This window comes from Vespa mandarinia, chromosome 9 (genome assembly GCF_050613455.1).
Source record: "Vespa mandarinia isolate Hongniang chromosome 9, ASM5061345v1, whole genome shotgun sequence".
NCBI lineage: Eukaryota > Metazoa > Arthropoda > Insecta > Hymenoptera > Vespidae > Vespa > Vespa mandarinia.
This window is the reverse complement of record NC_140818.1, coordinates 4,643,008-4,787,186: the sequence shown is the minus strand read 5'-3', so window position 1 is coordinate 4,787,186 and position 144,179 is coordinate 4,643,008. Positions and strand designations below refer to the sequence as shown.

The 144,179-nt window shown below is 32.5% G+C and overlaps 4 protein-coding genes across 18 annotated transcripts in view; 2 read left to right on the top strand and 2 right to left on the bottom strand.

The window, feature by feature from the left end:
• Positions 1-11,783, top strand: part of Gfrl (Glial cell line-derived neurotrophic family receptor-like) — a 210,356-nt gene extending 198,573 nt beyond the window's left edge. For both annotated transcript variants that reach the window (XM_085659351.1, XM_035869978.2), the window contains one exon: positions 9,923-11,783. In XM_085659351.1, coding sequence (XP_085515477.1) covers positions 9,923-10,156 — 234 coding nt within the window. In that variant the 3' untranslated portion in view covers positions 10,157-11,783. The remainder of the gene's footprint in view (positions 1-9,922) is intronic.
• An 11,628-nt stretch (positions 11,784-23,411) lies between these two features.
• On the top strand, positions 23,412-30,482 carry HisCl1 (Histamine-gated chloride channel subunit 1). Of its 3 annotated transcripts, XM_085659500.1 has the most exons (10): positions 23,412-23,742; positions 23,819-24,214; positions 24,374-24,449; positions 24,955-25,092; positions 26,200-26,377; positions 26,904-27,130; positions 27,200-27,282; positions 27,381-27,692; positions 28,104-28,309; positions 30,058-30,482. In XM_085659500.1, exons 3-10 carry the CDS (start codon positions 24,376-24,378, stop codon positions 30,232-30,234), a joined length of 1,395 nt encoding a protein of 464 aa, XP_085515626.1. In that variant the 5' UTR covers positions 23,412-23,742; positions 23,819-24,214; positions 24,374-24,375; the 3' UTR covers positions 30,235-30,482. The 3 variants fall into 3 exon arrangements, with proteins under 3 accessions (XP_085515626.1, XP_035725862.2, XP_035725863.2); XM_035869969.2 differs by having other exon boundaries at positions 23,412-24,214; positions 24,961-25,092; positions 30,058-30,481; XM_035869970.2 differs by lacking the exon at positions 24,955-25,092 and having other exon boundaries at positions 23,412-24,214; positions 30,058-30,481.
• On the bottom strand, positions 30,089-135,420 carry Shal (potassium voltage-gated channel protein Shal). Of its 10 annotated transcripts, none has more exons than XM_035869950.2 (8): positions 134,143-135,420; positions 101,753-101,915; positions 84,261-84,449; positions 74,210-74,362; positions 60,479-60,529; positions 49,128-49,385; positions 31,195-31,335; positions 30,089-30,228 (listed from the first exon to the last, which is right to left on the bottom strand). In XM_035869950.2, the coding sequence occupies exons 1-6, from the start codon at positions 135,255-135,257 to the stop codon at positions 49,245-49,247; spliced, it is 1,812 nt and encodes a 603-aa protein (XP_035725843.1). In that variant the 5' UTR covers positions 135,258-135,420; the 3' UTR covers positions 30,089-30,228; positions 31,195-31,335; positions 49,128-49,244. The 10 variants fall into 10 exon arrangements, with proteins under 10 accessions (XP_035725843.1, XP_035725844.1, XP_085515619.1 ...); XM_035869951.2 differs by having other exon boundaries at positions 30,092-30,228; positions 31,191-31,335; XM_085659493.1 differs by having other exon boundaries at positions 30,156-30,246.
• Positions 135,421-140,402: 4,982 nt separating this feature from the next.
• The window catches only part of RhoGAPp190 (Rho GTPase-activating protein 190), a 14,916-nt gene continuing 11,139 nt past the window's right edge, over positions 140,403-144,179 (bottom strand). For all 3 annotated transcript variants that reach the window (XM_085659492.1, XM_035869946.2, XM_085659491.1), the window contains one exon: positions 140,403-144,179. This exon is cut by the window's right edge and continues 2,024 nt beyond it. The gene's annotated coding sequence lies outside the window, so the exon portion shown is untranslated.

Here is a 144,179-nt window from a genome sequence, read left to right as displayed (position 1 = left end):
CAGATTCATAATTCGAATTTGCTGTTATGCAATCACAATTATAATCTACGATTATGCAGCTCGCAAGTTGCGCGGCGCTTTGGAAGCTCGATTAGTCTTCCTCCGTTACTTGGGCGAAATTATAGGAGAGAACGTTACCGACGCTTTTGCCTCTCGCGAGAAAGGAGCTAACGCAAGAAGAGGAAGGAATGGGTGATGGTAGTGCTTGTTGGGATGGCGTTGAAGGTGGGGTTGTTCAACGAGGTGGATTTCCAGCAATGCTGCAGTCAGCCCGGCTTACGGATAATCGCGACGACGTCGACGTCGGCGCCGAAGTCACCGCTGGAAAGTTAATTAAGCACGTTCCAATAAACTTCGGGCAACGAGCGCGACGCCGACAGAGACGACGAGTAACGAGGGAAAACGACCGCGGGTAGTAGTAGCTAGCTAGGTATATATCTGTCTGTCGGTCCGTAGAGATCGATGACGAAGGGAAAAGAGTCGACTGGAATGTCAAATTAAGTATCTCGACCCCCTGTATAAGTGTCAGCGAAATGCACCCTCTACCGAGATGGGACCGACATCTTTCATTAAAAGCTCACCGCGAATGCGAAAGATCGAGCGTACGTGCTTCTCATCGTCTACAGCGATCTTTACGACAAGGAGAATCTCCTTTACCGCTTCAACGGGATTACTTTTTATTACCTTATCACGAATTGCTAAGAAATTTCATAATTTTTTCTCTATTGTATCCTCAAAAGACAGATCTTCATTTATACATTATATATATATATATATATATATATATATATATATATATATATATATATAAATTTTAATTACTAATTAATATAAGAATTGTATACGATCTCTTTCGAAATCGAATCGCTTTTGAAAACGTACCTTTCGTTTAATGTATTTTCGTCTTTAAGGAACTATCTATCGGAATAAGATAATTTAAATGCACGCTTATGCAATCCCAAAATAGAATTTTCTATTTCTTAAGAAAAGAAAAAGATTACTGGCGCATCGATCGATTATATTGCATTGATTTTACTCTAGCAATAGCTTGAACATTGTATTCAAAATGTAGTTGATTCTTTTCGATAAGAAAAAAGGAATAAGTAGTGATAGTAGTTGTGAATTCGCTCGATAATCGGAATAAGCACGAGTCGCGGACTGAATCGTTTCAACTTCGTTCCCCAAAGCAGGTAATTATTCTGATTCTTCGTTTTTACGAATGGCATCCATTCAACCGTGCGTCCCATTTGTCTCATAGAATACGAGAGAAGGATCGACAACGTTCGCCGATTTACGTCTGTAGAAGGTTTGATTTCGAATTAGGCACGACTCCATTCCAGTCGTTGATTCTTCGACTCTTTGAATTATCGACAATGCTTTCCTCCACCTACTTTTCCCCCTTCCTCTCAACGTTACAATCGACAAGATTCTTGCGCGCGCGAGGGTTTAAGGCCACCCCTCGATGAGCATTCGATTCTGATTCAGTCATTTCACTTTTCTTTTATTTTTCTCTCTCTCTCTCCCTCTATATATATATAGATATATATATATATATATATATATATATATATATATATATCTTCTCAAACAGTCCTCATCTAACATGGCTATATAAGTATACGAATTCATGACCTCGTTTCGTCGTCCTTTAAAAACTCTCTTCTTGAAGAAAATGATAGAAAATGAAAGAACGATAAACTTTTCAACTTTTTCAAAACCATCGTCTGCTTTCATTGATTCAATTTTATGATAGTAAGAAAGAGAGAAAGAAAGAAAGAGAGAGAGAGAGAGAGACAGAGAGAGAGAGAGATTGTTGAATAATGAAAAAAGTAATTAAAATATGTAGTAGATGTCGTTTAAGATTTTATTCGATGGCTTGCCGACCTCGTATCATGAAACAATTTCGTTAAAATTCAACGTTTGTCTTTTATTACGATCGGTTTATAGATATAATGATAATTCCAAAATTGTCCATTGAATCGTAAAAGATATATAATTAATAAATATAAAATATAATATCGCCTCGTATATCAAATAAATGTATAAAATCGTAAATATCTACATAATTGATAAAAATTTTTTTATTATGGCTATAAACTTTTTCCATCGATACGTTATCGACCACATTATTAATTTTTTAATAAAATAATCATTGTACATTAAGGATATTTTTAATAATCTATTATTAGAGTTTGCCTTCTAATGGTAAATGATGATCTATTTTATTTCAAGGGAAAAAATTTCAATGACATTTACAAATACCCTTTAAACTTTGTTCATAACTTTTGCATTATTTTTGTTACATTCGTCTTTTCGTTCGAAAGGTCCTTAGATGCTTTTGAACAATACGTATCTCGTTCCTAGTGAATGGACAGATCGAACGAGGTGGCATAACGCCGAAAGGCTATGCGACTGCATCCGTTAGGTGAGGCCATTAAGGCATTGAGACCTTATCTCAATGAAGTCGACGGTATCGCTCGAAGAGAGTGGGACTCTACTTCTGGCTTTATCGAGTTGCTGCCTCGATAGACGACAATCGAACCGAACCGACGTTAGAACGTCGACAAAGCCATGGTTCTTCGACGTATCGATGAATTTCTCGTCACGATTCCCACGAATGAAGAGAATTGTTTCAGCCAAGAAATAATACCTTTTCTTCTTCTTAATAAAAGAACTCGAATGACGATTAGGAATAAACGTTAGAGATAGATATATTTAATATGAATCCATAAAAATGATAGTAAACTCTTTGAAATCGAGTATAAACATTTCTGAAATAGAATGAATATAGATCGCGAAATAATGAATCGATCGAGAAAAATTAAATACGTATAATATAAAGTGTTCGTTTAAAAAACAAAAAAAAAAAAAAGAAAAAAATGCAAATCAATCGTAATAGTAGCGAAACATTTTATTGGAAAAAAATTAAATGTATACGTTTATCCAATGATTATGCAAAATTGTTAAATAGTTTTTATGTCAATTATATAATGTATCATACATAAAAAATCGAAAAGAATTTTCAAATCGCATTTATCGACAATTGTCGCTTTTTAACAAATAAGTATGAAAATATTTTATTCATATTAATAACCAAAATAACTTTATTCCATATTGAAAGAAATATAATCATTTCGAAGTCAAAAAAAAAAAAAGAAAAAAAAAACTAGTTAAAAATATTACTTTCATCTTAATAGTTTCAAGAAGAGAGAAAAAAGGAAAGAAAGAAAAACTTCTTCGTCATTTTCATTACAAGATCGTTTCGTTCCTTTATAAGTCATAAAAAAGGAAAAAGAAAAAATGATCGAGAATAATCGTGAATTTTATGATAACTTAGAAAAAAAAAAAAAAAAAAAAAGAAAAAAGAAAAACAAAACAATGAAAAAAAAGTAAATCTATCGTATGTACGATAGTGTATGAAGTCGTGTCAAAAGAAATAAAAGAATGAGTAGAAATGAGTCAATCTGATAAAGTGCACTGTCCCATGGCTCGTACGAGGATCGAATAGATATAACTATGTATGTTCATATATACCAATACATGCGTATCTATACAGATATACATAGAGTATAGATTTCGATGAAATTATTATTTCAGTATAGGTCCATTTGTTTTTCGAGTATCGAAAGAAGATGACTAAAGTAGAGTGAGTAATATTTTCTGCTTGATGCGTTAGCGATGTGCATTCCCCGGGGAATTCAGTATGCCTCGCCCGGCCGTCGCTTGCACGCGAACGCAGCTTTCACGTAACAGAAACAATTCGCTTCTACCTTTCGGATATCCGACAGAGACTGCTTCGAAAGAGGTTGGAGTGGGCGTAGGGGTGGATAGGTGGAGGAGGGGAGGGAAGAGCGGCATGGGAATGGAGAGAGGTTCGATTAATTTCGCCCGGAGGAACGAACGGGTTTGATTTTCGAATGAAAGAAGCGCGAAAGGAGGGTGGCGATGGCTGCAAAGGAAATGACAGCTACGACCTTTCAACATGCAAACACAAGCTTCATTATCATCCCAAAGGTAATTAACTCGTGATACGCGATAAGCGTAAACGTTATGTAACGCAAAAAACGCTTTGACCTTACATATTACATCGATATAATAACTGACTAGTTACATTTCATAAATATAAAAATAATTTTAATATTCCTCTCTCTCTCTCTCTCTCTCTCTCTCTCTCTTTCTCTTTCTCTTTCTCTCGTTCTTTTTCTCTTTCTCTTTCTCTTTCTCTCTCTCTCTCTCTCTCTCTCTCTCTTTCTCTTTCTCTTTCTCTCGTTCTTTTTCTCTTTCTCTTTCTCTTTCTCTCTCTCTCTTTGTTCTCTCTTCACTGTTATCGATACCAGTGATAGCTAAATGAAACTAAAGAAGATTGAAAAAAATATCAGGAAAGAATTTATTATTTAAAGAAAAAAATTAATATTCTGAGTTAATAGAAAAACTTACAAATTTAGAAAATCAAAAGAAATGAATTTCATAGACGTCTCTAATAGACCAAGAATAGAAGACCGATACGCTAGAAAAATAAAGTAAGCTTTTTCATTTTTAAGTCAAGTCCAAATGGTTATAACCATACCTTAAGAAATACTAATATTTTTGATGTTCTATCTTCCTCTCTACTGTTGTGCTAACAATAAGCTCTCTTTCTCTCTCTCTCTCTCTCTTTATTTTCTCCTCATTGCTATCGATACCAATAATAGCTAAACGAAACTAAAGAAGATTGAAAAAAATATCAGGAAAGAATTTATTATTTAAAGAAAAGAATTAATATTCTGAGTTAATAGAAAAATTTACAAATTTAGAAAATCAAAAGAAATGAATTTCATAGACTTCTCTAATAGACCGAGAACAGAGAACCGATACGCTAGAAAAATAAAGCAAGCTTCTTCATTTTTAAGTCAAGTCCAAATGGTTATAACCATACCTTAAGAAATACTAATATTTTTGATGTTCTATCTTCCTCTCTATTATTGTGCTAACAATAAGCTCTCTTTCTCTCTTTCTCCTTCTCTCTCTCTCTCTCTCCCTACTTTTTTTTCTCTCTTTATCCATATTGACATAAGTAACAAAATGTAATGATTTTTTAATTATACGAGTTACGTTGTAAAACGTGATAAGTAAGTTTATATGAAAAAAAAAAAAAATTGGTTAATAGTACCGACTACTATCGTCTAGTGCGGATTGCGCACGTTTCTACCACAACGTGGTCCTTTGTTCGGTCAGAAAAGAAGGAGATATCCAGGAATACTATAAGAGAGAGGCAACAGTAGGAATGTAAAAGGGAGTTCTTTCATTTTTAAAACAGTCCGACAACGTTGCAGCGTCACAAGAGCTTTGGAGTTTAAGAACGGGTCGGACTGAACCCATGAAACGAGCGGAAAGACTCTTTAATGCACAACTTCCTTATTTTACATGTTTCAAATGGGTACAGTGATTTTGCATGAAATGACGTAAAATATAACTTTTCACATTATTACGTTTTAAAATCGAGATACTTCAATCCTGGATTTGCATAAACAATAATTAATTGATATTTGTTCGTTGATATTAATTTATTTATCCATTTATTAAATAATTAGATATAAGAATATTGTAAGTGAAAATAATGGCAAAATTATATTTTCATATTATTTTGTATGGAATTTAATAAAATACCTAAATCATCGTTCGACGTTCACATTAAATCACATTAAATATTAATATATTGTAATTTTATGATCACAAATATTTAATGGATTAAAGTTAATTAAAGCGATTTCTAAATTCGATATAAATTAAGATAAATAGTTTAAATATTAAAGTAGATTTTTTGATGTTGTCTATTGACTCTGACGTATTCCCTTTATAATTCTCGACTTTATAGTTCACAAGTACTTAAATCATTCCCTATTAATTCCATTTTTATTCTAATTTAATTGCTCGTTCTTTTATACTCGAGAACTCGCTATTCGATAAAGACATCATGACGTAGACTTACGTCTTTGTCTCTCCTTTTTCATACTCTTCCCGTTCACTCCACTATACTCCTTCATTTTCTTCGATCAATTTTTTTTCTTTTTCTTTTTCTTTTTCTTTTTTTTTCTTTTTTCTTTTTTTTTTACACTTTTTCTATTGAACGTTAACTAAGTCTCGACGTCGTTATCGATCAAGTGGACACTCCAGATGTCGGAGTGTTGCCCTTTCTTCAACGAAAGAATTCTTTTACGCGACCATTAAAACATTCGTTTATAGTTACTACCGGCACTAATGCACGACTTTTACGAGACTACCAACCGCTGGGATCCTCTAGCCGATCCTGTTGTCGTAAAAATTTATATTCGATAAAGAATATTATTGTTTCACGCACTTCTCTGCATTATTGACCGTTCGATAAACCATACAGTATTTTAATATAAATTATTAAATAGGAAGAAGTTACAAGTGTACGAATTTGAAACGAAATATCGAATGAAAGAGAACACGGGAGATAGGGAACAAGAGATAGAGATAGAGTTACAGTAAAGTAGTATTCTTATCGTTGGCGTACATCTTTCCCATTATCACGTCATTATACATTGATAACATTGTTCGACGACACGAGTCGCAAACGGGTCTCGTTTCGAACTGTAAACGAACGTCGCAAACACAATCGTTTCAGATATCGAACATTTCTCTCTCTGTCTCTCTCTCTCTCTCTCTCTTTCTCTCTATCCGCCTATCTACCTATCTATCTCTCTCTCTCTCCCTCTCTCTCCCTCTCTCTCTCTCCGTTTTCAATCGAAGTTTAAGTATGAAATGGAAAGGGGGTCAGTGGAAGACGTCGCCATCCTATAACAGACCTCTCGGTTCTTCGTTACTACGAATCTTCTCTCTCTCTCTCTCTCTCTCTCTCTCTCTCTCTCTCTCTATCTATCTATCTATCTATCTATCTCTCTCTTTCCCTCTCTTTCTCTTTCTCTTCATCTTCGCATACAAGACTGCGTTGACCTAATCGTTTCTCTCCCGAGAAATCCAATTAGCCGACCATTAATAAGGGATTCCCTCGGAGGAAGAAGGATAATGGTTTACCTGTCCTATGAGAAACGCGAATGCACCTGCAACAACGGTTAAGACACACCATCGCGATGCCATCTTACAACAGCTTCTCATTCGCATATCTCCAAACGTATATAAATAGAATCCTTTGCTTCGCGGATCGTTTCCTAGGGAGGAAAGAGAAAGAGATATCATTAGTTCTCAGAATCCTCTGGTGGATCTAGAACGTTATTCACTCCTTTGGAAAGTACGATCCTTAGTTTCCTCTTGTTCTCTCTCTCTCTCTTTCTCTCTTTCTCTCTCTCTCTCTCTCTCTATCTATCTATCTATCTATCTATCTATCTATCTATCTATCTATCTATCTATCTATGTATCTATCTATCTATCTATCTATCTATCCATCTCTCTCTCTCTCTCTCTCTCTCTCTCTTTCACTATATCTAAATCATCATATTTAATTAATTTTAATGAATCTATACTGATATTTAATGTGAAATGATTTATCGAATTAGATGAATACAAGTTCGACGATAAGGAAGAAATTTTAATAGGAAATATATCATCGAATGGAAAGGATCGAGTTTAGCGATTCGATTTTGAAATATCCCTGGAGATTGGCTTACAAAGTATTTCTATAGGATATTTCACCTTTGCTCCCTTGAAACTCCGTTGCTTACATGCGCATCTAAATATTTAGTTGTATTATATCGATAAAAGGGATCCAGCGGTAATAGACGAGAACGTTCGTAAATTATAGCGGGGTATCGAGCTTCCGCAGAATTCCGTCGGTATGCCGCAGCCCCGTATTAATTAAACCGTGACTCGATGGTACACAAACACAAACACACACTCTCTCTCTCTCTCTCTCTCTCTCTCTTTCTCTCTTTCTGGTATATATGATCTTCTTCATAGATCGCGATCTTTAGTATAAAACTTTCTCAACGAAAGGTAACTATATTCTCTAGTTACGTTAATCGCATTAATTAAATCTTGCCTAAGTAGGTACATCGCAGGTACTCGTATTGCTAGATATATTTCAAATGTCAACTCTAGATCAGATATTTCTCAATGTCTACTTATACAAAAATATTGAATTATTTATATGAGTCCGCGTCTTGGGAAATTAATTATGAGACATAAAAGATATCGTCGTAATTCGTAATTTATTAAGAAAATGATATTATGAATAATACAGATGGATAATTAAGATCGATTTTATTTTTAATATTTTCATATAATACTATTTATTTTTAATCCTTTATCATAATTATATTTCACATCGTTATATATTAAATATATAAATATCATTCTCTCTTAATCATTGTCAAATATTATATGATTATATTAATATTTTTTATAAGTTGACGTAAACTTTTATTTTGCCATTTCATCCTAATTGAACAAATCGTAATACTTGCATCGTCAAAGATTTAGAATCTGATATAACAAAGGAAATTTTACTAAGCTTGCCGTGCTGTAAGATCGTCGATTCTCGTGTTCCATAATTAACACGCTACGTGCTAGGAGGAGTTCGAAACCGGTAGCAATTAGTGTGAGCCGATATGTAAAATGAATTATCGCTTTGGGTTTTCACTGGAATCCCCTGCTTGGATTGTTATTGTCCCCGTTCCCCTAACGTTTTATTGAATTACAAGATAAAAGCTGATGCGTGGATATGGGAATAATGCGATTGTTCAGGATGTCATACTGAATTTTTAAAATCACCACGCACCGAATTCATCCTCGAGCAATTCCTATAGTTATAGATTAATATCGTTAATAAAAAAACATGTCATATGACGAGATCAATAATATATTATTATACATATATAAATACTTGACATAATGTTAATGTATGAAAATAATAAATTTATAAATATACATATATATATATATATATATATATATATAATTAATGATTTTAAAATTATATAATAATTTAACACGCAATAATATAATTCTCTTCTTTAAAAAATGATAAAGGATATCGAAAAATTAAAATTAAATTAAAGGTAATAATGAAAAAGGAAACATTTTAATAGCAAATTAATGTAAAATGAAATATCGAAAATGATACGAATAGAGGAGAATAAAGAACATACCTATTGCGGTGGAATAATGTCACCGATAATACTTTCTCTATCTTTATCGATGAAAAAATTCAGTTCCTGAGAAAAGGCGGAAAGGGAATTTAATTTCATTGAATATCCGACGTTCGGTAAAGGACTTTTGCAAAACGAACGAGGATGCCAAATACGAAGACGAGGACGTAGAGAGAACAAGGACGAGGAAGACCTGACGCGTACTCTTCTCGACGTTTCGAAATCTCAGTGACGTCGAAATCTCGTCGTGCCACGTGGCGCACGATGTGCGTCGCGTACATTTCCACCATATCACCCTCTCGCACACCCTTTCCTACCCACGAAAAATATCACCAAAAATCGTTCTAGCCTCAGTTTCCCTATCCTATGCCGGAAATTAAAGATTCAACGAGGCGAAGGTAATTTCGAAGTGAAGGAGTAGGACAAAGAGAGAAAGAAAGTAAGAGAGGGGTGAGAGAGAGAGAGAGAGAGAGAGAGAGAGAGAGAGAGAGAGAAAGGAAAAACTTGAAAAGGGATAGCGAGAGTTGAAAATAGAAATCGATGCTGTGACTTTATGAACAACGATAACGTGTTATGTTTCACGATGTTGAATTTGCGAAGAAACATGACATAAGAAAACATTATTCGTCAAAATATTATCATTGAATAAATACTATGATAATTTTATCGAATAACTCGTTCGTAGATATAATTTTTTTGTATTTTTATATAAAGTGATATATATATATATATATATTTATACATTTTGTGAAAAATATTATTTATTTGTATAAATACTTGTACTCGTATGTTAAACGTAATGATTTTCTTTTCAGGAGGAATGCGCTTCCATGCTGGAGGATTTGAGCCAGAAGATCAATAATAAGCATCATGAAGTTCACACGCATCCTTTACTCTCGATATTCAAGATGGCCGAGGTCGCGGTTAAACTACCCTATAGCAACGATGGTAGAAGCATGTCAAGGTCATCGAGTTCTATCCTCCTACTCGTGCTCCTCGCGTGCAGCGTTCTCGCGTCCACTTCGACGTGTCTCGCCAACGATTCGTGACACGTATAAAGTTACCTATTCTAGAAGAGAAGGGGAAAAAGAGCCTCGAGTGTTTAAAATATCAACGACGATTTAGGGACATGAAAAAGTGTCAGAAAGAGTTTAATGAAAAAAGGAAAGAATGAAAAATGATGTATGCAGATATATGTGGGTGTGAATGTGTGTGTGTGTGTGTGTGTGTGAGTATGTGTGTATGTATGTATGTACGTATGTATGTATGCGCGTATGTACGTTTACGCGTACGTTTTCGTACGTATATGTATGTATGTTTGTATCTGCCTGTATGTGGTGCGTAGATACTTGCGTAAAGAAGTTTAATTCATCTTTTTCGAGAAAGATATAAAATGGCTATCTGTCTGACTATCCAAACTTGTTCCTACAATCGAGAATCGAACGACACTATAAAAAACTAAGCCAAATAATTTTCCGTGTAATAGATTACGGATAAACATATACCATATATGTGGTAGTATTACAATAAGATCGTAATAAGAAAAATCTCTGTACGTGTTACGTAATGTAAAAGAATATGACAAAAGAGGGAAAGATTTATTTTCTTATATGTTTCTTCTCGAGTCTATTTTCATTCACGTTGTATTTTGAAAATATTGATTGAAGAGAAAATAGAATAGCAAAACCGAATTATAGTCGCGTTGTCATAAAATCGAACGTATAGAAACAGCTGCAGTTATCTGCTCGATCTCGATGCAAAACGTGCTTTTTCTGATATTACATTTTCAATAAGAAATAGATCACGTATGAAAAAAGTGAGCATAAATTCAAATACATAGTTCGCTGCTGGACCGGCGATAATATTACAATATCTTCCAAACGATCTTGGCTAATGTAAAATCCTGTCGCGATAATTATATTGATCCAAAATAAACTACGACACGATATCAGCAGAGTTCAAGTTCTACTCTAAAGGAAATTATGAAAAATCTCCTAAGGCATGAACGATTCTATAATTATTGGAGATAAAATCAAGTACGATACTCGATTGCCTGGAATGACTTCGTTTGTATAAATCGAATGAATTAGAGAAAGAATGAAAGGGAGGGAGAGAGAGAGAGAGAGAGAGAGAGAGAAATAGAAAGAAAGAAAGAAACAGAGAGTCTGTAAATGACTAGCATTAATTAATATGTATAATGAATTAATCTACAAGCTCCTCCCATACTGGACCATTAGGTGTGTTTGTTAAAGTTGAAACTTGAAGCGCAAATAACGCGTCTTCAGGTTAATCATATGAGGCTCCGAATATTGTAGATCGAATTATAGATTGTTAATATAGATATAAAATAAAGGTGTAAAAAATAGAAGTAGATACGCTACGTAAAAAAAAAAAATAAAAAAAAAAAACAAAGAGAAGTTATCGGGATTATACGAGTGGTATTTTTAAAGCCACCTTAGATATCGTGTAATCATTATACTCAAGAAGGTGGCTCAAATTTTCCTAAGCTGTTATATCCAATGTATGACATTAACAAGTAATGCGGGAATTTGCGATCTCGAACGATAGATAAAGCGGAAAGATCGATGAAGTAACGACGTAGGAAGCAAACATACGAAAAAAATTAATTATTCACTTACATATATACAAACAAAGTATACATATATATATATACAAATATACACACACATATATATATATATATATATATATATATATATATAAGAAATAATAATAATAATATATATATATATATATTATTATTATTATAAACCCATATTAAATTTAAGTATGCAAATTTATTGTAGCTAAGGAATGAAAGCATCGACGAAAGCATGGCGCGGATGTCCACGCTGACAAACATCGATATAATAACGTTTGTACATTGAAACTTTGCGCTGTAGTGAAAAGTTAAGTTTATTATAAAGAAATTCGTCAATTTAGAAACTTGACTAATTATATGTACAATCGTATTGGCATATATGTGATGCGACGGATATGAATGTATGCGATAGAAAAATTATTATTCGACTCACGATCATCCCAACTAAATACGAAATAATCCTATGCACAAAAGATATTTTAATATCCTACTATTTTGTTATTTTATTTTTTCGATTTTTGGCAATCATCGCATTACACATTCACGTTAAGTGAATTCCTTCATTATTCATAGATAATCAATGTAGTGGTATTTCGTAAAAAACATTTAATCGGATTGTCTCGATGCATTCGCTATTAATTTATACGGGGAAAAGCGTTAAAGACGTATTCTTCTGTTTTATAAAGGTATATAGGTTGTAATTGTAATCGAGTACAATGCACGGCACAATATTGCAATCTACTCGACAGGCACAATGTGTTAATTTTGACGAGAAGAGAGTTGGGATGTACGCGAGCGAGATTGAATGTACGTGACGTGGCTATCGGAAAAGCAATAATGTATAAAGTTTATGATCCACTGGCACATTGCTCAAAGAGATAGAATATGTAAATCTCATGTTATATATACATATATACGATAACACATATACATCCAGGTACAATACGAAGAAGAAATTCGCGTACGTGTTAAATAGATAAAAAATTCGTGGCTGGTGTCCGAACAATCGTCCAAAACGATCCATTTTGGAGTGACCAAACGTGCGTTCGTAAAAAGAAAAAGCATAAATGATCAAAGTCGATGAAAAACAAAAAGCTCGTTCGTGTTGTAATCAACCGCTGAATTGTTGTTGAACATATTTTTGCGGTAGTTTAAGAAGGCATAGATACGCTTGAATCTATCAAGAAAAAAAAAGAACATAATAAAAAAAGAAAAAAAAAAAAGAAAGAAAAAAAAAGGAAGGAAAACAAGTATCTAAATTTTCGTTATCTTTGATCATTGTATTCGAATAAAGTCTTTAAGGATTTTGCTTGGTTCAAGCAAAGCGTAACATCGAAAGATTCTACTAGATTGTGTCCATTGAAATGAATCATTTTCATTCTCTCCATCGTACAACATTTCTTTGAACAATTGCTCTCTCGTTGTATAGTGGAATTGTATAAATAGTTTTATCTTATATATTTATTCGTACAAAATAAGGTAATCGCACTATACGATAATATACTTAATAATGCTATTTGTTAATTGAAAAAATGAGAGTGTCTCTGATAATTATATTAGACGAGTTATTTTCACGAAGCAAAAAATGTAACGTTCTTCCATTCATTTATCGATTCTAAAAGATATTTTTCTTTTTTTATTCTTGATAATATCACACGTTAGATTGCAAAAAATTCTTGATGATCTTCGGCCTAATTACACACTTAGCATTCAATAGTTTTATTTCTATAAAGTGATTTAAAAGTTCTTATGTGAACCGTAAATTGTTTTATAGGTGATCTTAAAAATCAATTACTCTTTTGCGAGACAATCACGAAAAAAAAAGTAATTGATTTTTAAAATCATTTATGAACTTTTGATTCATTAAAAAATTTTTAATCCGCCCTGTATTTTAAATATACGAAAGTAATACGAAGTAATAAAATTCTTGAGTTAATATTTGAGAAGAAATTCGAATATATTCGAGCTTCGTGAAAATGGCAGAAAAATTGAAATATTTCTCTATAATAATTGAAAAAAAAAAAAAAAAATAAGAAAAAGAAGATTATTTATACGTAATTTTACAAAAGCACACAGCTAAGCGATCGTTGAACGTGCAACATTATATATTTGATCATAAGTTGTCTCTTCCATATAATTTACTCGAAAAACAAAATGAGAAAAAGCCAAAAATTGCAAGAGCAACAAAAAAAAAAGAAAAAAAGAAAAAAGAATAGAAAATTAAAGAAAGAGAAAGAGAGAAAGGAAGACACAGAGCAGTGATTACGATGAAGAGACCGATACGATAATAAACTACGGTGGTTCCAATTGAACATATCAAGGCCTCTTAGAAAAGGCTAGCCAATGCGCGATTTTACTCTGGTTTCAAATAGATTCAGTTTTTTCGAAGCTTTTTTCAAACGAAGAGGACACGATTAATAGAAAAAAAAATAAATAAATAAATAAATAAATAAATAAATAAATAAATAAAATATAAAAGAGAATGATTCGTTTGCTGGATATTGCTAATACGTACGAACCATTTCGAGAATAATCGCATTTGAATGTTTGGCCTAATTTTAACGCATTAAAAAATCAAAAGCGAAGAATAAGACTAAAAGGGAAAAAAGAGAACATATGGATGATAATAATTAATTTAATATTACATATCCAAAAGAAAAAAGAAAAAAGAAAACAAAAGGTTCATACTGCAACAATAAACGTTTCGAGACGTGTTATTATCGAAGCTCCTGTTAAACGAATCATTTTATCGTACTATGGTAACATTTGTGGCAAGGGTCAGATATCAATTTTCCACAAGATGCAAGCGCTAACGTGTCTTTAGAATATTTCAACGTTCTAGATAATAAAATTCATCCATTTAAAAATTCCTGCCTTACCGATGAAACAGAACGTCATGGAAAAGGTAATGATTATCATACGTCTATAAAGTAGAATCTTTTTATTTCGATTGTCTCATCAACCGGGACATTAAAGTGTCGTTTATTTATTTTTCATTTGAAAATCCACCAAACTATAGAAATGGGAACATCTTCATGAAGAATTCTTATGAAATAAAACATTTAATATGTCTATGATCGAAACGACGATAATCTTATAAATGATGCTCCGTCGATCAAACAGAACAAAAGGTGAAAGCTCGTTCCTCGTGAAACATACACAACACTAACACACATGCAGAAATGCATACATTTTATGTGCATATATACATATGCATATTATATCACAAGTATAAAATACGCGAACCATATAAATATACATATATACAATACTATATATATATACATACATATATATATATATATAAACATATATGTACATATTTTTTATTACTTGAAAGACACTCTGACCCCGGCCACGCGTGCAATGTGTAATATAAACTATAAGACTATCTTATATGTAAACATATTCGTAAGTAGCGCACTGCTATAAGCATGCTTAAACCTTCCTAAACGACTCTGGTACTCACTATAACGTGTGTTCGCTATCGCTCCTAATCTCGCATAGGCGAGCGATTATTCGAGTATTTGGGCAAAGTCGGCGACCGGTTTATATAGGATAAAAAAAAACAAAAAAACCAAAAAAAAAAATACATGCGAAACTATGTTTTTCGTCATATAAAAATAAAGAGAAAGAGACTAGATTCTATATTGTGAAATATCGATCGAATTTTATCTCGGCTATCGTGATTAGTGTACCCTAACTATTAATAAACAGTTGTTTAGATTAATGTGATTATAATTGCGGTTCTCTCTCTTTCTCTCTCTCTGTCTCTCTCTTTCTCTCTCTCTCTGTCTCTCTCTCTCTCTCTCTCTCTCTCTCTCTCTCTCTCTCTCTGTCTATATACAAATTTTTAGAAATCTGTTTTATGAAGATTTATCAAAGAAAATATTCTAATTGGATCTAATGATCTTCGTGAAAAATTTGCTTCCCAATAAATTTCCTTTCTTATTTCGTCGCAATAAATCAATGAAAAGGATTTATAAACAAAGTTTTATCTAATACGAAAAGATCTTCAGAGAGAATAGAAAATACGATAATCCGTCTTTGCCTAAGAATCTCTTCGTTTTTGAAATCACCCGTAGAGGAAAACCCATAATGTAACGTTGACTGTATATACATATTATACACAATATATAATACACATACACAATAGGTATACGTACCTAATCAACTAAATATATGAAACGTTCGAGTACCTACCGTCGATGTATATACATATATATGTCGATCGGAAGAAGGTGAATGCAACAAGAAAAAAAAGCAAAAGAAAAAAAAAAAGAAAATGAAGAGAAAAGAAAAAAATGTTGGAACGCTTCCAGTGTCATTAAGAAAAAAAAAAAAAAAAAAAAAAAAAAGTAATAAAAAAATAATAATAATAAAAAGAAAACCATGAGAAATACGTCAAAGTGCACTCGAAAAATCTGCTTAGAAATGAAAAAAAAAAAAAAAAAAAGAAAAAATATATATATACCAAAAATAAAAAAAAATAAAAAAATAAATAAAAATAAAAACAAGAGAATGGACGAACGAATAGGCGAAAGCTAGTTATATCATTATGTGAATGTGAACATGTACGATATATTATTTAAAGAACGCGTGAGTGTGCGAGAAAATGCGTGAGAAAGAAAGATTGAGAAAGGAGCGAATACTTGTTAAAAATTATTATACAGATGACTACGAGTTGCCGAGGCGTTGATAAATAAACGATTGGGCTCTTTCGGGCCTATGAAATTATAATACATGATTTTCGATCCTTCAAACATGATCCTTAAATTATTTTTGTCATTTATATAGCAAATGTAAGATGACAAAATAATGTACATTATAATTTTAATGTTTATTAGAATCTCACTCACATGAAAGCATATTATTCATTTGGAAAGATCAAGTCATTTCTTTGTATTTTAAGGGTGTTCACCACCTTTCGTTCATAGCGACTTCAGTGACAGGTATGAACAAAATGTGAACTACAAGCCCAATAGGGAAATACTTACCCTTGTATTGATGTATAAGTTTGTGTTGGTTATATCCCTTTCACACATAACCCAATAAACAAATTAATGTATTATAGAAATTTTTGTGTTTAGTAAACATAATAGTACATCTGACAGAAGTAGAAGAAAAAATCATATATCACATTATACTTCTTTCATTTATTCTTATCAATTGAAAAGTATTTATTAATTGTACAAATTTTTTATTTTTTATTCCTAATTAAACCTATACAAATAGCTATAAGAACGTGTTTAAACAGTCATTAGCTCGATATTACTTGCAATGGAATATATAAGATATAAAATATAATATATAAAATATAATAGCAATAAAAGTAGAACAGAAAGTATAGTATTTAATCTGAAAGGCATAAATAAAAATAAATAAGAATAAATGAAAATTAATAAGGATAACTGAGAATAAATAAAAATAATAAAGAAAATTAAAATTTTTCAATATATTCCTTTGAGAAATTATCTTAGAAAACTATTATATGTAATCCGTTCATCTATTCAAGTAAGATTAGTAACGTAAAATATAAAAACTTTAATTTATTAGAATTAGAAAGAAAATACATCGGAAACTCACTTCAAATATACAGCTATTGGCACAGTAGTACTTTCGCTATATATTTAGATTTTGATTTCTATAGATCGCAAGGAACACCGATCCATATCTCACCACATAGAGGTTACTGCTTTTTGAGATCTACGGGATAATGTTAATTTTATTTTCTGATTTTACTTTCATGCTTTATTAATCTATCGACGTAATTCTCGATCTATATATACTCTCTTTCTCTTTCACTCCCTCTTTCTCTTTCTCTCTCTCTCTCTATACGCTCGATCTACATGTATTCTATATATATTCACGATCAATAAGAATAATATTTTCTATACAAAGATCTTGGTGTTTTCCTTTTTAAATTAGGATTGTATTAGAATTGTATTACGATTCTAGATTTCATTCTGCATTTTAGTGCGAAGCAAAGAAGAGGCTATATGCGCTGAAGAGGCCTCCACAAATTGTGACTCAAGAGGGCAATTATTAGGCTATTAAATTATTTTCAATAGAACTCTTCGAGGATAACTCTTATTTTAATTTTAATATGTTATCACTCAAAGTGCTCTTATGATGATCGATGTAGAGTTGTAGATTTGAAAAACTAAGACGATGTAATATTCCGTTTCTGATACCACATTATCCCGTGTAAGAGAACAGGATTATTTAATATTTTTATGTATTTTTATTATTAAAATTGAGTCGTAAGTTTTTCAGTATTTTTTTTTTTTTTTAATTAAATTCATAATTTTATTCTTATAAAATCGTATAAGAAACGTATAAAATATGGCAATTGTGGTGGACCATTGAAAGTGCATTGAACGAAGGTGCACACAACGAGCACATATGAAAGTGTGCCAAGATTCCATTTTGCTTCGCATACGCGTAAGTAGAATTATTCAATATTTTGCATTTTTGTTATTAAAGTCTTATACATTTTTCATTTTTTCCTTTTCTTTAAAATTAAATTAAATTCATACTTTTATTTTTCGTAAGTAGTATATTTCTTATTTCAATAAAAGTAAGTTCTAATAATATCGTAGTAACGAAACATATGATATGGCAATTGCGGGGAACAATGCAGCTGTACTAAGGTGCACATGGAGTTGAAATAAGTACACTTTAATATATGCTGTGTTTTTTTATTGTCACAGCGTCAAAGGGAAAGAATTTTTCTTTCTTAATTCAATATAAATTAGAGAATATATCAAATTACGGATATTTAAAATTTACATTTAAAAGAACATAGATTTATTCGTGATATATGAGTGTTACGAGAACGATAATGAAACGTATATAAGAAATAAATGACGCGATAGTATCGATCGATTGAGTACATGTTTTACATTATTACTATTTTAAATTTTATTAAATTTTATAAATACTATTTTAAATTTTTATATAAATTTTTATGTTCCCTCGGGAACATGGATTTTAAAGTAGAATCATCGTTATTGTAACACTCGCGCGAGTATTCTCTTCGTGAATGTACTTCATTTTATTGTTCATAATTTCACTGAGAAAAATCGGGAATATGAATTTTAAAGTAGAATCAACGTTAACCCGTGGGTCTCCAGATGCAGCAACCTCCACGTGGTGAGACCTGGGTCGGTAATACTTGCAATATATCGATATCTAAATCTAAATATATAATGCAAGTACTATCGGGCGAATGGCTGCTTATTTCAATGCTTTTCCAAAATCTTTTCTCATTAATTCTAATTAAATATTAAAGTAATTACGTTTTATATCATTAATAATACTTCAATGTACAATTAGATTATCTATAGTAAAATTCTAAAATAATTTTTTTAAAGAAACACATTGAAAACTTTTAATTTCTCTATTATTTTTATTTATTTTTACTTGTTCTTGTTTATTCTTATTAAATCTCTCAAGATAAATATTATCCATTGTACTTATGTTTGCCATCATATTTTCACATTTTACTATTCAATTAGATACTAATGCCATTCCGCTAAAAATTACTTATAAGATTCTTACATTTCTAGTGTATGAAATATAAAGGATACTATACATTTTTTATGAATGATTGAAAATGTATTTCCTTAATTTTATCATATAATCAAGAAGTTCATTAAAATGCTTCAATGAGTTTACGTAGCTTCTTCGTATAAGCATCGTTTGAAGCCTTTCCTTGAGTTCGAAATCGATCAGGAAATCTGAACATCAGTTTATACACACACACACACACAAGCAAGAGCCATCGTCTACTTCATAGAAACAAAGCGTATACCACACAAGCATTTATATGAAAATTAGTCATGGCAGTATGAGCTTCTGCCGTAAAGCTCAAGGGGCGCCACTATATGAACTTTCTTTTAGACGAAAAATGTCGAAAATAGTATTTACGCCAACAATGAATTCAGGCGTAATTCTTGACCAATTTTTATGAAAAATATCTCATTTTAAAGATAAAAGTTAAAGCGAGGATATGGTTTTCTCGTATTTTTGAAAAAGTTTTACTCTTATGCATAAATTATTCTCGAAAAAAGATCATTTTTTAAAAGAAAATAAAACACTTTGAGACTTTGTTCATTAAAATCAGTCAAGAATTACACCTTTACATCATTATCTGTAGTCATAAAATATCAAAGAGATGATGAACAAACTTAAATAAAGAATAAAATATATTCTATGTACGTTTTTTATTATTTACTAATATAATTATTTACTAATGTAAAATATTAGTAATTAATTTAGTAAGAATTAGTTAAAACAAATATATGGTCATTATCTTATTAGACATTATTGCATAGATAATCACCAAAAAACTATAAAGAGAATAATAATAATTAAAAATCATCTATAAAATACAATATTTTATTAAAATAATGGTTTAAGGAATGACTATTATAAAAGATTATAAATATTAAATTCGTTATAATATTACATATTTATAATAAATGATAATTATATCAGGATTGTATCAAACTGTACAATATTATCATATTGACAATGAAAATAAAAATAAATTTTATATTTAAAAAAAAATTGTAGAATAATTTGTTGTAAACAAATAACAAACAAATTATTCGCTTGATAAAAGATTTCGCATCACTTGCATCATTACAAGTGCATTATTTCGTAAATATTTTCTTGAAAATTAATCTTTGTATTAGACAAAACTCAACTATATATTAATTATAATCAATAGATATTTATTTTTAATTCTTATTTTTTCAAAAATACGTTCCATTGGCAGTCTTCTTATTTAACATATCATTTCGTTATACACAATATATACGCGTAATATTTTAAACGAACAATGTTTAATTATTGCTATACTATGAGTATTATGTTCTTTTTTCTTTTTCTCACAATTTTGAATATCCAAATATACTTATTGAAATATCATAAAATTCAGAATAACTCTTGCCTTATAATTTTAACATTTTCAAAGTTTAAAATAAGTTTTAAATACCTTACACGTTAACGTTTTTCCTACATATTATAAAAAAAAAAAAAAAAAAAAAAAAAAAAAAAAAAAAGTAGAATAAATAAATATAAAAAAAAAATGTTACAACTGTAGGGTGAGTGTTGATTGCAAACATTGAGTAGAGTTGCACGAACAGGGTGCATTTGAATAAAACCAACCCAGATTTTTATACTCTAGTACATATGCAATTAGAGAGGAATGATCTTCCTGCTTATGTACGGTACAAGACGACTGGTTGACTGACTTACTGGTTGGCCTACATGCGATCGCGTATAAAAAGCAAGAGCGCCTCTGTGATCCCCTTTTTTTAAGATTGTCTCACTAATTGTTTAGGATCAACCGTAAAAGAAGTCTACGGATAAACGAGGGGTATGTACGCGCACGTGCACACGAACTCTTACCTTTGACTTTTTTTTTACGACTACTTTTATCTCTACATTTCTATCTTTATCTACTATACGTGCATCAGCACACACACACACACACACACACACACACAAAATATCTACATATTATGTGTGTGTATGTATAAATGTATATATATATATATATATATATATATATATATATATATATATGCAGATAAAGGAAACAATAAGATCTATAACTTTCTCTCTCTCTCTCTCTCTCTCTCTCTCTCTTTCACTCTCTTCCTCTGTTTCCTCTGTCTTTCTCTCTTTCGCGCACGATCGTGTTTGACACGACCTCACGACCACACCAGCTTAACCCCACTTACCCCCCGGCTGCACGAGCTGGGGAGGATTTAAAAGCGTATTTCAGCCTTCGAACTTAGCCTGCACCATTCCGTTTAAGTATGTGAACTGTCAAAACACCTCGCGCGAAATAATTGGATTGCCGATGGATCTCAGCTGGGCTCTTAAATAGATATTATATCAAATCTTTCTTCTTCATTTTCTTTTTTTTTCTTCTCTCCTTTTTTTTTGTTTGTTTGTTTTGATAGATAACTTTATCAATGGGCTGAAAATTCGTCGTACATTACTAGTCATCTATTGACTACATTACTACTCATTGAGAATAGAGATTCGATAAATTTTTGGCAAGGAGAAGATCGAAAATCATCTTTGATTAAATTTTATAGAAAGGAAAAATATTCCTTATATAATGCACAATTAAGTCGCATACTTGGTGCAATGGCTCTCGACAAATAACCTCATTTTCCATCCACAACTCCATCGAGCATTCAACTTGCGTCTTTATCCGACGGTGGATCGATCAAATACTTGTTCTTCTATATTATTTTTAACTTCATACATTATATTTTTCGAATATATTATTATCGAAGGGACTTCCGTCGATTTTATGACAAATATTTATCGAATTCTTCTATTCGCTCGTATATTTTTAAAAGGAAAAAAAAAAAAAGAAAAAAAAAATAAATACAAACTCTCTCTTCCTTTCTCTACTTTCTTCGATTAATATCTCTAACCAATCTAAATTTTTTCACGTAGTCCGTATATATTTTCCTCTGTTGGCCGTGAGCCTATGTTTTAAAACAAAAATGAATAGAAAACCGCAGAAGAAGAGAATGAGAAAGAAAGAGAATTCACTTTGAGCTTAACAATCGAGAAGGCCGATAAATCGACAATCTCACAAAGCAGAAACACTTTAATCCGGAATGGACAACATCGATAACATACATTTTATCTAATGAAGCAATCATGTTGATCGATGATGAACGGTTTTTCTCGTGAAGAAAAAAAAAAAAAAAAAGCAAAAAAAAGAGAAAAGGACGGATGCTTTAAAAAAATCCATGGACGAATGTACAAGACTGATACATTAAAACACATTGTTCAAATCATAATTTCAGAAATTTCATTTCGCATTGTTTAAGAGAAATCTCATCGTAAGATAAAATTTAAACAAAGTAAATGACAGTATATAACAAATAAATATATAAATTATTCGTATAACTATATCAATTCTCATTCATAAATAGCGTATAACATAACGATATAAGAGAACAAGACGGATATTTAAAATAAAAAATGAGGACAATAAAAGAAAATAAAAAAAAAAAAAAAGTGGAGTTAGAAAGAATAAGAAAAAGAGAAAGAGAAAGAGAGAAAGAAAAAGAGAGAGAGAGAGAGAAAGAGGGAGAGAGAGAGAGACGATCTCGTTCGTTTTCTCGTGGAGAGTGAATCTCATTAGTTCAAAGGGAAGTGTGATTGTGTCAAACAAACACATACACGTAATATAACCTAAGAACCTACGCTCGCACACAAGTCCACGCTATATATATATATATATATATATATATATATATATATATATGTAGTTAACGTTCATCGACGAGAGAAGGGAAAGGTGTATAAGTTCGACATACTATTACCAGGCTATCGGCACGCGGCCATTTCCCGTGTTCTCCGTAGCAGCCTCTTTCGCGACGAGGACACACGGAAAGGCACAACAACGTGGACAACGAGAGAAGCTTCGCGCAAAAAGGCCGTACACTTGAATATACACACAGATACAAAAGCAACCTTTAGAACACACACGTAACACACGGTAACGGCCGCGTCTCTATCTATCTATCTCTCTCTAGCACCTATGAAAGAGAAGAGTAGGGCTTAATCAGTTAGTCGATAGGCAAATTGGCTTAGAGACACCGACCGACCGGGTGGTTTACAGAAGCAGCAAACCCCGTGCAGTGGCCAGTGGTTGAGTGGCGAACCAACCGTCTCTCTTTCTCTCTTTCTCTCTCTCTCTCTTTCTCTTTCTTTTTCTTTCTTTCTATTTCTCTTTATCTTACTCGCCCATCCTCCCTCTCTCTCTCTCTCTCCCTCCTTCCCTCTCTCTCTCTCTCTCTCACTCTCTCTCTCTCTACCTCTGTTATTCGATTCTTCGTAAAACGATCGACAGCTTTTACGGCGACGACGAGAGAACGACAGTTGCGCGTCCTCCATCGTCGTTCCAGGGGTTTCCTCGAGGAATCGTGCTCGAAAAGAGAGAAAGAGAGAAAAAAAGGGTCTACAGTGGATAGATTCGTGAACGATGTAAACTCGCTAACAAAGAGAGATAGAGAGAGAGAGAGAGAGAGACGAGGAATAGAGAAAAATTGAGTGTCCTTAGCCACCGACGCGTGCGATGACGAAAAAATATTATTATTGTTACTACCAAAGGAGAAGAGATAATTCAGTGATTTGTGTCTAAAGTTCGTCAAACTTGTATTTAAAGATCGATGATACGTCGCGACAAGCTGGATCGATTTCGGATCGATGATCTCTCGATCGGTTACTTCCTCGTAGCTTTGATCGTATATGTGAGAAAACAACATTGCAATAGGATCATATCGTCGTGACAACGTCAAACTAATATACAGAAGGATTCGTTAATTCGTCAACGAAGATAAAAAGGTTTGCGATCTGGATTGGCTGTGGGAGCCTCGATTTAAATATAGACGACGACAACAAGGACGCAGTGAATAAGGGCGAGAAAAATCGGCACGATAGAATGTGCAGCTGTTCGGTAAATTTTTTTCCTATCGAAAGATATAAAATGTAGATATTTTCGTGAATTTCTTTACGTTCTCTTTTAAACTTATTATAATTTGTTCTTTTTTTTTTTTATTTCCGATATTATCACGAAAAGTTCTCCCGTGAAAATTAGCCCGTTTCGTGTTTTTAGGAATGACGAGACACTCTCTGATGATTCTATGCTGCTATCTTTATACCCTCTTTGACATGGCAGCTTTACATTTTCCGTGAGTAAATTGAGGAAATAGTTAATTGAAGAACTCTCTCGGCAGGGCTATTATTTCTTTTTTTCTTTTTTTTTTTTTTCTTTTTTTTTTCTTTTTTTTTCGCATAATGAGAGAAAAGAGATTTCCCGATTAACGTCACCTGATACACGTGAACCCATGCAATTTCAAAATATTATTAATAATTTCTCTAATGTACTTAAATACACGTGTCAAAACGCGATTATTCTTTCGGGATACGATCGAAAACAAAAAAAAAAAAGAAAAAAAAACGAAAAGAAAAAAAAGAAATAGAAAAAACAACATAATCATGGGAAATCTCTCCTTCCTTTTTTCGAGATTATCCTGAAACGACGCTTATGTTATATCGTTGACATTTTGTGAAAAGGATTATTTGATAATAATTAATTATTCACTATGAAAAAATATATTCTTCGGTGTTCATCCCTTTTTGCACGAATGACGATAATATAAACCTTACCCCTCCATCACCTGCCACTGTGTCGAGTTTCAGCGAGAAAGTATGCGAACCGGTTCTTTCCACGGAGGTCGAAGGGTGGCATATTAAAGTCGATAGCCTATCGTCTAGTACAATTCGACTTTCGGCGAGAAAGCGCGGGTACCGGTTTTTTCCGAAGATCGAAAGGTAACGCATCCCAAAATGATCGATATCATCCAAAGTACGATCTCTTTTTTCATTTACAACTTGTTCAAAATTTTTACGTCTCTTTTCGACGAATCCCTGACACGAAATCAACTAAGAAGTAATTAAGGAAAATAAAAGATTATATGGAAGGGATAAAGAAGCTGGTGATAGAAAAGGCAAGAAATTCTTCTTAAAAATCTTTTTATGGATTATCGATTTGATTAAGTTTCATGGAGGAATAAGACATCGGGTTTGACATTAGTCCGTTTTAATAGACACGGATAAACGAATCTACTTAATCATATTATATGATTCGATTGAATTTAGGATGTACGTTAACAAAATTGCACTAATATAAAGCACGATGCAAACGTCTATCTTTTACTTTCATCTGATGAGAAACGGAAGTGTTAAGAACGATAAAATAATCAGATTCTTTCGATCATAATTTTACCTAATCAACGAAAAAAGAAAGACCTATTTAAAAAATAAGTATCTTCTTAAAGATAACTTATCCAGACGACCAACTGTATCGACGTGTGAGCACGATTATGGTAATGCGATTGGTATAGATATCGCGATATATATATACATATATATATACATATATATAAATATATATATATATACATATATATATACATATATATAAATATATATATATATATATATATATACACATATATAAGACATACATATAAGACAGAGGTCGTAGGTTAGACATATTAAAATGTCTGCATATAAGGAACACACGTCTATCTATCTCGGGTGAACTTAAAGGTGTGCCAAGCACGAAGACCTATTATGGCTTCTGTAATATTGCTGTTTCATCAGGAATCGCGGCAATATTTTACGCTCGCTTATATCTTTTTTTATACTTCTTTTCAAAAACCAATTTCGAAAAAACAAAAAATTCTTTCCCTTTCCGAGATTCTCTCGTGAATGTCCGTCGTTTAGGTGTCTTCCGTTAATACACTTTCACACGAAAATTCATTTCACTGGTTACAATTTATATCTACGTAATGAAAAAGTATGAGAAGAGAAAAAAGTTCGAGTGCATTTTTTCTCCCTTCTCTTTTCCTTTTTTTTTTTTTTTTGAATTTCCAGAGAAGCCGACCAAGAGGATTATGGTAGAAAAGAGGTATCTCTGTCGTTAAGAGATATCCTACCGATAAATCCAAAGCAATATGACAAGCACAGAGCACCAAAATTCTTGGGACAGCCTACCATCGTTTATTTTCACGTCACGGTTCTCAGTCTCGATTCTATTAACGAAGAATCTATGGTGAGTAGATACAATAGATATAAAATGACTAAATTTAATTGTAAGGAACAAGAGATGTCACATGAATAATTGTCGGCAAGCATCATATTCAATATTGATTATCAATGAACATCTTCATAAATGATCTTATAACTTACCGAAAAAAATTTCTATCGTTCGTATAAAAATGTCGAATTTTATAACGTTGTTTGACTATAAACAAGTATATGGTCAATAAATTATTCATATATTTTAACTATAGTATCAACTACAATTCAATTCATTCTATATTATTACTCTATTTCATTTTTTCAACGAAAGTATCATCTGATAAAAATCCATTTACTAAATAATTAATTTTTTCCCTCTCAGGAAAAATGCTCTTACGTTAATATAATCCTACGTCCAGGATGTACGATATCTAAAAATAAATATCTGCTCTGTCGTCCGTTCAAATATTATTACGAATTTTCTCATTTATTTTAATTGAATATCGTGCAACACGTAATTTTTGTTTTTTTTTTTTTTGTTTTGCTTTTTTTCACAGACCTACGTCGCTGACATTTTCTTGGCTCAAAGTTGGCGCGATTCTAGATTAAGATTACCAGAGAATATGTCGGAAGAATATAGAATATTGGACGTTGATTGGTTGAACAACATTTGGCGACCGGATTGTTTTTTCAAAAATGCGAAAAAGGTCACTTTTCATGAAATGTCCATACCAAATCACTATCTCTGGCTTTATCACGATAAAACGTTACTTTATATGTCCAAGTAAGTATACTATTTAAAAATATTACTTACCACGATGAATACTTATCTTCATTTTATAATAATTTACAGATTGACTCTGGTATTATCTTGTGCGATGAAATTCGAATCGTATCCTCATGATACTCAAATCTGTTCGATGATGATAGAAAGCTGTTCGTATGATCATTTTTTATCATTAATTTTAATCCATAGAATTAAATTGTGATATTTATTTATCTATTAAAATATACATTTTTTTGCTAATTTGCAGTATCACATACGACCCAAGATTTGGTCTTCATATGGAACATGACTGATCCGTTAGTAGTAAATCCCGAAATTGAACTGCCACAGCTTGATATATCGAACAACTATACGACCGATTGTACGATCGAGTATTCGACCGGAAACTTTACGTGTATTCAAATCGTCTTTAATTTAAGAAGAAGATTAGGGTACCACCTGTTTCATACGTACATACCTTCGGCTCTTATCGTCGTCATGTCCTGGATTGCCTTCTGGATTAAACCCGAAGCAATTCCAGCTCGCGTTACGCTCGGTGTGACGTCACTCCTCACACTAGGTGAGACTACGATTAAGTTAAATACATTATGAATCGTTCTCATTAATATCGGAAATGTTCCTACGACGATGATCTTTCAATATTAATCTCTACAAGATATATTATACACATACACACACATACACACACACACACACACGACATAAAGATAATGTATAAAACATATTTCAATTTTTAATTCATATGAAACATATTTCTTATTTGAATAATGTGCTAAATGCATGCAAGACGTTAAAAAAATTTTTAATTATATGAAAAACATTTACATAAGGATCTTCTATGAAAGATTAATTATTGAATGAACAATTTAAAAATAATTTCGTATTAGATAATATCTTTTTTCTTAAGATTAAAATACAATCTTTCTTCTTGAATAGTCGAGAATAAAACAAAATGTATTTATATTCACAGCAACTCAGAATACACAATCCCAACAATCGCTACCACCTGTCTCTTATGTGAAAGCCATTGATGTGTGGATGTCATCGTGCAGTGTCTTTGTCTTCCTGTCTCTCATGGAATTCGCTGTGGTTAATAACTACATGGGTCCTGTTGCAACGAAAGCTATGAAGGGTTACTCCGATGAGGATCTTAGGGAAGCTATCGATGAATTTAAGGTTTCATTTTATTTCCATATTTCATTAATTATAATATTATGTGTATCTCTTTACAAATTTGCAGAAAATTTTAATATTAACACTAATATTGATTTTACTTTTCACTCATTTTTTTTCTATCATTTCTTCTTATTTTAATAATAGTTTCATTAATTGTTAACTTATGAAAAACAATTCTTTAAACGATCGATATAATCTGCAATCGTTTTTAAACGCATTAAAAAAATATCCATTCGATAATGCTTAACCTAGTCACGATTTAAAAAACTATACAATGTATTCAGGAAATTAAAGTGCATTCTCGATAAAACTGCACATTTCCGCAAGTCATTTTTTACTCGAGTTACGAGGAGTATTTTTCAATGGATTCTTGAAAATTATCCGCAGAATAATAGAGAGCACTTTGCGAAAAAGAAAAAAGGAGAGTCGAGTGGAAAGTTTTAAGGTTGTTGTCAGCTCTGTCGAAACTCTTATCCCGTTCCATTGTTACGGGGGACTTTATATTGCCAAAGATATGTAGATAGAGATAGATATATATATATATATATATATATATATATATATATATAGAGAGAGAGAGAGAGAGAGAGAGAGAGAGAGAGAATTTAAAAGATCGTACAACTCGATATAATTAAGTATTCTGGATATCTAGTGAACGAACAACTGTGAACGTTTATTACATTTTTCCAAAATGTCATGTAGCATATTCGTTCGTGTATTCGCAATACGTATCATTAAATAGGTAAAGCATAGATATCTCTGCGTTACATTTACACGTTCACGAACACGTGTGTAAACTCTGGCGATTCCCTTCGGAAAAACACAATTATTTACGTCTCCCTCGTGCAAATAAATCATTCGTGTTTCGTGTGTAAAAGCTCTCGTTAACGAAACTGGTTGATTCACTTTAAATATCTCTGTGCCTTTTGCCATTCGAGAAACTCGAAGGATAGTTCTTGTTTTCGTAATTAATCTATCTTCGTATGTATTCGAATGAAGAGAAAAAAAAAAAAAAAGAGAGAGAGAAAGAAAGTAAAAGAAAAATAAAAGAAAAAAAAATTAATAGCTTATGATAATTACAAGTCAACTTTATTGGTTTGTACCACTTTTATAAAGTACAAAACGTTCCATCAATCAATGATATAAAATGTTAAGACTACGAATCAACGTGACAGACTTTACGAGCTAACTTCTCGAGAAACTTCTTACTCGGAAAATTTTCAAGTCAAAATGTTACTCGGCTAAAACTTTGTCTAGTAATCGAGGAATCGTTTGTTTCCGTCTCGTTTCGTCTGTTTTATGAATAAAAGACATTAAAATCTTTTACATGAAGAGAATCGTAAGTTATTCTCCATCTAATCCATTGTTGAAATATTTTCCTCGAAATTTTTCTTATACATATATTAGGGGGACCGGAAAGTAATGTCGCTTTCTTAAATTAAATTCAAACGAATAAATTTTTAACAAGTTTTTATTTTTAATCACAATCAAATATCGACATGCGCAGAAACGACATTACTTTCCGGTCCCCCTAATATATATATATATATATATATATATATATATATATATATAAAGAAATGACAGAGAAACATTGAACGCTCGTTAATAATATGTATTATAAATCATTTATAAATGAAATTAGGATATATTCATTAATAATTAAAATCTTGACATATTCATTAGCGTTTATGTTTTTAACATTTATTTTTGTCCTAAAATCTATAATATCATGTAATATTTTATAGACTCCAATGAGGCCCGATTCCGAAAGAAGCAGAAGTCCAGTAAGACCACCTACCGTTCAGTATGACACTTGCTGTCAGGGAAGGGCAACAGCAATTTACATCGACAAAATCTCCAGATTCTTCTTTCCCTTTTCATTTTTCATCTTGAACGTCGTTTATTGGAGCACCTTTCTATAAAATAAGAAGAATCTTCGCCACATTGTCAATCGATCGATCAATTAACAAACAGAGACATTCGAAATCAAAGAAAATATGATATAGAAGTGCCTTTTATACAGAGTATTGATAAAGAATTGGCTGATATTATCAAAACTTATAGTTTAGTTTGAAATAATGAAACAAAGTTTATATGAATGTGTGTGTTTTATGATACATCATTTATCACATTAATATTAATTACCTTATCTATAATTATATAATAATCATTTTAAAAGAAATGTTTGATATCCCATGAAAAGAAAAAAAAAACAAAAAAAAAAAAAAAAAAGAAAAAATACGAACGAATTTATCGAATTTGCTACAGCATCAGAAATCATATATAACATATATTTATAGAAACTCTTCATTATTTTAGCCTAAACAACTTTATTATTATCCTGTATAAAATCTATACTTACAAGTCGTAACAACAAATCAATATTAACTTATGTTAATAATTTAAAAGATCAATTCTTCTACTTATGCAAATAATAACAAATTTAATTCGTTGAGCTTTTTAATCCTTCGCACTCAACGACATTCTAAATCTTGTTATTAAATATGCAATATAATAATAATGATGATTATTATTACTATTATTATTATTATTATTATTATTATTATTATTATTATTATTATTATTATTATTATTATTATTATTATTATTATCATTATCATTATTACACTATGTTAGTGATATTAAACAAAATATATTTATATCAAATAATTGCTATTGTATTTATTAATATTTATATACCTACTTATGTGTATATTGCTATACAAATACAGATTTTGTATGTGAAAATTACTTTCGATGACCAAACAAAGAAAATGTAGAAAGTGCAAAGGGTTAAAAATGAGTATTTAATTAAAAAAAAAAAAAAAACAAAAATGTAGAAATGCTTTTTTATGGATAAAAAAAATGGCACACTTACTTACTTGATCGAAGATTTAATATTGTGGCAAGCCGCAAATATGATAGAGAATCTTATCGTAGGAATGTACGACCACTTGTGGGTTTTACTACTAGACAATAATGTGGTATCCCTTACGTGGTAAGCCGCATTGCCATTACACCGTCTAGTTTAATCATAAGAGCATCTTAAAATTATACAAGCTTCGCGTCAGTGAAGAGAAGATAATTAATTGCTTTATTAATTATATATATATATACATATATATATAATATATATATATATGTATATATATTGATACTTACATTGATACTTACGCGTTTTTTATATCAACGCAAATTAAAAGAAAATATATACACATACATAAAGAAATTAAGCGTTAAATTATCGGTACAGTGTTAATGTTAACTCGTTATATGAAAAACAATGATTCAAAGAAATTAAAGAGTATTCATTAAATATAAGTAATATATGTAAGAGTAAATAAAATAGAAATACTTTATTAATAAATTATCATCAGAGATATAATAACCCATATAACGATGTTTATGAGAAGAACACTTCTACGTTCTCTCATGCTACGTCGTTAGAATTAAATAAAAAATAAAGAGTCATCAACAAGAGGATTGAATTTTGAAGGAGAAAAAAAGCAGAAAGGGATAGTTCGAAACAACGTGAATAAAGACAGTACTTTATTTTTATATATCTCTTCAGACAGTTCATTATTTCATGAAATGTTCGATAATAAATATATTCTTGAGGCATCGAAGTGGGTTCCACTGGTGTGCAGATCCACGTGCAACCTGTTTTTAAAACTCCGGCGGCAACCAATCGATCCACGATCGGTTGTACGCTTTTATTTTTTCTCTTCTTTTTTTCGTTTTTTCCTTTTTTTCTTTTCTTTTTGCTTTTTTCTTTTTTTTTTTTTTCCTTTTTTTTTATTTTCTAGCAACTCACGAAAAATCGCGCCCAGATTCCGTCGCTCGTAATACATTCCTAAATAAACGATATCGACTCGCGATTTTTACGAGAAGGTTAATCCCTTCGTTTAGGAAAAGTTCGTTTCGATTCATCGATCTTCGTTTGATAATCCTCTTTACTCTCAGCTGTTCTTTACACACGATGATTTCTAAAATAGTCTCGACAAATTTATAACCATGTACTCTGTTTCAATAGAACAAAAGAAAGAAAGAAAGAAAGAAAAAAAAAAAAAAAAAAAAAATATGGAATACTAACGAACACGTTTAGTTTACATTTTTAACATTTACATACTAGACTATTTCAAATGTGTTTTTGTTAAAACTGAAACGAGATGGATGAATATTTAAAGAAATACAAAAAAAAAAAAAAGAAAAAGAAAGAAAAAAAAAACAGAAAAAAAAAATTCAAAATTATAATGATATATGAACTTATTTAATTTTATCTATTTCATCAATTTAAATAGATATAAAAATCAGTTTATATGATCATTATTATTTTTACAATCTATATAAATGAAAATAATTATAGTCTAATAGAAACATAGCATAGACGAAATCATATAACGTTATATAGGCAATAATCGATAATATTCGAGCGAATTAAAGAATTATTGATATTTTAAATAATTACTATTTAGGATAGAAAATACGTATAGAAATTTTCCGAAACTATTTTAAATTCCCATCCTATATTTTATCAATAATTCCCATTCAATTTGCACTCAGTTTTTTTCGCGCTTTTTCATTATTCCTCTCTCTCTCACCCTCTCTCTCTCTCTCTCTCTCTCTCTCTCTCTCTCTTTCTTCCTCCCTCTCTTTTTCTTTCAAACGCAGATACCAACACACGTGCTTGCACCGTCACTTTTTCATATATTTCTAAGCCGTCTAGATGGTATACCAATCCCATATTATCGCGAAACCTTTTCGCAAGTTTTTTTTTTTTTTTTTTTTTTTATTTCTTTAAGTAAAGTAAGGAAAAGGCAATCTTGTACGAAGGAGGAGAAAGTTGGGAACGATCAGGATAAGTGATTAAATCCTCTAACGACTTTGACACCTTCTCTATCTTCTTTTCTTTTCTTCTTTTCCCTTTTTTCTTTTTTCCTTTTCTTTATCTTTATCGTTAAATACATCTACGCTCTTTTGGCATACATATACACACGCACACACGCATACGTACAGGCACACGCGCACGTAGACGAACGCACAAGCCGACGGGACTCGAAATCAAGAAAGCGAAATACGAGGCTTCTTTAATTTCTATTAAAACGTTTTAGAATTAATTAATTTTTCATAAAATTTATGAAAGAATCTTTCGCGCAAATGGGAAAACAATCTAATCGTCTAATTTTCGTCTTTATGAAAATGTAACAAATCATCCTTGCACAGGTTATTAAAATAAATAGCCTGATTAATAAATTCGTAATATCATGCGATCGATATTTAATGATAGATTTACTATAAGCTTAAAGAAGAAGAAAAGGTAACCATTTTCTGTCGCCTTTAATTTTATAATAAAGACGTCCTACACTCGATGGATCATCCTCTCAACGTCAAGGGGCAATTAATTGTAGTGAAACGATTTAATGGATTGTACCTTCTCAAAGGACGATTTCTTTTCAGGTAAGAAATTGTAGTACCCTCGCAACGAATCGGTTGAGCAAAGCCGCTATTAATTTAAATATTCTATACGATCCCTTTGCCTTTCATTTACTCGTTTATCTGTTTAATAAACTTTGTTAATAAAAATTCACTGTTTTTCTAGTTCTTTTTTTTCTGTTTTCTTTTTCTTTTTTTTTTTTTTTTGCTTCTTTCGTTTCTCTTAACACAATGTTACAATTGTTTATTCATATAACTCACGTCGAACATTGCGTTTAATTATAAGATTTGATATCATCGTGCAAAGGGTAGAATCGTAAAGGTGAATCATTAAACACAAAGCTTGTGTCTAGTCGAGCAGAATAGTTTGAATTGATCGCTTTTAACGTTATCACAAGTAGCTACGTTTAATTATCCGATGTGCGTGCGATACGATCGTAACATAGTTGTTTGAGCCGTCCTGATCTTCCTTACAGGATATTCACATTTTCGTAATTAACTAGAAACTTTCTAACGATGGTTTAACAAGTACGTATACTCTATCTCGATAGTTAACAAGATCTTCCCTTTGAAATATTCTGTAATATACGATATATTCTATTTTTGTTTTAAATATCTTATAATCAAAGAAAAAAATTGACTAGAATTATTATCTATTATTGATACGTCTCGTTTGATAATAACATTATTTTATTAAGAAATCAATAAGACAGGGATATTAATTCGATCCGGAAAACGTATCTTTAAGTATTATATGTGACGTAACATATATATAAAAAAAAAAAAAAAAAAAAAAAAGTAAGTCATAAGATTTTGATTGAATAGAAACGATCGATAAAACGTTTAATCAATAACTATACAACGTTCCATAGTACTTTATCGATAAAGTTTTCCTTTATAGTGTCACAATATACCTTCTATCCTAATGACTATATGCTTTTAACGGAGCATCGACTTTTTTTTTGTTTTCTTTTTTGCTTTTTTTTTTTTTTTGTTTTTTTTGAATACGATCAAAGAATGTAATCTTAAATTTATCGACTCAATAATATTCTTAGAACGACTGACGATTATAAGAAACAAAAAAAAAAAAGAAAAAAAAAAAAGAAGAAGAAAAAATAATGTGGAAGAGTTCGAACGTACAATAAATGATAATTTTTTATATACGAGTAGAACATTCATGTCTCTCGTTTTTGTCTCTACTACTTCTCTCTCTCTCTCTCTCTCTCTCTCTCTCTCTCTCTTTATCTTCTTTTTTCCTCTTTATCTTTTCCAATTTTGATTACTCTTGGGAGATGATTTTCTACAATTCCCGAAGAACAAAGAAATGCTAAAGAGTACTCTTATCTACATAAATGAATCTCTCTCGTTTCGTTGAAATTAAATTATCGTCAAGTTATATATATATATGTGTGTGTGTGTGTGTGTGTGTGTAGTAAGATATTTGTAAAAATAGAACATTTAAATATAGACGATCGAGATTTCAAAAGGCGAGGAACGATGACGATAGAACGGAGTCACTATTATATAGGTTCATCGAATCTTTTAGTAAGACTATCAACGAGAAATCGATTTAATCGGTCTCACATCTCCCTTATCGTCTCAAGGGAAGCTAAGTGAAGGACTGTCAGAGGGTAAAGAGAGTATGATGATAGATAATACGAAGATCAATTTATTTATCTTTCCTTTTTTCTTTTTCTTTTTTTCTTTTTTTTTTTCTTTTTTTTTTTTTTGAGTAAGGCGCGGAAATTATCGAAGTTGAATAACGCCGTCGATTAAAACGTTTGTCCCTTTTTCTTTATATCTAATTGGAATAGTTTCTGTTTTCTTTTTCCTTTTTATTTCCTTTTCCTTTTCTTTTTCTTTTTCTTTTTTTTTGCTCTCTTTTCTTTCCTTTTCTTTTTCTTTCACCTTCTCGGCGTAATTACGCTTGATCTCTTCTCTTTTTCTTTCACTCATTCTTTTCTTCTATTATTTTTTTTTCTCGATCATCAATTTAATACGATTAAGAATAGGATTATTATTATTATTGCCAAACATCGATATACGAAATACAATTCTCGAAATTCAATAGAAGAGATAATCATCAAAATCACAATCGATTTATTTTTATATATAAGTCTATGACAGATGTCGGAATATATAATACTAATAATATTTTGTTAATGCGTTTCACACACACATACACACGCGCACACGCACACGCGCGCGCGCATACATACACACACACACACACACACACACATACACTCAAGAAAGAGTGGAACTTCTTTTGCAAAGAGAAAATTGTAAAGTTCGTCCGCTCTCAACGAAAGCTTCCTTTGAACGAAGAAAACCACACGATGGATTCAACAATTCCCGAAATAAGTACAACTTATTTTCTAGATATCGAATAATCGACCGTTCCCACGACGATTCTGCGCTTTCCTACGAACGAATTGTTCCGTTTCACCATTTTAAGCGTATTTGGCATGTCTCTCGAAGCAAATTCAGCCGAATTCAGCCGTGGTATGCCGAGAAAAACTGAGATAATACAGTTAATTGTATCATCTTAACATTTCCTTAATTCAAAAGGGATAATAAAAATACAAAATCTCATGTAATAAATGTTTTACGAGACACGAGTCTTTTCCAAAACGTATGAAATTCATATTTTAAGAAAATTGAGATTGCCTATTACAAAACCCATATTCTAGGATTCTGATTAAAACGTTCCAAATGTTTTATAAGATATAACAACGTTCAAAAAATGATATTCATTTTTGACCATATGTTAAAAACATTGGAATAATAAGTCATTAGAAAGTTGTCAAAGTGTTAAAAATTGAAATGATCGAGAATTATGAAAACAGATCATAATATGATCTGTGAAAGAGAGAATATAAGTCCGTTTTAAGAACGAAGAACTATTTTATTCAATGAATTAGTTAGTTAGCATCGAAAAGCGACGAACTGTATAGAGTTGTATAGAAAAAAAAAAAAAAAAAAAAAAAAAAAAAATTGAAAATATCATTTCGAATTGTTTTAAGAAAAAATATAAAGACAATGAATGAATTTCGACGCCCATCGTATTTCTTAGCGAACGAATCGTAAATCTCATGGAATCATGGAATCGTCTGTTGTCAACGTGTGTGCACGTGCGTTTGTCTCCACGTATGTGAAACGTAATATTAATCGATTAATTAATTCCTATGCAATAATAATAATAATAATAATAATGATTGTAAATTAATAATAAGATGTGTAACATTGGAGTTCTCGGTGTGTAAGGAACATACGGTGCTCGACAAAAATCTCTTTTGCATTCAGATTATGACTCGCGTAGAAATACATGGACGGCAAGTGCCTTGCTTACAAAAGAATCGTATTTTTTTTTCTTTTTTTTTTTTTATTATTATTTCTTTCTTTCTTTCCTTTTTAAACGGCGAACAGTTACACTCACGAGAGGGACGAATTTAAAATTCATCTTGAGTTTTGAGATCAAACGATATTCGAATAAAGAAAACTTTGTGATTCTTATAACTAAAATCTCTGATTCTATTTGAAATATACATGTACGTGTTATACGCTATACAGCAGTATGCACGATTGCGTGTGCATGTGATATGTGCGTGTATATGCGTATACGTGTGTATGTATCTGTGTGTCTGTGTATCTTTCTTAAGAAGGGGAATATACTCAGCTCGAGCAAGACAAATCATTTAATCTCTTTCCCTATCTTACTCATTCTGATGTTGTGCATATGTGCGATATTTATATATAATCGATGATAAACATAATAAATAATTTACTTTCGCTTGATTAAAATAATAACAATAATTTTATCTCACTTTGCATTTAAATCTCATCTCGTCGACGAAAGCGCTTATGCAAAAAAAAAAAAAAAAAAAAAAGAAAAAAAGAGGAAAAGAAAAAGAAAAAGAAAAGAAAAGCAAACATTGGAATTTCCTCCGTTGCCCTCTCATTTTTTTGAATGAAACGATACCATAAGAGAATCTTAAAGTTCTTCTAGGACTCACCACTGGCAAAAGCTCAAAACGAACAAAGAAAAAAATAATAAGCTTATGTACGTATGTATGTATGTATGTATGCATGTATATATGTATCTATGTATGTATGTATGAATGTATGTATGAATGCATGTATGTACGACGAGAGACGGGCATCGTGTATTTCGCCTATTAAACCCTCTTATTTAAAGTTATTACGTCGCTTCGGAAAAATTGGCAGTACGGTAGTGAATTGAAAGACTCATTATTATTTTTTTTTTCCTTTTCCTTTTGGTTTCTTCCTCTCCTCCTCTCTTCTTCTCCCCTCTTCTCTTCTCTTTTTTTTCTACAAAACGCAACGACGCCGACGAAACATAACTTATCCATCGTTTTGCGTTTTATTATTATTATTATTTTTTTTTTTTATTTTTTTTTAGTATTATTATTAATTATTATTATTATTATTATTTTTATTATTATTATTATTATTATTTTTATTATTATTATTATTATTTTTATTATTATTATTATTATTATTATTATTATTATTATTATTATTATTATTATTCATCTTCTTATCTTACTCGCTTGCGTTACTTACAATTATTAATTAATTATTCAACCAATCAATTACGTACTCACTACAAACGGATGGCTCGTTTCAAGCACAAAGTACAAAACGTGATCGATCGAATAGCTCTCTTGTCAGCTTCTAATTACTCGTATCAACGTATCGTAGTTTAACACGAGAATTTCTAAGATATATACGCGTAAAACGTGTCGATGTAAAAAGGAAACAAAAGAAATTGAAATTGAAATAATAGTCGAGTAATTATCTAATTCATGAAGTAGGAGAAGCATTTAAATACGACGATCGAGAATTGCATCTCAGGGTTTCCATAGATGCCCTTCTTCATACTTTATTGGAAATAAAAGTCCGATAAAAGAAAGGGGAGCGATCAAAGAATTTTCTATCTTTATCAATTTTAATCAAAAATATGAACGAGGCTCGATGATAAACTTCCGTAAGTTTGGCACACGAGAAAGGAGGGCGAAAGAAATTTTTGCACCCCTTGCTGTTTCTTAATCGCTATACATTAATGAAAGGAGAGGGAGGATAATAGAAGCTAAAACATCACGTTGCGCACTGTGTGCTATACTCATGCCCATGGTAAATGAAATTAATTATCTTTTAATAGCTAATCCTGAATTTTTTTTGCAACGATAATTCTCCCACGCTAGTTTTATATCTTTCTTCTCTTTTTCTTTCCTTCTCTCATCCTATCTTTTCAATTCTAATTCGAAACTGCTCCTGCATATTGTTTTTCTTCTTTTTTGTTTTTCTCATTTTTTGTTTTACTACTACCTTGTACAGTGGTTCTAATTGTGGCTTAAAACGACAAGAAACCTTTGTTTTTTTTTTTCACGACACACAAGTGTATACTCTCTTTTGTTCTATCTTTTTTATCTTTCTCTTTATCTCTCTCGCATACATACATACAACATATATATTCACTCGATCACACACTCTCTCTCTCTCTCTCTCCCTCTCTCTCTCTCTTTCTTTCTCTCTCTTTCTCTCTTTCTCTCTCTCTCTCTCTCTCTTTCTCTCTCTCTCTCTCTCTTTCTTTCTTAAAACCTTGAACACATTCAAACTTTCACGCATACTAGTAGTTTGAAACGATTTAGAATTTATTTTATTGCGCGACGCATAGTGCTGCAAGTGTGTGTGAGAGAGAGTAAATTTGTTTCATATATGTATAATCTCTGTTCCTCTGCTTTTCACTCGTAATATAATATTTATAATATAATATTGTATATATATATATATATATATATATATATATATATATATATATAATGTATATGTTATTACTCTCTGTGCCTTCTTTTCTTTCTTTTTCTTCTTCAACTCCAAGTTAGATTGTTACAGATAATTACAAAGTTAATTACATTCAACGCAAATAAATATTCCTCACGAACTTCGACGAAATATTTACAACCTAGAATGTATGTATTTATATCCTGGTTACACGGATAGTCGCTATTGTTATTTTTTCTTTTTACGAGCATTCTTTCTCTCTTTTTATCTATCTCTTTTTTCTTCTCCGTATGATATTATAACGCGCTTGTATCGATCGATCGTTAGTCGAGATATCGATTCGTTCATCACTTTTTAAATTCTTTCAACGAGTTCTCGTTTTACACTCGTCGATTCTTTTCTCTTTTTATTTCAACAAATTTGTGAAAAACGTCAGGACATTTAAGCGTATTCTCATTCTGTCCAAATAATAATTTATTTTACAAACTCTTTCTATCTTTCTTAAATTTTTTATTAATTCCCTTATAATATGTATATATATATATATGTGTGTGTGTATGTCGGTGTGTGTCTGTGTGTGTGTGTATATATGTATATGTATATGTATATGTTACACCAATCTACACGGAGAGTAAATAAAAAATCTACTCACGATAGGACATCATCTTATAATTGGAACAACGTAAACGCGTAGAAGGAATGTATCGTAAAAATTGTTAATAATCGTATTGTTTAATTTAAGCTTCGTATTACATTTATCGCGAAGAGATTAAATTAAACGGAAAATCTACTATCTGTCTACCGAAGGCGTCTCAACGATCGATCGTACAGCGAAACAACGACGAGAGGGACGTTCTTCAAATCGACGTCCAGCGATTTTTAATTAAGTATCGTGTCTAAAATATCTTCGCGATCGGGCACGACCGAACGCGGAACTTTGAAAGAACGAGGGCATTATCTTACTTTTAGTTTTAATAGAATACAAAGGTACGTGGGTCCCTGTCTCTCTCTCTCTCTCTCTCTCTCTCTCTCTCTCCCCTTTGTCTCTGTCTCTCTCTCTCTCTATCTCTTCTATTCAATCGTTATTTATTTATTTATTTATTTATTATTATTATTATTATTATTATTGTTATTATTATTATTATTATTTATTATTATTATCAATATTATTGATATTATTTATAAACATGGACAATAATTTCTCTTTTATTTTCTATTTCGCTCCGCTTTTGGACATCGCGGTTGGCATGGATAAAAATTTGAAATAAAATATTGTTGCTCCGTTTTATCGACAATTCCAGACAGACACGAGACCCTTAATGAATCGCACTTTATAACGCGTCTCTCAGCTATGAAAATTTCGTCTTCTCTCCATGTTCGAGATGAAACGAAATATTTCATTAGCAATATCGCAAACTATAATTATCATAGAGAAATTCTTCGGGAACCACGTCGATTCATCGAAACTACTGATAGTCCATAAATTCTAAGCATCTTTCGTTCTAAAGATTTTCTATATTAAATAGGTAGATAAATAATGTAGAATTATAGCTACGATGAAGACGACTAAATGTCTTCAAAATTTATCGAATATGTACATAGGTACAGTGTGTAAAAAAAAAAATTAATTATCTATTTATATGAAATCGGACAATATTTTTAAAAATTTACTTTTCTTTTATATTTATTATGTTCAGTATGTGTTAAAAAGATATGAATTTTCAAATTTTATTCTCATTCACATTCAAAATTCTAACAATAAATACACAAGAACGCGTCTTTGCTGTAATATCCCATATCAAAGGAGTGCAATTTAATGAAATCATCCTATAGGCAATGCGATTCGTGAACTTGTGAACAAAATTTAAAAGAATTGGATTCATATCCGGACGAGGTAGGAAGAAAACGAGAACAGCACATAACAAACAATTGGTATCAAACAAGTACGACAATTGTTCAATTACGGAAGTCATTGGAAGACTCAACATATACAAAATAACAATTACAAAATGTGTTCTTTTTTTCGCAACCCTAAGGATAGATTTAAAATTTGCAGATATAAAGATATAGCACATATTGAACATGGCAGATATTAATCAATAAAATTTTGAATTAAAATATATAAATCATTTTTTGAATCATAATTAAGTAATGAACATAAATTTATGTAAATTCTTTTCTTTCTTCTTCTTCTTCTTCTTCTTCTTCATAAATTCAGCCGATTTCATTAAAGTAGATATTTTAAATTTTAAGACACACTGTACGTGCATATTTGCATACGCTTTTAATGACATCTTAAAAAACGATTGATAATTATGAAAAATTTTAATTTTCGATATTATATTAAATATTATTAAATAATTAGTTATACATGCATCAAGAGAAAACGAGGAATTAAGAAACGGTGAAAAATTTCTCTTTTTAAGGAAACGACGAAGTTCGACCCGAAGCCCGATCGCCTAATCAACAAAAATAAATACATAGATTTATTAATATATATATATATATATATATATATATATATCATTCACATACGAATTATTCGTAAGATCGTCATGATCTCACCACGTTTGAGATTATCGAATATATCTAAAACTTTTTGCGAGATATGAAAAATAACTATACGACTCGGAGTAAGGCATATTATGGTGCCATTTTCTCATTTCGCAACTTGTCTATCTTTCCTTTCGTAGGTAGAATCGATTCATTTTATTAAGAATTAGATCTCATTCTTTTTTTCCATCTTCTTCCTACATCTTTTTCTGATAAGATAAACAAATTACAGAGAAGCGCGCAAACAACATCATAATATATCGAACGTCGATGAATGTCGATATAATTAACATGGATAAAACGAATCCCGAATAATGATTCAAACTCAATGTAGAAATTCAATTTCGTTCGAATCATCATTCTTGGAAATTCTATAGTAATCCTTTGCGAGTGACTTTCTGGATCTAAAGTATTAACGTATTATCATTATAATTTCTGTCATACGGTCCAATGAAAATTTCTGTAAACGCGAAGTCAAACGCGAAGAATTTCTTTTCGAAAGGTTACAACGAGACCGTGAATTTCTATGGTCACCGTTGAAACGTTTTGGACGTTTAATCTCGCTATTAAGATCCCTATACAAAATCATCGATTCAATCTTTTTCTATCTTTTCTCGCCGGAATCAAAATTATCTGTGTGTGTGTGTGTGTGTGTGTATGTGTATGTATATTAGAAATAAAAATTAACAGTGCATATAATCTCATCGACGAGATCCAATACAAAATTTCTTCAAGAAGAATCAATCGTTGATCTTGGATCGTAGTTAAATCGTATCAATTCCATTCTATCAATTTTTATCTTGCTTGAATATTCCATTCTTGATCCGATGATATATCTTGAGAAACTTCTTGTCGAATTTTCCTCATTTTTTCAAATAATCTCTCGATTATTTCTGCCGGGTAGTAGTAGACATTTCGAAACTTCTATCTTGTCGACTCGTGTATTCGTTCTTTCTTTACTGCAATATATGCATACATTGTATCGTTTGTAAATCTATTTTTTATCGTCAAACATTTAAAATGAAAGATAATTTATTCTTGTATAAATTCGATCGTATTCAATATCGAAAAGTATTTTGATGAGATCGAGATGCTTACAATGAGAAAATAATCTCCTTTCTTTCTTTTCTCTATAGAAATAAATTTAATAAGACGAAGAGATATGAATGGATTTTAAATGTCACAATCGAAATTGAATATCGTCATGGATAAAGTGTCGGAGAGAAGATTTTAACGCGCGCAGATGTTCGAATGAAACTTAAACCCAACTAATTTGAATATTTATATCGACTGTATTAATCGAAGTACTTAATGTAAGAAATAAAAGATGATACCATTAATCTATTGAAAATCAGTCAATACATTTAAAGTATCGATCAGATATACTATAGATATATATGTATATATTCTTCATAAAAAAAAAAAAAAAAAAAAAAAAACAAATCTATAAAATCGAATGATTTTTAACGTTGAAAAACGTTTTAATTATTTTATTAAAACATTCGATAGATCGAAAATAATCATATATTTTATAGTATCAATATTATCAAATGAAAAAACGTATAATTATTTCATCGGAATAAATTATTCGATAACGTTAATTGGTACATATATACGTAGAAAATTATGTTGCTAGGGGATACATTTTCAACGTGTCAACGTCAGTAATCGTATTAATAGAATTATTGGAATATCATAAAATTTCTATGATTCTGGCTAGCCACAAAATGTAAACCTACATGCAATATAATCGATACTCATCTAATTACGATAATATCAGCTTCGTTATATCACTAATAGATAGATATTCCATTACTTCAACTACTTTTGGTCGAAAGAACTCGATCGAATTTGTGATAATAAAATGATAAGGAAAGTCGAGATTATCGGGGAATAAATGATTATAACGTCAGATTCTTTCATGATAAGAATAATTATTCGTAAGTCTAAATTGCATATCTTAATTTTCTGACAGAAAGAAAACGTTCTGTTGCAAGAAGCTTATCGTGTTCATGGTATATTGTATTCGTTCAGTGAAACTATGACGGATATCTCGCTATAAGCCGAAAATCCTACTATCTATCTATTTCTCTCTCTCTCTCTCTCTCTCTCTCTCTTTGTATTCTTAAAAACTCGGCCGGAATCCGATGCAGCTATTAACGAAACTCATGCGAGTTCTCGGAATAGTCGGCAGTTTTTGAAAGTTATTCGTAACAAGCGCGCCAATCATGAACAGCCTAGAACTCGGTCATCTATTGTCACCGCTTTTTTCAAGCTTGAACCAAATTTCCGAAAGTCAAACGAGAGTAAAAGAGAAAGAGAAAAAGAAATCCCTTTTAAAGCCAGCCTTCTGGAACATTTCACGAAAAATGGGAAGCTAAATATGAGATTGCCAATATACTAGAAGATATAATTCTTTGGATTATAAGAATCTTCTCTTTTTTTTTCCTTTTTTTTTCTTTTTTTTCAATTTTTTTTTTTTTTTTTTTTTGATATAGTACTGACAAACTCGTGTGAAATTCTATCTGAAATTATAATGTGACACTGAGACATCTCGTTCTTATCTCGCATTCAAATCTTGTATTCAAATCTCGCATTCAAATCTCGCTTCTCTGCGTTTATCTGACTGCGTGTACGCGACGTAATACGACTGAATTCTAATGTTACACCGAAGTTACATCGAAATTGTATTGTATTTAATCTTTACAAAGCAAATTGTTTAACTTTATCATTATAGTTTCGTTGAAGATTCTACAAAACCGCGATGTAGCGTATACCTACAGGTTATTTCAAATTTTTCGTTACAAACTTTGATAAAACAGAAACAATTTTTTAATATGAAACGTAAACTCGCTTGATGTAAATAATTTCTCTTCAACATTTCCATCTCTCAACGAATTAGATCGATAGATTCACTGAATCTAAATTATATCCGATGCTAAATCCATCGATTTGAAGCCGATGGTTATATTACGATTTCACGTTTGGACGCATTCGAATTTGCCAATCTCACAGAAAATTTATTAAACTGGCAAGTACGAATTGGCCGTCGTAAGTCGGTATATGCGAACAAAGAACATAAAATGAAATATGTATGTAACGAATTTTTATGAACTTTTATCAAATATTATCATTAAAATCGATCAATTTTAAAAGAAAAATAATATACTTTTATAAAATAATTTATTGAATAATTTCTATCGTATTATCAGATAAAATTAAGATCAATATAATTTGAATTTTCGATAGCGATATAACGATATACCATTATTGCCTACAATTTGTTTCCATTTAAAAGACAACTTGTCGATTTCGAGTGTAAAAATTTTCATCTTTTTGACAGGTTCTTAGAAAAAAGAACCTTTTTGTTTAACAAAGATTATGAATCAATTTAATTTTTCGAACTCACTATACATTAAAGATTAAAAAGAATCATCGGAAGGATAAAGCAAATCATTTAAAAGTACCAAACAATTTCGATAAATTTACGCGGGAAAGAAAAAACGAATCGAAGAATAGTAGAATTGAGATTCGAAGAATCGATCAAAGGGAGCAATAAAACGCCAAAGGATGAAGAAACTCGAACAACGAATCAGTCGCATAACAGGCATTCCAACGAAACCCGCCAATCGATCGGTCAAAGTTCGATAGCGGAGTTCAATTTAGAAAGTCGATGAAAAAAGAAGAAAAAAGAAAAAGAGAAAGACAGAGGCGATCTCATAGGAAAAGATGGACTTTGACTACTTGTACAACTATCGGATTTCCGAAAGTTGAACGATGAATTCGAGAAGGAAAATAGGCTTTGCTATGGCACGTGTTCTTGAAAAGTCGGCCAGATTGCTGAGTGCTGTGAAAGATTTAAAAAGGAGACGCAGAGAGAGAGAGAGAGAGAGAGAAAGAGAGAGAGAGAGAGAAGAAACAACTGTCACAGTTGTCATGCGAAAGAAGGAATCAACGAAACAGAATAAAGAAAAAAAAAACACGAATGATGGAAGAGTGTCGGAAGATAGAGGGTGAAAGAAACGAGAGATATATAATAGCTGACTGGTTCACATCAAAAGGGTTAGAAAGAGATAGAGAGATGGGCCAAAAGTAAGAAGAAGGAGAGAGAAGCTCGAGAGTATCTCGAGAATAAGTCGAGACGTCCGTGAAAGTGCTGCTGATGGCGCGTACGCGTCTCTTTTTGTCTATACGCTAGTTTGTGTGATCCATCAAAACACATACACACATTTGCACTGAACGGCTATCTCGTCGAAGCTGGCTAGAGCAGGAGAATGAGCGATAGAAATAACACACTCGACTCGGTTGCTGGCACCCCAGGAAGATATAGAGAGAAGAGTAACACAGCTGAGAGTCAAGAACTCTGATCGATATCTCTACTAGATTATACCTCGAGGCTCTCTCAGACTTAGTTCGAGAGAAAGGAAGTAGAGAATAAGAGAAAGAGATAAAGTTGTTACTGTACGATCGACGAACAAATAACGAAGCTCATTCTCATAATTTAAAATGAACGAATTCTACACTTCGATTTCATTTTCGATTGAATCGAAACACAAGAAACATCGAGTAAATCTCGATTCTAAAATAATAAAGATAAACTAAAATTAATATAGATAATCATTATATATCGTATTATATTATATTCTCTTGATTTTATAGAAACTTTGTCGTTCGAGATATCGATCGAACAATGACGATTCTATGCAGAAGAGTAACTGTGAGATAAGCCATTGGGAACGCATTCATTCCACACCAGGTATTTCGACGGTTTACCTCTGTGCAAATTTACCTTCGACCTCGTTTCGAAGGATCAAGCTCCTTTCTCGAACTAGCTTCGTCCTCGAGTCGAGCATCCACAGCTCTCAGGATCGAAATTCGAGCAACGAGCTTTGGTGTTCGATTACTGGCTGATTCATCATCCACTTGCTGACTGAACCGCCTCGATAGTAGACTCGATACTATGGCCGATACATACTTTGCGAGAAATCATCTCACTAAACACACTCTCCATTATGTTCGGATAAAACAACGAGACTATGCTAGAAATATTAACTGGTATTGAGCTATGAGCCAATAAGTTTCGGGAATAAGCGAATATCAATTCTGATATTTCGTCGATTATTTAACTATCTCGATGAATCAAAAAAATCAATTCTTTAAAAAAAAAATCTTTCCTTTAATAGAGATCAAACAATGAGTTATTATCTTTCTCAAATTATTCGGATCAAAAGGTCATATTCCATGCTCGAACGACGAATATCCGATATTAATTACCGTGTAATCAAGTTTTATTATAGCTTCGTCCTTCTAACTAGAAGTAAGCATCTCGATCTTAAAGCGTAATCCAATAATCGCGAAAAGAACTGAAGGGGTAGCTCGTATAATTATCGTTCGACCTTGACGAGATGGATACGACAAAAAGTCGTTGCGTTTTACCCTTTCACGGGTTACAAGAGATTATACACTTGTAGGATAACAGTTGACCAGTTTTCGCTTGAGGGAACGACAAAAGCTTAATTAGTGTTAATAAAATAGTAACCATCGAAGAATATTTCGTAAAGAAATCATTGACGCATGATTTCCCTCTAGGTATTCTTTGTCTTCATGAATTTGAATTCGTCCAAGTAAAAAAAAAAAAAAAAAAAAAAACAAAAAAAAAATCAACGTAAATATAAAAAAAAAAAACAAGAACAAAAATTTTGTTATACATCACAATTAAAATATGATTTTAAAATATCATTTTATTTAAATATTTAAATATTAATTCAATATTTTAATTCAAAATAAAAATATTATTTTATATATATATATATATATATATATATATATATATATATATATCTTTGTAGATAAGGACTAACTTACGATTACTGGATTACTTGTAATGTTCGCGAAAGAAATAGAGTGAAATATCGAAAAAGAATGGAAAACTTATTGTGTGTAGAGAAAAAAAAAAACAGCGTAAACCACCGAAAGTAGCCAGAAATTTTCAAAAAGAAAATGTGAGAGCTTTCTCCAACGCTTGAAACAATAACAATATGTACGTGTAAACTTTTCTACTACTATACAATAAAATGTCCGACAAGAAAAAAGAAAACGATTGACTAAAGCAAGTTTGTACATTTCATGCGAACCGAATCAATACAAATTTCTTAGAAATTTTTGAAACGATTCGATCATCGTGAAGTTTCGAAACGTTTCCGTAATTATTCGAAATTGAAAATTCTTGAAAAGTTTTGAAAACTGTTTAGAATTTTGACAATCTCGAAAACGTTAAAATCATTTTGAACCATTTATTATGTAAAAAAGAATTATAATCATCATTTCAAAACTTAAAATAATTAATTTTTCAAGATCTTCAAGAATTTTTAATTTCGAATTATATCTACTGGTATTTCCCATTTTACGTATTTCTAGATTTAACAGAGACTTTAATTTATTTTGAACGATATAATATCAAACAAATTTATCTTATATCCAAAATTAGTAAAACTTTCAATGAAACTAATTAATTGTCAGGAACAAAAGTTATACTTATTGTATCGTGTTTATGGGAAACGTCAGTTCTCAGTTTACGAAAAATGGGATCGAAATGAATTAATTTGTAAGAACAGATATTACTCATGTATTCAAACTGACTCGAAACTTTCGTCATATACATTGTGTGATCCTGATAAAGTGTTGCAAATTATTCGTTGATTACTAATTTATCGTTAATTGACAAAAGTATCAGTAATCAGCGATACGTGTTCACGAAAATCTATCAAATTCCACGAAGAAGTTTACGACTACTTCCGGTGACGCGCTTTATACATTCCTCTTCTCAATGTTCCTTTATTCTTTCTTTTTCGACGATATCTCTCCATCTTTTTTCTAGTTTTTTTTTTTTTTTTATTATTATTATTTTCTAGAATTCTTTTTCTATTTTATTTATTTACTTTTTTTTTGTTATTTTTTTTTGCTTTTTTTTTTTTTTTTTAATTTTTTTATTTCTTTTTAAATGATCGTGATTCAGGCTCACCGTGTTCATGGCCAGATGGCCATGGTTAGTTCTCGAAGCAATCGGTAGAGAAGAACGATGATAGTTATAGGTGATCTTATTAGCGGATATGGTGATCGTGATTGGTCTCGATCGTACTCAAGCGGTCTCCGAAAGCGGAAGCGGTGGCTGCCCACCGGAAGTAGTCATGGCAGGCGCGGTGTTGGTTGTGGTGGTGGGGACCGGAAGTGGCTGTAGGGCCTGCATGTCACAGGTGTGGGAACCGCGCTTCTTTAGGTCCTGGAACAATTGGCATTTCGGATATGTTTGAATGTTCTTTCCTTCCTTCCCACTCTTTTCTTTTTTCTCCTCAACTTCTTATCACTCTCTTTCTCTCTCTCTCTCTCTCTCTCTCTCTCTCTCTCTCTCTCTCTGTCTCTTTCGCTCGCTTCTTCTCTCTCTCTCTCTCTCTCTCTCGCTCTTTTTCTCTGCATCTCTCCATTTTCTCTCTCTCTCTCTCTCTCGTTCTCTCGCTCGCTCGCTCGCTCGCTCTCTCATTTCTAAATCGACTAAGGCAGATTAAACTACATCTACCTCTCCTCCCTCACCTCTCTTCTCTCATTCTCTTTTTAGTTGTATCGATTGCTTCTTTGTTCGCTCTTGTGGAGAGCGCAATTTAAAAGAAAAAGTGCAACGCAATAGTACTCTATCAAGTGTCACGGTCAAAACTCAGAATGCAAGGTATTCGAGACAACCACAAGGAACTTTCGAACGAGTTTGAAGATCGACTTCGCGTATTTTCCGAAAGAATCGGCTTAGGATATAAAAGCTCTTCTCGCGCTTGGATGGTAGGAATGAGAAAAAATAGAATAAAAATCTTGAATGATAGAGGAAAGAAATTATATATACGAGCGTGAAAGTACGTCGATGAGAAAGTATTATTAAAAGAGTGTTGCACGATGATCGTTGTCTTCTTCCTTTTTTTTTTTTTTTTGATATTTTTTCTGTTGTTTTTTTTTTCTTCTTTTTTTCTTGTCTTTTTATTTTCTAGAAAGAGAAGAAAAATGATGCTCGGCTTCGATAATGTTGAAGGAGAAAATTATTTATCCATTCGAGAGAAAAGCATCGTATGTTAGATTGGAAATATTATAAAATATTCAAAAGAATCCAACGTCAGGTTACCTTTAAAAATATATGATAAAAAAATAAATACTTGCACGCGTATTTCGAGAAAAGAAAGGAGGGTCGAGTCGTTTTTCTTCCTCTTTTTCTTTTTATATTTGTTCTGTTTTCTTTTTTTAACTTTATTTTTATAAATTTGAAAAAGTCATAAAATATTTTATCGTGTTAGTATTCGTTTCTTTTTTTATTTTTTCTTTTCTTTTTTATTTTATTTTTTTTTTTTTTTTTTTTTCTTTTTTTAGTCGAAAGAACGGAGAGAGAGCTAGAGGAAGGGGAGAATGAAAGAGACACGTGGCCACGTGCAGAGAAAACAAAATCATGCGTAACAATGAACAACAAAGACAATTATATAATAAAACAACAAGTGCGAAGCAAGCAACAATAAGAATTAAAAATACAATGAAGAACAAGAAGAAGATAATACGTAAAATTGTTAAAGAGAAGAACGAATAGTACAGGAACTACGAAGATATGAACTATGAACTGTATATGTATGTACATATGTACATATATATGTATATATATATATATATATATTTACAAAAGCATGCAATATATGTAAAATATTTATTGAAAGCATGATATAACAAAGCTTTACGATATGTACATAGATCATTTTGTCGAAGCTCTTTTCGTTTTCTTTTTGTTAAATAAATAAAATTAATAAAAACGAAAAAAGTTTTCGTTCTTTCTATGTAACAATGACGAAAATTAACGAATTATCAGGTTCAAAGTATTAAGCAAAAATGTACACGTCATGTTATAATATATAGGTAAAAATAAAAGAATAATTAGTAGAGTCTCATCTGACGAACGTATCTCGGGTATGTATAATGAATTCACGCTTAATTACATCAAGTTCGAGCAAACTAAATTTATTAGGAAGTTCTTCAGTCGGGAAAAGTTGGACTTTCTACGTTCGGTCTGAATATACTAAAACTCAGACTAAGTCCGTGAAAACATATGCTTGAACGCATTGCGGTGACCTTTACGAGTCAACATATTCATCATTGTCCATTTGTCGTCGTTTGCTCGATAGTTAACGCTATGTTCTGTTTTCTTCGAAGACAGGAATCGTTCGAGCTAATAATTCCTCATGACAAGCTGCACCGCACTGCAGGTGCGACGATGCACTTCGTGCACTCTTGTGTACACATACCTAATCCATACAAGCTTTCATCAAATACGTATGTACGTATGTACATGTATATATGTATTGAATAATTTAAAACTGAACTGAAACTTAAGCTAAATAAAATTTTGTGAAATACTTGCACTCAATGACGTCCGTCGAAATTAAATAAAAACTATTTCGCATTCAAAACCGGAAATAATGTCAAGCAGGATTCTCAGGTATCGAATATAATATATACAAGTACGTTATATAAATAATTTACCTTTCTATCCGAGTGTAAGTACATGTAGAAACTACAGGAACTTATCGAATATTCGTCGAAATAATTATTGATATCAAAATGCAATACAAGGGAATAATCTATCGTAAAATTAAATTGTTGCATTCAATATATCTATTTTATCGAATGAAGTCAAAATTTATTATATTATCAGTAGCGTTATAAAAGTAAAAGGATGCTTGTGCGAAATGAAATAATTCATTTTCATTAATTCAGAGATGGAGAATGATTAAAGTATCATAGGACGTCCAACCAAAAGCAATGTTACCCCTTTATATATATATATATATATATATACATATATATATATACATACATACATATATATATATATATGTATATAAAACTTCTTTAGATAGAAAATATAAATGTTGAAAATGTTATTAAGCATTCACTAACTACATTAAGAAGAAAGTCTTTTCCCAAGGTAAAATGTATACATAAAAGAACGGAATTTCAAAGCTAAGAATTCTTACCAAATGTTTTTTCTTTAGTAGATTTTATGGATGCTGACCCCATTTTAAGGAGAACTTTAATTAGACGAGTATAATATAATAAAAACATATTCGTGCCATCAGCACGGTAGTAATAATGATCACTATAAAATTCAATAGAAGGCGAAAACTCGATAATACCAATTTCTTCCTACGAAATAAATAACTTAGAAAAAGCCTAATTCAAAGCTTAGATATATAATCGACGAGCTCTGAAGATCGTAATAAATTGTAGCAAAATTATAGAATAAGGATGCAATAAAATGCAACAGAAAAATTGTGATGATTCATTGGAAATTGAAGAAATAGAATAGAATAATTTACGATAAAGCAAGAAACGTTCGAAACAACACCCGTTTAAGAATCTTATTAAACATTACCGTTACGTGACTCGCCCTTTTAATTATAAACACCTATAATATCTCTCTTTCGAAAGCATTATGCAATATCTAAAAGAGTATAGTAAAATCGTAGGATGAATTAATTAACGTTACAAGACGCATTCCCTACGGTCGTTTATTTCTTTCTCGATGCAAAGCGCAATAACTGCATCGTGGATACCCTGTAAATGTGGTTCTCATTAAGTGTGCTCACAAAACGGCCTTTACGGGTCGCGTAATTCTATTTTTCCGCTTCACGTATATATACGTATATATACGTATATACATATATATATATATATATATATATACGCGTATACGCGAGCCTCTTTCTGTAATATGGATAAGAGGAAGAAAGAAAGAGAAAAAAAACGTTGATGACGATGATGTTGATATTGATAATGGTGGATGATGGTATCAAGTGAAGCACGCTCTTCAAAACATCTAATAATGAATGAAAATCTATAGTTCCGTGAAACGAAAGAAATTATAATACTTTAAAAAGACTACAATACTTTTTCAGAACTATTTCGATAGTGTTACTTTAAAGATAGAAAGAAAGAAAGAGAGAGAGAGAAAAAGAGAAAGAAAGTATAGCAACACCAATTTCTTTGTATTCCATACTCTCATTTATCTTCGTACACTCAGAAATGTACTCAATACGAATAAGAATGCCTAGATATTTATCCTTTTTTACGTTCATGTGTATTCAAAGATGCCAACATGAAACTCTAAGAAATGATAAGAGGAAATAGAGAAGAAAGTAGAAAAAGCTACAATGGTTGATTTTTCTGATAAAATACGAACGGAACGAAATGAAAAAGAAAGAGGAGATTTTATTTCAATCACCGAAAAAGGCCGATATCGAGTGACACATATTCTATTTTTCATTTTCTTTTATCACTTTTTATGTTCTATCATTTTTATGTTCAACCGCGATAAAGTTGATAAGATATAAAACTTCATTTCGGCGCTTGTATGCATTTTTTAAAAAAGTTATATCGAACATATAATAAGATCAATTATTGATTTATCATATCGCGTTTATGAAGAAATAAGATCGCTGGTTGTATCGAGGACAAAAAATTATATTTCACGTAACGAGTAATATATAATAAGTAAAAGAGAGCGTGAATTTGCTACGACGCGATTAGAAATTCTAAAAACATTTCCAAATTTTCAATTAATCAAATATAAATATTTTATAACATTGATTGGAACAATGCCATGATTATACAAATGTTAATTTTATCAAATAATCAAGTATGTTTATGAGAAATACAATGACGAATATAATTGAAAAAAAAAAAAGAAACATAGTATCACACATAAAAAAAAAAGGGAAAATTTCAAGTTCGATTTCTAATGATTCTCATTATCCAAGAAAATTATAACGATATGTCTCCCATGTAATTCAAATAATCAACATTCTAAATACATCCTATATGTCAAATATTTCATTATTAGAATTTCTAATCACCTTTATTTCGTTCTCGACGTCTCACCTAAAACAATGAAAACGCATCAACTTTAAGAAGCAAAAATACGGCGAGAAGCAATAAAAGAATAGTAATAATTCATATCAGCCAATATAAACGATCATAACTAAAATCGTTGTAATTATTTAGATATCAGCATATAATTATGATGAATAATAAAAACGTCGATAGGAAAAAAGTAACTGTTGGAAAGAAAGCGAACATTCATAAGCCAACTCAGATAAGACAGCCACGCGATAAGATTGGCTCGCACGATCGGCTGACACGATCACAAAAGAGGATTTCTGTTCTGGAGGACCTCATCGTGTGCCTCTCGTGTGTCCTCCTATCGTGTAAGGCAAGATATCATCATCCAAATCATTAAATCGTATATATATATATATATATATATATATATATATATATATATAAATATATATATATTCGCATACATATATCACATATATTATCATATAAATATGTATGTATATAGATACGATTATATAGACATCATATCTATATACGTATGTATATATAAATCATCACATCAACAGCAGCATCGTTATCATCTTTATCATTATCATCATCATCATCATCATTATCATGAATATCATTATTCTTATCATCTCACAATCTCTCTCTCTCTCGCTCTCTCTCTCGCTCTCCCTCTCTCTCTCTCTCTCTCTCTCTCTCTCTCTCTCTCTTTATATTTTTATAACAATATATCATAGCGTCCACAAGCGTTTCCAAATGAGGAAACAATTTCTTTACCTTTTTCCGCACTTGTATACGGTCGCCATATACGAGCACCACTCTATCCTTGCTCTCGTTCGAGGTGAGCTGATAGGACAAGCTCTATACGTGGACACGTGTAACACCGTCGTAGAATTGGATTCGTCGTGAGATCGTTTCGTTCATTTGTTCATTGTTTTCATTTTTTATGCGTCGCACGTTCATGTGCGCGTCATTTTTGTTATTTTTTGTTTTTGTTTTTCGTTGCGTTCGTTTTCATTCACCGTTCGTTAGCATCGCATGGAACCGTTCGTCGTTCGTTTGGTGCATTTATTTTTTTTTTTTTTTTTTTTTTTTTCATTCCATTTTTCGTTTTTTCGTTATCGTGACGATTCCATTTCGTGATGCCGTCAACGATTGGTAGTCGAGCGTTCGTCGATCGAATTGTTGTTTTCGTTTTTTTTTTTTTTTTTTTTTTTCATATCGTCCCGAGTGTCGTTAAATACATTACACGTCATTTTTGATTTCGCGCACTCGCAGCACGCGTTTACGACGACGAGCGGTTTACGTTTTGATATTTTTTTTTTTTTGGTGCGTGTTCAGTCGTTCCATTGTTTGTCGTTCGCATTTGATGAACGCGTTTCGTTCATCCGACATTAATAATGATCAGCGATTTAATTGTTTAGTAATTTCAGAACGAACGATCGTTTCGTAAAGAATATGTTATTGCGTGTGTCAAAAATCGAACGGACAAGAAGAGGGAGCCATTGTGGTGTTCGAAGTGCGTTCAAAGTCGATGTACGGAGATGTCGATGACGATGAAGATGGTGGCGATGATCGGAATGGCAGTGATGGTGGTTTGATGTTGGTGGTGACGGTGGTGATAGCAGTGGTAGTAATGCGACGATGGTCATCATTGCGGTCGTCGTATCCACCAGCATAGAGAATCCAGACATCGAATCATCATCGATCGTCGTCGTTGATGATCCCGGGGGGTCGAGAGGTCGCATCGATGGAGATAGCACGGAAATGAGGAAATAGAGAAGAATTTGATTGATTGACACAGTAGATTTTCTTTTGGTGTATCTTACTAATTTTTTTTTTTTTAATTCATGTCGATTTTCATTTTGTCTTCACCTCGTTTCTCTCTCTCTCTCTCTCTCTCCCTCTCTCTCTCTCTCTCCCTTTCTCTCCCTCCCTCTCTCTCTCTCTCTCTCTCTCTCTTTTTCTTTTTCCCTTCCTTGATTTATTCATGACCTCTAGTCTCAAATTATTACATTTCTTTTCGCTTTCGAGCTTTATAAGAATGTCCTTTATATATTTTTCCTTTTAATTTTAGTTCACTTTCACACGTATTATCAAATATTTTCATACACGACTCGAATCGTACGTACCTCGAATCGGTAATGTGACTTCTTGTCAACTAGAAAGAGACTCTTAAAATTTTTTTACTTTTCTCATTTTCCTTTTCATTTCATTTACAGTTTATACAAATATCAATCGAATTGTTTTATATCGATCTCTATACATATATAATGTATGTGTCATGTATATATTGTACATGAAGATTTATCTCGACATATCGATTTCTTACTACGTAGCGGACACTCAAAATGAGGCCTCGACGAGGTAAGTGCCGTCCATGGCGACCCCCGTCTGCCCACCCTGGGCCCCGGAAACTTGGGCCCTTGTAGCTGGGATGTACTGACTGTACGCCTGCTGAAATTCACACCACAAGCACACACTACATTGTTGCACGCCAGACTGACCTATCCTAAGTTTTTCTTTTATTTTTATACAGATCTTCCTCACTTTCTCTCTCTTTTTCTCTTTCTCTCTCTCTCTCTCTCTCTCTCTCTCTCTTTCTCTCTTTCTTTCACACACGCACATACATACACACACGCGCGCGCACGCACGCACGCACGCACGCACACATACACACACTCACGCACGTACAAACATACGATCTTTCCTTTTATTTTTCCTTTTTATTTTCTTTCTAAGTCTTTACTATTTATAGCTAGATACTACGTGAAATATATATGAAGAATATTTTCGGGAGAGAGATAAAACGTCAACCCTTTTGTCGACTATTTTTCACGAAAATATTCTTCATAAATTCACGTTCCTGGAAAGATCACTATTGGAAATTATGGCATCGCGATATATATCTATCTAACTCGTTTCATCCTACATGGAGACATACGAGATCGAGCCTCGCGCACAAGACTCGATTTATCATAATCCATTTAAGGGCTATATACCGAAACAATACTTTTCACCTTAAGTGAATCCTCAGTACAAGGAGGTCGTTATATAGGGTGATATATAAGACTCGTCCTGATGGTCGAATTATTTTTATAAGCGGACATTTTGCAATAGAATAATGTCCGTAAATACTTAAGTGAAATGACGATGACTTTCATTTCATTGTCCTATTCTAAGTCTACACATGTCACAATCTATTCCTAATTTATAATTTCATAGATTTCTTTTCGGTAAAATTTTGGGTAATAAGTTTTACAATTAGACATAATAATAGGGCATTATAAATATTTACGATCAAATTCTGGATAATAAATTCTACGATTAGATATATCGTTTTAATCTCTATTACGTGCCTTGTTACATGAACGTCAGAAAATTATTTTTACTCACGTAATCCTTTACTGTGTTTCGTTGTCTTTCGACAAAACCTTTCGACTTCTGACCTACAAATGTCAAGAATTTTTCGAAATAGGCCAGCTACCTGCCTGTTTTGCGAAAGGAGAGACGCGAGAACTTTAAGTTCGTAGTACGAGGACTCTCGTGACGTTCTTATGACACCTGTCAGTGCTTTACGTACTTGTTACACGATATGCTCGTCTATAGCACTACGATGATAACTTACATTGAACCTTCAGACATCATAATAGAAGATCAATATTCTTTGAACGATCACAAATGATATATAAATACGTATGATTTAAAGGAACGTTACTACTTCTTGAAATATTTCAACCATTAGTTTTGAATCTAAATAGATGAATAATAGCGATAAAACGTAGGACATGTTCCATTTAATCTGTAAATTTATAATTCGAAGGTTACTTTTCCTTTATAAAAATATCGAACATAGATTCGAAACTCTAAAGCAATTTTATTCTTGAGAATCTATTTCAAGCAGAACGAAATAAAAATTGTACGAAAAATAATCGAAAGTTCGTACTATTCCGACAGTGACACGATCGAATAATCGAAGAGATTTATAAAAAGAAGGAAAAGAGTGACACGATCGAATAATCGAAGAGATTTATAAAAAGAAGCAAAAGAGTCAATCGAGAACGAAGAAATTTCTGCGTATTTCTTGCGCGAATTCTTTGTCCTATTTAAATAAATGAGTATCGGTTGAGTGGTATTAAACAATGAAACGTTCTCAACAATTGCATACTTCACGATTAGCAATTAAAGCATATAACGTTTATTCTCTCCTCTCGTTAAGAGAACACCTAACGTGAAGTATTATTGAAGAAAAAACATAATAATAATAATAATAATAATAATAATAATAATAATAATAATAATAATAATAATAAATAATAAAATAAAGGAAACTATGAAAACGGGCTAACATGTCGAAGAAATAATAATAAAATAAAATACTTATTGCAAGAATAACTTGATATGAGAATTACTTTATTCAGGAACATCAATGCCGTTTTTTCGCAGACATCGCAATGAGAGCACGAAACGAAATTATTGGAGATTCCCCATTTTTCTTTTTCTCGCCCCGATTTTTTTTTTTCCCCCGTTTATGTACATAAATGCACGGGCACGTAAGTACTTACGTACGTATGTTTACGCTATACTTTAAACTTGATCCAACATTCGCAACGTTCGTAAACAAGTATGAATAAAACGGACGAATAATAAATCATCCGATTAACGGAGATAGTCGGAACATTCTATAAAATTTGTGTCCAACGGTAATCCCTAACGGTTCCCCACTTGGAAATATTTCCTTTTAATCCTCAAAGGATAAAGAAGTTCTAATTATCGTGATTAAAAAAACAAATATAATTGTATTCACTTCGAAATGATTAATCAGTATGGGCAATCGATCATAGATAAACGTTGAAAAAATAATAAGAATACACGTAAGTACATTAATTAATTAGTATAATGAAACAAAGTTCCTCACCGTTGGAACACGAATTTCATAAGACATATTATTATATGTATATATATATATATATATATATATATATATATGTATATATTTATATAAATATATATACAGATGTGGAACAATAACAAAGTGCCAACAGTAAAAACAACAAGTCAAACATTCCCAACTATAAATCGGCTATAGCAAAAAGGTTTCGTAATTCATTTTTAGAGGTGAGGAACAAAAGAACAGTCATTTGTACTTTGTTAAAGAAATCTTACCTTAAACAGGAGGATACATTTTCTACGGGGTGCACAAGTTTTTTTTTTTTTTTTGTAAAGAGACACGTTTTTATATATTTATATATTTATATATATATATATATATATATATATATATATATACATATATGATATAGTATATACATATATCAGAATATATTATACTTAAAATGTATATGTACACGTGTGTGTTATCAACATCCGGTTCACTGTATAATAGAAAAGAAACAGGAATATCCAGACATCGTTACTTGTCTCGCTACGATCACAGCCTTTTGGAAATTTCTAATTTATCAGCTCGAGAGATTCATATAGAATTATAGCTATTTCACGGTGACACTTTTGAATTATCAACGATTTAATGTTTTCAAGGATCCTTAATTATATGTTGATTGATCGTTCAAAGGAGTATATTCAGAACGTGCACATGTACCACGAGATTGAGTGACTAACTCGTAATTAATCTCCCTCTCACGTGACAGCTCAATTCCAATAAAATCCTCGAAGGATAGACAGGCCATAGATTAAATTTTTGTTTATATCAAACGATTACTTATATGAATTTTCGAACATATCCTTCGCATCCCTTTTGGATAAGAGAATTAACTCGATTGTTAAAATATATCTAGATGATATTGTTGGAAATACTACTAGCGATATCCAAATGTGGACCACTGCCAGTCTTCAACGATTGACCTGTTGAGCGTTAATTAATCGACCTCGCAAATGTTCGTCGCTACGATAAAGTCGTTACTGTTTATAAACGACACTTATAAAGTATAACGTTATTCCCTTATCATTGCGATAGTAGGGTATTTGCCAAGAGAGAAATGAAAAAAAAAAGAAAAAAAAAAAAGAAAAATAGATAGATAGATAGTTAGATAAAACTCGATTATGACTCCATTTATCATTTGACACGGCTGTGATCGACGCAGGTAGACAAGGTACAACGACTGCTCGGTAATTAATCTTCCCCTTGTAGTGACAAGGACGCGAAATACTGTTGGGGATCGATGAAAAACGAATGATACGGAATAATAGGGTTGAGAGTAGAGGTAAAGGTAGTGGTAATACTGGATTCGCGGACACTCATATATTTCTAGTGGAGAAGCTGCAACGAATTCGCTGCGACAGCGGCAGCCTCCACCGCTTTTCTTTTTACGAGGAGACGAGGGCTGGATGGAACGGCGAGGGTCGTTCAAACGTGGTGCTCGTTACTGGGTTAACGACGAGAGGATCGACTGAGCTTTTTAGACGGACACTTAAGATTCAATTTTGTCTTGCCTGGTTGATCTGAAGTGGATGCTCCACTACAGGCTCCTGCTGTTCCTTCGGCTATGCATTATTCATAAAAGCAACTCGTGTTATACATTATAACGTAGATTATGCTCCGGTTAATTCGACGCGATGTCATCGTTCTCTCAGCGATGACTTTTTCTCTTTTTTTCTTTTATTCCTTATTTTATTATACATACTTTCTTCGTCTCAAGCGACGAATTTTATCGCAACGAATGATATGACTTATTCGTGAAGATCGATATGTTTTCGACGTTACTTCGTTGATTCTATATGATAGCGATGCAAACGAATTTGAAGATTGACAAAAACAAAAAGAAAAAAGAAAAAATAGGAATTTTTCAAGTGAAAATTCCACATATCGATATTCAGGACAAGTTATTTTGACAACGTCAAATAAAATATAGATATCTATATACATACGTATGCATGTATCCGAATGTAATTTGATATTCAAAAGTAGAAATAGTAAAAATATTTGTTTTAAAGATCGAAGCCATAGCTTTCATGTATGAGTTTCACGAAAATTTTGTGAAATGACATTGAAAAATAACATTATCAAAGTTTAGTTATAGCCAATGGCTATGGAGACGATGATGACAACAATCGTAATGCTCGCAGCTGTGCTTTCTACATTATCGATCGGTTAATTAAAAATTGGTCAATAAAATAAACCATAAGAACGCTTTAACTCAATGTTAAAATATTCATTTTTACGATTTATGCGTGTTACGAAGAGGCGATACAAACTTTTACATTATTTATATTAAATTTTTATAAAACAACAGGTAATAATAATTATGAACATTATAATGATACACATCAAGGATAATCGTTAATTTTAAATAAATTGTATATACAAAATTCATTTCAAAATTTTTAATACAGAAAATTCATTATCTTTCTCGAAAATTAATTCCCTGTTTCTAATTTAATTAGATATAAGGAATCTAATTGAAGAAAGTATTATCCACAATAGAAATGTTGAAAATCTGACGATCTTATTACAAATGATCAATGATTCAGTGATACACTGATATAGTAATCCATCCATGATACGATTTAATATAAAATATTTTTCTGCTTTATTAAAATAATTCGATATCGATACACGAAATAGATGCTAAATATTAGACAAAATTCTTGACTATTCGTTTTAGCGTTTATAGTACTTTGTGAATGATGCAAATAAATATTTTCACTTTGCACGATTTTCATTCGTCATCCGAAAAAGTGGGACAAAGAAAACTCGTTAAAGCAAAATCTTGGTCACAATTGTTACTTTTGTTATTTCAGAAAATACTTATAGTTCGATTTTCGTTCATTTTTTTTTTTTTTGGTTTTCACGATTTCAATGATTTCAACGATTTCATTTAAGACAGTTAAAACAATCAATGAAACGTCTTATAATGTCCTCAACAATTTCGTTTCGATCGACCCTACCCAATGGAAACATTTATTCGATCTTAAATGCTTTCATTGTTGAAAGTTTGAGAGAGAATAATTAATGCCCGGTCGAACTGCGAGATTTATTGAGGTCTTGCCTTGGCAGTTCTGACACACAAAGCTCTTCGCGATAATTTAATTGCCACCCCTGTGATCCAGTTCTTTGAAAGCATACCGCCTTTGCTAACTAGAGAGGATGCAGAGTGCTGCGTCAACGATAGGAAGAGAGAGAGAGAAAGAGAGAGACAGAGAGAGAGACAGAGAGAGACAGAGAGAGACAGGGAGAGAGAGACAGAGAGAGAGAGAGAGAGAGAGAGAGAGAGAGAAAGAAGAGAAATAGTCGTTTGCTATAAGACATAGACGTCGTTTTCATCGGTACGCTTTTCACCCTCTCTCTACGAGTCGATGCACCTGCGACCCGATTTTAATCGGAGAAATTTTGCACCTTCGTGATTGCTCATACAGAGTAACGTATGGAAAACGAGCAAACATAATAGAAACTAATACGAATAACATATCGAGTATTCGTTTTAACGAATCTGTGTCCACGTGGAAGGGAAAAAGGTTTGATAGTCAATGGATTAGAGAGAAGCGAGCGCAAAGCGAAGCTTAATGAATACCTGAGTTACCGAATCACTCTTATCCTCTCTCCTCCTCTCTCTCTCTTGCTCTCTCTCTCTCCTCTCCTCTCATTTACCCTCTCAATGTGCTCACACGTCTCTTTCACCCTTTTCTATTCCTATCTCTCTTTCTCTCCGTTTCCCTACTTTGCCCGTTCTCCTCTTTCTCTCTCGCTTTCTTTTTTTCTCTCTTTCTCTCTTTATCTCTTTATCTCTTTCTCTCTCTCTCTCTCTCTCTCTCTCTCTCTCTCTCTCTCTCTCTCTCTCATCCTATACAGTGAACCTCTTTTCTTCATGTCTCTATACAGAGGATCAACTAGAGTTTTTGAAATGAAGGAAAGGAAAAAGGGCGAACCCGATCAAAGTGCTGTGCCGTGATAGAGCGCGTTTATGCGGCCCGCCGAGCTGGAGGTAAAGTAAGAATTTATTTGAATGCTTTGAAAAGCAAATTTCTTAGACGTTCAGGTGCGCCATACGTCTCTCGGCTTTTACCTTTAAAAGAACTTTTTTTTCGCTATCTCTACGACCCAATAATGGAATCGAATAAGTCAAATATGTCGTGTGTTCCAATTTGAAATCCTTTTTAGAATAACCGTCGAAGGTTCTGCGAGAAGTGTGACCTTTTATTTTTAGATTGAGTTCGTTTAAAATACAAGGTGGCCCATTTAACGTTGCAATTTCATAAGAATTTTTCATTTTCGACAATAATTGTGTTCAACGATTAAAGAAGAAATATTTTCATTATTGATACTTTCTTTTTTTTTTTTGGCCTTTCCCGAGATTCATGAAATGTTCAAGAGTTTTCCCGCATAATAATGATAAAAAAGGAAAACATTTCTTATTCATTTTCAAAATAGGAATAAAATTATATTTTTATAATCCTTATATTTATAAATAAAGTTTCAAATATTTTAAGGATCGCTTAAAATTTTTTTATCAAAGAAAATAGTTCACAAAATATAATATAAACACTTACTACTCTTATTCAAGTAAAATATCGTAAAAGTTCGCATGACGTTCTCTTTGTCATATTATGCATAATAATTTAAATAAAATTTATTTCTAAGTAGATGCATTGAAACAAAGAAATAAGAAAATCGAGAAGAGTTTAATTCTCGATAATTCTTTGTAACTCGGATGGAATGCATATTCATATATATCAGGATTAAAGAAAATATTTATGCGTTAAACTGACGTCTATCGAAGAAACGTGAAAAAAAAAAAAAAAAAAAGAAAGAAAGTATGATTTTATTTGAATACCGTAACATGTTAGCTCCTTGGAGAGTAAAAAAAGAAAAGGCGGAAAAGTGACGGTAGCTAGTGGCTCAGTCATTATGTGTTTTCCCTCTCTCTCTCTCTCTCTCCCCCCGCACTTTTCTTTTCTTTTTCTCACCCTTCGTTTTTTTTCTTTTTTATTTTTCCAATTCACGGCACATTACTTTCGCGTCTAAGACGAGATCAAAAAGAAGTACATAGGTGCAGTCAGAGAAAACAGAGGCTAGAAAAGAGACAGAGAAAGAAGAAGAACGATTTCTCGACATCGCTCCCAAGAGTCGCCAGGAAAACCATGAAAACGTATAGGCTCTCATATATTTCAACGTATTTTCGCGAGAGTTGCAGCGAGAAAAGAAGACAAACGACTTCGTCGTTCGTCCCTTTTGTCATCTCTTTCTTCATCGTGCATCGTCTCTACGAACGTGAACCGGATGCATTTTTCTTTTCCCTTTTTCTTCCTTTTTTACGATGACGTCATGGTGGACAAGACGAAAAAGTAAGATACCTTACTCGAAGATATATATACTCTCGTATTTCAATGTTTTTATCCAAGTGCTATGATTTAACCTGTCGAAAATTCAACTCGAGGACACACTCAAGAATATCCCAATGAAAGTTTCAGTATTTCAAAACCAAGGTCTTACCAACTCTTTCATATGTATAATATATATATGTTCGAGAGCAAAAATAAAGACAAGAAATTAAAGTGCTGAAAGTGTTTTCCTATAGGAATGAATATATGAATTTCTTCGATAACATATCGATTAAATATTTTTTTTGTATCACAGTATAGAAAGATCCTTTTGTGACGATTAATTTTATATTATTTTTATCATCATCGAAAAAAGAAAATCAAAAGAGAAAGTCAAAGATAGCAAAATTTAGAAAAATGAGAGAAAGAGAGAGAGAGAGAGAGAGAGAGAGAGAGAGAGAGAGAGAGAGCAATAACGATTGTTAAAGTAAACTAAGGAGGTAAACCAAAACCACGTCTAATTATAATAGGTAATATCTAATTCTGTAGTACATTACTCCTTTAATTAATTTCCGTGCGACAAGGAAGTAATATCGATTAGCAACATTGAAGTGCAGGAAACTTTCGAATCAATAATTATAATCAAAAGGAAAACTTCTGTCTCTTTTAAGTACCAACGTTTTCGAATGAAATTCTCCTTTAAAAAGAAGTAAATTAAATTCACCGGAAAGAGTCGAAGAAAAGTTTAAAAAGACTTAACGTAACATGAAACGATTAATCGCTAAAACGACGAAGAATGTTTCTCTTTTCTTTTCGCTGTTCCTTTTATTGAAAAAAAAGAAAAAATGTTTTGTTCTTGCCATTTCAAATCTTACAGGTCAAACCTCATACAGACGCTTTGTCTTTTCCTTTCTCTTTCTTTCTCTTTCTCTCTCTCTCTCTCTCTCTCACATACACACACACACACACACTTGTTCACTGTGCTCTAATCACGAACAGCTCTTTCCCTTATTACACTAGTTTCGAGTAAATCTCTGGATGACCTGCTTCCGAGCAAACGGCTGGTATGGTGATGAAATGAGGGACAGAATTACTCACGAGTTTTGTCATAAAGAAAGGATCTTCTCCGAGCAGATTTGCGCACTGTTGGATTCTCGTATTTGTTCTAAACAATATCAAATCTCATAACGTTGTTTTCCCCTTCCTTTAACAATTAACAAACTATAAAGATTTACGAGAATGCCTTAGTTAATATTAATACGAATTTGTCGTAAAACTTTGGATAAGTAAAAATAGGATTAAATCGGACAAAGATAAACTACGTTAAGATATATTATTAAAAGAAAATATTAAAATCGATATGGAACGCTGTTTGAATCATTCATATACAAAGTCCACTCAAATCTGTTCCCGAAGTTTGATATATAATACATAAATCATTGTAAAGATACACGTAGTACATGTGTATGTACATACATAGAATATCGCCTCTTCGTAGTCACGTGTAAAGCGTAACGTTCGATCGATAATAATGCATAGCGTGCAGCTGGGACTCACCATTCACGATGTGTAACCTAAATCGCACGTGTATGCATCAATCGGCGTGTACGCGAGCACAGCCACGACACATTGTCGACGTTTACGGTGATACCGTTCGAGATACGTACGCATAAACGTAAAGACGTTTCCTATTTTTTTCCTTCCTGTGAATATTTGAGAAAAAAAAACAAAACAAAAAAAACAAATGGAAAAAACAAACGAACAAACAAACAAACGAAACGTTCGGAATAATTGATTATTTTACCGTCGGAATGAAATATTAAGTTAGAAAGAAAAAGGTCCCGATAAGTTCTTTAAATAAAAAAAGAAAACATACAAAATTAAGCAGTTACGCGTTCACCAAAGACAGGACTGTCTTCTTTAAAAAAAGACACGCTGTTAGTTCGAGTTTGCGTTTCGTAAATATAAGCTATGCCACATACGTAAGGCAAATGTAAAGGCCGTTGGTATCCCTAAGGTCAAGGCAAAACGTGTTACTATAGAACGTTCTGCTAGTCGATATCTGTGCAAGGATGACCATACATCGGTTATATACATGTCCATGACTCTTTGGCGATCACATTGGCATATATACAAATCATGTTGTCCGTATGAACGCGCGAGTGCTATTTCTGTCAACGCAAGAAAGCATAGAAGATGATATTACTTCGATGGGTTCCTCTAAAATGGTTCAGCTAAATTCTGCTAATGATCTGGTATCACGTCGCATTATACGATACGTCATTCGAAACATCAAGAATATTTATAATATTTTCTTTCATTTTTATTTCTTCTATAAACGTAATTGAGACTTATTAAGAGTTTAAAAAACAATGTCCGAGATTAAAAAGCATCATAATGGCCGATTTAACGTTTCAGATAAATTTCATAAATTATCCATTTTTATAAAGATATTATAAGAGGATCAATTTCATTTGTAAATTTTTTCTTTCTTTCTCGACTCCGAAGACCTTATGTTTCGCGGGCGAAGGAAAATCAATAAAGACCTCCTTTAAATTCTTATTTTTCAAGCTCATCATCAAATCGTAAAATTGTGTAAGAATTCGTTCTTTATTTGTTCAAGCGTTATTTCCCTCTTATATTCGAATATATTTATGTATATCATTTAGAATCGGAATGAAGAGCAAGTGAAAATCTTATAAATGCACGCACATTAAAAACAATACCTCGTCGGAGATTAAAAAGATCTTTGTGTATGTGTGTTTTCTTTTTTTTTTTTTCTCTGTTGGTTTATCTTTACATTGAGATACGTTAATTATTTTATAAGAGCTTGAATAAGCGAAAGTGATATTTTCTCGTATTATCTTGTCTTGCAAAAAATGATAACCCGAGCGAATCAGAATGCATTTTCACTTTTTCTTTTTTATCTTTTCTTTTTTTTCTCCTTTTTTTTTTCTCTCTTTGCTTCTTTCTCATTATATTTATATATGTATATTCTTTTGTCATCTTTGATAACATATCTACGGTTTAGGCCGCGCGTTAAGAAAGAGAAGTTACAATAGCGTACTTATATGTAGCAGGAATGTGTCAAGTAAGATATCTAAAATGAAGAAAAAAAAAAAAAAAAAAAAAAAAAAAAGACAAGAAAAAGAAGAAAAATTACGGTCGCGATTTTATTCGCGATAACATCAAATATATCACAAAAAATATTTGTTTATTAGTGACTCCTTAGGAAGTACAAAAAAAAGTGCACGTTATCGTTCTCTTGAGAAAACAAAAATCGAATATACTTCGAGACTGGCCGACGTCGAGTAATTAATTATTATTCTTCAGGACAACAAATTGTCATTGGATCGTTTTCATTTATTAAAAAAATTAATAAAAAATCAATATTGATTAATAAATGATATATAATAAAGCGGTATTAATTTTGTTCTCTTTCCTGTTTCTTTTTCTTCTTTTATTTTTTTTTTTTCTTTTTTTTTTTTTTTTTTTTTTTTAACAGGCTTATGTCGATGTGACGAGCAAGCTTAAAAAAATAAAAAAAGAAAAAAAAAAAAAAGAAAATACTTCTCGTCGAGACATACTGGATTTATCTAATCTCTATTATCAAACATCAATCTAAAATATTAGAGCTAAGTGAATGCAAAATTTAACCGGACTGAAGGAGAATTCATTAATCTTCGCGTTCCTAAGTTAATTTCTTTTTTTTTTCTTTTCGTGAAAAAAAAAACTCATTCGGCTCCAACCAATCCTGAAGAATCGATCGAGCGAAATCGCGACCGCCTGAAAAAAAGTATAGAAAGGAATAAAAAAAAAAAAAAAAAGAAAAAAAAATAAAAAAACGATAAAAAAAAATGAAATAAAATATTCTTACAAATACCGGAAGTCGATATATATATATATACCGTAATCACGATTTTTATGTACATATCGTTGCGTAAAACGAACGTTCGTGAACACTCTGACTGTGTTTTTTTTCTTTTCGTGACTATCCCTATCTCTATTACTATTTATTATTAATTATTTTATTAATGTTATTATTATTATTGTTATTATTATTATTATTATTATTATTATTATTATTATTATTATTATTATTATTGTTATTATCGTTATTAATATTAATTATTATTTAATCATTATAATTCAAAACGGCCTTTCTTGTTTCGTCGTTTCGATTAGGATTTTACCTAAGAAAAAATAAGATTTCCTTAAACATCTATCATTAGGGCCATAAGCTCGCACCTTGGTCAACCTTCAATCGTAAAAAAATGCACGTAATATCGAAACATGAAGGTTAAAACTTCGCTTCTTCTTCTTCACGTGAAATTCGCGCTCGTCATTTTCTTCTTTCTTACGTGCGCTCATTCAAGAACGGCATTTATAATTCAAATGCCTAAGCGAACGTGAAAGGAGAGAAACGAAGCTAAAAAAAAAAAAAAAAATATAAATGACGAGTGATTATCATGTAGAAAAAAAGATAAGTCTTTTTCCTGGAATTCTTCCATGTTTAGAATAATATCGATTGCGTGCTTTCCTTTTCCATTTATATATATATATATATATATATATCTATTTTTTTTGTCTTCTGTTTTCTTTTTTTTTTTTCCTTTTTATCTATCTTTTCTTTCTCCGTGCATTTTTCTTTCGTCTTCTATCTCACACACGTTTCTTTTTGGTCTTTCTTTTTTCTCTTTACCGATCAGAGGAACGTGCCGGGAGAGACGTCAAGTGTAATAGACGATATGTAAAATGACGCCTCTCTTTTATTTTTTTTTCTTTTTTTTTTGTTTTCTTTTCCTCTTTTCCTCGATTCTTTCTTTGTTTTTTTGTTCCTTTTTTCTTTTCTTTGTTTTTTTTTTTTTTTACTTTTTCTTTTCGTTAAATACTTCACGGGGGGGACAGACAATCCGTCTTATTTGTCAGGCGCGAGCTCTTCTTTCTTTTTTTTTTTTTTTTTTTTTAGTTCCTCTTATCTTTCTATACTTTCTGCATATATTTTTTTTTTCTTTTTTTTTTCTTTTTTTTTTTTTTTTCGTCGTATCTTACGTCGATCGAGTAATATATAATTTAATAATTTAAGATATGTGTATGTTATGTATGTACTTGTATGTTAAGAGACTAATGATACTTGTCATTAGATGTACATACGAGAAAAGGGTGATAGGTACGAGCTCGAATAGGATTCCGGAGTGAAGACTAAGTTACCTAAATTGGAAGACTTAGGACTGGGCCGATGAGCATCGAGCTCGAATACAGGGAAACTTTCGTCCTGTGGAATAGGAACGATTCGCCCGGTGATCAAAAGAGAAAGAGAGAGAGAGAGAGAGAGAGAGAAGAGAGAGAAAATCGTTGAACAAAGTCGACTAGTTCGAGTATAGTCGAGAAAAAATTCATAGCGACTTTCGGATGCGTTAGAAGAACTTGGTGCGATAAATCCTGTCATCGGTATGCTTAGAAGATGTCGTATCTCATGTTTATGTATGTACGTTATCTATGTATATGTTTGAGCATCGACTCGTAAAAACCAACGAGAAAAAAGTTGCCGCCGGCAACGATGATAGACATTATTACGGATTCATCCAAACGATTCGATCGATTCAACGTATGAAAAAACCATTCCAATCCATTCGACGCCACGTTACCTTCCTTTCATCGACCAAACGCGTAACGCAAAAAGTGAAATAAAAAGAAGGAAAACGAAAATGGAAAAAGAAAAAAACAACGAAGTCGACGATTACGATGAATTGTGACATGGCACATAGTTATGCGAAATAAATGGATTTTTAAATCGATGTACTATTTTCACTTTCGACATTTTTCTTTCAACCTAATATAAATAAATTGAAAAAATTACTCTCATTTTCTCAATGAGATAAATTCTTCGAAGAAAAGTACTCTATAAATACCGTGTAATTATTACGAGTTAGTTTAATGACTTTATTCGTACATACAAATATCTAATACTTCACCGTTCTCATCTTTAACAGAAATTTCAGAGGAAAATTTGAAGATAAATTTCGTGCAGTAATGCGTGTTTAAGACACATTACCGAGTTGGTTCGCATGTTAATCAGCAATTAACGCGAACGAGGATTCAAAGAAAGATTAAAGAGAGAAAGAGAGAGAGAGAGAGAGAGAGAGAATGATGAACTATTAAAAACTGGCTTCCATAAAAATGGAGATACGAGAGAAGGCACGATTAAGGAGTTTCGATGGGGTCTTGTCCTCGATCTGTCGAGCGACTAAATCATTTATCACTTCTCATTTTCCCTCGTTAACGGAGGCTGATTTACGAGTCGATATACATACATCGAATCGCCAAACATTCCAACCGACACGTGTCTAAACCGAGCGCTATCGTAGCTTTTTTTTTTATTTTCCTTCGGTAAACATTTGACGCTTCAACAAAGATTCGATCGAACCAATTCGAAAGATCAATCACTATACGATTCAAACGATCTTTATTATTAGTCCTAAATTAAATCATTTCACGTGTAATAATTTGAATCCCTTGTATATATCAATATTATTATAGATCTTTTTAATAATAGATCATAAAAATTAATTAATATCTGATAATTAATATCATCGTTAAATATAATATATTCTTTTTAATAATATATCGTAAAAATTAATTAAAATCTGATAATTAATATCATCATTAAATATAAAATATTTTATCAATTTTTGTTCAATATTCCCGAAATTAATACTCTACCAAGGATTTCAAAGGATTCAAAGAAAAATCGATATAACTTTGATCGATTTGTTTTTTCCTTTTTGAATAATTTTTATGAAGTAATAAGAGACAAGTTTAGATCAACATCTCTAAAATTCCATTTATTACGAAAATAAATATAAATAAATTTAAGAACGTAAAGGATTGTATTACACAAGAAACACAAATTTACAACGATCGATTTCCCTTCAGGAAGAACGATTTACGAGTCGATGCTTTAGTCAAACTTTCAAGAACGATCTTATCAAGTATCCAAGGATTAGTTTATCCATTCTACAAGACGCAATCCAAATTGGACTCTCTCAAGAGCAACGTCAGACGACGTGAACGGATTGCTCTAAACGTTAGAGAGAAAGAGAAAGAGATACGTACTTCGAATTTGGAGATTCAAAGGGAAGACAAAGATAGGGATAAACCCGAGTTAATCGACGAGAAAACGTTCGCCGCGATCGAAGGTATAAATCAAAGGACGTCGAAACTATACTCTCATGAGAGTGACCTATTAAACTCCATCATCGTTGTTGTCGAAGGTAAGCGTACCGGATCTCCGTGGCAAAGTTTAACGAAGGGAGGAGAAACTTCGGCACGCATAGAGAAGCTCCGACTGTCTTCCTTATCACATAATTTCGAAGAACTTTAGCACTGGCTAGTCCCTACAAGCTTGCTTTCTCCTTGCTTCGTTCTTATTTATTTTTCCAATTAAAACTTTGCTTTCTATAAAAGAGTTCTCTTTTCTAGAAAGAGTTTCTCGGTAGAACAAAAGGAGATAGATATCTTATTCGAGTAGCGTACGATAATATATGTGTATATAATTCATATATATATATATATATATATATATATATCACGCTTAAATGTAACATTTTAATTCAAAAAACTCATTAAATTGAAGTTATCTGAACTTCAATCTCGTTCATTCTCTTTTTATCTTCTTTTGTTTTCCTCTTTATAGATTCGTCGCGTGAATCCGGTACGTTCGCATTCGAATCTATGTTGAATATCTACGACACTGATTTAGAATTCGGTACGAAGTCAATTGAATTCGTGGAATAATTAATTTCTAAAGTAGATCCCACTCCCAATTTCATCAGTGAACTAGGAGTGGCAACAATGAATAGAATTTTTTTTATTTATTTTATGCATATATATATATATATATACATATATATATATATATATATATATAATATATATATTGTATTAATTTGTGTATACGAGTGTTGAATAATCTAACTAATCTACGATAAGTTTGATAAATCCGTCTCCGATGATTATTCTCATAAGGGAATTCGCTAGAGAAACGATGAAACGATTTTCACAATTTCGATTTCAGCAAGAAAAATCGTAACGATTAGGAAATGTTCTTTACTAGTAAAAGCGAAAAATATTATTTCTTTCGAGAGCATCAATTCATAACGCGAACTCTCAGGGCAGTGCTTAGAGAAACGGCTGATCGTGAATCGAGTCTGAGAAATCGATGAGACGATTCATTCATTTATTTTGTTCTAACCATAGTGAATGAGATGTCTGTTCATCGCCCATCTTTTTTTTTTTTTTTTTAATTAGATTAAACGTCTCTTTAAATTTATTTAAACTAAAATTACTGTTAATGAGTATGTATTGTGCTGAAATTTTATTTTGGCCTTTTAAGAATCTTCGTCGCATTCAATATCTCATTTGAAATGTCTAACAAAAAATCATTATAAATATATCAAATTTTATATTCCAACAGTTCGATAATAAACAGAAAATAATAATCATAATAAAATGAAAATACATGAAGTATTATTAAAAATATTTACGTTGAATATATAAATATATATATATATACATATATATTTATATTTATAAATTATTTCAACTACAACTCAATTTTCTAATAGAAAATAATATTATATATCAATCGATAATAGTTCATTGTTTAATTCAATACGAAGATAAAACGTACGATATTGATAGAAAATCAAATAAATGAATGCACATGAATTAGAGCAAAATATCAAAAATAATATGAATCGGGAAACAATTTATTTTAACAAATTATATTTAAAAGAAAAAAAGATGCGCGATACCAGTTCATTTTCTGTACACATATGTATTCACACATATATGTCTATATATAGCAAAAATCGTTCATCGAGTATTACGTGGTCGACCGATTAACGACCACCATGGTCATATCATTGAAAATAGAACGCAATCGAAGAGAAGGATGTAGTGACCACGTGCGACGCAGTAGAGAAAGATAGAAACGGCGTGTGAGGGAAAGAGAGAAATAGATGACAGAGAGATTCACCGAATAGTGACGCTCGATTTTGGCATCCCCAAAAGCGACGACAACGAAATTTTGTCGTCGCACTTGGTTTCCGTCATATGGCGTAAATTTACGCGCGTTTATCAAATCACCAGTATGATCATCGTGCTGTTGGAACTTCTCCATCAACTTGATTTTGCAACTAATCCGTAAAATTCGTGTCACCGAGTTTAGAATCTCGTTGAGCCTTTATATCTCACTATGACGATAATTAACGGATATGTTCTCATTCGAAAAAAATTCAATAACCTAATGAGAAATCTAAAATTATTTCAATATTATCAATGAATCTAGGATTAATGAATAATATCCTTTATCAAGAGAAAAACAGCCAACGATGAAAGTTAAAATTTCGGAAGAAAATTGATGAACAAACGATCGAATACTTTTCTCGAACATAAGAAAACTGCGCCGCTTCCTTTTGTCTCATCCTGATCGTAAGTCTCTATTATTAATTCTTCGCGAGGACATTAAAGATGATAATTATTCAAGGATCAGCCTATAATCTCGTGTATTTCGTACCTTGTGAGAAGGAAGGGAACGCATACGTTAGAATGAGGGATCTATTTTCTTTTTTGCTTCATTTAAAGAGAAGTATCCGTAGACTCCCATTGAGCTAGCTCGGCTCACACCCTTGTCTCGTTGTACGGGCTCGAAGTGCTCGTGCCTTGACGACGTCTGTCCTCGCCTGGAAAATTGAACGCGACATTCGGCACAGTAGTAGGATCTACTAACTGGCTAGCCTGCGGATTCTGGCAAGTCGTCTGCGATTGGTGAGAGTGGGAGGAAGATGAGGGTGGACCCTCGCTTATCGAGGTCGTTGAGGCGAGTATACGCCGACCGCGTACCTGGTAACGCTGAGGGTAGCAGCGACCGCAACAGGACTGCAGGAGGCCGCCTCTCGAGGCAGTGCTATGGGCAGGTGACGTCAATGGTGACGGCGAACCTGGCCTCTTTGGGGCACCATTATAGGGCACCTCCATTTCCACGAACTCACGATCCTAAAATCATAATAAAGTTTTTCATTTTTAATCCCTTCATTTCCTTTTCTTGAACTCAAATATATAGAGAAATATATATCTCATTTAAATACACCCTAACATCCAAATAGTTCCCCTTGGCTTCACTGATATGAAAAAAATATTACAGAATTGTTCGATTGAACAAATTCAATGATGATATATAAAATCTTTTTAAACAAATATGTAATGTTGGTTGTTGCTTTTCAATTCGTTCATTTATCTTGATTAACGTACGTTGTACGATACGTAAAAATAAGAATAGATATGTGTATTAACAAATAGAAAAAGTATATTCAACAATTGCAAAACATAATCCAGAATATGATCGATCCTATCTTATTTCTTTTTTTTTTTTTTTTTTTTTTTTTTTTTTTTTTTTTTTTTTTTTTTTGAAAAATTCATTGTCGATCAGATAGTTCTTTGTCTCATCATGATTTAATCGTTAACTTGTAAAATTTTTCGATAAGATGTGAGAATAAATTTCACAAAGTTGACTCATTGATATGGAAAGGAAATGTAAGATTTTATTAAATGTTCTAACAACGTCGCTCCTTTGAAAAAGGGATCGTGGTTGATGGAATTTTTAACGATATTAACTACTGTGCTCGTCGCGAAGAAAAGATAGGAATGACGTAACTTTTGAACTTTTAGAATTTTCGCAATTCATTGGAAATTACAAACACTTTATCTCCGTGTAAATCGATATCATTCTGTGGTAAGCTGAATCATCATTTCTAACTTTGGAAGATTAATATATAATAATAGTTTTCTAAAATAATGTACTTTATATTCCACGAATCGCACATTATAAAATATAGATAATCTTCCTAAACGTAGTAAGTCGGCGATATTGATCTGTAAGCAATGTTTGAAATCGAAAATATAATGAGGAAAAAATTTCATTCAAAAGTTACGAGATTTTTATCGTCGATCAAACTCCGAGTATTTAGAATAGTTGATGCCACGATGTAAGGGAAATTGCTGGCCAGCTTGAATTATGTCCTTGCAGCAAATCATGTAGCACGTCCTCATGTAAAACAGCTGTTTCCCGTTATTACACGAAATTACGTATACATACCTAAACACAACGGGATAATTTCATGGCGAAACGAAGCCAAGGCTACTCTTTTACCAGAGAGAAGGAAAAAGAAAGAGAAATAGAGAAAATTATAAAAAGTTACGAATTCGAAGATACTTTTTATCTGATGAAAGATAACATATCGAACACATTAATCTCGTTTGATGTTTAAACATGAGAATTTTGTCATTAACATAAAAACGATCGAGAGATAAGAAGATAGAAATTTCCTTTCTTGAAAGACCCATGGATGGCTTTTAACGTCGTCCGCTCAGTCTGTTCAGAAAAGAACATATTTTTGAAACATTTTGCTGACGAGATTGTAGCACTTTTCCATTCTGCGGAATCAAATCTTTACCAGGAGCTCGGAAGGCTGAGAAGGATATGATTCTCGCTTGAACGATGTCGAGATCACTTGATAACTTCTCGTATTTTCGCATTGGAGCTTTCTCATAGGATTTCTACGAGTATCTAAGGTATTTCGTTCTCTCTCTCTCTCACCTCTTTTTCTCTCTTTTTCTCTCACTATCTCTTCCTCTTTCTCTCTCTTTCTCTCTCTCTCTCTCTCGTTCGTTCGAGTTCACTATCGGAATAAGTGATGAACTTTTCAAATTCCAAAGAAATAATTTTACATATCTACATTCGAATGGTACTGCGTCTATGGAAAAAAAAAAAAAAAAAAAAGAAAAGAAAAAAATTTCAAGTAATGCCATTAGTCGTACATTTAATCGGAACTAACGTATCGAACTACAAAAATTAAATCCGATAGCGTGGCTTTCTAATAAAATCGATCGGTAAGTTTTTTATCTTGAGTTTACAGCAACGAAGGAACGTGTACCGACGTAGCTATCCTGCCCTTAACCTCCAGTTAATATTGATCCTCATCGTGGCGAAGAAAAGTATTATTTCCGCCTTTAAATTCCGTCCTCGTGAAAATATATTCATGAATTTCCTTTCTCCGAGTAGCGTTAAGATATTCAAATGTCTTCTCTATGTACAGGGCGTTTCATCGTACGCATTGTTAATTCTTATTAACGATATCACAATGTCCTTTTTTTTCATTTCTTTTTCCTTTTTTTCTTCTTTTTTTTTTTTTTTTTTTTTCTTCTTTAAACGTCAATCTTATAAAGAAAAGCTTTTATGATAGGTAAACAAAGCCTTTCTCTATCTCAAGTGGTAACTTCGATTTTTTTAAACGGTATGTATTTTTACTTATTAAATATTAAATTAATCCTTATTAAATTAAACTAGTTTTGATTTAAATGTTTCTAAAAATTTCACTTCTATCAAAATTTATAACAATTTGAATTCTTTGCAATAAGAAATTGCTTCTCAATCCAATAACAATGTCAATAATCCAATAACAATTTCAATAAAATATATTGTCAAAACGATATGCTTTACATCTATTTAGAATCAACCATTTAAGATTAACAAAAGTAATTTATTTTATGAGAATTCGTGGTACCAGTATTGTAAAGTGTAAATTCGTCTGAGGAAAAAATTGTTTCCAAAAAATTGTTATGAGTTAATTTTTATTACATTCAATTGCAAAGCTTGACACATTGAATAACATCTATCATTCATAATTCTCGACAGAATACTCGATAGCCATTAAAGTTATGCTTCATTAAAATCGACGAAACAGATACTGCTGTCTAATTTCATTATTTCTACTTATTTGTCTCGTGTTTGTATACAAATTGATTGCAATTTTAGCCAGTACAATAATAGTGTCATTGTCATTTGATCATGATGTCAATTGTTATTTTTTTTTTTTTTTACTTTATTTACATAACATGAAAAGTAACGAGCACTTAAATTTCATAAATATATTACGAGATATCAAATTATGATACCTATGATGAAACATCCTGTATAAAGAGAGAAAGAGAGAGAGAAAGAGAAAGAGAAAGAGGTAAATTCGATATCGGCAATCTGCGGAATTATTCACGCATACAGTATTCTCAGCCCTTCTGCCGATAGGAGCTACGAATTTCATTCTCAAAAGAAGTCGGATTAAACTCGTTTTATCGCGGTAGACTTCACTCTTTCCGTCTCGATTTCTCCGTCTCGTGTTAAGGAAAAAGAAAAAAGTACGAGTAAGAAAAAGAAAGATATATATATTTTTATATATATATATATATATATAGAAAGATAGAGAGAGAGAGAGAAAATAATAGAGAAAAAGAGATATTCGAACGTAGAAATAGAACACTCAGTTTCAGGAATAACAACGGTCTGATCGGAAAAAATTTTACCTCTCTCTCTCTCTCTCTCTCTCTCTCTCTCTCTCTTTCTCTCTATTCTACTCGTTATTTTTTTCTTACTTCGCATTCACGTATTTTCACGTATTTTCTATACAAATTCGAATTCGACAAATTTTTTTCGGAGAACGATTCGACGAAGTCGTAAACAAGCGGAACAACGAATGCACACGAGTAAGAAAATCAACGGAAATACGTATACGGATATATGGCATCGTTAAAAATTTCGTCGAATAAAACAAGAAACGAGAATTTGTTTACGAGATCCAAGCAATTGTCGACGTGTGACATCGAGCTATTAAAAAAAATTGCGAACTAGAAGACGTAAAGATGTGACATTCGTAAATTCAAGAGAGCCTTCGTTGTGGCTCGTAAATAACTGGTTACATCGAGTTGTTTCCGGCAGCGTGACCCTAGTCATAGAAAAATGTCGTACTTGCCATGACCTTTTACACGCTTGTGACGCTTCTTCTCAGTCTATCCGTCTCTCTTTCTCTCTCTTTCTCTCTCTCTCTCTCTCTCTCTCTCTTTCTCTCTCTTTCTGTCCCTCTATTGATAGGAGAACTTTTAAATACCTCATTTCAAACGATGAATCACGAAAGACCTAGACAATTTTATATTTCAACCAATGACACTCATTTTCCATTCGAGAGTGTGAATCGTGAATGTTCAGACTGTGAACACACACACACATATACAATATTCTTGAACAATACACCGTTATCTTTTATATACTATTGCGAGTTTAAAATTTCTAAATCTATATTCATCAATAATAACAATTATTAATGATAATATCAATTCAATTAACAAATAGCATCAATTAATAATCATTTATTGATGTTTATTGAATAAACATTTATTAATTGATATTATTTGTTAACTGAATATTTATAATTTTTTTTTTCCCCATAGAATAAGAAGTCATTTCACCGTCCATAAAACGATATTATTTAATAAATATATTTACTTTAGCATAAAAATTTAAAAATCCTTTTCAGCACTGAACAGGGCTTTAAATTTCACCTTGATGTTCATTAAAACTCATTAAAGTTAATACCTTCCTTTGACTTTTGGAAAAAGGCTTTCATTTTTTAAATCACTTTAATAATGTAAACAAGCATGAACACTTTTCTAAGATGGCCAAAGATTTCAAAGAAACGGATGTCGAACAGAAAAAGATACGATTGATGGATTCACGTTAGAACGTTCGTCATACGTAAATACAGATGCACTATCCAAAAATGGCTGCAGGAGTGAATTTAATATCGGCCAACCGGAAATAAATGTTCAGGGTAGAAAAGGTTGGAAGGAAAAACGGAAAAAAGAAAAGGGAATGGAAAGAATTGGAACGGAGAAATGAACTGGACAACGGGCTACGGTTTTATCGGGGCAGAAAAATAAGGACGAACTGAGAGAACGAGCAACAAAGCCTGCTTCAGAATCTCGACTCGATTCTGATTAATACGGTTCAGCTTAGCCTTTATTTCGAAGAGTAAAAGTATAAAAAGACGTACAAAGATAGGCGTTGAATCATACGAAAGACGATCGTATTAAAAATATCTTAAATCGTGATTAAAAAATATCTTAATTATTGACAATCGTAAATATTGTTTGAATGAACGATCTTCGTAATTTGACTAAATAAGCATAATCATTTCGTCGTTTTATCATATTTTTTTCTTTTCCTTTTTTTCTTCTTTTTTCTTTTTTTTTTTTTTTTTTTTTTTTTTGACGCCTTTGCTAGACATTTTTATATTTTTATTAATTCGAAACGAAATATATCTTTGGGCAAGAGATAATAAATTGAAGAGAGATCGATTAAATGTATATTAACTTAACAAAACGATCTCGCATTCTAATTACGTAGAGTAGGTGTTAGAAAAATCGGTGGGACACTTTTAACTGAGGCAAAACGGGAGTTGTCAAAGGCCCGTGCTTTCCCTCAACACGAGGTAACTTTGAAGCGGCCTTTACAACGACAAAGTCATTCAAAGACCCTCCTCCTCCGTTTGTCTTCTGTGCTATGATGATAACCGAACGAAGCCGAAGCAAGTCGAGCCAAGCCGAGCCGATTGAAGCGGAACTTAAAACCGATCGCAACGTGCTTCTTCCACGACGATTGCGTTCGATATGCCACGCCAGATGGAAAATTCGTGTCCCGTGACATGACGACGACTACAACAACGACAACGAAGGGATCTCCCCGGCTTTATTGTTGGATATCCTCTTTACATCACGCCTTGCTATAATTAGCTTCGAGAATGACGTTTCCCACTATCGACGATGAGAGAAAATCTGAGAATTCTCTGATAATATTCGATCGAGCGCGAGCATGACCCGGAAGAAATCAATACACGACCTAAAGATACCGATTGGTCGTATCTGCTAGGTCGACGAGTGCAAGAGAAATAGAAAGAAAGAGAGAGAGAGAGAGAGAGAGAGAGAGAGAGAGAGTTTATCGAAAGGATACGCTACATTCTCCTTTTAACGAACCCAGATTTACCAATATCGTCGCTCCCAATATCGATTGGTTATCTAAACTATTATTCAAACAATTACGCGCACGCGCGTAACATAGATATATGGTTTATTAAAAATGACCTATCCTATCAAATGTTCCTAGCACACGTGCTCTTTTATTATTTCATAAAAATTCATTTTTATAAGGCACTCATATTCCGAATATGACATACACGTAACCAATGCAAAATCGGACGAATTCTTTTCAAATATTTCAGGAATCTTTCCGATAACTTTTATACCTTTATATTTGACAAGTTTGTAAACTTAAAAGGGAAAAGTTCATGTATATACTTGTGAAATAATATTGGAACTACACGACACGTATCTCTATTATTTCACAAATTCCTCTTTCTTCTCTTTATCGTTTATTCTTGCTTTCGTTGATTTAAAAAAAGAAAAAAAAAGAAAACTTTATTATCTGTTTTCGAAAAAGTTCGACAAAGACTGAAAAAGAAAAATGACAGAAATAGAGACAGATAACGAGATCATAGGCTTTGAATCTTGTTAAGCATTCTTGAAGCGAAGGCCGTGCCACAGTTAAAGGGTTGCAAACACGTTTGTGGCTCGTCGGTGGCCCATTCTGGAGTAGTAATGATCGATCGAACGATCGAACGATCGAGAACTCGATTTACGATCGTTTACCGCTTCGTCCCTGTGACGATGCAATGATGAAAGCATTGAAGTGTCGTTATCTCTCATCGTAAAATCGTTTTGAAGAAACGTGAGGTGAAAGAAGGAATAACATTATTTGGAACAAATTTCTAAATATGTCCTGTTAAATATCTACGACATGATCAATTCAATTCTATTAATATTCATCGTTAGAATGAACTTACAATTAAAATAAGAAATACATGGGAAAGAAAAATTTTTAAATTTCATACGAAGAAAAAATTGAAAGAACGTCACGTCAGAAATATTATTCATTCGATCTGTTAATATTTATATTTTAAAGATCGAAAAGAAAAAAGAAACGTACTGTATAAAATGACACAAAACAGCACGTTAGAATATTGCACGTAACAAAAAGTTTCTAAGAATGTCAATTCACATTAACTGAACAAAGAAAGAATGAAAAAATTGAATTCGATGCATTCAATTGTAAAAACCAAAAAAAAAAAAAAAAAAAAAAAGAAAAAAAGAAGAAATGGCATTCTATTGAGGGAAGAAGAGTTGTCGGAAATACGTAGAGAAATTTTTTTCGCTCCGAAAATGTCAAACAATAAAAATAGACACGTAGAAATGGATGATAGAGGTGGGTGGACCTCCCGCGTGAGTTTCGAGAGAGACAGTTAAACGTCGGCAGGAAACATCGGAATGCTGAAACGCACCGACCGTATACAACGAAGCTCAGAATGTAAGAGAGGAAGTGGAACGACGCGCCTCCAGGCCGTGTGCTCGGTTTCTGACGCTTCAACAATGGTACCCGGAATCGCATTGCTTTCTGGGTTAAGTACACGAGACGACTAGGAAAAAGAAGTGGAAATAGGAAAAGAAAACGTGGTAGTTGGACGCAAAAACGTGCGAATAGTTACACAAAGCTATAAGTATCTTGATAAACAAATAAATAAAACAAATGAATATGATAAACTAAATGATAAACAAATATGATAAACAAATAAATAGTCTGGTAGAATAATGAACATTACATAATTGGATGTATCATAATAAATTCATTTAAATCATTCTCTCTCTCTCTCTTTCCCTCTCTCTCTCTCTCTTTCTCTTTTTCTCTCTCTCTCTCTCTCTCTTTCTCTCTTTCTCTCTTTCTCTCTCTCTCTTTCTCTCTCTCTTTCTATATCTATCTCGAATTTGTAATTAGATAAAATTAGTTAATTATTTATAAATTATCCGAATAATTTCGTATTTTTCGGACGAGCCATGAAATAAAATAAACTCAAACAAAAAATCTTTATCTCATTCGTGCGGAAATAGGTAGATATTTTAATAATGCTGAGAAAAGAAGATAGTACCGACGGGAATGATTTTAATATATTCATACAGTTTAAGTGCAGAAAAAGAAAAAAAAATCCGCTACCACTTTTATTCATTCGAGGGAACGATAATTGAGAAATAAATGTCTTTGTTTTTATATAAATAGTATAACTTAAAACCCTCATAAATAATTCCAAATCGTAAGGGACGTATTGATCGATAATAAATTACTCTTGGAACCACGAAAGATAATAGAAAGGAGTCTAATAGTAAGATCAAAAATAGAATAATATTTGAAACATGAATTCGCGCTAAATATTGAATTAACTATTTAATATAACTATAATTATAACGTTTGTAATGAAATTATTTATTGTACATGTTAACAATTATATTATCTTTAAACATCAAGTATAATACATTTTATACAAATAATATAATTAAATGAAGAAGAAGCGTGATTAAACATCTCCAAAGATACGTGTTCTTTTTATTATCTTCTCGTCTTAAAAAATCGAAAGAAGTCAACGTGCTCGATAAAGTAATCATATATTATTGGATACTTCAAACAAAGACGAGGCATTATCGATGAGAGACAAATAGAGAGAAGAAAGAGGAGACCCTTGGAGCTTGTTGCGTCCCTTCGATAAGCACGTACGTGAACATCAATAAGTGCCCTCGACTTATGGTGTACTCGATGAACATGGGCAAATGAAAAAAAAAAAAAAAAAAAGAAAGAAAGAAAAAGAAAAAAGCTACTAAAACTTGTCCATTGCAGAAACTCTGCATTTGTTTGTTACGACCAATCGTAAAGACAATTGCTCCGTTATTTTTTTTTTTCTATTCCTTCTATTTTTTTTTTTTTTTCTATTTATCTTCTTACGGTTAGCCAATTTACGTTAGGAAAATCCTTGATAAGTTTGTCAGTAATGTTTAAAGGATAGACGACTTACTTCAAAACGATTACTCTAAGCTTATGCCCGAAGGCAATCTTGTCCGTTTCGGTACGCCCTGTATAGCAAAATTAAAAGTCAGTAACACAGATGCACTTCCGAGTGATCCTGCATTGGTTCATATGTGCTGACGATTTTTTGCGATACTCGTTGGCGATTCCTGATTCTGAAAGAGTTTCCCACTCGATCTCCATCGAGTTGATTGAAGGAGGATAAACGTACATAGGAGAAAACCCGGGCAAAGCGAATGCCCTGGGCAAAACGGATATATTTTTTTTTCGCGTGATACAAAAGAATATAATTAATACTAAGAAGAAAAGAGAAAAAGAGAGAGAGAAAAAGAGAGAGAGAGAGAGAGAGAGAGAGAGAGAAAGATAAAGAAAATCATGATTTTTAAACAGATTTAAGTGGAATAAGAATTTGCATAACTATGTGTATGTGAATTTATCCCACTTGTGTTATTACTACATTGCAACGATTGGCCAAAGGCACGCATGTTGTATCTGGTATGTTGGTCACAGTATGTACACTTTAGCTTTACATATCTTTCCACCTAGAAATGTGTATGTATATACATTCGTATACGTATTAGAAGCGAAAATAGAGTTCGAATTGAGCGGGTTATGTACTCGCACTTTCAACGAGATCACGTATACATACGTATATATGGAGTACGTATAAAAGGAAAGTGTGTATACTTAACACGATACCCCTTACAAAGGCAGTTGGTTAAAATTAGACGAGAACGGAAAGCGGTTTATTCAAATTACTCGGCACATCGATATCTATACGCAAAACTGCTTGACGGATTTTAAAAGATTTTTTTCTAACGGCGGTTTTTCTTTGACGAAACATAAAATATACGATAAAAGAAAAGAAATACTTATATTAAAAAAATCTTTTCCCTAAAGAAATATTATAAATTATACGTTTGTCTAACTTATTCGAAAGAACGATCAATATTTAATATATATCAGATAATGATTTAATTGCTAGATACAATGAAGATATATATATATATACTTTGTTAAAAACAAATTTAAGAAAAAGAATAGAAATGAAAATAAAAAGAAATTAAATATTACATCTAAATATGATTTAAATATTATTTTACTCACCGTCGTCTTCTCTAAACAACGAAGTAAATGATGATGTTGTAATTCGAAAATATCCTCCTCCTTGTAGTTCTCGTCCAACTGCAAGCCACTCTCCTGCGCAGCCAATCGTGCTTCGGCCGCTTTCTTTTTGCTGACAAAGGCCGCACCGCTTGATGCTTTAGCGATTCTGATGCGAGCCAACCTCGCTTTCTGATGGAAAAGAAAATTCGTGTCACTCGTTGATAAACAACTTGTTTATATTTGTTTCGGATAATTTCAAACGAAAAAAAAGATAAGTCAAGAAGATCGAGATATAGAAATGATTTACGAAAAACGAACCAAGTACCCTTCGTGAAATCTTAGAGCAAAAATATATACAAATATACATATATATATATATATGTGTGTGTGTGTATATGTGTGTGTTTGTATAAACGTATGGGTATGATTTTTTTCGAGCATATAAAGCGATCGGCACATTTTACACTGTCATTTCACAAAGACTCTTTATACTACCATCTCCATTAAATGTGTTATATCCTTCCAATATATCGGATCATCGACGAAAGATATTTGAGATTTATTGATTACTATTTAACGTACGTTAGAACGATCATACATTTTAAAGCCTAAAATTTCCATTCGAGCATCGACAATTTTCTATTTTTTCAATGCCGTTCCGAAATATATACGAGATTTGTAAGATTTAAAATTACAAATGTTCATACATATTTTTGATAATACAAAAAGACTGTTTGTTCCTTGAAACTTAAAATTAATACGATAGTTGTTCTGTTTTTCATTTATAAAAATTATCAAGAAGATAAGTTCAATGGATCATCTTATACAAGCTTCTAGATAAAACTTATCTACCTAATATTTTCAATATATTTAAAAAAAAAAAGTTAGTTATTTGTTGTAGTAGAAAAAAAAAAAGAAAAAGAAAGAAAGAAAAACATATAAATTATAATTTTATTCGTACCCGGTCACATAATTCAACTTGTTTTATGCGAGAGTTGAATGACTTGATTCAATTGATTTCATTTTATGACTCTAAGAACAGCAGAACTCTATTGTATATACCGAGTTCATTCGCTTTCTCTCGTTCTGTAAATCCATAGAAAATTAAATTTTTTTTTTTTTATTTTTTTTTATTTCTTTTTCCAAAAGATACATCTCTCTGCGAAGACGTAAACAGAACTTTCCTTTCTTTCTCGTTTGATTGAAAGCTTTTCGTTTTCTGTCTTTTCCACTCTCTACGAAGGATTGATCCTGAATAAATCTTTCTTTCTTCTAAAAATGTATGTGAAGAGTAGACCTCGTATTTTATATAAATATGAGACGAATGAAAGATGGTGACCTACATAAATAACAAGATCCGTGTAGATCTTTTTAACCAGAAGATAAATATTTATTCCTACGTATTTGGGATACAAGTAAACTACTCGTCCAGAGGTCATCAGTTAGAGGACTTCTTTTATGTAACCGTATAAATACTAAATTGTTTATTTTAATTACATACTACGTAGAAATGTTTGCGAGAATATTTTAACTGCGTTACAATGATTACTACTCAATAATACAAAATCTATAACAATTTATCGAATTGTTTAATAATATTCAGTGATGGAAAATTATTAATGAACACCTAATAGCATTCTAACCTCTTACTCTTATTCGTATATTACTCTTATCTGTAGTTATGTTCAGTATTCTAAATGGAATTTTCGTACTAACTTTGAACCTATATTTTGTCTACGTACGTATTTTAATGTATAGAAAATACTCAACGTGCTAAGCATCTTTCACTATTACATGAAATTTCTCTTTACATCACATCTATTCTAAATATGACACGTTTTCCTACACGAAATTAATATATCCTTACGAATTAAACTTAATAAGGAAGAGTAAATTTAAAAAAAAAAAAAAAACAAAAAAAGAAAACGCAAATCACAAAAAAAATGTGCTCCCGACAACGAGATTGAAAATTACGTTATTTCGTTAATTTAAAATAATTATATTAACTTTCGATTAACGAAAGTTATTATATTTTAAAGCTAAACAATTAAAAATTCTATTAGAGGCAATCGAAATTATTCGATTCGTCTCTAATAAATTCTTAGAATTATCAAAGCATACGAGTTTAACACAAAGTAAAACTATACAATATTTAAATACATTGTTATAAAGACACGAAATGTAAATCAACTATTATTTCTTGTAACTAATGCTTTTATTTATTGATCTTTTCATTGAAATTTATTCAATTCTGCAAATACACAAAAAAAAACACTATTGAGACAATAAATGTACTATTGATCGATTTCTCTATTTAAGAGATATACTACATCTTGTATAAATCGAATATATTCATTTAACAAAGATAAAGATATAGAAAACTTTATCGTCATACTTTTAACATTACAATTTTACTCTTATTAGAAACTTTTAATCTTTGAGATGTGACAAAAGAAATCGAAGAAAAGTTTTAAATAAAGTCTGCAAAGTTAAGCTTTCAATATGTTCACAAATGTGTTCACATTCTTTTCTCGGATTTAATACTGCTCTGGATTTAATCCATACCACTTGATAACTGGAGATCGACTAAAGATTTTCTCGTGAACTCAATAGTCCTTCGATCGATATTGCCGAGGTAAGGAAAACGGCGCACGCATGTCTCCTAAATTTCGTGTGATACAAACACGTACACATGTCACTTTGAACGCAAACATACGACGTAGACGTTCAATGTGACATGTCTCTGCGTATAAACAAATCTTTTCCATTTGAAATTTTTGTCTTACCTTTTCATACATTTTTACAATTTCATCTCGCAAAATTTAAGAAAAATTACATTAATATGATACGTGCTCAGATATATATTTGTGATATTTCTTTTGTAATTTCAGTTAGACAAATTTTATAAACCATACTAAGAAAAGGAAAAAGAGATAAAATATACAGATAGTTCTCACTTTTATGTTTGAATTTATTCCAATTTATATTTCATAAAGTAATTTCCCATAAATGAAATCGTATCTTTTGCTTCTGACAATTAATTATATTACTATAATTATATTACCTATTGAAATACGTAATAATTTTGAAACGTTCATCGATTGATACCGTAATAAAAATTGTATAAAAATTTCTCAATGCTGAAAATTCATAAAGCGACATATATATACTTAAGTATATATATAATACATTCAAGAGCATAATCGTGGATATACGCAAAAGAATAGAAGAGATAGATCGAATAGCTTTGTGACAAACTTCCATGATATCATAGAAGCAGTTAGGCTGTTAATCGTGCTCGAATAGAAAGGAAAGAAGATATCTCATGGAAAGGACACGAAAGCTCGCGGGACAATGGCTCGTTAGATTTCGCGTGCAGGTCCATTTCGTATCGTGTCGCATGTTAAAATGGAAGAAGAGTACGGGGTAAAGAGGAGAAGGGAGGAGTGGGGCTGGCGCTAGCGATCACATAAAGTGGACTGCACAAAATGCATCAACCGCAGGCCCTCGATTCAAGAATCGCACGAGCTCGGCAAAAGGAGTCGTTACACCAACAATGACTTATTGTTCGCTGTCCCGTTGATGAATTTGCTGTTTTCTTTTTTTCTATCGCCATTCTCCTTTACCCTCCATCAACCAACCTCTTTTACAAATTCACCGACACTTTCACTTCTATATATCTCTTGTCCAGAACACTCATCCTCGCTTGATCGATTAAGCTTTTAACGAAGATTTTCGGTAGGGGAAATTACTATGCCGTACCATTAAAGCTTGTGCGCCGCAAATACGTGACGCTCGTGTAATGCCATTTTAAATGCAGCCGAATCGCGCGTCGCGCGCACGTACCCTACTTTCAACCAACCCAGTCGCCAACTCCCATTTCCGGAATGATTATATACAAAGGATGAGCAATTTCGTAACCAACTGGTCTATCTACCCTTATCGTTCGTTCTCCCTTTCGTTATGTGTCTATTTATTCTTTCACTCTCATCTACATCATTCAATTATTTTCAAAATGATTTCATAAATGTTTATATACTTATCGAGAGAAAAAATGTCATTGGAATCTTCGTAATAAATTTTAAAGACAATCTCATAATTATATGAAAATTTCTCAATTTATATCCGATAGAGAATAATATTTATTACAAGGTACAGGTAAGATTAATATTATGATTAAGATGAGATATTGAAAATAATATGTCTTACAAAGAATTATACAATATCAAGAAGACGATCAAGTCAGTGTTAATATAACGTCATACTATCGATGTACTTGCGATGTACAAATAGCGATTAGTTTGTACTGACATTGAAATCAAACACATGCTAATTAGGACTGTGTTTAGAATTCTAACGTTGGTATATGCGTTATGTAAATAAACCAAGCAAATGCTCTACTTGCCAGATTAGAGCAAGTGATTAGTAACTTATATAATAATTTTTCTCAACGTATTAATATTAATATTCCTTTTTAATTATTATAATATACGTATATCATAATATCTATTATAATAATTAAAAATTAACATGGAACATTGGAATTTCCATAGCTTCGAAATTCTGTAAGGAATAACGATACAACATGACAGATTCAATTATACCAATTGGAAAATTTCAAATAATAATAGTATAAAACTCGATATTTAATTACAAAAGATCAACTTGAAAAATGCTAAAAAAAAAAAAAACTTTTCTTACGATAACAATATAATAGTTGCCATGATAAAATAACAAGGACTTAATATCACGACGTGTTTACACAGACAAGAATGAACTGAGATGACTATTTTTTTTATCATTGTCCTTTCGTAAACCAACAAATAAGGAAAATAAGAATATTAATGGCGAAGATGTATTTCGGTCAAGGTCTATCCATCCCGCAAGCAGGTCGACAAGCAAAGTCGTGGTTATCGGGACGGAAAATAACAAAGTAACAGTAAAAGGACTGAAATAGTTCGTCGATAATAATAACAAAGAATTCTATGGCGTAAATATAGACAAAAAGAAAAATGGGATCAATGATGGTTTGACCAGTCGATTTGAATTTTTCATATTCCACTTCAAAACATTTAGCAATACGTATGTAATATTAAATCCACATCACAGTTGAAAGTCGGTAAGTCGGTCAATTTGTTAGCTCGTACAAATTGCAATATAAATTTAGGGACTATGGCTGCGGCACGATATAAAGCTATACTTCTGCCAACAAGCGCCATCTGCGTAAAGGTAAAGCGTCGTATTTATAGTGCGTCAGCTGTACGCAATGGCATCTGTTTTTGCGATGAACTCTTAGCAAACGTCGTCTCGACGAGTAGATCGAGCTTGCAGGTGTCCATGTCAAATTTCGTAAAGCTACGAATTGTAAAACATCTAACGTTTGCCAAGAACGTTTTTAATAAACGAGATTCGATACAAACGTAATGAAAATAATGTTCAAGTACTCAACTACAAGTGAGACCATTTCGATTCAGCTTGTAAAAAAAGAAATCGACACGAAAACATCGTAGAATGTTAACATCAAAAAACACAAGTTCCACGAAAGCCAAAGTAATAAAATTTCACATCTCGGCCAATATTTCACGAGATAACGACACGTTGCTATCATTACTGAGACTCTGTGCGTAAACTTACGCTCGACCGAGTTGCATAAAGCTGCCCAACTGCAACGAAAACACAAAGCGTCATTCAATGAACGTGCGAGGAATCGCGTTTGTGCGACAACGTCGAATGTCAGCGTTGCAACGTGGTACGGATAAGCGCCCTGGCGACCGACCGTGTCCGGCAATAAAAGCTCAAAAGCTCTTGCTCGTTCCTATCCTCATAGACGTGTTTCTCTCGTAAATAAACGACGCCACAATCAACGATAAGCTTACTTTGACAATTCGCAAATTTGAGAAAATGAGGCCTCCGTCAGTTAAGTCATTTGATAGTATAAATACAAAGCTTTAACAAATGATATGAAGATTTTTCCTTTTTATTATTTTCACACTTCGTAGGTGTAAAAGTTGGACCGTTTGCGATCCAAGTTATTTCAACCAAACCATACTCAGAATCAGTATCGAGTAGTTTCTTCTTATTTTGATATTTTATCACTTAACTAATACAACAATATATTTATATTAACTCAACATATAACTCTTTAGAATGCAATTTAATGCCTAGCCAGATTTGACATATAACCGTAAAACGTTAAATAATTATTTTCTTTTTCTGAAATAAATATATGAAAGAGTACTTATTGTACTTACGTTTACTTATATTACTAGTATTATAAATAATAATTAAATCCTCATGAATATCGATAAATGACATTTATAAAATCAAATAAAATAAGAATTCATAGATCTTCATATTTTTTTTTCTTTTTTTTTTTTTATTTAAAAGTACCAAAGAAGTTATTAATAAAATAAGACACTAATTGTAACGGGAATAAATTGGAACACGTGAAATGAAGAATAAGCAAACGATTGAGATGTATCCAACTTAAAACAAGTTACTAACGTAAACGTAATGTTTAAGATCACTGTATTGCTGTTTTAAAAAATATATCATTTCGTATGGTACTTCGTCTTTTTGCATTATGTTTTAAACAGTACCTATGTCTTGTCTGTTGCATGTCTTAAAGTAAAGCGGTATGTGGTCGATCTAAGAGAGACGATGTAAACATCCGCGAAACGGATCCTTTTTCATGACGCAGATGCATCTCTTTTCCTCTTTCGTACGATCGAGTAGATTTCTTGTCAAAATATACGCTGCGATTGGCGAAAAGTAACGGTAAACAGATCGTTAAGAATGTAGATTCAGGTATACACGTCATTTCGTCAACGTTAACGTCAGCGTCGTTGATGATCGTTTAATAACAAATACGTTTCTCTTCGTAAAAATTCGAACAATAGACGTAATAATCCGTATTCGATAGAAGTGATCGAATTGTTCGAATACAAAAGGTACAACTAGAAACTCAAGTTAGCTTTTCAAGTTTTAAAAGAAAGAGAGAATGAAAAAGCAAATGGAACAAAAAAACGTATGACAAAGCTAGAGATGTATTTCGTCTAGCACCGAATGATTGATCGACGAGATTTCATAGTGCCCTCCCGGAAGTTCCAGTGGACGCATAAAACAGGCATTTCCTGGCAAAAATCCAGAACTGCGCGTACGGGCAGCTGGTGATACGTCACGGAAGAACGTAGATTTTGCGCGAGAAAAAAGATAATCAAAGACAAAATTGCACTCGTCTCGTATATATGTATATGTATTTTGAAATTAATTGCGTCCGTCGAAAAAAGAAAAAAAGAAAAAAAAAAGAAAGAAAGAAAGAAAGAAAAAAAAATAGAGGGTGAGAAATACAGAAATGGAAAAAAAATTTATTTTTTATGAGAGAACAATTCTACTTATCTATAACTTTCACTCAGGGATTTAAACAAGCTTTTGTTAAACACATAATCTAACTATTACCGTCTACAATAATCGGTCCAAGATAAATGTTATTTCGACTACTTTTTCGGTCGAAAAATTTTGAATAAAAAAAGAAAAAAAAGGAAAAAAAAGATCAGTAATCGTATCTACAAAAAGGTTTCCGAGAAATATCAGCAATGGACAAGTTGACATACTTTTTCCTTTTCACGATATCCCGACAATGCAACGTTTCGTCATTCGATTGCTCGTCGCACTTTCCGATATCGCCGCTTTGAATGAAGAAGATCGAATGCAACAGCCGGCTTGCCGTCACTTTTTGTATCGATATAGACTTGTGTATTTTTAAGTACTCAATCATTCGTGTTTTCTAAGCCGAACCACAAATCCCGCGCAGCTGTAAAACACGATTCGTAGATATGTTTATACATACGTATTTGTATACATACATATATATATATATATATGTATAAATATGTATATATATATATATATGTATAAATATGTATATATATATATATATGATACGTAAATACATATATGTATATAGATAGGTACAAGGACGCGTATCGTCGCGTGGGCTACGACAATTTATCTAACGAGGAAGAATCGTGGAAGACGCAAGGCTATAGGAAACGAAAAACACGATTGTAATGATCGCGCACACTGGCTTGCTTATCTACTAAGTTAATTAAGCGAATGTCGGCATATAACATAGGTCATGGACGATGAGAGCCGACATACATACATATACACATTTGCATTTACGACAGAACAGAGAAAAACGGGGAGAACTCTTTTTTCCATAGAAATATACCGACAATGCAAACTCTACGCAGGTTTTATATACCACATAATGGAAACGACGTAATTAGCGGCCAGTATATTCTCATGATCTCAAAGAAATTTTTAGTTATAAATGTTATAATGATAAAAAAAAATTTATCTATTAACTATTTATATAATTGTTATATTAAATTATTATATTTATATATATATATATATATTATTATTATTAGATTAATTATATATAATAATTTTGTAAATACCTCTATTTGAAATTTATATGAGTATTTGAAAGAATAAAAGAACTTCGACAAAATAGATTATTAATCGAAGAAAATCATGAATTGATATCCATATGATTTCGTTTTTTGCTTCGAGTTATGTAGAAAAATGTTATATTAGAAGTATTTATTTAGAACGCCTAAAGACTAAAAATCACTATCGTTCTTGTTGTTGCATTGTCCCTTAGGAACACATAACTCGTTACGTGACTACCATTTGAATATTCGATTCTGTCTTGTTTGAGCTGCAAAACCAGTGTGGACCGTAGATACGTTTCAGAGTTTAACTTCGTCCAGTCGTTTGAAATGCCATATTGTGTTGTGATGAATACGTTTTGGAACATAGCTCTAACTTCGTAGTCCAATTTCATAAGGATGCCAGTGATGTAACTTACAAAGTTAAGTTTTAAAATCGAACCGAGCCGACATTATCGATTGTCATTTAATCGATTTGAAAAGTCATTTAAAAAGTTCTAAACGCGTTCTGTACATAGTTCAATGGAAATCCCAAAGGATATACACCCCATCGAAGGTTCGATCGTTGAGATACGTATCGTTCATGAGCAAACGACATTGCCAAGAAGATTCGCGAGGTTATTCCTGGCAAAATAGAGAAAGAAGCTATAGAGAAAGAGAGAGAGAGAGAGAGAGAGAGAGAGAAAAGAATGATAGTTCTTTCCTATGCCAATATTCTCAGCTTTTATTACGCGTCTCTCGGTATCGTAGAAAAACCGCAGTAATCGTAAAAAGGAAAGAAGAAACAATCGTCGCAAGAGTAACGGTGCGTACAAAATAATACATCTGGTGCACTGAATGCAACGTTTGTCGATATGTGCATTAGAGAGATAGAAAAAGGATAGATAGAGAAAGGGGGAGAGAGAGAGAGAGAGAGAGAGAGAGAGAGAGAACTTGGCCCAGTATTTGAATATTCAACGGTTGCTACGTGATTCAGCCCCAGAGTCGAATCGGATTCGTCGATGTGCAGCGAGCGCACGTACTAATTAGTCGCGATTAATTAACGTCGTGTCGTCTCTCACATACGCTTGCATAATAATTCACGTAACATCATGAAAACGCGGGAGCTAGCTCGACCGCTGCTCGGTTTTATCTCGACGAAAATTAACAGTTACCCTTTCTCCCTTGCATCACGAATTTTGTTTGGAGGTCTGTTTCGAAGGCTTTTCGAATTTCGAATGTCGTTCTGTCGAACGTCGCCGATCTCCGACCGAATCCCGTTAACGGTGTTCGATGACGCTAAATCACGCTTTTATTGCCAGCTAGTATCGAACTGTCAACCGACGAACGCCAATAATTTTCTGCCCATTCCATTCTTTTCACGATTTGACTTATCGACGCGCGAATATCATGGATATTCTCTCTCTCTCTCTCTCTCTCTTCTTCTCTCTCTCGGTCGCTCTCTCTTGACCTCTTACCTAAACCAGCTGTTACACATTTCACAATTTAATTCTGACTTATATTTTACTTTTTCTCTTTCTCTTTTTTTTTCTTTTTCTTTTTCTTTTTTTTTTTTTAAGTACTATCACAGAAAATTCTCCTTATTCTCTTGATATCGCAAAAAGTGACAGAGATATGTAATATTCTTAATGCTTTTCGAATGATTGATAAGAACATTGTATCACGAAATTTCATCTAACCAGACCGACGATTTCAATTCGTACCAAGTACTTAAATAAAATTGTTATTTATTCGTGAACTCGATCGTAATTTTATATTTAATTCAATCGTTGAGATCGATTACTAACAATTTTCACAGAGAAGAGTTTTCTTTTCGATATCGTAATAACAATGAATGCAGGGAGAATCGTATTTCTTCGTTATGGAATGATCAGCAGAACGCCCGATTTTGACGTCATTAACCGAGGATAGAAGTTTATTGGCCCGATCTTGTATCCTGTTAACAAAACTCAACCGATAACTTCGACTATAGCAACAGACCGCTAGAGCACCGTTATGCTATTCTTAACGCACTAAACCGTCTGCATTTTCAAACAGTTTATAGCAGGGCCTCAGTTAATAAAGATTGCTCGTCGTAATACTTACTACCAAGAAACTGGCCGTATATATATCATCCTCGGCAACACGAAGTGCCCCGAAATGCGTGGCATCGTTGATTTAAATCGCCTCTATTACTACTTTGCGCAATAAACGAGAAAACGAATAATAGTAAAGCACAATTCGTGACGTAAGAAAATCTAAGAAAAAACTACCGAAGTTTATGTAGAAATTTTTTCTTTATTCAAAAAAAAAAAAACAAAATTGTAAATATACTACCATGGTTTTCAATTTTATACCAAAATCGGCATACGATCGGCATGACTAATTTTTAAATGAGATACGTTCGACCAGAGAAATGTTTAAAGAAATAAAAAAGAACTGAGATAGAAATGAGCTTGTAATTGTATTAAAAACTTGCTTATTACAAATTGTGAACAAAGACCAATAATATGTTCTATATCTTATATACACTTAGGTTAAGATTACAAGGACATTTTATATATCGTACATTGCACGTTGCGTTTTCTTCGCCAGAATAGGAACTGGTGTGTTTTAATGCAACTGACTACACAGGCGTGAAACACGTTCTGGCACTTTCAAACGAAACGCAGCTTGTCGCGTGTCGCATGCGGTAAACAAAATGCTGTACAATGTTTAGCATGTAAAAAACCTGTAAAATATTCATCCAGTTAAAATCTTATTAGGATTAAAAAAATGTGACGAGCAATACGTGGCAATGTACTTCTAGCTTTAATAACGCTTTTCTAAGTTGCTTTAAAGGTGATTTATTTAAAAAATATAAAAAGATATGTGACTAACACCTACAATTAATAAGACTAAAATGCTACTCGTAATATGTCTCGTGATAGTCTTAAGTGTAGTCATTCGTTCATGTTTTTTTCTACGCATTACACTTCGTTTTTTCGTTAAAATTTTTATCACTAACAGTAAATGTAAAGTTAACAAGACGAAATAAACGATCAGCTAAAAATAATAGTCACGAAAAATACAAAAGACGCGAATGTATTTCTTTCATGAGTTTATTGTAAACTTGTTCAAAGGTCCCGTCCTTTGTTACCTTTAGATTCAAAACAGAGAGAAAGATAGAAATAAACAGGCAGAATGGTATAGATAGATAAATACAGAAAGAGAGAGAGAGAGAGAGAGAGAGAGAAAGAGAGAGAGAGAGAGAGAGAGAGAAAGAGAGAGAGAGAGAGAGAAAGAGATAAAGAAAGAAAGAAAGTGAGTCTATTTTAGAAGCCCTTCGGCCATGCAATGGACTTTTTACGTTAATCATCACGCTCTACGATTTCCGTGCTTATCATCGTGCACAGTCGATGCCTTAAGGCTAACACGACCAACAAACAAACAAACGAAATGTTTAAGAAGCGGCTGAGAAACTTTACCGACGAGACTCTGCTTTCCCTCGTTATTTTTCTTTCTCTTTTCTTCTTTCTTTCTTTTTTTTTTTTTTTGTTTTTTTGCTTCTGAAAGCCTCTGGGACTACTCTACCTTCCACCCTTAAAGCCAGAGTTTGTTGGAGAGAAAGAAAGATGGGGTTGGAAGGTTGGACTAAGGGGTAGAGAAAAGAGAAAGCGAAAAGAGAGGGCCAACCGTGCCGAGGGGTTCGTTCCAAGAATAAACGTGCCATGAGGGTAGGAATAGAAGGGCCGACGAAAATGTTAGAGAAACCAAGAGACAACAGAAAACATAAATCATTAGCAAACCGCAAAACCGCTGATATTGATACGATGTATCACGCGTTCTAATTCATTAACTTTTTGCTTTTAAATTAAGGAAATAAAAAAAAAAAAACAAAAAACAAAAAAGGAGTATATCATTTTCTGTGAATTTGTTTAATAACATCACTATTTCCAGCAAGATTATGATGTATTTTGATTGAAAGCAAATCGACATTTTTTTTCTTCTTTTTTTTTTTTTTTTTTTTTTTTTTTATTGTTTTGTTTTGTTTTTTGAAGGAACATCTATATAAATATTATTGATGATCAAACAGTTAGATTTTAAGATAATTATTTTAGAAATATCAGTATTCGCATAATTGTTCGAACGCGTGAACTGCTCGAGAACAACTCGACCTTGTTACTAACACGTTGCATACAGTAAAATCGTTGAATTCGCGGTAGCGAAATTAATTAAAAAATAATTTCCTTCGTTAGCGTGGTAACTCTGGTATTGCCCTATAGAATTAAGACATCGACGAATATATTCCTCTATTTTCTTTTTTTCTCTCATCCGCGATACCCACGTTTATCCGTTCCATCGGTTTGACCTTTCGAATCGATTTTACAGGTACTACGCAAGCTAACTCGGCTCTAAGGGTAAACAAATATTTGAGGTGAGCTTATATAAGTAAACGTTTTCGCCATAAAGTTTTTGCCGTGGTAACCCAGTCTTTCCGACTTTCTGTGAGAACTTCTCAAATCCAAAAACGTTACTATTGTATATGTGTGTCTGTATCTTTGTCTTAACCCTTCAAACACCACACTATTATACCACATAACCCTCCTATCGGTTGGTTAGCGGAAAACAAAAAATATCTTCTTACATTTTCCACTTCATTTATTATTCAATGTCAGCTACTTCCAATTAAAATTTATTATTTTCTTTTGGTTAACCAACCATATGTAGTCATCACGTTTTATCGCGTAGTATTTCTATTTCTTCAAAATTAAAATGATCTCTCACGAATATCTTAATTATTGATATCGGGATCATATTTAACAAGATCAACAATGAAATTTTTGAAATTTACGAAAATTCCTCTCGTAAAAATTTTCAAAAATTGTCTTCACAATATCTCTCCGTCTTTTAATTTTATTCGAAAGTAAATTTTTTTTTAACTATTAAATATTTTACGAGACAATATATCACGATATTATCCTTCGGAAGCATTATCAACGAGTTTACGCTAATGATTATTATTACGCTAGAATTATTCTTAATACTCTGATTTGACGATAAATTCAAAATTCGTTATGTCTTTTCTTCTGGTAATTTGGTTAGAGCAAAAGGGAGGAAAATAAAAAAGGAACGTAAAAGGGAAGAGACAGGGAGTTACAGTGAGAACAGAAATCAGAGAGACGAAAGAGAATCCGTCGAGCTCGCGAAACCACAAATCGAGACAAACGTGTCCATGCATATGTAGATAACCATATCTGCATTGCAGATTTTACTGTTGAAAAGAACTAAAGAAAGAAATAAAGAAAATTCACGATTCGATAGGTAGGTTTTAGAATACTGCTGCATTGCCCGAGACGCAACGGCGAAATAAGCTTTCTCGTTCGTTTCACGCGTCTAATAAAAAAGGAAAAGTAAAATGTGTATTCACCAAGTTCTTAGAACGTCTTCTTTCTGTGAAAGACGAACGAGACGCTTAATAATAAATTAAAATAATTTCAAATTCATTGAAGAATAGATTAAGATTCTTTCAAAATTTAATTCGATTCAAGTACTATAATCACCACAATTGGACCATAGATATCTCAACGTCGAAGGGATGTAGAAGAATATTTCCGTATGAAATTTGAACGGTACGGTATAATGCTTGAAAAAATTCAATGGAACTGGGCTAAAAGAAAAAAAGAAAAGGATGGAAAGAAAAAACATACAAGTTTTCACTTTTGACCTCATTTAAATTGTAGGAATATTAATTGCCCTTTCCACTTACTCCAACCTTCTTGCTATGAGATCGTTCATTTTTCATCCAAAATTCGCGTACGTAATTGTAGAAAACATCGAAATAAAAACAGGCCCTTGGATCTTGGCCAAGAGAAATTACTTAAAGCTCGAGCCTTGTTTCTGAGAGAAACCTTATCTATCTATCTATCTATCTATCTATCTATCTATCTATCTATCTATCTATCTATCTATCTATCTATCTATCTATCTATCTATCTATCTATCTCTCTTTCTTTCTCATGAAAACATCCACCGAGTGTAAAAGAGGTAGAAAGATGAGAAAGAGACGAGTAAGAATGAAAGAAAAGAAAGCAAGACGGATATAGAGATAGAAAGAGGGAGAGAAATCTCTTGACGCGAAATACGAAAGGATAGATAAAAGAAGATCAAGCAGAAATGAGGTGGATAAAAGGAAAAGCTTGCGTTTTTCTTCCAACTCCTGTTAGTTTCTTATGAAATTCTCTGAACTTCTGATTATCGTTACTCCGTGTGGCTCACTTTCCTTCCAAAGATCCCTATCCGAATCCCGTCCAGCTGCTTCAACCTCTCGTCTCCTATGAAATAGTGGTAATGAACTGAGAGTAGCCGTTGGAATCGAGCCAAGGCAAACTCCTCCGAGGAGCTCAAACTGCGTGATCTTCGCTAAGATCAGTCGTTGGATTCATGTGAACGCGTGATACCATGATCCAAGAGAAAACTGAAAGGGGAAAGGAAAAGGAGAAAGAAGAGATGAATTAAGAAGGAAGGACTTGCAAGAATCAAATGATTTGTCTTCGTACGTATCTTAAGAGTTAACTTTAAGCCAATCGTTAACTTAATATTATGAAGACTCTATTGAAGTTTGATAAACGATGTCAAATAATACATTGCTTATATGTAGAGTTAAATGTATTTAATCTTTCCTTCGATCAATGGACGATCACCATTCGCATGAAAAATTGTAATTTTTGAAATTTAATCTTATAATCTAATATTTAAAACGTTTCTTTCAATGTCAGTTTCTAATACGATAAATAAGTATTACTCTGATATTTCTCATTTTGATTTTAATGAATATAAATAACTCTTGAAATGAAAAAGTTAGAGAATCATCGAACAGTGGATTAGGCCGATTATGAACGTAAAAGATAAAACTCGATCTGGCAGCAGATCGAAGCTTTTAATACCATACAACGTTCAAAAGATCCGATTTAAGCTACGGAGAAGCATGAGTTTCATTGATAAACCTCGCCTGTAATCTGAGAAGTCTTTGTGGCCTGTTCGAAATTGCAACCTCGTACTATTCATTAGAGTTGGTGATATTGCATTACTCAGAGGCGATCACGACAATGCACGATAACGAGCGAACGAGGCAAATGTTAAATATAACTCTCTAAGTTCTCAAGCACAATCTTGAAACGAAGACTCGCGAAAGTTCTATTTCTCTTCTCGAATTCAATCTTTATTACTTTTCAAGTCGATCGTTCGATCGTCGATATTTTATGTTAATAATTATCGAAGAATTGCAAACATGTTTAAGTATCCCTATATATATGTACAAGTAAAAGCTTATTTCAAAGTCAAGTCTCAAAAGTTTCAAAGCGTTTTACGAGCGTGTTGTTTTCTTTTAATAAAAGTTTTCTTTCGATGCAGGCATTATTGTCCGCTATTTTATAACAACGACGGTGTTCCTTTGGGCGAAAATATACCTAATTATAAACTGTTACAAAACGAAAGCTTTCTTAGCTTTTCGGAAAGTTATGCTTTTTCAAGTAAATGTATAAGAAATAAATCGTGGGAGTATCGTAGGAGCTTTGAAAACATTAGCACGCCTGATCGAACGACGAAGCTAGAGAGAAAGAGAGAGAGAAAGAGAGAGAGAGAGAGAGAGAGAGAGAGAGTCAAAATGAAACTTTCATCGAATCCATCGACGATCAAAGGCAATTTTAAAAAGAACGTAAAAAAATAAGGAGAATGAAAATATCAAACTAGCTGCGAATGATCGAAATTGAAAACTACATATCACGAAGCACTTACTTCCCATAAAATGAAGAGCTTCATAATTGCCAAAAAGCTATGAAAGAGAATATACAATCGTGATCGAAACTAATATAATACTATATCTCAACAATAAAAATTTATTCGAAAGTTAGAGATCCCTTCAAGGGAAATGACTTTGAATAAACCAGCTTATATTTTTCAATCTAATATTCGACGATACACGATGATAGCAACATATATCAATATAGATAAATTATTGAAAGAAGAAAGAGAGCGATATATAAAAGAGAGAGATATATAAAATTTTTTTTTTTTTTTTTTTTTAAATAAATGCTGTAATATTTATGTACGTACGTATATAAATGGAAAAAACGATACTATTGCGAAAGATACAAAAGAGCGAATGACGAATACAATCTTCATTTATTATTTTCATATCATCTTCGATAAACGTTCTTAATGTTTTATCCTACATTTAAGACGACATACTTCAAGAAAATGTAAAAATCCAAAAGTCGATTTTTGTAAGATTTTTACAAAATAATTGTAAAAAAAAACCCATTAAGAAACTCCCTTTTAAATATAGAATGAAAGATCAGATAAATCTTTCTTATACTCAATACAAAATCAAAATACAAATTTAAAAGGAATTGCATTCATTATATTCTAATTCGCATAAACTCTTAGATAATATAATAGAATATTTTTCTCTCGTTGTTTTCCCCAGACTCTTATTTCACATGTACTTGTCAGTTCCTAGGAAAGACTCGACGGAATTAACCTACATACATATGTTCAAAGGTTCACGTACTTGAACTCCGAGACAAGTGGACGTTCTGCACGATCATGTACACGCATTTACAAGCTGACAAACATAATCTTATAGAATTTAAACATGTAGCGAACAATGAAACGTAGAAGAATGTCCGAGCAATTTCCATCTCGAGATTAGATTATATGATTGAATTATAGTCTTAACGAGTTATCAAATGCGAGTTTGTTTTAAAACAACATTTATCCTTTCTGGCTTTTAACTTTTAACTTTTAATTTAATTCTTTAACAATGTTATAAATATGACAAGGATGAATAATATTTGTCATTGCAATTTTTATATTATATGTTTTAAATTTGAGAAAAAAAAAAAAAAAATAAATATTGCATTTTTTCTGTAATAAATATCTGTTATTGATGCTTAAGAACGATACTGTTAATATTGTTAATACTTGGTTCGTATATTATATCACAATCTGATCTTACAATATTGTCTAATCGTGATAAAACATTAAAGAGAGTATTTAAAAAATTCTACTCACCCTCTGTGCCTTCCTTTTATCGGCACGTTGATTTTGATGATATATTCTGCTGAAATTACTGACGATAACAGGTACCGGTAAAGCGATCACTAGGACACCGCTCAAGGAGCATACACCCCCGACGATTTTTCCCGCGATCGTTTTCGGAACCATGTCACCGTACCTGTAAAGACAAAAAAAAATCATTAAAATTTGACATTAACGACGAACACATTGAATAAAAATGATTAATAAGAAACGATTATAATCATTTCATATCACGTTGTGTTCGGATATAGATATATATATATATATATATATATATATATATATATATATGTATAAAGTTGCAGTGACCATAATGTTTCTTAATAGCATCAAGTATAATATAGTATCTCTGATAAACAAGAAATAGTTCGTATACTATTACACTGCTTCCCCTCAGGTGCTATGTAAAGAGAATAACCTCGATGTAAAGAGAATAATCTCGAAACGACCGTGTTATGTTATGTGATGTTCCTCTCGCGATAATTTCCATCTCCTTCTTCGTAAAACGGATTATTGTAATAATAATACAAACTGCATAATATTAACTAACCTTAGTAAGATAGAATTCAAATACTATAGATAAGATAGAACTCAAATGCTATATATATATATATATATATATATATATATATTTATATACATATGTGTGTATTTATTTTGTCTAAGAATAAATGGTGCAATATATATATAATACAATATGTCGTAATTAATTTGCGATCAATTCAAAATGTACTTTTTTTTATGTATGTTTCACGAAGTTTTAAAGACAAAGAATGGTCAAGATTCAAAGATAAGTAATAATTAAATAATTGAAAGGCAAATGTCAAAAATATATATTATTGTTTGACTAATATCAATACTAAGCACATTAGAATATTTATTTTCAATTCTGATCGATCATGTAAGCGCATATATACGACTTATGTATTTTTATCGATGTTTAATTTAACCATTTGGATGTCATATAGCGCGATAGTACTGTTCACATTTCATTTCGGAAAGTGCCAGAGTATAAGGCCGTGTTGCGCAATTGATGGTGCGCTCTGTCGACATGTATTGAAATAACCTTTATCGCGCCGTTTTGACATTTTTCGACATGAATTGAAACAAGCGCTATCGCGTCGCTTGTCACTTTTCGACAAGATTTTTTTAAAGACCCCGTGGCACTCCAATGGATAATATATATATATATATATATATATATATATATATATATGTATAATAATTGCAAGTTAAAATCAGAATTATTCATGTTAAATATTAATTTAATGTTTCATTTCCAATTGTAAGTCTGAAAGGAATCGCATTTTATTTCCAATGAATAATAAGATTATTCGTATACTTATAACTTTTTCTTTTCAATTATTAAACAATTTTTGTTTGACATTGTTTTTGATGACATGTAATAACAACCAGAAAGAGAGATTTAATTATTGATAAAATTCAATATCTTCAAACGAGAAAATGTATAATTTTTGAACGGATAGATAACAAATCCATGTCAAAAAATAAGAATATCAATAAAAAAGATAGAAAATATTGTCGTGTAAAAAATAAATAAAGATTTTAAACGATTCTGAAATATATGCTTGAACGAAAAACTGTATCTGGTATTTTCCTTCCGGATTTATCGTACTCGAGTTTTTCGCCTGTGTAAGTAAAACAAAAAAAAAATTTATGCGTACTAAAAGGAAAAGAGAAATAGAGAAAGAGAGAGAGAGAGAGAGGGAAAACCCATGAAATCGTAAAAATAAGCGCGTTTAAATTAAACAACGAGCTGGACGCTTTAACGATTCGATTAAACGACGTCGAAAGTCAAAGTTGAGGGGCAACGCAGTACCATTTCGTAAGGTGAGTATGACGTTGAACTATATTGCCTCACGTTATATGCTAAAATTTTTAAATAACGTATTGAATCATTCATATTCATCAAATGAATAATGACAAAAAGTAAGAAAGAATATACTACCTTTAAATACTTCGAATTATTTCCAAGTATATATTCAATTAATCATTAACATAAAATAAAACAATGGAAAATTAAAATATCAAACCCTTTGTAATGTCATAAATGAGAAATTCACAGTATGATCTATTCTAATTGAACTATTCGTGTTTATTCAATATATATAAAAATGTATGATATTCAATTTCTCTTTAATGACAATCTACGTCATAATAATCAACAATGCATTTATTCGACAAAGGAGAAATCACATTATTATTCTTAACAAAAAAAGAAAAAAAAACAAACAAATAATTAGACTTATCAAACTGTATGTCGACATTTATATCTTAAAACTAAAAAAAAAAAAAAAGAAAATATAAACTATTTTTATATGCCGCATTGTTCAAAAATTCGCGACAAAATTTAATTACTGCAAGGCAAAATTCGATAAATGAGATCTATCGAGTTCGTCCATTGCGCTGAATCAATGGATCAATAAAATCGACCGATATCAGGGATGTTTCGTGTTTGCGAAACTATATCCAATTTACATATAATATTTTAATGTAATTTATATTACAATTGTTGTGTCATACTGCTAACTGATAGAATTTATATAAAATAATTCGATAACAATATATAGGCTTTAAATTTTAATAAACGGGAAACATAATATTAGACGCTAATTAATTATTTCCAGACAATCAATGAAAGTTGTTCGTCATTAAGTATTGTGCCACTAACGAAGTCATTTTAGAGTCGTCAATAATAGTTGTTTCATCGCTTGTGTTCATATTTTGAATCATATTTAGTTTTTTATGACATCCCTTTATTCGACATATAAACTAATATGTAATTAATTGATAGTACTCTCTGATAATTGTCTGAAACATTGTAATTAGACGTTATAATATTTGAATAAAACTTGTAAATATTATTAATTGAAAAAAAAAATAAATAAATAAAAAGAAAACAAAGATGAATGTTATATCCTCGAGGGAAAAATAGAAAATAAAATATAAAGATACCAAATGAATGAACGACGACAAGTATGAATTGGTTCTTCTCAAGTGAATTTTTGTGAGTTATACGCAATTCGAGGGGTGCCTTCGTGGGAAGATGAAGGTAAACGAGTCCATTTGAGAGACGTTCTGTAAATGACATGATATGCGATATAAAAAATATGCTTCTGAAGATGGATGTAATGGAGCATGATGCCTCAGCATTTTCTGAACCATGGAAATATCACGAGGCTATATTAGAAGGGGGCCTCAAGAGTATTATAGACAATGGCCCTATATCTCTTGACGTTCAATTATTTCCAAGGACAAAGTTAAAAATAAATTTCTCTTACGCAATCGTATGTACCTATATATATGTAGTTTCATTTATCTTAAAAGTGAAATCGATTAACGTGATTGGATACTTTCTTCCTTCCAATACTAAAACGGAGATTTAATCAACGTTTCGTATAAAATGGTAATAGGTATACTGTAAAAGAAGAATAGATCGTCTTAAATTTAAAATGAGATGCATCAAAAGCGTGACGAGATTAGAAGGACGACACAAAAAGAGCGTCAGATGGTCGTTTTCCCGTAGAAATCGTTTCCGGAAGTTAACGAAAGTAAAGTCTCTTGGTAAAGTAAATCAGAAGTGAGAAATGGTAGTCGAAGTCACTCCGATGAGTTATCGCACTGTTCTGAAAAACGAGAGAGCAAAAGTTCAGACCACTGGTCTGATACCTCGACGATTTCCGATTGTTTTTTCTTTTTTTCTTTTTTTTTTTTTTTTTTTTTCCTTTTACTCGCCTTTTTCGATTTGTCTAGTTCACGAACATACAGCATGAATTCTCCAACTTTGATGGTCCATTAAAGACGACTGATAATAATCACTACGTATTTTTAATAGTACGACGATTATTCGAATTTTCATTGTCTCTGGTCGATGATTCATGTATTGTAAATAAATTTCATAAAGAATAAATATCTTAATAGATGATGTTTCATTTTCTTTTTCGAAATTTTTATGAACAAAATATTATGTCATTTATTATACGTATAAGTAAATATGTAAAAAAAAAAAAGAAAGAAAAAAAAATAAAAGAAATGATTAAAGAAATTACGCTATTATAATTTTTTGTACGAGAGAGTTATTAAAAAATTGAATTATTGCACATATGCATATCGAATTATATTAAAAGATATTAATTAATACTTTTATAAATATATGCATTTAAAAAATTGACAAAGAAACGAACAGTGGAAAAATTTTGAGAAAGAAGATGACGATGATTTGATCTTATTAGAAATCGTTATCATCTTAAATTCACATAGTACATACGAATAAAATAATAAGAACACTTTACAAAAGTCATGATTGCACGTAATTATAGGCTGCACGTAATATACCGTGCATCTATGTAGGCCGTTGCATTATTAAAAAGGGAAATGTGTGCGCTAATTGGCAGAGGAAGGGAAAAGAGCTCATTACGAACACTTTGCTCTCTACCCCCCCTCTCTCTCTCTTTCTCTCTCTCTCTTTCTCTCTCTCTCTCTCTTTCTCTTTTTCTCTCGAACGAACGAACGAGCAAGCGAACGAATGTACGAAGGAATTCATACTAGAATATATATATATATATATATATATATATATATATATATATATATACATATATACTGAATAATGAAAAGGTGGGAAATGGAGTTAATTGTGTTACTGGTATTTGTGTTCGGCGATGGGTAACGTTAGTTTTGACTATCTTAAAAAATTGACAAATGAAATGAATCCTTTCTTTTTGCTTTTTCAAATTTATCCGCTACTTAGACATATATTATTAAGAATAACCATTTTATATGTTGTATTACAACGTAAACATTTTAAAAATAAAATAAATCGAATAAATAATAAATCTTGATATAAATCTAACATCTGTCTTATACGCTTGATACTTAAAATAATATAAATAGATCGAATACAAATGTATAGGAGCAATTTGCAAAAAAAAAAAAAAAGAAGAAAGAAAAAGAAAAAAAAAATTGAAAATTACTTTTAACTTTATCAAGATTGAAATTTAATTAATTAATTGATTAATACTGTTTAAATAAAGAATGTTTTCTTTTTTTTATACCCTATAAATCAATAATTAAATGTTGATTTAATAATAATGAGAATATCTTGTTTCATTTTCCATTAACGAGAGATCGAATTCAAAGATCTTTCATCTCTTCCACGAAGCACAATGTTGTTCGCGTAATCTCCATCGCGCGTGCGAGCATACACAGTTCAAATCGAATAATACGAGCGTAGCAACCCGATCCCGGCTGCAATCCCGCGAGGATCGTGCAATGATGTAGCGTCGAGGGTACTGAGGATCCCGGAAGTGCAGCAGAAACGGCAAGGTAATTCGATCAAGCATCGAAGAACCACGAGAACGAGATCGATCATGAATTGGCTTATCGACGATGCGCTGTTCCCTCTACGATTCTATGCACTTGCGGGACCATTTAACCCCTCCACTTTACATTTTCTTTCCTTTCCTGTATCGATCGTGCAAAGAATTTTACTGAACTATTAATTGTGGGATTACATAACTTTTATCAGAGTGAACAAGTTCTGAATTTTTAATATATACATACAATGTGTGTGTGTGTGTGTGTGTGTGTTTGAAATTAATTCTTCAATATCAGCAATTTTTTTTTATATATTATAGAAATTTCTTGATAAATATATTATACTAAATAATTTTTCGAAATTTTTATGAACAAAATATTATATCGATTATTATACGTATAAATAAATATGTAAAAAGAAGAAATGATTAAAAGTTGACGATTAAAATGATCAAATATTTAACTAGGAATAATGTAAAAAATTATATTATCATAATACTCTTTTATAAAGAAAATTTAACATGAATCTAAATTATTACGTATACGTCATATTAAACTACATTAAACATAAATGAAATTTGAAATTCGGAAACCACGTACACGTAAGGGATACTGTGTTACGATCAGATACGTTATAAACTGAAAAAAAAAAAATATATCAACGTAGCAGCGATAAAATAGTTTTTTTAGTATTCCCTTCGTCTCATAAAAAAATCGAAAAAGTGAAAATAATGTATTTAGGAAACAATTTTTACGACCCAATACGACATCGGTTGTGTCGAAAAAGATAAAATAATATAACCACTATCTTTAAAGTGATAGAAAAACGAGTTTATTTCTAGTGTTACAAAAATAAGTATTCAAACGTTGACACATCGTGGCATATCGAGAAACGGTAATGTTAGAGATCGCGTGCCTTTCACGAAGAACTTACTGGAACTACATAATTATCTTTACTATAGGATAAAAATAAAAATTAAAACATGAAAAAGTTACAATTATATCATAAGTATACACATTCAAAGAAAATTTAAGAATTCAAAAGATGACCTCTATAGATATTAAACCATTTTGTTTAATTCTCCATGATCCAAATTTTTATTCATATCTAAATAAAAATAATATAATATAAGAATTATAATATCAATAAATATAATTATACTCAACAAATAATAATTTTTAAATACTTATGGATTAACGATTGATTTTATGTAAAAACAAAAAAAGAATATATATATATATATATATATATATATACATATATATATATGCGATAAAACTTAAAAATGTACAAAAATATGAGTCAAAAGTCATACGGCGATACGTGAAATTAATATTAATTATTATTGTAAATATATATTATAAATTATTATTGAAAACAAAAAAAAAGAGAAAAAAAAATAAATCTATATAACAAAAATCGTAAATGCGTTATATAAAAAAAAAAAAAAAAGAAAAAAACATAAATATATCAAATCGCACGATTTTATAATCGAAGAAAAATGAATGACACAATTCCATTTTACTCATATTCGTTTCTCATACCTGCGCTTTAATTTTTATTAGATATTATATACCTGTATAGTTTCGCGTATGTATAGAATATGAGAGAAGTTCGAAGAAGTCGGGTGCAAGGTCAAAGTGTTTTTTGGAGAGGGGCCGAACTATCGAGATATTTTTGTTATTTATCAATGTAGTCCCGGACACACGACGGAAACGAGTTTAGAAGCGGCGAAAACGTAGGATTAGATATCTATCTTTAGAAAAGCACGCCTTGGCGGACGCCGCGAATACTTGCGTTTCAAGCGCACGCTGTTAACTCGCGCAAAGGCTTCAACACGATCGTTCGTAATATCAAATAAAAAACGAGGACGAAACGATAGTTCCATGCAAATCGATAATCCATACGTCGGATTAAGAAAATTCATTAATTAATTTTCCATCACGTCGCACGAGATAGAGATACAAGGGTTGCACTCGCAATTAGCGTCGAAGTCGCTCTTATCGTTCTTGAATTCGTCAAATAAAAGAAAAATCATATCGTAATTAAAATTCTCGTTAAATTATGATAGGTCGATAGTAAAGTATAATATCAAAGTTTTACGATATAAGAGTCGTATAATAAGAGAGTCGTATCTATCTACATACGTATATATTAAAATGAATGTTTGCCAAAGTAGACGGAAGAAATCTGAAACGGTAAGTAAATATTTGGAATTTAATTCGTAAATTTATTTCGACAATATCAGCCAAATTTGATTGATTGTAGATATATTTCTAAAGATTTACATTGCACTTACGGACACTTTTCGTCGATATTAATCATTCAAAATTGAATGTAAGGGATTTCACGATTGAATGACCGACAAACGAATAGTCGAATACATTTTGAGAGCGTGCAAGGTTGATGAAAGGAAAGGAGAGCCGATAAAAAGTTAGTTTTTCGAACTCCTCACGTCGGAGAAAGTCGGTGAAAGTGCTCGTGAAAAAATCAAGCGATCGCTTTATTTTCGACGTCCCGATTGAGGGTGGGTAAAACTGGTATATCGAACGAGAGGAGAGATTGCCTTCGGTTCTCGTCTTTGAAGCTTCGATAAAAACGATTCTCCTTGATCGAAGGTAATATTTAACCAATTTCAAGAAGTTTCGGACGGTCGAACGTCATCATCCGATAAAATCCTATTTTCCATCGATCAACATTTTTTTTTCTCTCTCTCTCTCTCTTTTATTTCCAGCACAATTACGAGTAGTAGACCGAACTACTACAAAAAAGGTGAGCTTTAATGGTTTCGAATGTATTTTATGGAGAGAAGAGGTATGCTCGTCGATGTAAAAAAGAAAAAAAGAAAAAAAAAAAAAAAAAAGAAAAAAGTGCGAATAAAAAAAGAAAAGCATCCTCCAGAAAAACGATCGAAGGTGAACTGTTTACTTCTCATTGCTCGATCATTACGCGAACAACAGGCTGCGTGCGTATCTAACGATCGATAAAAAAAAATAAAAAAAACAAGCTTAATTAGTTAGTCGATGCCTCCTTCGCATTTCACGCGCTGTCAACGTCGATATGGACGATTAAACGACCTCGATTTAATCTTCGTAAATGTATATATGCATCTACGTATGTATGTACAATATACATACTACTATATATGGCCTTAAGTAAAGTGCAACAACAACAATGTCGATAGGAGTCGAGTGTAATACGTTTATGGAAAATTAATTTCCAAGTTAACCTTAGCTGGTTTGAAGCAACGACAATGTATGACAAATAATAATATTTCTCTACATAGAATCAACCATACTTTAGTCTCATAGCCAAAGGAACACACATGGAAGAAGGAAAATTTCTGAATTTCTCTCTCTCTCTCTTTCTCTCTCTCTCTCTCTCTCTCTGTCTCTCTCTCTCTCTCTCTCTCTCTCACTCACTTTCTCTCTGTAGACTTAGGACACGGTATTGCGATTGCTAGTAGGCTTAGTATTAAATAGGCTTATGGTTAAATTCCGAAGTACAATCTATCGTACTTTGTTTTAATCCATGCTCACAAACTTGTACGAAGCTATCGAGCACGTAACCTCGATCATAAGTCACAATCGAGCTTCATTCCTGAGTTTTTTTTCTCCAATCAAATCAACTCTTCGACAAATTTCGTTCCTTCGATATTGTCCTTGTTATTAAAGCTTTATAAAATATATGATCGAAATAAATCAATTTCTTTTTTTTTCTTTTTTTTTTTTCATATCTAAAAAAGAATTGTATAATATGAAACTTTAAGTATAATTTATACTATTGTAGTAAATAAAATTTATACTTAGCATACTTATATTTAATCTTCTAAAATATAAATTAAAAAAATTAATTCTGTCGCTCAAGAATGAAATAAAATTAAAAAAATGAAAATATATGAGTGTGTCATTTAAAAATTACATGGTGTTATACCATAGTTAAATAAATTATCGAACTATTTCGATATTTTGTATTATATCGTATTATTGTTGAAACAAAATATGATTGTATATCCTATTATTCTGACATATATTCATACACATTATAGACATTATGTACATACATATTTATTTAATATTAAACGCTTTATCGATGCTTTATTTTTCACTTAACTAGGTTCGAAGAACAAGCTTCGATCTAATTCCATTAGATAAAAAGTACATGTGGCTCCAAAGATAACCACTGTTACCAGATTACGGGTCTTTGATGTTGAAGCGTTTCATTTGAAAGAACCATACAGCTGGTCTCTCGTCATCACGCGATCACGCAAGGATTAAACGATCGATGAGTCGATCGATCGATCATACCGGACATCTTTATGTACATAGAACGCATAATCCGTCGGTACACGATATAATAATTAACGAACGACAATATATGTATGTGTATAGATAAATATATATATATATATATATATATATATATATATATTGCTTCTCTGCTTCTCAAAGGGTTATTAACCCTTCAGAAATATTGACGTGTATGATAGAGCCAAGATTATTGGGTATACTTATTATTCTCGTACGGCATTGCCATGTTTCGAAGGATAATTACTATTAATTAAATTCATCGATGCTCGACAGTAAATTCAATATACGAAAGTATCGAAATTCGGTATTACTTTAATAACATTTCTGAACGAATCCTGATGGCTATGTATATTTACGAAAAAAAAAAAAAAAAAGAAAAAGAAAAAAACTATGTAAACGTTTATTTGACACCATTGTCTATAATAAAAAGTTCATTATGATTTTACAAAACGATAAAATGAGATATCAAATATATCATTGAATACTTGAGATGATCATAATTGTCCGATTGAAAATTAACTGAAGAATAAGGAGGATGTATGAGATTGAAAAATATATGAAACATAAAGAAGCTGATTCTTTCACGTTATGTTAAGAGACAAGTGCACTCGAGCGATCGATCTTTCCATCTCAGTCACCCGGTATACATCGAGAGAAAGATGCAGTGTGCTATTAAAAGCAGAACCACCACCTTTCCAGATTAGCCGCGAGGTGTTCGTGTGAGCTGTTTGAAAATAAAGTAGATTCTCGCCCGTGAAATCCGTTCATCTTAGATCGAAACGAAAGGAAAACGACAAGCGAAAAAAATATTTATAAAAATAGACAATTCAATTTTTCATCAATTCATCGATATACAAATAAAAAATGTATCATAAATATTAAAGAAAGAATTTTATATAAAATTCACAATGATCACATTTTAAATTAATTAATAATCAATAATTACTAACAGAAAATAATATTATTAACTAAGCGTATATTGAAAAAAAGTAAAGAGAAAGAACAAGGGAGATCAAATGATGTAGCGTTCGCATTATCAACTCTTAACCCTTTCCACCTTTCTTTATTTTATCGGCGAGCGAAAAAAGAAGCCGCGAGGCGTAAATAAAATGCCACGGAGATAACTAAAAATTTTACGTCCTACGCATTTACCCCGTTTTCAGGGAAGTGCACTTTAACCGTTAGTTCTCACTGAAAAAAAAATGCATTTTTACCATCATACATGCATGCGAGAGCATCATTTAGTAGGTTTTATGATCTGAACGTAATCATTTTCCAAGTAAACAGTAAACTTACATCTTCCTTTCTAGTGTCTCATGAAACTACAAATATATTTCGAAAGGAAAGAGAGAAGAAAATAAATAAAAATAAATAAATAAACAAAGTGGGGACAAAAAAGAAGTAATGAAAATCGATACAACAGATATTATCGCCTTATTTTTTATATTGAAATTCTTTCATTCTCATTATAATGTTGTAGTTCTTACCAAGCGTACACAGGCGATCGATAAAAATGTTCTTTAGAAGAGACGTTATTAGCGCGTGTCACCTAACGTTTGTAAAGTACCTCCACTTTCCAAGTGTCCGAGTAAACGAGGAGACCAGAAACAAGGTTGGGATAAAGACATGAAAAAGAGAGTCATCTCGACGTTCATCAATATCTTCCTTCCGAAGTATACTTCTTACTCCGTGGGATATATATATATATATATATATATATATATATACATATATACTAAACCTACCTATGTAAAATGTACAAATATATATATATATATCACCTATGTAAAATGTACATATATATGTAAAGAAAAAGATACACATAAGGCAAGGCACAGAGAAACACGAACATGCTATACCACCTTGTCAAGGGTTGCACCGTCTGTTTACTTCGCTACGACAGTACGTGACGGAAGCAAGTGAGACGAGGGTCACGAAGATAGAATGGTGGATTGGTCCGATCGTCTGGCACCTGCTCGCTTTCAACCATCGAGCGAATTCACCATTCATTTCAATTTGTGAGAATTTAAGCCCTCTCTCTATATAAATACGAGCTTAACTTTTCAATTAATCTTTGAAAAACAAAAGGTTAGACCTTTCGAAATTCGACGCGTAAGATAAATAAATTTGAAACAGATAGAAACGTACGACGAAATTCTAGAATTTCTTTCTTTCCTTTTTACTTATTTGATTTGTCGAAAGAATTCAGTTTCTTTACAGTAGAATAAAGGAAAAGACAAACAAACTAGATGCGAAACTGTTGAAAAGGAATACACGAAAAAACGTAAAGAAAGATTATATAAGGCTAAATTTTTCGTTTAGAAATCTGGCAAACGGATTTGATATAGTTTGTTGAAAAGAATCAAAGCTACGTGATAATAGAAATATAACCATGAGCTTTTCCTTTCTTTCACGGTGAATATTATTTATTGTCGTTGAAATAATATTTTTCTCAAATGATTTACATTAATGATTTTCAAATACTAATTATTAATTTAATAATAGAGAAATGATAATGTATGTAAAAGGTATAAATATAAGTAAAATGTCAGCTTCTGCTAACTTTTTTACGATTAATTAATACCTTTATTAATCCTTAATTCGTAATTTATAAATAATACTAATCTCTTTTGAAATAAATTACGTAACATTCTTGCTCGATACATTCGATACACCTTTTATACGATTCACATATTCCCTTAACAATGCTCTTTTTATAATACTCTTCTTATCACTTTCTTCTTTCAGCTAATTAAACTCAAAAATATTTACAATTAACTTTATACATTGCACTACGAGAAATGAAAAATATTATATTTACTTATACGTACAACTCTTATCTTTAATTATTACACCGTTCAAAATTTTATTCCCTTGTCTTTATATATTATATTTTGTATTGTAAGTTATAAAAAGAGGAGAACGTATTCCTGTCCTATTAAAACTTATGCACTTTCTTTTAATTAAATATTTATATATACATATTTACTTGTAGAAAAGAATATTTTCTATTAATTTTATTGGGAGAATCTCGTCTATACGTTTATAATGAAAAATAGAGAAGATACGTAAAACAAAACAAGCAGTTCTTTTCGTATTCGTCGTCCTTGTAGCCCAGCTCTTTTCAAAGATGTAAACCCTTTTTCAAGTAGATACGCCTTGCGTCATAAATTTTCATCCTCTTTCTCTCTTTCTCTCTCACTCTCTCTCTCTATCTTTACTCGCATACGTCAGTGTGCGATGAGGGATTGAGCAAGGAAAGTACGACGACTAGCGTAGGTAGGTAGGTAGGTGGATAGGTAGGTAGGTAGGTAGGTAGGTAGGTAGGTAGGTAGGTAAGTACGAACTGCGTTCGGCTAATGGAATTTCAGATAATCTCGTTCGTCCGAAGAGGCAGGAAACGAAGCGAAGTGAGCACGACTACGGGCTGACAATCTACAAAATCCGGTTAACTTGAGGGTGAGAATTTTTTAAGCGATAGTAATTATTGTTTCGTCCGTGTCAAAAAGAAAGTTTTTCCATATAATCGCTATCACTCCCGTAGGGAGAAGGCAGCTTTCGCTTTGCCGTTCAACGTAAGACTCAATTAAAATCTCGTTTTAGGTGATCAATTTCTTTGCTATAATTTCGCGAAAATTCGATTTACCTACTGGGCCAGCAATCTTGGTACGATCTAATTATATGGGATGATTCCTTTTCAACAAAAAAAAAGAAAAAGAAAAAGAAAGAAAAATTAAAAAGAAATAAAAACAGAAAATATAATAAAATATAATTTATTAATTCCTATATCTAACTTGTATTTCATGTTTCTATGGTAAAAGGTCAAGGGAAAAAAAAGTGGATCGAAATGAAGAAGATATAACAAGACTACAAACTCGCTATAATCGTTATCTCATTGAAGTGTCTTTGATACCATCTGCCATGGAAACGAGAACTTCGGACGACTCTAAGCCTTGATATGCGAACTTCTTGATTAATCGAATAATCGAGGACCCAGTAGCATAAAAGCGATTCAAGATGTTCGTGAAAACGATCGATCATCGGGCATAATTAGAATCTATGGACGGAAAAGTATAGAACGCCATCATATTGGTGTAATTATTCTTTGCAAGAATTACAAGTCCAGATACATTGTTACGCGACTCATAATTTAATTTGAACAATGCCTGAGCTTTTGATATATTTACTTTTAACTAAGATTAAAGACTATTGAAATATAAAGTTTACAACGTCAATGTACTGCCGTAGTATTATGATATGAAAAATTAAATGACACTTGATCACTATCCCCCTCCTCTCTCTCTCTCTCTCTCTCTCTCTCTCTTTTTTTCTCATTAAGCTGGCTAAAATGTTCAAAACCGCCTCAAAAGTTAAAAACGTTAAGAAGTTCGTGACTCGTAATTATGTCGCTACTGAATCCTTCCAGAATTTTCTGGTATGTTTTAATTACAAACTTTAATTAATATCGCGAAAAAAAAGTGTTCTTTATTTGATTAAAATCTTTCTTTAATTAATGTCTGTCAATGACGCATGGCCTTTAGGCCATCGTTTCTCAACCTATAGGCGGCGAACCAATATTGTACCACGTTGAATTTTTAATGGGTTGCGAAATGATCGTTTCCAGCTTACACCAAAGAAAGGAAAATGATTAATTTATAAAAAAAACTTTTCGTAAAACGTTATTGAGAGTGTGCAAAAGAATAAAGCAATAACAATCGTACCTTTAAAATAATATACAGTGACTACTAATCTATCTGATTTTTCAAAATTTTCTATTATAAACATTTGGATTGTGATAATCATTAACAAAGAAATATATTAGGCCGTACGATAACAAGATTGAGAAACACTGTTCTAGGCTTTATATCGGCGTACTTCACCGAACCAGAAGCGATCTAATATATCATCGTTTAATTGTCCTCTCTTTTCCTCTCTTTTTCCCTTACCTCCTTTCCCCTCTTTTTCTCGTTACCGCTGCAAACATGATTGATTACTAATTAGTTTTAACAGTCAAAGTTGATGAAGGAGCGATCGAAATAACAATTATAAATATTCACCGATATAATTTCATTGCTATTTGGGATATTGATATTGATATTGATCTTGGACAATTATTAGACACTATTATGATTAAATGATGTACTATGTGAAAACTGTTTTGACGAAAATAGATTTAATTCCAATTGAATAAAATAAAATTAAACTTATTTAATATAATCATTTGAAAATTTATCTGCAATTTAATATTTTCATTACAGAAAACTTATTATATGTTTAACCTGTAAAATTACGAAGGGATCTAATTAACGATGTTAAAATGATGTTAAATGACTCTAAAAAAAAGAACAAATTTTTTTTAACCATGCGATATAAATACGTACATATATTGAGATTGTTTTCAATAATATTACAAATACGAAAATAGAAAAATCGTCTGTAGCATAGAACAGTATTACGTGCATGTAAATTGTGCAAATACACGCAATCAGTTACGCGTTGATACGAGAATCGCGGTAGCCCATTCATAAAAGCGCAAACTACAATTTCGTGTCAGACGGAAGGCCTTGCCATGCTAACATATCGGACGAACTTTCTCTACTTTGAATCTAATACAACCGATGTCTATCTCCATATACGTTTACATATGTCTACCGCAAATACGAAAGAAATATACTGAACTTCTTGTTTTAGAAATTCAAAATATCTAAGAAACTTTAAATTTCTTACAATACAAGTATAATTTAACGAAGAGGAAATTTAGAATTTTGTGCAAAAAAAACAGAAAAGAAAAAAAAGAAAACAATAATACATAAGTATTGTAATTATTTGAATTCATTTATTGCGAGTAGTCTGTTATCGTTCAATGTTATCGTTTCAATGGAAACACTAATCTACATAGTTCTACGTGTGAAATAAAGTCGAATAACGTGCCGGTTCCTTCTTCGTTTAACGTTAATGTTGAAAAGTTTTGGCCATAACGATAACGAATCAAGCATTTACCGGTCGAGATCATAGATTCCGTCGTAACAATGTAATTAGTTCTACCGCAAAAAGGTAACGATAACGGCTATCGTAATCCCATTCACACGACCTAAAATATATGCACTACCTTATAAGCGTCACGATGTGCACGCAACATTTTACTACGCTTGGTTAAGATGATCGTGATAATTGATTAAGTTCGAGAGCAATTACGAAGAAGTTTGCGTATAGAGCTCTCTCCCTCTCTCTCTCTCTCTCTCTCTCTCTCTCTCTCTCTCTCTCTCTCTCTCTCTCTCTCTCTCTCTCTCGTTCCCTCTTCGTCTTGACCAATTATGCTAATGAATCTGACAATTAATATTGAGTTTACATAGGTGATAAGACACGAAATGACTTCCCCCTTAATGCGAATCGTGCGTGTTCGAAGATGATCGATGTAAAATTTATTAAAAGTTAATACTTTCTGTGTTTGAAATTTTATTGAAATAAATTTCATTTTATTTTCGATATTGTTAAATTAAAACAAATCTAATTCGTATTATGCGATATAAATCCAACGAAACAAAAATGAAATAAAGTGCGAACGTCGAAGGGGAACGAAGTTAACGTAATTTTTTTTTTTTTTTTTTCTTTTAACAGTATTAGGTTTAAAAAGTCGTTGTTATTCCTTTCATATCTCAAAAGAACTTTTTTCTCGCACCCTAGGGTGGTGCTCTGACTTATCGTACTCGTAAAGAATGGGTCGGCATAGAAAGAAATCTCATATAGTAGAAATACTTCAAAAAATTTTTTGTATTCTTAAAAATTCTTATATTGTACAATTCTTTGTGATCCTTTGTGATTCACGAATACAATTCGCCGATCAACATCGAAAAAAATTTATAAAATTTTCAAACGTAATTGAAATATCTTCACGTCGCGATATCTTTCTCTTTCTTCCTTTTCTCCTTCATAACTTTTTAGTTAGGAACGACGATATCGCCGAAAAAGAAAAACAAAAAAAAAACAAAAAAAAACAAAAAAAAAATAAAAAAATAAAAAAAGTTTACAAACCTCTTTTATCGACAATAGAACGTATGCTTTAATTAAATTTGACGTGCGCTATATGTAATATGAATGAAATAGAAAACGTATCTCGACAGACGTAAGTTTTCCGCTCTTTTTGAATCAAAGGAAACCATATCACCTACAAGGTGTTATACCATAAAGGGAGACGGAAGCGAGAACATCTTCTTTTTATGTTTCTTTCAGTAACGCTGCAAGATTGGACTCGAGCCAAAAACTCTCTTTTCCCTTCAGAGTTAAAGATACTAAAGAGGAAGAAAATATAGAAACGGATATTACGACTGGATGTTAAAACGATAAGTGAACGTTAAAACGATATATTTTTACAAATTAGAGAAACAGAGAGAGAGAGAGAGAGAGAGAGAGAGAGAGAGAGATAATTTAAAATTACAGCAGAAAAAATTGAATATACGAAATGGAATGCGCGGGAATTGTCGAAAATTATTTTCCCTTACTAACGATAAAAAGAAATTAAGACGATTGTACAATTTGCAACTTGGCGAACGCGGTAATATCAGGGAAAATTTCGAAGCCAAAACGTTTATTAAAAAAATTTTGAACGATACTTTCATATTTCATTGTGACACCACTCGTTTCTCACCGATTTCCCACAAAGAGGGAGTACGATCGATTTTAGAGAGGCGGAACCATAATCGCGTAAAGACAAATAATGACAAAGGTTAATCATAGTGCAAATAAATAGAAAGCGAAACGTCAAATCATAGGCGGTGATCCTTTATCAACTTCTATGAAATTTAAAATATCAATTGTATACATTGTTGATTATCAATGTATCAACCCTATCAGTATTATTAGATTAAATTATAATCAATAACAAATAAATATCTGTAATCTTAAAATTATTAATTACTTTTGTACTTGTATATACGATTTAATTAAAAGCCATTTTCAATATCATATATATAAACAAAATGCAAAAGTAATAAAAATATAAAATGTACGAGATAATAAAATTTCCATTTCGTTACGTTCAAGATCGTTCTCAAAACAACATAAAATGACCTATGAAGTGTCAATGGAAGTTATTATCGTTTACTAAATAAACAAAGGTCTGTTAACCTAGACGGAATATTACGATCGAATTATATCAGTCGTAGTTGATACGTCGAACGGGAAAGTCTTTGACAGTACTTCGCTTGTCCTTTGATCTCTTGCAAATTTGTTTTATTTATATATATTTTATAATATACATTTGATAAATTTGATTGATTGATATATATATATATATATATATATATATATATAATATTTTATCAATTTATTATTTATATATCAAGCATATTAACGTATTAATGAATTTTTATGCAAAAATTATATCTTGAATATATTCAATTTATTCTTGGCAATATTTTTAATAATAACAATTTGTTCGTGCGTGAGCTTTACAAAAGAAAAGAAAAGAAAAAAAATATAAATAAGATCGAAAATTTGATTTAGAGTTAAAAGAACAACAAAATCAAGATGAATAACAACAGAAGGAGATCTTAAAGGGAAACAAGAACGTTTTCATGAAGATGCTACTCACCTAGTTCCGTCAGCGATGACCTACGTTTGAAAAGTTGGAGAAACGCCAGAAGGTTCCTACCGAAGGAAGATTCAAAGGGATGACATTGTTCGGAGTAAATTCGAAGAAAAGGAAGAAAAACAGGCGCCAAAATGGAAAGGGACCGCGTATAAGTCGTCGTTAAAATCATCCGATACGATGTAAAAAGACAAGAAGAATAGAAATGTTGAAAATCGAGCGATCACTTGGGATTTAAAAGGAATAGAACTTTTGAAAATCGAACGATTAGTATAAATTTCTTACTAAATTTACGGCCGTAATGATAATTTAAATCACACTAAAGCGGATTTTGCAATCATTACTCACGATAAGTCGACGATATTTTATAATCACAGCCATGTGATTTTTTTCATCAGAATTCTTATGCCAAATAGTCCGATTACGTTTAAATAGTTAAAAAGTATCTATTCATATTAAAGATAATATAATTGTAATATACTTGTTCGAGTTATTAACGTTATCTATCATCTTTGTGCATATAATTTTTTCTAATAAGAAAAGTTTTCTGCAATATAGGAAACGAGAAATTGCAGAGAGAATTAAGAACTTCATTCCATTCTCTCAAAAAGGGAAAATTAAAAATTGAATCAATTCGTAAAGAAAAGAAAAATTCACAATCAGGTGCGTTGTAATCCAGGGAACATGTCATGAGTTTCAAGTTGAAAAACGAAGAGAGAAAAAGAGAGAAAGAGAGAGAGAGAGAGAGAGAGAGAGAGAGAGAGAGAGAGAGAGAGAGAGGAAGGAATAGAACGAATAAAGAGAATAGTGAATTTCCGTTGGTAACGATGAAAGCCCTTGCACAAAGTTAGGATCATAATCGAGGGACGGTCTTAGTATTATACAACTGGGTCACTCTAGTCGAAGTAATTTATAGATACATTTCTACGTATCTACATCGTAACGTCCAACCAAAACTTTTCAATAGTCACTTTATATATTTGATAATAATAATTATTACCATAAATAAATATCTCAAGCCAATAAAACGAGTGACTATATTTTAATTATCGAGAAAAATATCATTCTTCTAGTTTTTATTCGAAAAGAAAATATTATTGTAATAATTATCGTAAAATATGAAATATGATTTGTAATATGTCGATCGACGAAAATTTAATGAGAATTTTACTTCCTCACGTCTATCATGAGGAAACTCAACTTCGAGAAACGAGCCTTATCCTAAGTTTTTCTCGTAAATTGAATTAATTGTAAGTAAAACGAAAAGAAGAGATCATAATTATAAGTAATAAAATTTTCTTACAAACCTATGTAAATGTAAAACTGGATACATTATCTTACAGTATCTTTTGTAAAAACTCGAATGATTGATATTTTTTATTATATAGGAAGTAAAAAAATCAACGCGATCTTATCCATTTTCATTTTCGAACTTCATCGTTTTGCTCAGACGAATACAAAAGATATACTATGATAAGATAGGACATTTGTCATTATTTTTATTTCCACGCGATTTGGCCCCACCCAAAACGACCTTCTGTACGAGGCGGCCAAGCAAATCGATAGAGACATGGAAGGTGGAAGGCCATGGAAGATTCTATGGGTTGAATTGAACTGGTCCAGAGAAGGATAGAAAAGAAAAGGGAAATCGACAGAAAATGATGACTCTTTGAGATCTTTTCTGAACTTATGACTATTGTTTCAATCGTTGGCATCATTTAACAGATAACTTGTTTGTTGTTTTTTCCTTTCTTTTATCGTATATTATTGTATAGCAAGAATAAACTGTGATATATGATTGGGTAAAAGTGCGTGCATGCGTGCGTGCGTACGTGTATTCGTACGTGCTTACGTGCGTGCCGACGTAACTAAAACGAATCTGTCTTCGTGTTAAGGACGAAGGAAAGAATCACATAATAGTCCATAAGATAAATTTCTTTTGATTACTTGTAAGACGCAACAGTTACATTAAATTATCCCCAATCGAGTGAAACATAAACAATTCGTAGGATAGCCAAAAAAAGAAAGAGAAAAATGTTCTCTTTGCTTAAATAGAATACTATTGATATTTATTATCTCGTTTTCGCATGTTTCATCTTGATTTTTGAGATAAGTTCCTTCGATATTATCGAGCTAATTTTATGGTTATACAATTTTTTTCTTTTTTTTTTTTTTTTTGACATAGTCGAACGAAACTATTAATAAAATCATACAATGCTATTTTTACACGAATTATATATTTTCCCATTGATTTGCATGATTCCTACAAACTCACGATGGTACTTCTTTATTTTTCTCTGATATTTTTACGATAGGGCTTTCTTCTGTTTTCATTGCGAATCGTAAAAATGAACTTCCAAAGGGGCAATCTTTTCTCGAACGTGTTACGGAATTTTTGCAACATTATTTATAGTCGCATCAAGTTTTATTATTGCGAATTTTACATTCCCTGATCGATTGGAAAAAAAAAATATTATATTCTGCCCGTGCCTTCGCGATAAAACATATACGATCTTGATAACTTTAGCAAATAATTCGTTCGAGTTATCCCGGACATGTAGGTATAAAGCTATATATATATATATACACATATGTATCGTAGAATCAAATCGATATTTCATGATTTCATTGAAAGGTTTTCTCGATTCAAACGGGCCAACTATGCCTATATATTCATCATTGACAATGAGACATTAGCGATTGAAATCGCCATAATGTTCATAGTACGTAACGTCGATAGGAAAAGACCAGTGATCGATCGTAACGTCACGACTCACGAGTTCATTCTTGCGCGAAAGCTATTGACGTTCGCATCTAATATCATCGCTCTTTCTCCCTCGTGAAACGCAACGCTATCGACTATCTCCTCGACAATGTCGAATAACGTCGATGTTCGCACCCTTTTCATACTATCGGAATAGACTACCCCTGCCATTCTTCTGCACCCTTCTCGGCAGCTTGTCTTCTATCTTCACCGGAATATTATTTGCAGCTTTGGAATGACTGAGAATTTTCAATGACTAGACGTTATCATCGTCTAGTAACAGTTCCATCATAATGATTATATTGACCGAAGTATTATAATACATATTAATAATAATTACTCGTCGTACATGCTGAACAATGGTTTTTCTATGAAATTGTTAGAAGACGATTATATATATATATATATATATATATATATATTATATATATATTATATTATATATATAATACAGCGTTTATTAAATGCTTGCGATAGATTAGATAAGGCAGCCATTGTGATAGAGAATCTCATTTAAAATCGAATTCGATCTTGAAGTCAAACGTGGATTGCGGTCGCGAAATAAAATTGTGATGGCCTTTGCAATAACGACGAGTCAAGTGTAATAAAGGAGAAAAAAAAAGGCAATGCAATCTGCACGCAAAGGTATGGTCGATATGGTCGGAAGATTTTAAAGAGCTTGTCGATTACATTATTACCATCGATACTTATGTTAGAATATATTCATGGATAAGCTCGTTTCCCGATGCGCATTACAACGTAATATTAAATCTTTATGGCTATTACGTTATTTACGTAATCCATCTAACGGATCTTTACGGATTCTCGCACATTTTATTGGATTAAATTTCACATAATTTACGACAAGTGTTCTCAAGTTTCGTGAAATTACTCAATTATATTTTTCATTAACAAACACGTTCATTAACGTTAATTTAAACGACGCCGCGTGTCATATTATCGTGTATCATATTCGGCAAAATATCCAATGTTCGCAATATAATTCATAATAGAAAATTCCAACACGAAAAGAGCCGCCTTACGTGAAGAATTAACGCGCCTACACGTAGAAAATACGATATCAGAATGTGCGTAAATTGTACACGAACATTCCCCCAAATTCATGCTGATAATTCGCATCGAAAGTTCTCTAAAATTTCACTGATTATTTATTCTCTATCCGTAGATACATAATGCACGCAATTTCAACGGGACCGGCATTTCACATTCATAATATTCAACGTTTCCCATAATCATACAGTCGTTATAATTCAGTAAATCTGACTTTACAACTTTTACCAGTCGACACTCAATTTTCTACTCACAAAGAACGCTTTCGGCGAAAGGGCCGAATGAATCAAAAGTTATTCTAAGGTGCACCATGTAAGTACATATGTAAAATCACACGAATGATTGTGCCGATGATTGAGTTATATTGAAAAAACAAATTAATTTCACGGAGAAAGCGTGCTAATGGAATTTCCCTTTCTCTCTCTCTCTCTCTCTCTCTCTCTCTCTCTCCCTCTCTCTCTCTCTTTCTCTTTTCTGAGAATCTCACAAACGACATAGCTGATTTATAAAACCCCTGTTCTTTAACTGCACTGTCACAGCCATGAATTCAAAGCAATGGATTTTTAATAAATTTCTTTCTATTTAATAAATGTGATAAATCTTATAAGGTAATGAAAGGAAAAAGGAAAAGGGGGAAAAAAAAAAGAACGATAGCTTCACGTTTCTCTTGATCACAACTTGGTACCCAAAGCTTCTCAACGTTCTCTTGAGTTCATGAATTACGCATCGTGTTCCGTTTATATACCATGGTTCTAGGGAATAATCGTATATCGTGGATACGTCAGGCTATCGCAATCGTGTTTGAATAAATCTGCTCGAAAGCTGGTCGACTTATTTACACCCCAAGTATCTACTGTATCAGAAAAGAATCGATCGAGTTTTATTCGTTTTCTTATAACAAAATTCAATTCATTGTTTCGAAATCTTAGTCAATTGATCGAAAAAATCAATTTTTATGTTTCGTACAAAAAAGAAAACCTTATTTATTCTCTGTCCACAACAAAAGCTTCCTTTATGAGCAAAGCCATTGGATGACCTTTTAGGACTAAATGGAATAGGTCGAAGGGCGTATTCATCCGGATAGAGGTTGGATATAAATCACATACACTCTCTCTCTCTCTTCTCTCTATCTATCTCTCTCTATCTCTCTCTATTTCTCTCTCTCTCTCTCTCTTTCCTTAGCCTTTTTCCCCTCTTCTGGAAGATAGGAACCTTCCGTTGACGTCTTGGTGAAACGACTAGAAATACGAAAGATATTTCCTAACGTGTGCATGGATAAAGAAGAAGGAATAAGGGTAAGAGTAAGGAACAGTAAAGAGAGGGAAGGAAAAAACGAAGATTGGATATCGGACCGGCTCAATGTACGAAATCCCCGCAGGCTTTATATTTCCGGAAATTTTTTACGAAATCCATCCTAGCCAAGAAAAAAGGATAAGTATTAAATCGATAGGAAAAGCGAGAACGAAAACACACCAAGGGAGAATTCAAACGATCCATCGTAACGATAAAAAAAAATATGTATGCATAATATATATATTATATATATATATATATATATATATATATATATATATATATATATTGTAATGATTCACTTATTTAATAACAAATTAATAAAATAAAAAAAAAAATAACAAGTATACATTATTTGTATAATATAATACGATATTTTCAAATATCTAAAATCTACGAAATTTCCTAATAAATTTGAAACAATTTCCAATTTCTATCTTGATATAATAACGATCCAGTCAGACATAACACTCCTATCAATCGTGCTTTCTTCTTCTTTGTGTTAGTTTAGCAATTCATTACATATCTCGAAATCTAATTCAGAATTTCTACACTCAATCAATTCATCGTTTCATTTAGAGACGACCAATTTGATTGATTCACGCTTCATGCAGATTCAATCCACATGTATATTGCATAACTGCAAATCTAAGTCTATTGTCCCGAAAGCTTTGCAGAACAAGGAAAACAATTATTTTTGTTTATTTTAATTCACTAATAGGATCATTCTCACGAAAGTGACTCTTAGAATTATTTAATTTACGCACTAATTGTTTTATATCTTTATAAAGTCTTAATCTTTAAAGTTATATTTTTAATCATATTATTACTTATCAAAGGTAGATTATAAAACTGAAAATTAAAAGAAATCACGGTCGAATATTAAAAAGGATTGCGAAGCAAAAATGTTTTAGAAGTAAAAGAGAGGAAGATAATTCTATTAGACAAGAAATATGATCAATTCGTAGATATAATGAAATATTAGGAAAAAAAAAAGTGAAACGTTAAAATATTTTTAGATTTATACAATGAAAAATATAACAGTATCGAACTTTTATATTTTATCATGGAAAAATATGTAGGATAAATGCTATTTATAACGTTGCTTTCCAAAATGAAAATTCGATCCAAGTGAAAAGAGCAAAAGTATTCGAACATTGTTTCCTGAATATTAAAGAAAAGTAATTTAAAAATGAACATAAAAGTTCGAGAAGAGAATGTCTAAGAAAGGGAAGAGCAAAATGAAAATTTACTAGTAGTAAATTTCGTAATAATCAAATTTGAAAAGACATTTTTAGATTAGAACCTATAGGAAACTGTTATTTTTGGTTTCTTTTTTGCTTTTTATTTTTTTTATAAAAAAATTTTCTAACACATTATAATTTCGTGCAGAAAAATTTCATTGTGTTTGAATATTGATTGAAATAGTATTGAAACTTGACGAAATGAGAAAAAAGAAAAAATAAATAGGAGAGGAACATCTTCGGTTCTTACCTCTTATCTCTCTCTAGAGGTCAATTAATGAGGTCACTGTGCACAAATTATCGTGCAATAACGTTATCTCGCGATGTTTCGTCCTCATTGACCCATCCATTACACGATCCTGTATCACTTGTCCCTTGTCTATAGAGAGGACGAAACGATGCAGAGCGTACGTAAAGAGGCCCGTAAGCCATGACTATAAGCGTAATCGTTAAGCATACGTGATCAAAATTGATCGTATCAAACAAATCGTTAAATCGACAATGACACGATGTTACGATGAGTGCTAGGTAAATTTGAAAGGAAAGAAAAAAAAATAAAGAGAAGTATATACTTACATATGTAAAAATCAAAGATAACAAAGGAAAATGGAATGAAATGAAAGAAAATAGAACACTCGAAATGGGAGATGAGTTATCGAATGTAACATAAGATGTAAACTAAGTCATATATATATATATATATATATATATATATATATATATATGTATAATACACACTTTCGTTGTTAAATAAATTAGGATAGATTTGGAGGAAATAAGGAAAGAAAACTGTGCTGAAAGAGCGCTGAAGGGTGTAGAGCGAAGGTGATCTACAAACATTCTGCCACTCCTCGTATTTTCGACAGTGATTGGCATAACTCCAAAATACTGTGAGACTTGGATACGATACGTAGTGCACTTTTTTCTCGCCCAACTATATACGCTCCCCATAAAACCACACTTTCTTTTAAAAACTACCCTTGATATCGGCCAATTCCGGCCACAAAATCTCGGGTCAGGCTTTTGCCATTTAATCGAGAAAAGGAAAAAAAAATGTTAAGGAAAAGTGTCACCTATTGGTGTTCATAAATCCGGAAATTGTGACTCGCGTAACTTTTTTCATAACGTCTAACAAAACATGAATTTCATGGTTAGTTTTATAAGTAATGCTACTCTATGAGATTTTATGATTTCAATAAGAAAAAAGGTGATGTCTCTTTATGAAACATGAGTATTATTGGTATAGAGATCATAAAAATATTTCAATAAAAAGTAATAATAAAAAACGAGTAATGTAAAGTTTAACGAATCAATTCAATAATTTAAAAAAAAAGTCAGAGATTCCTGCTTTAAATTACTCACAGAGAAAGTTAAACTTTCGATCTATCAACGAAGCTTTCCTAACTCTTTTTGTTATCTTTTCTCTAAAGAGATATCGAGATAAGTATCAACGATCCTTTCTAGTTGTTCACTTTCTTGTTATTCTATTCAAAAGTGTTGATTAAAAGCAACCGTAATTGCTATCCTCAATTAATACTTAAGTAATCATTAATTACTTTTCTATTTATTAATATTTCTATTACGTATGTATATAATACAAATTTTTATATATTAATTTTATATATTAATATAAAATAATTATATAATATGAAAATTTCAAGTTTGTAGGAAAAGCTAAAATCGAATCATGAAATAACAGACGTATAAAAATAAACAGTATTTCGGCAATTGTAAAAAATTTTATTGTAAAATATATATTACTTTTATAACCTTTAACTTCTTGACGTACAAACAATTTTAGGTTTACGACTTTGTCGGTAGAGCTTTCATGGACTATTTTTTAAGATAAAAATCAAGTCATTAGACGAAGTCCACCTAATTCATGGAAGAACGTAACACAGACCGTAGTACGCTTTCCCATGGGCATTAAAATACCACGATTATGGTCGCAGATAACAGGAAAATTACCAGGTTATTTTCTGACCAGCAGTCTTGCTATTCGCTTTCATTCCTTCTGCCTCTTTTCACCCCCAACGAAGCCATGGAACTTTGAGTTAACCCCATATGATGAAAACGATGTAAGTACGTGCTTTTAAAACCTTGGCGAAATAATAGAGATAGAATGTGAACACATAGTTATAAAAAGGGAAAGGGTTACGTTAATACGTAAACACGAGAAATTCGGTATAATGAAATACCTTAGAATTTTTATAATGGTATAATATACGAAACACAAAGCTACGAAATTTTAATATTTCGCACATACACTTGAATGTAAACATATTATTTTGTTTTTAAGGTATTCGAGTTATTCCCAGTTTTGAGTTAACGCTCTGTTGAACGTATTATAACAGCTAACACGGTGTATCCCGTTGTTAGAGAATTTGACAGTTTAAATATTATTCGAAGAAGAATTCTATACTTCGAGATATTTAATCTTTTCAAAAAATCTTTTTTTATCAAGTAAATACTTTTATGAGTATGTCTCGTAATTCATTAATTTATAAAGTAAACAGATATGATGACAAATACATATACATGTTTTAAGATCGTATCAGGAATTGTGGATATATTTTTAGATAAGAATTTATCGTTTTGAAAGACGTACGAGAATGTCTTTATATATGGAGGCTATAAATGCATACAAGTTTATCCTGAGATACAAATGGTACAACAAGTACTTTTTGGCAAAGCCTATGAAACATTGCAACGAAACATACTAGAGTACAATGCACGAAAGACACGAACTGGTATTAGAGCGGTATGCTGCCATACGTACCAAGGTACACCAAAGCATCCTATCGGTATGTAGAGGTATACCACCGCTCTACTGGTTTGGATAATATCTTATTGGTATGTTGGTATGGCTTTCGTATCCACGTTCGCCAAAAATCGTCTTATGTCTGGCACGAACCAAAGTTGTCCAACGAAGAACAGCTACAGCTATCGAAATCGATCGTGGCTCGCTTTTTTTCTCGCTAATATTTTATTAAACGATTTATCCCACATATATTTTCGTATATACCGTCTCTCCCTTCCCCTTTCCCTTCCCCTTTCCCTTCCCCTTTCCCACCGACCGAACTCTTCTTTTTCGGTTCGATCGATCGAGCTCTAACAAAAAAAAGTAAAATTATGCATAAAACGAAAAGTAAATAATCGTAACGGCGAATAAGAAAGTTTTCTTCTCGAAAGTCCTCGGTTAGTCTCGCAAATTCTCGTTCTCGATTTCTTCTTTACTTTTCTTTGTTTCTTATTCTTCCCTTCGCACTTCCAGCTCTCTTCCTATTCGTTTTACTTCGGCAAAATAAAAAGAATTTGATTCAAGATTCGAAGTTTCTGTGAAAATCCGTTTTTCGCATTACCTACTCGCTGGTCAGACCTTGGGAATTTTCCGATTGGTATAACCCTTCGTATCATCCCCTTCCTCGCCTTCTTATCTCTAACCCTGTCCTCTCTCTCCTCTTCTCTTTATTCATCCAGTATATGGGAAGGAGCTGAAGTTAAAATCGATTCATCGTGAGACCGGATAGATTTCTAAAGCCTAGATTAGCGTGTGTATGTGTATGCGGCCGAGTGTGTGTGTGTATTACATAGTACCATAATACTTTATTAACTTTTGGATCCATCGTTATATATTTTTAAGCGAATACAGTACTCTCCAATATATGTATATACTTTTTCATTTCACTAGTATTCATGATTCGAATTCATCAAGAAAATCTTCGAAACTTTATATGAGCTAACGGGTGATAAAACGAGAGAGAGAGAGAGAGAGAGAGAGAGAGAGATGTAGAAAGAGAAAGAAAGAAGTTTAATCGATTTAACGGAGCATCAAGCTACGAAATTCACGCATCTCTTGAGCCATCAAAATCAACGGTAAACTGAGCGTATTAAAGCCGAAACTCGTTAAATCCTCACGAGCCATACTTTTAACGGGAAAGATGTTATAGAAATTCTCTTGATCATTAAATTAATTCATTATCGATTGAAAATATTTCTCGAATTTCAAAAAAAAATCGTCGAAATTTTTTCATTTCTATCAATAAAAATTGGTCCATTCATAATATGACCGATTGCTCGCTCATTTTCTATACTGATTGTAAGAAAGCACAACCTTTAACATTTATCATTTTTTTCTTTTTTGTACGACTCATCCCAAATAGACAGAATAATCTACAAATGCAACGAAGTATAGAGATATATCGTATTTCCTCGACGGATTCAGGATAGCTTTCACATTGCTTGTTCCTATGAGTATTGGCACTGTGCAAGACGATATAGGAAAAAAAAAATATTTCTATCTGTAATAGCGCACCCATCTACATTCACCTCTCTATCTCTACTATGCAGAGCTACACGAACATATCTATCTGTCTACCTCTGTGGGGCAATTAGGACGCGATAATTCCTCTAGGAGAGATTATCGAGAGAAAATAGCGACGAAAAGCTCGTACCTCCGCACAGCTTTACTCGGGTGACCGCAATGCAACGACGTAATGCGTATACATTCATTCACACACTCCTACTCTGTATGGTGCATTAAAAATCAACGAATGAATAAGCACGCTACGAAAGCTTTTCGAATGTAACGAATGTAACAAAGGTGCATACATGGCTTTGCTTGTGATTTATCAATAGGAATCATTTCACATATATTAATATTACAAATGATATAGGATCCTATCTGAATTTATATCTTCTTTTTCATCCTTTGTTTTGTAAATAAATAATTTCAGCATATATGTACAATAGTTATCTAATTATATTATTAAAATTATCTAATTTCATTTAAAAAAAAAAAAAAGAAACAAATCTTCTAAAGAAACATATATACATAAATACAATATGATTGTTATTATTATAACTGATAAGAATGAATTATAAGAATGAATTAATAAGAATCGAGATGAAAAAAATGTTTAAGCGCATAACGTCCTTAATAAAAATATCTTAATAAAAAAGAAAAGAGAGTTCGCACTATATACTTATATATATATATATATATATATATATATATATATATATATATATATATATATATTATATTTGAGAACATTCGGTATTATAAGCGAAATCATATATGAACATGGGTGTATGCAGAAGCGAAATTCCAGTCGATTTGCCGAAGCGAATACGACAGTGAATTTACAGACAAATTATGCATAGTATATAGACTAGACAATGTATTCGCCCGGTGGATTATTCTCACTACAACCTATACGAATCTGAGTAATCTTTCGTGCGCGCATTTCCGCTCTGTGTATAATCAATTATCCTTCGATATCTTTTTCACTCATATACACATACATAGTCGATACGAGTTACATCGTTCGATCAACGAATTCAATTGCAATCAAGATTCGGCCATTACTGATGCGTTTATGTTTATTAAGAGAATTCATGAAAATAAATCGATAAATTAATATTAACAGTATTAAAGATAATTCGATCATAGTATCTTTTTTGATAAGTCAACAAAAGAAAAAAATTAAATTGAATAACACGAATGGTATCGTACAAGTAATAGTTTTTTAAAGCAACCATAGAATCACGTTAGCAAAGATCCGAGGCACCTGTTGATAGCCCTCGTTAAAGTTTGAAGGAAGTAACCTGGGCACTGCTGGACACGCAAACCAAAAGATAGCTAAGTAATACTCCAACACGCGAAAAATAGTGCCACGTGTATCATTTGTCAACCACAAACTGATCAGTTGATCTTTAATGCCATAAATTAACATCAAACTGACGAATGAGCAAGTACAAAGTTGAAAAAACAAATGTTCCTTGTTCCGGTAATCCAAGTCTCATGTATTATATCAACATGGAGTTATTCTTAAATCAAAGAATTATTGGACATTCTGACGATTCATTTAAGAAAAATTAAATTAATTCAATATCCATACATATTTTTTATATGATATGCTGTTGATCTTTAAGCTTGTGAAATGTAATTCTCTCAAAAAAAAAAAAAAAAAAAAAAAAAAGAAAAGAAAAAAAATTCTCAAATGAAAAAAAATTCTCAATAGAAAAAAAAGACGAAGAAAATAATCGATGAAAATCAAAGAAGAACAACTAATATTTCGGTCATCATCCTTGCGACTAGAATAAAATAAATAAATCGTGTCTTGGTAAGAGAAGCGAAACAATGCTACATTCCAATAGACTAATAGACCATCGAGAATTCTATTTCTGAAACGCGTTGGTGCAAGCCGTCGTCAGCGTGACTCAAGTTGTGTCTGATTGTCAGCTGTCCATGCGAAAACGAAACAAAACGCCATTGACATAGATTTTCATGACACGAATATAAACGTATGTGTTCATATGTGCATCAACGTATATACATATCAACATATATACGTTAAATAAATTTGTACTTCCGTTGATAATCAGGCAAAGAAATAAGTCGTTATTTCTCAATAAGTTTTACGTTAAAAAATAATATAAACTATCATTTATTATCTTAAATCATTGATAAATGAGAAGCCGTGCGTACGTTCGTCGTCTGTTTATTCATTGTTACCTTAAAACGAGGCGATCAAGCACTTTGACTTTCCCAGAGAGATTTTATCGACTCGTCAATAAAAATTAAAGGAATTCTCCAAATCGAGAGAGTACACATCTGAGGAAATTAACGGTATTGCTTCTCTCTCTCTCTCTCTCTCTCTCTCTCTCTCTCTCTCTCTCTCTCTCTCTCTCTCTCTCTCTCTCCCTCTCTCTTTCATCTCTCAAAGTAATGACCGAGCGCATGAAATTTACTTCGAAGAAACAAATGAAACAAATGAGAAAGAAATGACTTTTTCGAAGTGAACTCGTTTCTTTTCTCTATCTATTCATCTACACCTCTCATAGAGAATAATGATAGCTAACGATTATCTAAAAAGAAAAAAAAAAAAAATAAAATAAAAGAAACGGAAAATAGTTCTCAACTTTTTTCTTATGGAATGTCAGTTCAGAGATACGATATTTCGATCGAAACTAAAGAGATAATAAATATAAACTAAAAAGATAAAAGAAAAGAAAAGTACGCGGATCGACCGTGATAATTAGAAGAAAAGAATCGCTTCACGGCTTTTAGAAACGATGCTTTCTCCGGCAGAATTTAACAAAGCGCAAAAGCCCTTCGGGATAAAAGGGTCGACAACGAGCTCCGTTAAAATTATCGCCCAGACTGGTGCTTGCAGTACCTTTAGGCGCTTTGCACAGAGCCAATTACTTTGCTAGAGTTCAGTACGTTCGTACCCATGAAACGTATACGGTTGGACATGTATTTGAGAAGGGATTCGTATTTTCAGCAAGGAAAAAAGGACCTATCAATTCAGTGACTTACATTACTCCAATCTAATTTAAACTACGCTCGATTTATTTTTATCAGCAATTTTTTTACGAATGTCGCTATTTTTAATATTTTTCCATTATGTAAATTCCTTATATTTAACGATGACCCAATTACCAGGACGATATCGCGATATTAATATAAAGAAAGCGAATCGTATATCATTAATGTCACATGTCATATAAGAATGAAAATAAACGTTTCAATCGGCGAAATATCATTAAATAATATTAATACGTCGAATATTTAATTAACGAATGGTTAATCTCAAAGTGATAGAATTTAAAGGGAGAAAAAATTTGTTATCCTTTCGTTCGCGGGAAAAAAGAATGATAAGCGAGATAAGTAACAGGTGCAATATCTTAAAGTTTTGATGTAAGGAAGGCATAAAAGAGAGAAAAAGAAAAAAAATCAGAAACTTACCCCAGCGTAGTCATCGTAACGATGGTGTACCAGAAGGCAGCAGGTATCGAGGTGAAGTTCGTACCGTCAACGTTCTTCTCCGCGTAGAACATGACGGTGGCGAAGATGATGATGGCCATGGCGAGGGAGAATACAAGAAAGCCAAGTTCGGATGCGCAGGACTTTAGGGTGTAACCAAGAATCCTGAGGCCCTGGGAGTGCCTGGAGAACTTGAAGATTCGGAATACGCGGAATACGCGTAGAGTTACGAAAGCGCCGGAAACGTCGTCGTTGTCGGTTATACCAAGACCGATGTAATAGGGCAGTATAGCGACTACGTCAATGATCGACATCACCGATCGCGCGAACTTGCAACGACTTGGCGCGGCGAAAAGCCTGAGCAAGTATTCGGCGGTGAAGATCATGACACAGGCGGTGTCGAGGCAGAAAAAGACGATCTTGTATCGTTCGCCGCATGAAAGTGTACCCGCACGACCAGGTCTATTGCCGCATGGCACGGTTTCCACCACGTTCGCCAGCACGCTCACGGCGATGAAGAAACCGGTAACGTAGTAGAAGACCAATGCCGCGGTTGAGATGTGCGGATTTTGGAAGGCTCGCCACATCTTTTGTCTTATATCGAGCAACTGCTGAAGATTCTGATCGCCGTTTTCGCTGAGTTTGTCGTCCATCAGACGTTCCGCATTTTCGCGTTTGCGATCGCGATAATCCTCATAACAGCAGTCGCCTATCACGTCCGGTAGGATGCCGAAGAAAGCGAGCTCCTCGTCGTAGCTCGTCAGACATTCGTGTTTCGGATAGTGGAGCTTACCGGTTCTATAGTAATTCAATATGTGACGAAAAATGTCCGGATCGCGATCGAAAAAATACTCCTTGCTCTCCTCGTCGTAAAAGAACTCGCGCTCGTTCGAACCGAGCAACGTGTCCGGATATTTTTCGAGCGTATTTCTCCACGTCTCGAATCTACGACCGCTTACGTTAATAAGGAGCTTCTCGTCGTCGGCTTTGCGACGATCCTTCGGTATCGGCGGCGGTGGCAGTGGGTGTGTGGCGATCGGCACCCAACCGATCGCCGCCGCACGGGCGAATGGCAGCCACGCTGCCACCGAGGCCATGCTCGACGGTGGAATCTTTCTTTTCTCTCTCTCTCTTTCTCACTTTCTCTTTCTCTCCTTTTCTATCTCTCTTTTTCTCCTCTTATCATCTATCACCTGCAAGTATTATTTCTCGATCTCACCAAGATCGCATTTAATTCGAAAATTCCTTCTAGGATCTCTAACGAAGCTCATCGTATGCTCGAGGCTGCTTCTCGCTCGGCGTTTCTCGTTCGCCAAGGTCATCGACGATGATGGAAGCGCCCGAACACTGGCAGTACTCTCTACTCAACGGCAAACCTCTGCCATCGATGACGAGAGTGACATCGAAAGTGACGCCGACCACAACGATATCACGATTCCCTATCCTATTAGACTCGAGATTGACCTCGAACCTCCACATCGTACCACTGCATTCCTCCTCTCCTACTTTCTTTCTTTCTTCTTCTTCTTCTTCTTCTTCTTCTTCTTCTTCTTCTACTTCTTCTTCGATCTTCACGCCGTCTAGGCGTTAGGATCGACCTTGACAAAGATTCGTCCTTGAACGACACAGACTCAAACAGCTAAACTCTCGAAAACACTGGAGGAACTCGTCTTCCAGCATTCTCGACACGAATCCTTTCTTCGATCGCTATCTTTCTCTTCTCTTCTTGACTACATTCTCGAGTTAACGAGCTCGCAAGCTGCGATCTCTTCCCTACTTTCTTCTTCACCCTTCTTTTTTCACGTAAAAGTAATAATAACGAAAACGGACGACATGTTGGAACGAGATGTCCTTTGATTCTCAGAGTTCCATCGAATTTTCGTTAGGACGAAGAAATCTTTCTTATATAATATTTATTATATATTTTTTCAGTAGGATATCGCTTGTGATAATATCACTTCTCTCTTCATCTCGAGCTCGAGCACGCTTTCAAATCGTACGATACGTAATGTTGTTTAATATATATGTAACGTATTCTCTGCGCGCGTAACGCCGGTGCGGCTGATCTTGGCGATCAGCCGAAAAAGAGCGGCACTCTTGGGATCATCACCGATAAGAAGAAAAAATCTCTATAAACCATGTACCATTGAAAAAAATTCCTGACCGATATATGATTCGGCGCGTCTCGACGGATAAAAAATGTGAAGAACAACGATGAAGGACGGCGTCGGGTAGTACGATAAAAAAAGAATATCAAAGGGCCCAAACGTGTGTTTAAAATTACGAGAGCCCTTCTTTCTCTATCTCTCTCTCTCTCTCTCTCTTTCTCTCTATTCCTTTTTATTTCTTTCTGTCTTTCTTTTCCTTTTTATCGGTCTTTCCCACCGTTCGCCGTACAAAAAGCAACGAGCTTTCAATCGTATCGTACTAGAACGGAATGCGCGCAATATTCCTCTCTTACTATTGTCGGAGCTTTTTCACATAATTAACTGTATCGGCGAATCAAAGAAATATATTGAAAGATATTACGTGTTATCGCGGAAAAATAATAAAAAGTAGAAGAGCAATTCTCTTTCGATGGCGCGTTCGAATTTATCGGGCAACTTCTAGAAGCACTCGCGTGAGCTTCCAATCTAGCGAATCCCCGGAGGTTCACTCGACGATACGTCGTCGTCGTCGTCGTTGCCTTTGAAGAAAGCCCTCGTAGGAGGAAAACTCGATGGCGCACGTAAAAGGAGAAGAGTAGCAGCAACAATAGCAGCAGCAGCAGCAGCGGCAGCAGCAGCAGCAGCAGCAGCAGCAGCGGCGGCGGCGGCGGCGGCAGGAGTGTCGTCGAGCTTGAGTCCGCTCCCGACGCATGTCAGAGCTGAAAGCTCCGCATGCCCGAAAGCATCGTGAAAACGTTCCTCCTCTTTGTCCTCTCGACGTCCATACGTATTTCGTCGCGTCGTCGTATGGCGTTTCGATTCGAAAATTGGTTGTCCGCGTCACCGGCACGTTTCCGTCTTGTCTCGTCTCGTGTCGTCTCGTTTCGTCTCGTCCTTGTCTCGTCTCGTCCTCGTCTCGTCTCGTCTCGTCCTCGTCTCGTAGTCGTCTTGGTCACGGTCCTTTCTATTCGCTCTCGTGTTCTAATCCTCGCCGTTGCGCGTTCGAGCTCGCGCTCTCGGAAATGCGTGCTTTAGTGCGCGGCACGATCGCAAGCACGAGTCTCTCTCTCTCTTTCTCTCTCTCTCTCTCTCTCTCTTTTTCTTTCGCTCTTTTTCTCTCTCCCTTTCCCTCCCACCCTCTCTGTCCCTTTCTTTCTCTTTCTCTCTCTCTTTCGCTCTCTCTCTCTCTCTCTCTCTCTCTCTCTCTCTCTCTCTCTCTCTCTCTCTCTCTCTCTCTCTCTCTCTCTCTCTTTCTGTAACCCGCTCGAACGAGTTGACCACTCGCGACTGCCGAAGCGTTTCCGAACTCGGCGAGCTTTCGGTGCTTGCGCTGCTACCGCTGCTGCCGGTGGCGCGGCACAGTAGTGGTTGACGCTGATGGTAGCAATGATGGAAGCTAAAGGTGGAGGGAAAGAGAGGTAGAGAGAGAGAAAGGGATAAAGAGAGAGGTGGTAAAGCCGCGTCGAGCTCGACGCCTTGAGAAGCGTGCACTCGCCTGGCCTCGCTTCGTGACGACTCGACACGGCTTGACTCGTTTCAAACGACGAGCACGTATGTAGTTTCGAGCCGATCACTGCTAGCTCGCTCGCTCCTCGCTTACTTTCTTTCTCGACCCCTTGCTAGCTGGCTATCTAGCTAGCTAGCTAGCTCGCTCGCCTAGCCGACGTCTAAATTGATTTTTACGGTGCACCGCCAGTGGCGACGCGCTACGGCCTCCCAAAGCGCCGGACGACTCTCGTTGCCCGGGCAACCCCTTAACGATGACGTCACATACCACCCTCTTGGCAACCCTCTTTTCACCCCGTTTCTCTTCCTCTTATAACTCTCGCTAGTGGCTCCCTCGTCCTCACCAATCTTAACAACACCTTTTCTCATCCTTCTTCCTCTTCCTTTTCGAGAATCCATCTCACGTGCAAAATTGGATATCTTCTTTCTTAAATACTCATTCCTTCCATCATTCTTCTTCCGAACGCACGTTTGAGCGAGCGGTCTCCTTTGCAACTGACATTCTGCATCGGACAGACCAATTATTTCTTGACTTCATTCATTAAAGGAAAAACGTGACGAGGAGTAATAAGATTTGATGACCATTTACATACGCGCTCGTCCTAACAATGAGTTAACTTGAAATGTAATTTTCATAATGTAACGCTCCTTATATTTTACCCATTAACTGTTTCCGCAGAACGGAAAATTTCTCTCTCTCTCTCTCTCTCTCTCTTTCTCTCTCTCTCTCTCTCTCTCTCTCTCTCTCTCTCTTTTCTACGTCCCTTTTTTCTGTAGAACGTGATATCTTTCAATTTTCTTTATTTTTTTAAGCGCATTCGTCTGTCAAACGATATACTTAAAAACCTCCCTTTCTTCAAACATCTTATCCATTAACATAGATCGTTATACAGTTTAAAATTAGTCCTTTAAAAACTAATTCCTCGAATTTACATTTTTTACGTTTTACAAGCAGCATGAGTTCGTTCATTAGAACACTACCGTTGGTAATGCTCTCTCTCTCTCTCTCTCTCTCTCTCTCTCTCTCTCTCCATTCCTCTTTTTTCTTTTTCTTTCCCTCCTTATAACGGTGTCACTAAGAAAAGCAGGTGGTGAAAGACGAAAAAAAAAGGTGACGTTGGTATATCCACGTTGGATGACTGAAATCAACGAGAAGAGCACTGAGCTTCGCCGCCAGGTAAATTTGTGCCACTAATGAACGTGCGAAAGAGTGCAGCCTCAAAATGTGAGTGTACACTCCGCAACAACGTCGGTAACGTCCCCTCAAAAGTACCGTTGCACATTATTACAGGCTACCGCCGTTTTTTCATCCGTCTTTCTTCATTTTTCTAAGCGAGATATATACGTCATTTGACTATGGGCTCTTGGTGGTAGTAGAAATAAAAAAAAAAATATATATATATATATATAAATATACAAAAAAAAAAGAAACAAAACTACTACTATCGTTCTTATTTTAATGTACAATCGATTATTTAAATGAGAAGATATTGTAAATGTATTGTGAGAACAGACTTCGCGAGATGTAAGAAAAATTCTAATATTAATTAATAATGATTGTTAGGGCACGTTTTCAAATTAACAATTATAATTTTCGTGAAGAAATTCGAAAGAGTTGATTTTTTAATTACGCTTAAAACGTGCAATTACCAGTTCCTTCGCGCGACCATCGTGCTTCGGTTTGATCTTATTCCGGTGAATAATTTTCTGTCCTTAATTTTTCCCCGATCTTCAAAGATAAAAAATCACGAAGTAAACATAAATGACGTAAATAACGCCAAAAGCGTAGAGAATTTTTCATTGGACCAAAATTGCTTTCGAAGAAACATTCGCGGTTACATATAAAAAGATGCTCTATATGCCTATAATTAAGGACCACATTAGAAATTATTTTAAAACTCGTGATATTTATGTAACTACAACGTTAATTGAAGAGAGGCCAAAGCTTAGATATATTTGGTAATAGCAGTCGCCCATAAAGTCGCTTTTTAATACTTTGAGAGGATGTAACAATTGAATCAAAACTCGTAGCCAAGTATTTTTATTTAATTAATTTAAAGCAAGACTATAAGAGATAAAGAAAATTAATATCCTACTGACAATAGAAAAATAATTTTCCTATGCGATCGACATTTTTTAGAAGAAAAGTGTAAATGGATAATGGTCGTTCTAATTGGCCACTAGGTACGACGTTGACAGCTGTCGTGCGATTTTGATTTATACGTAAGATATTTTAACGCGTTGGATTTTTTAAATAATTTTCGTGCGATATTGTAAGTGAAATTTCAAGAGTAGAAATAATTTATAAACGAATTAAAACTTTAACAAGTCCTTGCATATTCCGCATAATCTTGTTCGCTAGTACAAGTAGGATTATATGTATGTAGATATATGAACGGCCGGATGGAGGCCGCTTAAAAAAGTCACAGCGATGTAAACTTCAACTTTCCTGCTTTTTATCTTTCATGAGTATTCAATTACACGCGAATAAAAGTGAACGAAAAGTCGGATTAGGAATTAAAGTCGTTGTGTAAACTCCTTGTGCAACGAAAAATAATGACAAAGAAATGACTAGATTTACTGTTCAAATTGTACATAAAGACGATTTTTATTTTTTTAAATACTTTTTGGACACCGATACTTTTTGTGGTATTTTCAGCTTATTTCTCATTTTTTTCTTATATCTTCGCAAACGTCGAAATGCATTCGATTCTTTCATTCTCCCCTCGTGTACGGATATGACACGACGCGTCGATCATACATATTAAATACTCGTCGAACTCTACGAAAGATTTCTCATTATTTAACTTGAAATTTATGTCAAAACGTTTTTGCCTATTCCAATCTATGAGAGCAAGAGCAAGAGCAAGACGATATCGTGATGACGGCAGTACGGCGGAGGAAATGTAGGCCGATTATCGAAATAAAAAGGGACGGTAAACTTTATTAATAATGATCTATACGAGATACCCTCTTCCCCCAAAGCTCCTTCCGTCCTTCTTAAATCTGATTAATCATCTTACAATTCGTAGTATCAAAAGAAAATGATGGTCCGTCGACAATCGCGAATAATGTAACAATACATATTACACCTCGTCCCTATACTATTCTAGAAAACATCACTAGAAAACATCTATCGTAAAGCTCGACACTTTATATCATAATTATTTTGTACATCGGTTATATGTACGAGCGTCGAAAACGGCAGCGCACTGTCCCGCCCTCACTCTCTTTTTTCAATTTTCCCAATTTTTTTGGATTCATAAAGTCAATATGTAACGACCAGTAGATCAAAGCGCGTCGAAGAAGTTGTTTTCTTCCTGATTTTTTTTCCTCCTCCTTTCTTCTTAATCAGACTCTCTTCTCATAGATCTTTTCTTCCTTTTTCTTTCCTTCCTCGACTTCTTTCTTCCCTCTCTATTTCATTTCGTAAATAGCGTCATTAACGCCAATAATTCGTGTCAGCCGTCGATTATGAATGACAACCGTTAATAGCGTAAGCAACAATTATATACACATTAAAAAGCGTCATTACAATTATCGATTACGAGTACTCGTGGATTACTAAATTACATGCCACATCCAAATACATCGTTCGCTCGCCATCTTACAAGACTATATAGCTTTTCATAATTTGTGCATCTTCGAATAAATTGACCATTCAAACGGATACGACTGCTTATTCCTGCTCACTGAACCGGTCGCTGCATCTTTTGTCGATCGATCTTCGTTGCAACGCGTCCTTTATTATATATATTTGATATATGTATATCTTCGCATACCATCGTGGCACAAAATCGAGAAATATCGTTCCTTATATCATAATAAAGATTTTAATTAATTCGCCTTTTTTCTCGTTTAGAGGATGTATGATCCAGTATCGTTGGATTATATTAGTTGCATTAATTAAATAAATAAAAAATAAATGAAAATAATAAAAAGGAAAGAAAAAAGTTGACTGTCTATAGTATTTAGCATGTTGGATGTATATAAATATGCATACACGTATAACTTCTTGAAATAGCATTCCACATGTTGGTAAAATTTTTTTCTTTCGAGCCTTCGATCGATATTTTCGCAGCCTGTACGCGAAACGATTGCGATCGTTGTTTCATTATAAAGTATAGAAATATTTGCCAGCATCGGTGTATATTTTTTATATGTTTCATAAAGATCGATAAATGTGTTCGTCAAGAGGTAAAGCGGTGTGGGGTGTAAATTTTAACAAATATCTCTATGTAAATGTTATTCGAAAAATTCGACGTTTTATCGTTTCATAAAATAAAGATTCGTAATCAGTGGAAATAAAAGAAAGTACGATAAAATATTTATATTAACTTTTTGCGTTAATATAAACTCGACAATTAACACCCAAGACCACGCAACCCATTTTCTTTTTTTTTCTTTTTTTTTTTTCGTACATCTACATCCACATTATACTTCATATAACTCATTCGCAAGCACACTAATCACACAGTTTTCCATTCTTTGTTCGTATTGTTTCTTGTTAACTTATATAGTACGATTTTAAAAAGTGATTGCGTCTCAATTATTCGTTAAATATTATATTTAAGACATATCGAAGTTTCAGCAGCGTCGTCAGTATAAAATTTCATAACTTCGCGCAAATTAGAAATCCTATACCTACTAATGCTATATATAATACGTTTAATTTTTTTTATGTATCAACCACATACGATCTAAATGCGATCGCTTACCGATTTCGATTTGATGTCTTCATGAATGAATCCGAGAATTGTAACAACGTGTTTTCCGTCTCACTTTACGTGTTCGCTTTTTTCTTTTTCTTTTTCTTTTTTTCTTTTCTTTTTCTGTCTTCCTTTTATACATGATATATATCTCCTGATAATAAAACCCAAAATGCAAAATGATCATCCTTTCGACGCCCGTTCGAACTCGCGAACATTAAATTGACGATACGACGCAACACGGAGTTGCATGGGAAAAAATAATTTATTAAGTAAATTATCGTTCCGCGTTTTTTTTTCTCTATCTTGGATGGAACTATTTGGCAAAGAATTGCTGAAACTATGTATCAGTGATACCATACAGATAGACAAAGCGGAACATATAGTGTAGGAAACTTTTAATCAGCAGAGATTCCCATCGTTCATATACAATAATAATATAGCTATTGATACAACGAGGACAGGGTTGCGTCCATTTACACGTTATGTATAATATTATATTTATATAATATGTATATGGATTATTTACAAAAATCGTTATAATTTATTATAACGACGACATTTATAAATACACAAATTTTCTGGAAAGAAGAAAAACATACTCATCGAAAGTTCAAGACTTGAAACAGTGCGACATATCTAAATTGGCGATCGAATGCAACTACGATTTGCATGATGCTCGTTGTGATCGTAGACTCGTTTTGTTCACATTATAAATACTCCATACGTCTAATTGCAATCTAACTTGAATAATAAATCAGATCGTTTTGCAAAAAGCGATTAAAGTATATGCTTTAGGCCGACATACGCATCGCAAAGCGCAGTCGTCGATATATCGGAGATGAAAAAAAAATCGCATCTCCTTACCGTAAGAAAACCGCTTTGCGTGCACTAAAAAAAAAACGATTCGTACAGGAATATAATAATAATAATAATAATAATTATTATTATTGTTATTATTATTATTATTATTATTATTATTATTATTATTATTATTATTATTATTATTATTATTATTTTGCGTTCGTGATTAGAAGAAAGAAGAAATAAAAGAAGAAACAGATCGTCGAAAGATCGAAATCCATGAGGAAAAGTGGACGCAAACGCTTCTTTTATTTAAGTTTCGACGTTCGGCGCAACTGTACAATTATAATACATTCGCACATCATCAGTCCACTCTATAAATTAAAAAAGACGATCTCTATTCGTTCGTTTCCATGTTATCACAGGCAACGACAGTTTAACATTTAATTTTAATGGGACTACGCTTATATCCCACAGTCTGTACGCGTCGTGATTGAACGTCCAGTTGCAAGAGATTTATTAAAGCAGAATCCTAAACGGATATTATCGTAAAAAAGTGAGTTTGCTTCAGTCAGAAGACAAGATGATGGCGGAACACGCACCGAGAACTGATTTTGATGAGTATAAATGAGTATTCGCCAAATCTTTTTAAAATATTAATGATCGCTAAGATGAATGATTACTTTTCAATATTATCTTATTACTTGCGATATGCAGTGACCATTTATGGATATTTAATCATGCTTTTTTGATCTCGTGCGTACCAACTACACCTTGCTTCCTATCACAACGTTATATAATTACGTACATACGAATGTATAAAATTTGATTACTACTAAATGGGAATGTAAGT

What these genes read in the sequence shown, in the direction of transcription:
- HisCl1 (XM_085659500.1), top strand. Translation starts at nt 24,376, where the DNA reads ATGACGAGACACTCTCTGATGATTCTATGCTGCTATCTTTATACCCTC. An exon ending in TTTTTTCCGAAGATCGAAAG is followed by an intron (nt 25,093 to 26,199) that starts GTAACGCATCCC and finishes TTGAATTTCCAG; the next exon opens with AGAAGCCGACCAAGAGGATT. An exon ending in TTCGATGATGATAGAAAGCT is followed by an intron (nt 27,283 to 27,380) that starts GTTCGTATGATC and finishes GCTAATTTGCAG; the next exon opens with TATCACATACGACCCAAGAT.
- Shal (XM_085659496.1), bottom strand. Translation starts at nt 135,257, where the DNA reads ATGGCCTCGGTGGCAGCGTGGCTGCCATTCGCCCGTGCGGCGGCGATC. An exon ending in GTTACGATGACTACGCTGGG is followed by an intron (nt 101,916 to 134,142) that starts GTAAGTTTCTGA and finishes TTGTCTTTACAG; the next exon opens with GTACGGTGACATGGTTCCGA. An exon ending in GCTACCCTCAGCGTTACCAG is followed by an intron (nt 54,890 to 74,209) that starts GTACGCGGTCGG and finishes GTCCACGTATAG; the next exon opens with AGCTTGTCCTATCAGCTCAC.